We start from the raw sequence: 116577 nt of genomic DNA on the forward strand, positions 1-116577 counted from the left end.
AGGGGTATGAAAATAGTAAGACCCAGAGAAAGAGGAAAAAAAAAAACAATAGCGGGGAGGACGTGGAGGCAAAAGAGAACTGGACATAGAGGGAAAAACACAATGGGATAGAATATTTTGACTGAAAAGGTGAAGATTATATGTGTTTTGGACAATATAATGAGTATTATGTTATGTGTGGGCATAAATCTTTGGTTTTGTATCATTTGGTTTAGTCAGATTATGCAATCACTGAAGGGAACATATGTTGTCCTGTGTGCTTTCAGGAGGGCTGCTGGAGATCATAAGTATTGATCTTTGTTGTTCATGGTGAAAGAACAATGGATTGCACCTCATTTCACAGCTTAATTCAGTCCAAGTACGCGGTCAATAAGAATAGCTTCTGCCGGGCCAAGCTGTGAGGCATCTACATTCAAATCATATAAAACAAATTTCCAGTGCTTTATTGTGATGTGTAGTACAAAAAAATTCCCTATCTGCATCATCTCAAGAATTCTTCCTCATGTACATAAAATAATTGACCAAAAAAATTCACTAGCACCAATAATAGCTCATATACTTAATCTGTTTTCGTTTGTTCCACTAATAACAGTACAAAATAAAATGTAAACAAAAAGCAAACAATTAAACATAACATGTAAAAAAAAAAAAAAAAGTACTTTATCTTAATATGCCACTCAACCTCACGCTTAAATACGAGGGTTCTTTATGGGCATCTCCATTCCAAGAAAGGTACTTTATAGTGGAAGAAGGTTATTTAGATTTCTAAAATGTTCTTCACACTAAGAAATAAATCGTTCTTTTGAGAACTGTTGACTGAAAGGTTCTTTGGGGAACACAAAATGGTTCTTTTGAGGCATTGCTTTGAAAATCCCAATCAAATCTGAGAACTGTAACTAACTGTTGTATAACAGTTTTTTTTTTTTTTTTTTTGGAAGGTTTGCATGCTAATTTTTAGTGATCTCAATAACTTGTCATGGAGGACAAATTAAATTAAATGGATGGTTTAATTCAGAAAATCATTCAAAGACTTATTTCATTAAGATAAGTACATAACTTATATACTTTTAGGAGGCTGAATGAGTTTGAACATGGATTGCTATACTGAGGGTAGACTAAACTCAGCTGCGTGACTGACCCAGGCACTGTATAGCACCCATTACAGCCCCAATGAGAGCCAGCTGCAACTCATCAGCACAGGACACCTGAGCTCAGCCCTGCTTGGACATACTGCTCTTTACACACAATAACACTGCTGGACGCAGACACAATGTTACATACATTCACATGCGAGCATAGGATTCTCAAGGACACCATCTAACATGGTTTAAAGGCTTATTATTGGCATTAATCTGACAGGAGCACAAAGAGTTACTATCCTTGTACGAGACAGAGAGATAAGAAAGATGAGCGATGGCATATATTTTCTTCTTTCTCACCTCTCCAGGGTGAGCTCAGATCAGAACGCCTCCTCCTCCTCCCCCATGAATTGGGATCAGGTGGGGATCATCTGGACCTTCAAGAAGGGGGGCAGAGGGTTTATGTGTGTGTGTTTTGGTAGTGGTGCTGATGAGCAGGAGGGTTGGGTGCCAGGCCGGCCGGGGGCCAATGTTGCACCTGTGAGAGATCCTGGAGGCAAATCTGGGTGTAGATGCATGGATATGATCGGAAAGGTCCATCGCTGCACCTGCACAGAGGCGACTGAAGTGTTTGACAAAAAAAAAAAAAAAAAAAAAAACATACATACATATATATATATATATATATATATATATATATATATATATATATATATATATATATATATATATATATATATATATATATATATATATATATATTTATATACTGTATGTATTGTGTATATATAAGGGGTGTAATGGTACACAAACATAACAGTTTTGTACAAACCTCAGTTTTGATGTCATGGTTCAGTACAGTTTTGGTAGAGCAGCAATTCTTTATTATTTTTTTATTAAACAGTAAAAATGTTCTCTCTTTAAATGAATTTATTATTAATAAATTATTGTTAAATACAACTAGCAACACTCAACCTGAAAAAATATAGGCAAACGTGTAAATTGCACATTACCATATGTCGATTTTAAATTCACTTCTAAATTATAATAATTATATTTATTGTTGAAATATATTGATTTACACATTGCCTCTCATAATTCGTTTCACAACAGATTTATTTTAAACATTGAAGAGTAATTAAGAGATCACTAACAGGTAATGGGCAGCAATACGTATATCTATGTATGTGCCAGAGCACATTGCTGCGTCATGTGCCAGATGTTGTGAATGAGCTCAGGACAGTTGGACATTGTGGTGTATCAGAGGTAAAATATATATAAAACTTTGGCTTTCATGAAACATTCAAGAAGTGTGCTATGTGTGTGGCTGCACCCCAGGGCGGAAAGATTTAATTGGTCAGTCCTTTCCCCCAAGAACAATCTTTGAGGTGTAAATAACTGAGTCACAGAGGGAGTTAAGAGAGAACCCAATATCTTTCTCCATTTTCCTTTTCTCTGTCTCTCTCTTTTTCCCTCCCACTTTGTCTCCGTGGACTGTACTAGCCTGGCTTGAACTGGACACCATCTGCTATGATGTGACAAGAGTGGGACCCTTAAATACTTTCATTTAATTCTGCTTTGTGTGTGTGTGTGTGCATGAGAAGAAAGCTACTATCTATGTTTAATGTTATATATATACCATTGCTTCTTTAAATATATGGACTTGTATACATACTCACATCACCACATGTACACTAAAGGTGTATGGGTAATGTCTGCACCCACAGTTTGTTCCCTTGGGTCCCTTGTTGAATTTAAAGACCATCTGTTTTTCTCTAACAAGCTTTCTCTTTCTCTTTTTCTCTTATGCGTCTTTTGAGCATTTTGTTTGTGTAAAGTGTGTATGACCAAATTAAAGTGTTTCGTCATTGCTACTATAGGCCTCTAATGAGAAACGTGAAAAAAATCAGCACCATGGACAGTGCTGGAAAACCATCTGTGCAGGCATTGCCACAATGAAAGGATTAGTTTTTATAAATGAATGTATGTATGCATTTATTTATGTCTTTTTTTTTTTTTTACACAGATCTGTGAATGCATATGCTGAATTTTTAAGGAGTATAACAGGCAGTATCAGATTTCACTGAACTTTCAGTAGGCATGAATCCTGCTTAAAATAAAGGATTAAAGCCATGAAGCACTTCTGCAACTCAGCCAATTTATAACCCTTATGTTGGTTTTGTAAATGCAAATTATTTTCTATTAAATGCAAATTATTAAATTGAATAATTTATTAGTTTCAAAGCTTCTAAAGGGAAACTGAAGAAAACGTTTAAAAAATGTCTCTGAATAAATGTGTCATAACCTTATTTTAAAGTCAGATTATGTCTTTGTTATACACAGTTGAGAGTGTATGAAAATAAAAAAAATTTAAACTAGCATTTTTAGTTGTAGCTTTGTCAGTGGCCTGCTTAGAGAGAAAGACAGTACTACAACTACTATTACAAGCTCTACTCTTCTGCACAGTGGTAACGATTGCACTGTGCAATGGAAACTTCGATGTTACAGAAACTCTTACAAATGTCAAATGTAACTGAACATTAAACATTAATAGATGCCTCCCTTCACTCAAAAACATAAAGTAGCATTTAATTTCAAAATTTACTCTCCATATCCAGCCATATGCAAAGCATGCTGGGAACTAACAATCCCTCTAAAATAAAACTGCAAAATTGAGCTAATTCACTTAAATTAAATAGGCAGCCTTCTTTCCTTAATTATTTTAGTTTAATCAGTTCCCCAATTCAAGCACCAAAACTGCTTAAGTCTCCTAAAACAAAATGAGGAAAACGCATATCTTGGTTTTATTAGTAAAAAAGTCCTCATTATTTTCTATACAACACTGAATCACAATTTCTTTAATGAAATCCACACCTTATCACCTTAATTTTTTTGATGAAAATTACAAGACCCATGATTCATTTTTTACAGTGTACTGCATAAGGAAGTGTTTTGTTTTAGTTGTTAGTTGCAGCCTTGGGCGGTACATAATATATAAAAACCCTTACAGATCACCAAACTTTTGTCCAGTAATGTATATATTTGTACATTATGTTGCATATTATACTCAAATTCAATCTAGAGACAAGCGCACCGACTGTAATATTCTTCCTTGAGTTTGAAATATGACTGCATCCCATTGATCGTGTGTGATGTCACAGTGACTAGGCAAATGAGAGAGAATACAAGCTTGCAAAAAGTGAAGGAAAAACAACTGCAGTGGTCATAGTGAGAAACTGGCAAACAGAGTGAAAGACGATGCAAGGGCAGATCAGTGTTATTTTAAGGCAAATTTACAGATTTTTACAGGCACATACATAAACTTGTACTGATGTACCTGTGTAATTGTTGAGTGTTTGATGTGGACTTAACCTCATCTTCGTTGTCCATGAGACTCTGTTAGTTTTCCCTCTGCATTCACATCATGTCTCATCTCTGTCATGTCTGTGAGGCTGTGTGTGTTTGTGGATGATGGGAGTAGAGTGGACACATGGATATGAGGAACTGGTGCCTTGCCTGAGGAGAGCTGTAATAGCAGCTGGCAGTGTGACTTTCTTTCTTTCTTTATCTATCTATCTATCTATCTATCTATCTATCTATCTATCTATCTATCTATCTATCTATCTATCTATCTATCTATCTATCTATCTATCTATCTATCTATCTATCTATCTATCTATCTATCTATCTATCTATCTGTCCATCATTGTTTCTTTCTCATTCAAAAAATAAATAAATAAATAATAAAAAATCACACTATTTCCCCTGGGCCTTTCCTCTACGACCATAATCATCCCTCTAATGAAGAGTGGCAATCCCTATGATGAAGGCCCTTCCCCCCCTTTTCTCTCCTCTTTCTCTATACAACCCCAATTTTACTGTCTGTCCACTTTTTTATACAGGCGACTGAGTGATTTGATTGGGTGCTGCTTTTGTTTTGTGATATAATATGGATCAGCTGTCATGTGACTGGTTTTGCACTGGCCTGGAGTATCTTTTCTACTTTTACGTGGCTATTTCTCTGCAGTTTAGACACCCTTGAGGGATGTCCCGTAACCGAAACACTGTGTGAGTGTGTGTTGTGTGTATTTATGATGGCAATATATGAGTCTTGATTTTTTTTTGTCTCAGAGGGGACAGGTTGCCGTGGTAATGATGCCTAAGGGAGAGGGTGTAAGATGTAAATTGGGTGATCATCACAGAATGTAAAGTGAAATCTGCAGTGCACCACGGGAGTCTGAGTAAGAGAGACAGACAGATTGAAAAAAGAGAGAGGTCATGTCCTGAAGGTGCTTAGGCTCTAAGATGCTGAATTTTCCAGATGAAAGAGAAAACAGGGCCTATGTTTTTTTTGTGAGTGTGCATGTGTGCATATTATACAGTCAGACTATACAGCATGTCTGGACATGACTGCTCAAAGTCCATAATCCTAATGGGCTCCCTCTTGAGATTATGAGAGCTGGTTAATTGGAAAAACATCCTCACTTGCATTTAAAACTATTTATTCACTCAGAAGAAAATAAAAAAATAAAACATAAAATAAGGAAATGAAGAAAAAATAAATTAGGTAAGTGAATTCAATTATGCAATTGTATATGTCAGTTTAATATTATTTTTTCTTTATTATGCCCATGTAAAACATTTCTATTCACAACATGTTCTCATAAAAGTCTAAATAAAATTATAAACTATATAATTATATATATATATTATATATATAAAAGTCCATTAAAATTACGGAGAAACTGATCACACTATACCTACACTATACCTTTACTTAAACCACGAACCCCATCTGCTCTCCAGGCGCCGCAGCATAAATGGCTGCCCACTGCTCTGTGTGTGTGTTCACTGCTGTGTGTGTGCACTTTGGATGGGTTAAATGCAGAGCACGAATTCTGAGTATGGGTCACCATACTTGGCTGTATGTCACATCACTACTTACCACTGGTCTTACACACACAAAATGATTAGCAGGATGCACACAGAAGAGAAACAGCCAGTTAACAGGAAAGCCCCATTTACCCCTTCACACCCAATCATCTTTCAGTGTGATCATTTTAACAGTTCATTATTAGCAAGTGGAGACACACTGTTTACACACTGTTTACACTCACAGCTAGATGTCTTCCTTGGCTTCTTAGAATTAACTCTAGCCAATATGCTGTCAATCTGTTATCTCTCTGCCAACTCTTTGTTGGGAAAACCCCTCTGCCTTGGTTTATTTGTAGGCACAGCACAATGAATCACCTGGGTATCCAGAGGTCACAATGTGGGGTAACTAAATTAGACCTCTTTACCTCCATGACTGCAGACATTTCCATCACAGACCAACAACCAGATGACCTATTCACTGGCGTTTGAGAAATCACTGCCAGCACGCCATTAGTTGGCTCAAAACTGGTTCAATAGTGCGTTTACTACTTTATCAGGCCCTCTGTCAGGCCCGCATGTTCTGTAGGTTTTGTCACACCACTTCCAACACACGTTCCAGACACTTGACCAGGCGCTCTTGGGATTCAACAGAACTATAAGAAGAAGACTGCTGAACTTGAGAAACATTACATTTGGCTATTGATTACTGACAACTGTCAAACGCATCATGACCAGAATCTAAAACTGGCATTACAGTTTCATGTTTCTGGGCTAAGCATGATAACTGATTTTGGGTATAATTGGTTTATCTTTTAAATTCATCCGGCCTTTCCTGTACTTCGGCAGCTGTCCAGTGGAGTTTACATCTGAATATCCACTGCAATTGAGGACATGCACTGTTTGGGCAATGTCTAACAAACATGACCATCACCTCAAGAGATGGATTATTAAGTTTTTTCAGTTGTTTTTTTAAACTGTCTCCTGCTACATTAATTTCCTTATTTAACCTTATACAACTGTCAAATGGACTTTCCCCTTTTAGAGGCGGAGAGGCATAAAAATCAGCTAAGGCCACAGCAGAGTAAACTGCATCACTGAAATGTTTCTTCAAGATGTCAAAAATGTATCCAGGGCCATCAGTCAGTTTTTGCACAGTTGTGCAGGGCTATTTTAACAATATCACGCGCCAATACCTAACACCACACTTTTCCTTGATACTGTATATATGTTGTTGCTCATGATAAACCTCACGTTACAATGACCAAAGGGTTATAACCAAAAAGGGAACATAAAATTAAGGAGAAAACAATCACGCTACTTACCGCTGGCCTTACACACATGAACTGATTAGCATAAAAGGGGATGCACAGAGACACATTATTTAAGCAAGTGGAGACACACATTATATACAAGTCCACTGCACAGGCAACATATCTAATAAAGAAGTTGCGATTTCTGGCATAACTAAACATGCACAAGTGGATATGGATAGCAATACTGTATCACCTTTTTAAGAGAAGAGGAATATAAAAATGACACATTTACACATGCACACATAGAGAAATGACATGATCTAAATAAGATTGTATGATTTGCAGTGGACATACAGTACTATTATGTGAAAAACTGCACATATAACAACAGAGAGATTTAAATCTGTCTCATTTGATGTAAAGAAATATCAGCAAGAGAAGATTGTCATGAAACAGAAAGGTCATTTCTGTGTACTTACTTTTCTCTTTCCTACTGTTCCTTGTTTTTTTTTCTTTAACCAGCCAATGTTATCTCAATGTTTTATTTTTTTTCCTTCTTCCTCTTCTTGAGTTTGCCCAGTTGCCAGGTAACCCTGGGTCACATCTGGGGTCTAAATCGAGCACTTTCTCTTCCTAGTTATCAGCGAGATGGGCTGTAATTTATTAGTTTGATAAAAAAAAGAGAAAGGTATTATACAGCACCGCCAATATCCGCAGAGCTTGTTTGGAATTCATGCCCTATCCCATTTCCAGTGCATTCCTTGTGGCATCTCTGAGCCATTCATCTTTAAATTGACCACCTGAGCTTTCTTTCTGAGGTTTCTGCATATTCAGTTGGAAGAAAGCACACTAAGCTTAAACAGCCAGACTTGTAGATTTAACAAGTGGTGTAGCTTAATGGAATTAGGATTTCTAAAGCAATTATTTATTTATTTAATCAATTATATTATGTCTGCAATATACATTGTAGCCCATTTACAAAAAAAAAAAAAAAAAGGGGGGGGGGTGTCATGTTTTGGTAAATCACAATTTTGACATAAAGGAGGTTGCAATTATGACATAAAATAGCATGCATTATTTCTGCCATATGAATGTCATAATTATGAATGCTTTATAATTATGACGTTATATAATAATTATAGTTTTTTATTTTAAATCACATAATTTCAACTTTGTCATGACTGACTGTTATGTCAATTTTCACTTTTATGCCAAATTTATAACTTATCTCAATTTCAATTGGTAATATTTGACTTCAGCTCAGTTTCTACTTATGTGATAATTATAACTTTATTTCAGTTATCTTAATAATTACTTTTTATATAATAATTCACTTTTTAATCACATAATTTTGAGTCTTAACTGACTTTTCATAATTGTGTCATATTTATGATTTTAGCTTTTATCTCCATTTTGTCATAATTATAGCTTTTTATCTCAGTTTCTATTTGTCTTAATTGACTTTTTTGTAATTTATCATCTTAATTTTGTCATAATTATGACTTGTATCCCATAATTTACTTATTATGCTATAACTGGCATGAAATTTTCATCATTTTTTCACCAAAGCATTTTTTTCTTATGTGGTGGAAATAGACTTCCATAGAGGAGCCATACTTGCTTAAAAAAAAAAAAAAGAAACCTGGAAGAGGGTATTACCAAAATGGCTGCCAAGTGAACTGACTTGCCTTAATAGATGGGAACTTTGAAATTCAGATTATATCACCAACAGTTGCTGTTGATCATGTCATCATAAATTGCCAACTTTCACTGAAAATAAATGACTTCCGGACGGTCGGTCACTGCAAATGGCTGTATGTGTGAATGCTCCTTGAAAGAGTGCCAGGGATCTGGAAGCAGTATGCTTGTGAAATGCCAGAAAGACACATACTCTGGCATTTGTGAAGATGCACAGATGCAGTCCGTGAGTGTTGAAGGTGACAGACAGCCAAGTAGAGAAGCACAGGGGTTTGTTTAAAAGCTTCTGCCATCCTCCCCTGAGTGTCAGCTGCGTGTCCCTGCTTAGATAATTAATTACAGTGAAATGCCGTGGAACCGGTTATACATAACAAAATGCACAATCCACTACAAAAGCTAAACAAGCAAACAAATGTCCCATATGAGAATGTTCATGCACCATCATGGTAAAACTTAAATTTAGTAAGACCAAGTCCAGAAAAGTTATTATCTATCTTAGCAGCAGATGCACATCCGCAAATTCGCCAATCAGTTCAGAACTGCACATATACAAATGAAATTATAGAATATATTGCACCTCCAAAGCTGTGTGTATGCTTGGTAAAAATTCATTTTGAAGCATTTGCACACCTGCTCCATTGTGGCTCTGGCTGCTGTTATGATCACAACTTGCAATTGGCTATTTATAGAGATCTCCTGCTCCAATCTGAGGAGCAGATGATGCATCGATCACAGAGAGGTGTTTATGAAGAGGGTTAACCGTCCCAGGTTTGCCCACAAGTCCCCAGTATAAGCGGTGTGAATTATGACTCTAAACTGACAGATTTCCAATGATTGTGGCAATACTTTGATTAGAGAGAAAGATAAACAAAAACAAACGCACCTGTATTTTCACAGGAGAACTGCAACCGAGTCCCGCGAGACCTGTGAAATGGACGCCCCGTTTCCACCTCAAGGCAATTACATACCATCTGGTCTATGTGTTGAGCGAGGCCGCTTTGTTTTTCGGGATGTTGATGTAAAATTAAGCGCTTTAAATTGACATAATCCATGACAGATTGTGACTGACGGGCGCAAAATTAATCATATGGCTTTAAAGCGAGGGGTCAGCTACTTTTAGAGAGTAAAATTAACACCTGGAGTGCATACCATCAGCCAAAACTGGGGACACTACTTGATAAAATATGATGCTATATCTTTTATTTCTATTCTATGGACAGGTTGGGAAATTTTTCTTGCATGACATTCTTTTCCATGGTTTTGCATCTCCTGTTGTAATTGTAGTTTTATTGGATATCAAGCCTCCTTCGACAGTGAACATCTGGGCAGCTAAAGCAATAACGGCAACATTTACACTTGTATCTCAAACACCTGCGATATCTTACTGAGATGTAAATGAATGTATCTCATATGAATATGTATTTTTCCCTCTTTTGTGCAGAAAGAAGTACAAATTGATTCTCAGTATGTATAAATGTTTGTAGTTCAAAAGTCATTCATTATATTAAGAACAGTAAGTATGCATTCTAACATATGCAACTTATTTTGCAATGCAAAAGTCAGATTTTATTTTATTTTATTAACCACTATAGGTCAATAACTAGAAGAATACATTAAAGGAAACAACCAGTGTTTATGATTATAATAATACATTAAAATTAATCAGTTTGCAATGTAAAGCAGCTTAACAGGTAAAATACTGTAACCGAAACCAAATGAAACCAAGCCTTTCACATTGAAGTTAAAAATTGTTGCGTCCCTTATGTCTTTAAAAATAAAGTGGATAAATTAGTGATGTTATACATTTCCTGTCAATTTAATGGCATCTTATTTAAATGATTTCTTTTTTTTTTCAGTTGTATGAGAAATAAAGCCTCACTTTGCTATTTTTGCAGTCATAATCTTTAATAGACCAACCTGAGGAAAACAGCGATCACCACTACTGGGTAACACCCAGTGGTAGGCCCAGTAATTTGCAGCACAGGACCCAGCACAGGAGTGTAGTTGAGACAGCCCTGATACACCACCAGCACACAGAGACAAACAGAGAAGAAGCTGTTCCTGTATTTGATTTCACTTGATTTGCTATTAAGCTAGATAAGACATTCTCTATGATGTTTTCAAAACCATCACATTTACTCTCTGAGGATTTCCTCAGAGTGTCACCCCAAAGCTGGGAGAGTGGGCTCTCACTTTGGCAATTTACAGCACTCATGAACTAAGTCATGCTAATACTAACAATTTAAAACGATAATATATTATATTTAGGCATGCATAATAATTTGCTTAAGCCAATGAGAATTAGTATTCTTAATTTGTTGCTTAATTGAAGAAGAACATTACCAGACATAATTAAGGATGGCGAGACATTTATAAACTGCACTGCAGTATATTGATTGCTGAATGAGTTTGCAGTCACAAAACCACACTGGGCAAAGATAAACAGCAATGAACCCAGTTGTACACTGAATCCACAGAATCCAGACTTTACCAAAACACAAGAATGTGGTAAGGAGACTAAAAAACAATGAACTCTACATGATAGGAAATTTCATTCCATAAAAACCAGGCCTGGCAACAGCTCTGACATGTAAGTTGGGCTGCAGGACTATTCTGGTGGACTATAGTTCTTGGAGTTCTCACTATTGTCCCTCAGTGGAGTTGTTTTTCAAATGGATCTCAAGCTGCCCAATTGCTTTAAAAACTATGTTTACCTCCAAAACTGATGTCCTCTGGTAATTGTGAAAGTGGAGTATGTGCTGCCATCTAGCGTCTTGATAGAGTTTCACATCTGGAACTAGTCAACGCTATGGTGGCATTATTTAATGTAGACTGATATCATATTATATTTCTATATTTAATATATAATTTTATTATTCCCTCCTACATTCTTTTATTTTTTTTTCCCCCAGCCTTTCCATCCCCATCCCCAATCTCCCTCTCTTTTACTTTTTCCCACTCTTCGGTTTCTCCCTGTGCACCCTCTATGATGGAAAGGTTTTCAGTGAAAAACAAATGTTACATTTATGGTATGGATTCAGAAGACTGTATATAGGAGTCATTTGGATTCTTTTATATATATATATATATATATATATATATATATATATATATATATATATATATATATATATTGTCACAGTGTCTGGGTTGTTGTTCCCCGGGGTTCCACTAGATGTCCTCCTTCTCACGGTGCCTGTCCCAGATCACTTCCTGTTCCCTTATATGGTCACCTTCCTCCTTGTTACCTGATTGATTGTTCACCCCACCTGTCTCCTGTTTCCCAATTATCCTTCTGTGTATAAATACCCAGTCTGTCTTAGTCTATGTCACGGAGTCCTTGTCTGATGTCATTGTGTTTCAGGTCCATCAGTCTTGCTTTGTCTTACCCTATGTGTCTCATTCTCTCGTTCCACCAGACTTCCTCTACCTTTCCGTTCTTCCGAGTTCCCCGTTTCATCCGGTTCCCTTTTTGTTTGATTTGTCTTTAAGCGTCTGGTAGCCGCTCCGTAGAGGGGGGGTACTGTCACAGTGTCTGGGTTGTTGTTCCCCGGGGTTCCACTAGATGTCCTCCTTCTCACGGTGCCTGTCCCAGATCACTTCCTGTTCCCTTATATGGTCACCTTCCTCCTTGTTACCTGATCCGCTCCGCCCTGGGGGACTCTGGCGGTGACCACGAGGACGTGGTGGTCGTCCGCTCCACCCTGGGGGACTCTGGTGATGACCATGAGGACGTGGTGGTCTTCTGCTCCGACCTGGTGGACTCCGGCCTCGACCACAGAGACGTGGTGGTCTTCCTCTCCGCCCTGGAGGGCTTTGACCTCGACCACAGAGACGTGGTGGTCTTCCGCTCCGCCCTGGAGGGCTCTGGCCTTGACCACACGGCTGTGGTGGTCATCTGCTCCGTCCTAGTGGACGCCTCAACATGTCCTTCATGGACTTATGTTTTGTGTTTTTTGAGTTCTGTTTCTGTCTGTTCTCTTTAGTTTAGTCTGGCCCTCCGTCCCTCCCCCTGTACCTCCTCCGGTCCTCCTCCCTCCTGATCTCCCGGTTTTATGTATCATTTCTGGTGTTTGTCCCCCATGTGTTCCTTTTCTGGCCCTCCGTCCCTCCCCCTGAGCCTCCACCTGTCCGCCTCCCTCCTGGTCTCTGTGTCATGTTTTGTCTTTAAGCGTCTGGTAGCCGCTCCGTAGAGGGGGGGTACTGTCACAGTGTCTGGGTTGTTGTTCCCCGGGGTTCCACTAGATGTCCTCCTTCTCACGGTGCCTGTCCCAGATCACTTCCTGTTCCCTTATATGGTCACCTTCCTCCTTGTTACCTGATTGATTGTTCACCCCACCTGTCTCCTGTTTCCCAATTATCCTTCTGTGTATAAATACCCAGTCTGTCTTAGTCTATGTCACGGAGTCCTTGTCTGATGTCATTGTGTTTCAGGTCCATCAGTCTTGCTTTGTCTTACCCTATGTGTCTCATTCTCTCGTTCCACCAGACTTCCTCTACCTTTCCGTTCTTCCGAGTTCCCCGTTTCATCCGGTTCCCTTTTTGTTTGATTTGTCTCTCATGACTGTTTATTTTGTATTTACCCCTCTGTTTAAATAAAACCCTTACCTGCATTTGGATCTACCCTCTCTTTGTGTTTTTCCCAATACCTATCGTGACATATATATATATATATATATATATATATATTTTTTTTTTTTTTTTTTTTTTTTCTGTATAAATTACTATCCTTGTATGGAAAACAGAAGCTTGGACATTTTGCTCTCCTTTTGTGTTTCATAGAAGAAAGAAAATAACAAGGTTGCAACTGCAAGTTGGTAAGTAAAAATATATTTAAAAAAAAAGGTAATTATTTTATTTATTCATTGTGGAGAAAATGTAATCTCTTGTAATTTTTTTATCATGCATAGAAGAATGTATTTTTTATTTCTAAGCCCTCATAGGAAAGTATTGAGAACAATTTTTATATTTCCAAAACACTAAAAAGCATTTTAGTTGTTGTTGTAAAAGTAAATTATAAAAACTCTACCCATCACCATGTTGATGGATATACTGTATGTTGTTATTAAATATATTGAATATAAGGAATATCATTATACTAATTGTATTGAATACTGTACTGATCTTTACCATTTCTTACCTTTGATATTGAGGATACTGATTCCCCAGAAGAAGTTTCCTTCTTCCAGATCAGCAAACTGAGTGACTACATCATCTGCAACCACTGAAAACAGTTGAAACAGTTCTACTCCGCCATCACTGAATCCATCCTCTGCACTTCAGTAACAGTCTGGTTCAAAAATATGACTACAGAAGGTAGTACAGACTGCTGAGCGAATCATTGGTACAACCCTCCCTTCTGTTCAAGAACTATACTTATCCAGAGTGAGCGAAAGGGCTGGCAAAATCACTCTGGACCCCTCACATCCAGTACACTTCCTCTTTGAACTGTTGCCATCTGGCCGACGCTACAGAGCACTGAGCACCAGAATGACCAGACACAAGAACAGTTTCTCCCCTCATGCAATCCATCTAATGAACACTTGATGATAACTGTGGAACACACAACACTATTTATACACACATATGCTTATTTATCTAACACACATACTTAGTATAGACTTCAGATTTGCATATAATATACCTGTATATACAAAACTGCCTATTGTAATATACCTGCACATACAATTGTCAATTTGTATATTGTTATTCCCTACATTTTATTATGTGTTTTTTGTTCTGTTGCTGTCATTCTGTTGCACTGCGGAGCTTTTGTCACGAAAAACAAATTCCTCTTATGTGTAAATATACCTGGCAATAAAGCTCATTCTGATTCTGATTCACTGCCAGCTTAATATTGTTGAGGTAAAGTACAACATGCAAGTCTCAGTTCAATTGGCTCTAAAGTTAGACCGTGTCCAGGTTTGTCACCTGTTTTCTAACCTGTGGGGGGGGGGGGGGTTAAAGGGTTAGTTCACACAAAAATTATGTCATTAATAACTCACCCTCATGTCGTTTCAAACCCGTAAGACCTCCGTTCATCTTCGGAACACAGTTTAAGATATTTTAGATTTAGTCCGAGAGCTTTCTGAACCTCCATTGAAAATCTATGTACGGTATACTGTCCATGTCCAGAAAGGTAAGAAAAACATAATCAAAGTAGTCCATGTGACATTAGAGGGTCAGTTTGTTGAAGCTTCGAAAACACATTTTGGTCCAAAAATACCAAAAACTATGACTTTATTCAGCATTGTCTTCTCTTGGGACTGTTGTGAGCGAGTTCACAACACTGCAGTGAAGTGATGTCCGGTTTGCGAACTAATCGTTTGGTTTAAACCAAAACAGTACATCCAGTCAGTATAAAGGTTAGTTTCTGAGGGAGATCAAAACAGCAAGGCGTACACACACACACACACACACACACACACGCACACAAACACATGTTAATATGATTAAAGGTGACATAACACATGCAGTTTCTGTCAATCTCATGTTAATCTTGAGTAGCCTACCTATACAGTAGTATTGCATCCTTCATATCTTAGTTTTTAGTTTTTTTTTTTTTTTTATAAAAGAAAAATACAGCTGTACCGCTTTTCTCCTAAAAAAAAACGGTCGTGCTTCTGAAGAAATGTATCAGGGAGGGAAAAATACATCACGAATTACCACTTGGTGGCAGCATGTATACAATATGTTTAATTTTTCAATTAATATTCATACGCCACTTCGTAAATTCTCCGATTTCACTGATGGTGATGCTCCGTGGCTGCCATGGCGAGAAGTCGGTTGTTGTTTTTTTGTTCTCCACAGGACTCATTTTATTTACCCACCTTGCAGCAGTTACCCCTACTTGACCTTAATGTGGCCAACTCATGAATATTAATTAGGCATAGTGTCTTGTTACAAACCAGCGCAACGTCATCGTGATCTAATTAATATTCATACGCCACTTCGTCAATTCTCCGATTTCACTGGTGGTGGCGCTCCGAGCAAAACAACCGACTTCTCGCCATGGCAGCCACCCTCCCGTGTTACGTCATGGCGTCCCGTGCGCGTGGGTGTGTCCGTGGAATCTGAGGAGAAAGATGGCTGCGGGACGAAGGGAGAGGTTGACAATTTTGAGATTCGCTGTGTCAGGATAGACAAGTTACGGCGGAGGACGAAGTGGAAAACAGCACGTGCTTGCGTAAGTATTTTTTGCTCAGGTTTTAACGGTTGAATCGCGCTGTGTGGTCTCGTCACCGTTCGTTTCCCGCTCGGTTCGCGAGATCAACGGACAGCGTCAAATCAGATCTGACCCGCCGAGAGCTCACTGTGCGGCTAACATCGAAACTCCACAAATAGATGAGACGAGGGTTCTAACTGGAAGTCTAAGGAAATATGCGTACAGTCTATAAACCACGATCATGGTGCAAGCATCTAGATTGTTGGCTTCCACTTAACATGACCACATAGAATAACGGTTTTGAACTGTTCAGTTCCCAGTTTGTGTGTTTAAAAACGACATATCACTGCGTGGGAATGTGTAGCGTGACACATACTTATACTGGGAGTAAGAAAGAGAGCTGCATTGGCATAAACTTGAAGATGCGATTGACAGCTGGTTAGGTATTTGTGACGTTAGGTCAGCTTCTTGGTATGAACCAGCGATTTTGTTGTCGCCTTTTTTTAATAAGTGGCATTTGTCCTCCACAGTTATAATTATGGTAAGTGGTGTGGTCCCAGGTTTGCTATGTAAAATGTGTATGTTGTCATAAGTGATGAACCCTTGGCTTTAAAATGACTGTTAAGTTGTTGTATAACGTGAGTACTCAACCCTTAGCTATGGTGCATCATATCAGTCCAAATCATTTATAATCATGTGGTCTGTCCTTTTAACTAACATGTTTTTGAATGAGTCAAAAACCTTATGATAGTTTATTCATACATAATTGATGTGTGTTTAAAAGCAATCTCTCATGTAACGTTATATGATTATGGCTACAACATTAGCATTCGTGGAAGCAGCTTTTTTGAGTCCTTCTGTTGGAATGTGTCATTCATATGAAGACTATCCATGAAGTCACTCTATTTATCCCAAAATGTGAGAGTAGACCGTTTTCCTGATTCCTGGATTGAACATATGCTCTATATCTAAGAGAGGAAATAATGGCATGGTTTATGAGTGGAAGTGGAGATTTTAAGTGGTCTGCAGAAAGTCTAGAAGGTTCAATCTCAGCCTTCTTTCTGCTGTCTTATTCAATGTTTAACAGGTTTTAGCTTCGCATTTCATTATTTCAGGTGTGGGTGCTGGGATTCCTCAGCTAGTCATTATTCATTACTTTTATCTAAGCCATTATTAATGATTCTCACCCTTTATCTTATTGTAACAAATTTATGTGTAAAGCCCATTTTTACAAACATTTTACTAGGAAATGCTGATGTCTATAATGATTAAGTCCAGTGTTATTGTAGTATAAATTATATCATATTAGTTTTTAATTAACTTTTTTTTTTTTTTTGGTAATTTTTTAACTCAGTTAAACTAAATAAACTACCTGAAGTAAAATAGGTTTTTAAGTGTTTAAAATATTTTATTTCATGTCACAAAAACCCCGATTCAATCATACCTTTGCTCCATAATGTCTGTATAATACTAGCTACTAGAGCAAGATTTCTGTGCCATAAAACCATATAAATTGTGTGCTCTAGTAAAGATGTACTTCAGACTCTCTTCATCTATCTTTCTGTCTACACCTCCTCTGCACAGACTCATACACACACTTGCTTGAGTGATTTTGACCAGTTTTTTTTTTGGTTTTATATCCCTTCAGGAAATGCTACAAGCTGTCCTAAACTAATTTCAGTGTCAGAATTACTGAACTTTGAACTCTTGTTGATTACAACCCAAGGAATGAATATGACCTGTAGTGCAAACAAACTCTCTCCCACAACTCTGTTCGCTTGTTCTTATTATTTCCAACCGTCAGTGGTCAACACTCTCTGGTTGGATTCCACTGAATTTAGTCATTTGGTTACTTGTGATTCACCTTTTCTATTTTTACCTTTATTGGCATACATTTGAAACATACCAAAATAGAAGTAAATGCATAGTCTAAAAAAATCAGTATTAGCATTTGATGGTAAAGATGCATTTCAGATGTCCTTTCATTTAACCATGGCTTAGATTTACAGAGTAATGTGAATCTTGGCGAAAACAGCCTTAAGCAGACTACTGTAAATTTAGGGGTAGTGTGTTTTGTGCAAGGCTAAGTTACATGTCTCGATCGATGATACAGTGATTAAAGAGAAGAACTGTAATCTTGTTAACCCCTTTTCTTTTTACTTGGTGTTAACAGCACAGATCCATAACCATTATGTTACCAGCACCTCATCAGCCAAAAGAGTGCTCTGATGTGATGCCAGTAATTACACTTGCAAGTTTACCTGCTCCTGATCTGCTAACCTACCATTAAGATCTACCTGTGAGCTGCCAGGACAGACACCTGGCTAATGATTAATTGACCTCAGGGCAGTAAGAAAGAGAGAGAGAGCCTTCTCCATTTGCTTCTCTATCTCTCTCTTTTTTTCTCCACCCCTTTTTCCCTTCTGTCACATTCTCAGACAGCCTTGCACTATAATATAGGTCAACATGCAAAGCCATTTGGCAGCAGTGTGTGTTTTATATGAAAAATTACTACACAATTTGTATCTCTAGCTTTATGCTTTGTTACATAAACAAATACTGTATTTTCATTTTGTATTTCATTTTGAATTACATTTTTTTTTTAATCTAAAATGTGTTGGAACTTCTATTTCAAAGCAATGTTTATAATGTAATAATGGGAATCATGTAAAATAGCTACATGCGTAGAGCACACATACTTGCATTTGTGCCGAATGAAAGAGTAATACAGACCCAAATTAATTTTTCTGTCACATCTCGCACATACAATATGGTTTCAGTTTCAGTTTCAATAATTTGTTTAGGCTTGGCATTAATAAGTATTGTTAATAATGAATGCCACTTTATTTATTTTGTTTTATACTGATATCTTTCATTCCTGTTCTGTACTGAATATCTTTAAATTAAAATGGTTTGTTGTGGAGTGAGGGGTAGAAATATGCGTTTATAGTTTTTATAATGTAAATGCTTTTTGTTTACCAGTATTTTAGAATATTTCTGAACGTAATGATAAAATGTGACTTATACACCAATGCAACTTTTTTTTTTTTTTTTGGTCAACGATACAGTTTTGAACTGGTGCAACTTATAACCAGGTGCGACTTCTTTTCCTGAAAATACAGTAGTCAGTATAATACTGTTTTTTTAAAGAAAATTTTGGTAAATACTTAATTTCCTGTCATCTCATGTTGAATTGGTTTGTTTATTATTTTAATTGGTATATTTGAGTTTATTTAAAATGTTCAAACTATTTTTTCACAGCCTCAACACTTAACATTGCATTTTAAGGCAACTTTACAAGCAAGCATTGTGTTATATTCTATTCATGATGTTCTGTGCATTTAGCTGTTTTTGAATGCAAGAACATGTATGAAATGATGACATGACTGACCCGATCAGCCAAGGGAAGGTCTAGAACCTCCCTTCTTACTGTTAGTCCTGGTGTTTATGAGCCCGAGTAAGCAGTACGTATTTGCATTAATGACTTATGAATGCATGATTAATCACATGATGCAGGTGTCTCCTCTATGTGTCCTTACTGCTTGGGAGATGATCTTTTGGTTCAGCATGATTGTCCTCACCAATAATATATCGATTCTTAGTTATTTTTAGAAATTCTTTGCATGTGCCTGTTGTGAGTCACAACTGTTTGTATTTGTTAATGTTTTAAAAGACATAGATGTGAATCTTGATACGTCAGTAGTGTGCATCTCTGGTGTTTGTGGTTTCAGGGTCGATAAAGGAATCTGGGTGAAACACAAGGAGCTGACTGTTCTCCCTGGGGCATTAAGCAGTCAGTAAGCGGGGCAGAGCTGACTGACTCTGGACTGCTCAGATAATCTCCGCTGTTTAGTCCCATTATGACACCACTAGTTGTGTTAATCTGGAATGTTGTAGCCAGCAAAGAATTTGTAAAACCTTTACAAAATTACTGATCTCAGAGTAGAAACGTGTCTCTGTGAGTTACCAGAAATGTATTTTGGGATTTGTGAAGCAGGTGAGTTACAATGTCAATAAAATAAGACTAGGACAAAGCACACAATTATTCTTTGTGTTGGTGCGGCACCTAATATTAATTATAGGTGATAACCATGCTATTTGCAGGTCTTAAAAAGCCTTAATTCGCCCTTCTATAAAAAAAAAAAAAAAAAAAAAAAAAAAAAGGGTTTTAAGATTAAAAGAAAGTGTTAAACTCATAGAAAAAAAAGAATATCTTCCTCAGTTTTTTTTTCTACTGATTTCCAATACAAATATCTGAAGATACTTAAAAAAAAAACACATTTACTTGAGATGAAAACTGAACATATGAAGTCTTGTTCTCTTAGAAGTCTTGTTTTTTGAGTTTATGCTTAAACGAGAACAAACATCTGTTAAGGGAGTATGAAAACTTGAATTAAGTAGATTTATTTTTATTTATTTATTTATTTTTGTCCATTACAAATTAAAATGTAATGGACATCTGTTGGAAGTTGTATTTTTTTACTTTGAGGCATGCTAATACAATATTGTAACATAAAATATTGACATATTAATGTATTGTTCAAATTAATTTATTCCTTACATTTTCTTTACTTGGTCCTAAAAAGATATTTAAAAGTCTTAAATCTACCTTCGTGACTAGGGCTGTGAATCTCTGGGTAGGCAGCGATTTGGATCGATTCACGATTCATAGGTTTTCGATTCAATTCAGGAACAATTTTTGCAAACTTAGAACTATTCATTTCGATTTTATTATAGAGCATTCACAGGATTATTTAAATGCTTCCCCTAAATTATTTAAACGCTTAGTCAGGGGGCAAATTACAGAGCCTTTATGGCCATAGGTTAAAAAACTTTTGTCCATTGTTAAATGCTTGTTTTTATGATGCGTCATGGCATACGTAAAAATGTATGTAAGAGAGCCATTGATATTTAAATATATTCGAACACATTGCATGATATACTATATCCGTTCAAATGAGATTTTTCTCAAAAGTGACAGCCCTATTCCTGATTCAAATATCATGTTTCAAGATCGATGCATATGAATCGTCAGGGTTTGTAATTGATGCATTGAGAAAACGAGTGAATCGTTACACCCCTATTCGTAACCCATGCAGAAACCCTTTATCTTAAACCTGATTGTGGAAAATTCTTGAGCGTAAAGGCTGAGCATTTTTTTTTGTTGATACTAAAGAACTTTCTTCTGCAAAGGAAATTTTTAACCCAAATGTAATATTATTATGGACTATAAATGTCATGGTAATGTTGTTTTTGAATATGCCTACAGATTCAGCAATTGCCTAATGCAATTCAGTTGTATTGCACTTAATACAATATGTGCATGTGTTGATGATAATAGCATAGTCATTGTAGCTGCCATACAGTATGATTGGCAGTGACATAACTAGTGAGTGATTGACTTAAGCAGTCTAAACTACAAGTCTTAAACTACAAGGAAGAGAGACAGAGTATCAGAGGAATACTGGTTAGCTGGGCGGTGTACACTGAAAGACACTAAACTAATTAAAGGAAATTCTATGCCAAGCTATCAAACTGCCTCTGTGGCAAGAAACTGTAAGTAGATTTTATTTGACTTGGTCTGGAAAATTGAACCCTGCTGTAGTTGAATTTGCCTGTGACTCATAGTATCCAATCTACAGTACCATGAAGCCTTTGTGTCCCCTTGAGTATGTGACACATGGTTACTTCCTTGAACAGGGGCCCTTCCTCAAGAGACAGTCTCTATAGCATTATGTCATTGGAATTGTGAACTGTCTTTATTGGGATGAGGGAGTTCTCATTGGGAAGGAAGCCTTACTTTTTGTCACAGTCAAGGAAGGTTTCAGTAAATGGCAGGGTGGAGTTGTCTGTATGTGTTCATTGCTTCCTCCAAAATGTTTTTGATTTTTTTTTTTTTTTTTTGTGTCCCATTTCTCTTGAGCTGTCTTTTTTTGTTATTTGTCCTGCCTTTATTTTTTGTACTGAAATGAAAGTTTGAAAAGATTATTAAGATAATATGAAGTGTCACTGGTTTTGATAATAACATAAGAAGTGTTGTTGTTGAGTATGGCACTGTGTGACGTCAGAAATGGGAGAATTTCTTTAATGGCCATTATTCCAGGAAGAATATGTACACACATCAACTAGAGCGAGAGCAAGAGCACGTCCATCAATGAGCTTTATTCGGGTTATGGAATTCGCACTACACATCTTGCTTGAGAAGGATTTTGTTTTTGACCACAAAATCAACAGTGTCACCAAAAAAGTGTGTTTTTCCTTGTGAGGAAAAGATGACCTTGTTCAGCTTCCGAAAGAACCTAGTGTTATGGGAATTTTTCATGTCGATGTCACAGCTTGCAGACGATCGCTACTCAAAAGCTTTACATGCTTGTGACTCTTTAGCTCTGCCCACAGCATGCCTTCAAGGAGCATGACTGCTTTTTTTTAGGAGAAAAGCGGTACAGCTCAGGGCTCCAGACTAACTTTTTACACTAGGAGCACAGTGGCCCCCAACTGAAAATTTTAGGGGCACAACCAGAAAATTTAGGGGCGCACACCGTAAATCAACATGCTAACCAAATCTACTAATTTCCACTGTATTACTAATAAATACTTTAATAATAGATGCAGAAATTACAATGTGCCGTTTCAAATTCAGTGTCACATTTTATTCTGCACTTTTGAAGATGCAACAAGGTAAACTGACAGCACCATCGCTGTCATGACAGTACAAATAGTAAACAAAATTCCATACACTCAGAATAAAAAATGTGCATAGTAAAAAAGTTTGTGTGCATGCTTTATCGTTGTTGTATGTTTCGTTAAGTTTTAAGCCATTCTTCCTTTGAAGGTCGAGCTGGCTTTTGTATTTGGTGAAAAGTAGTTCTAATAATTATAGTACCTCAGCCATCTGAATTCTTACAGCCAGTCTTCTCGAAAATGGTGAGTGTGGACCAGGGCCGGCCCTGACCAATTTGCAAGATTTTACCTGCAGCAGAACTGTTTCCAACACTCATAATAAATCATCATATTAGAATGATTTCTAAAGGATCATGTGATAGACTGGATGTCACATGTGACACTGAAGAATGGAGTAATGATGCTGAAAATTCAGCTTTGCATCACAGAAATTAATGATAATTTAAAGTATAATAAATTGAAAACAAATTATTTTAAGTTGTAATAATATAACACAATATTACATTTTTTCTGTATTTTTGATCAAATAAATGCAGGCTTGATGAGCAGAAGAAACTTCTTTCAAAAACATTAAAAATAGTAATGTTTCCAAACTTTTGGCCTGTACTGTATCCCCCCAAAACTGCACAACTGTAGAGTAAAAAAAAAAAAAAAAAAAAAGTGATAATAAAAAATGCGTCTTAAAACTGATTGTACAAAATCACAGTCTGGGGACTCAGATCTCAGAACAACTGCTAACATTAAGTTTAAGGTAAAAATAACTGCCATGAAATTATAGTATCTTCTTACTCCTATGCAATAAATTGCTATTTCACTACATCTCTTTACCTCTGTCTTTATCCTCTTCTCTTCTTTTTGGCACTGTATCTATCGCAGACTATGCTCATTTATAATGTGTCATGTAAATTCGGCCTTCCGTCACAATCAGGAAACTTTCACCGTGTCTAGAACTGGCGCGAGCTGCCAGGCCCGTTTCTACGAGCTGTGTGTTAACAAAAGCAGTGCTGTATACATTGGATGCGGCGTCGGGCACGCTACACAACGAATTACCAACAACTGATCGTGCGCGCACTCTGTTTCTGACACACTTCAAGCACTCGATGGGCGGGGGAAGATTGAAGAGCCGGATTTTTTTTTTTTTTTTTTTTTGCTTTATTTGGAAGTGTTTTGAATTAATGGTTTTTAAATAGTAGCCTATTATAAAAAAAAATATGTAAAAAAAAAAAAAAAAAAAAAAATCACTCGTTCACTCATTCTGGCGCCCCTATGGATGAGTGGCGCCCTTAGCATTTGCCTATACCACGGGCCGGCCCTGGTGCGGACTTTTTTAGCCACACCAACCTCTGACTCTGAATCATCATCTGACGGTGACACTAGGCTCTGGCACTGGTACACTAGCCGCAGGTCGGAAGAACGAATCGATAGTTCGCTTGCTCATAGCTCAGACGCACGCACATATCAGGTTGTGATGATATTTGTCTCGGTTTCCTTCCCACAGATGTTTACGCCCGCTCAATTATCTCTAGGCCCCTCCCCCTCCACACATTTTAGCCACTTACAGTGGCCATTCATCTCGGTTACGTATGTAACCTTGGTTCCCTGAATAGGGAACGAGATGCTGCGGTGACGTCACCACGTATGGGAACACCTCCGGTGTGACGAATGTCTGAAGCCCTATACCATCCCGCCAATCCTATTGGCCAAATGGCGCATAGCACCACCCTACGCATGCGCACGCATGATATACCTGGGTGCAGCGCGCCATTTCGCTCAGATTTCATGACTGAAGATGAAGAAGTTATCAAGGTACGGAACGGCCAGAACCGCAGCATCTCGTTCCCTATTCAGGGAACCAAGGTTACATACGTAACCGAGATGTTCCCTATCATAGGTCACTTCGATGCTGCGGTGACGTCACCACGTATGGGAACGATATACCAAAACGCCTGACGTACCTGATAACTGAGATCCGAGGAAGCATCTGCTCAAGCGGAGAGAACCCGGGAGCCAGGGGCCATCCTCACATCCAGACTGTAGGACTTGATAAAAGTGCTCGGTGAGGACCATCCTGCCGCAGCACAGATATCATCCATAGAAGATCCACTGAGAAAAGCTTTAGGAAGAAGCCACAGCTCAAGTGGAATGAGCCTTAATTCCTAAGGGCGAAGCGAGTCCGCGCGCCTCATAGGCCAAAGAAATTGCCTCCACCAGCCAATGGGACATGTGCTGTTTTGGAACCAGGTGAAAAAGCTTCCAGGAACACTTGCTGAAAGCGAAAGAGGTTAGATGCGACCTTAGGAACATAGTTAGGCCTGGGCCGCAGCAGCACCTTCACAGAGCCCGGTGCAAATTCCATGCATGAGGGTGAAACAGAAAGAGCCTGTAAATCCCCAACTCTCTTGAGGGAGGATAAAGCCATGAGAAGAAGTGTCTTCAGTGTCAAGAATTTATCCAATACGGTCTCCAAGGGCTCAAACGGATGCCCTGATAAACCTAGCAACACAATGGATAAACCCCATGAAGGAACTCGCACAGGGCGGAAAGGCCTCAGCCGTCGCGCACGCTGTACGAAACGAGAAACTAGTGGATGACGCCTCATAGAGGCACCGCCTATGTATTCGTGGTAAGCTGAAATGGCTGCCACGTAAACCTAAAAGTGGCTGGTGTTACGCCATCCGAAAAACAATCCTGGAGGAACTCCAGCACTGAAGCCACTGGGCAGTAAACTGGATCCACATTACGATTGCCAGACCAGGCTGTAATCAGTCTCCACTTGAAAGCATATAAGCGTCTCGTAGAAGCTGCTCTAGAATTCAATATAGTCTCAGTGGTTTCAACAGAAAGACTGGGACATCCTAATGCACTCCGCTCAGTGGCCACGCCCACAGTTTCCACAGATCCGGCCTCGGGTGCCAAATCAGCCCCTGTGCTTGTGATAATAAATCCTGTCTGAGGGGAATCTCCAAGGAGAGCCCGCTAGCAGACTGATCAGATCCGCAAACCACGGCTGCGTGTGCCATCGCGGAGCCACCAGCAGCAGCTGATCCACTCTGTCCCACCGTATTCTGCATAATACCGCTGGGATCAAACGAATCGGAGGAAAAGCATACAGACTGGTCGTGGGCCAGCTGTGAGCTAATGCATCCACGCCCAGGGGCGATGGGGGGCATAGGGAGAACCATAGCGGGCAATGCGTAGTCATGTTTGACGCGAATAAATCCACTTTCGCTTGCCGAATATCCGCCATAAAAGATTCACCGTCTGGAGGTGTAATCTCCATTCTCCCTGTTCCAGAGCCCGTCTGGATAGCATATCTGCTCCGAAGTTCAAACGTCCGGGGACATGAACAACTCGGATCGACAGAAATTTTCTCTGAGACCAGAGAAGAACATGTCTCGCCAGCCTGCACAGGGGGCGGGAGCGTAATCCTTCCTAATGATTCAGGTATGAGACAAACGCTGTGTTGTCTGATCTGAGCAGCACAAGACGACCGATCAGCAGATTCGCGAATTACTGGAGAGCCAGAAAACTGCCAGTAATTCCAACCGGTTTATATACCAACTGCGTTGTGCAGCGGACCACACTCCATGGGCTGGTAGCCCTTGACAAACAGCTCCACAACCGGTCAAAGACGCATCCGTCGTGACGGTCTCTGGGAAAGCTCAAATCCCCAGCCGAACACCGGTAGGAGAAACTCGGTTGGCATCCATAGCTTTAATGACATCACACAACTCCGTGTCACCGAAATCGTCGGATGCGGAAGACAACGGGGTGAAATATTTCGTCTTTCCGCCCACTTTTCCACTGAAAAGGGCGCATGTGAAGTAACCCCAGACAAATTACGGGGAATGCCGCTGCCAATCGTCCAAGTGGTTAACAGACGGACGCCCTGGAGCCGCAACGGGGCCAGAGCTACATCCATGCATTGAGAAGTACGGGGTCTACGACTTCTATAGCCCATTTGCTCAGCAGAGTTGACATCTCCTGTCACAACACTGCTATTACCATAAGTCTACCACCGTGAAAAGAATTCAGCGGAAAGAGGCGGGCCTCTAAAAAACGAATTGGTGTATCCGTGACAATTGTGCGTAACACCCATTGAGAAATGCCGGGCAAGCGTTCCACGCGACCCAAAACGATACTAGCAGTCTCAAATTTCCGCTTTCTGCAACGCTGTCATACACATAATGTCCGTGCACGGAAAAGCCTGCGGCATTCGTGCACAGGGGAAGTGTATGCATAAGAGCTATTGCGTCCCGTTGTGTATATTCCTGAACGTGTCCACGGCAGGAATTAGACCAACGAATTGAACATCAGGCTCTGCCGCTAACTAAAACGGCGGCTGTGCGAGCCGTCATAAACGGGTCGTCTGTGTAAGACCCTTGAATCGCCCCTCAAGATCTGAAAGCTGGATTGCGCAGTGTCTGAGGGATTATTATTTATTATTTACGCCTGGCGTTACAGCCCGATCCAATGCTGCTCGAAGCGCTGTTTGCTGCGAGACAGTCAATGTTAGAGCGTAGGGACTGCAGTGAGAGTGTTGGATGCGCATTAGCGGTCCAACAGCACTCTCTAGTGGAGGGCACAGTCCCTGGCGAACATGAAGTAAACCGCATGCGTAAACTTGCTGCGTTTCGTTGTGTATAATCCTGAAGCGTATCCACGGCAGGATTAAATTCACCAAGATAAAAATCGGGCCACGTCGCCATTGCGAGAACGTGGCGGCTGTATGAGCAGTCATAAACTGGCCATCTCTGCCAGCCTTTTGTGCCGTCCCTCAAACTCTGAAGGCTGGATTGTGCAGAGTGTCTGAGGGGGCGCTCAAATGATAGCTCAATCCAATGATGCTCGAGGTGGCTTTGCTGCGAGACAGTCAATGTTAGAGCGTGTGGACTGCAGTGAGAGGGTTGGATGTGCATTAGCAGTCCAACAGCACTCTCTAGTGGAGGGCACAGACCCTGGCAAACATAGAAGGAAAGCGCAAGCGTCAAACTCGCCGCGTTTCGTTGTGTATAATCCTGAAACGTGTTCACGGCAGGATTTAATCCAACAAGATAACATTAGGCCACGCCGCTAGCGAGAACGCGGCAGCTGTGTGAGCCGTCATAACTGGCCATATTCGCCAGTCTCTCGTGGCGTCCCTCAGACTCTGAAGGCTGGATTGTGCAGAGTGTCTGAGGGGCGCTCAAATGATAGCTCAATCCAATGATGCTCGAGGTGCCTTTGCTGCGAGACAGTCAATGTTAGAGCGTGGGGACTGCAGTGAAAGGGTTGGATGTGCATTAGCAGTCCAACAGCACTCTCTAGTGGAGGGCACAGACCCTGGCAAACATGAAGTAAAGCGCATGCGTCAAACTCGCTGCGTTTCGTTGTATATAATCCTGAAGCGTGTTCACGGCAGGATTTAATCCAACAAGAAAACATAGGCCACGCCGCTAGCGAGAACGCGGCAGCTGTGTGAGCCGTCATAACTGGCCATATTTGCCAGCCTCTTGTGGCGTCCCTCAGACTCTGAAGGCTGAATAGTGCAGAGTGTCTGAGGGGGCGCTCAAATAACAGCTCAGTTCAGTGACGCTCGAAGTGCTTGTGCTGCGAGACAGTCAATGTTAGAGCGTGGGGACTGCAGTGAGAGGGTTGGATGTGCATTAGCAGTCCAACAGCACTCTTCAGTGGAGGGCACAGACCCCGGCAAACATAGAAGGAAATGCATGCGTCAAACTCGCTGTGTTTCGTTGTGTATAATCCTGAAGCGTGTCCACGGCAGGATTTAATCCAACGAGATAAACATAGGGCCACGCCGCTAGCGAGAACGCGGCAGCTGTGTGAGCCGTCATAAACTGGCCAAATTCGCCAGTCTCTTGTGCCGTCCCTCAAACTCTGAAGACTGAATTGTGCAGTGTCTGAGGGGCGCTCAAATAACAGCTCAGTTCAGTGACGCTCGAAGTGCTTGTGCTGCGAGACGGTCAATGTTAGAGTGTGGGGAAAGAACGAGAGGCTTCTCGTAAAGAACCGTAATAAGAGAATAAAATTTGCCGAAATAGACACGACTCGATACGTCTAGACGAGACTAGGTCGCGGCGGAGTTTGGCGCGATCCGTTCGGCTAGAGAGGTAGTCAAACGGCATCGCTATATAATAGCAGTCCGCCATGTAGCACACTGAGGAAGGGGAAGCGCGTTTCTCCTGTCCGCTCGGAGGGAGAGAACCGCTTATGCAGGTCAGAGCCTACTCTGAGTAGAAGCTGCGGTTAGACAACATAGTATAAAGCAAAACTGCTCTGATCAACGCGCTCGAGTAGGGGAGAACGAGCAAGTGGAAAACTCCAGTGCATCACTGTACTCATAGTCAAGCCGCACATATCGCCCCTAACCAACACCTCGTGCGGGGCCTCGGCGACCGCAGAAGCGAACGGTGGGGGTTAGACGCGAGGCGACTGAAGAAATAGACTCCAGAGCGCGGATACTTTTCTTATTTTACCATAGCCGTAGGCTATCACAGAGAGAACATGAGAGAGGCTGCAAACGAATCTCTCATGAGTGCCTCCCTGTGATAAACCCATATACGGCTCTTACCTTTCGTTGACTCATCGCGTCCGCGAAAGAGGAGTTAACACTGCTCGAAGAAAATCGCTGGAGAACGCGAGATGATAGGGCACAGAAGATTCGCTATTCCTGAAGGAATGAAATCTGAGCGAAATGGCGCGCTGCACCCAGGTATATCATGCGTGCGCATGCGTAGGGTGGTGCTATGCGCCATTTGGCCAATAGGATTGGCGGGATGGTATAGGGCTTCAGACATTCGTCACACCGGAGGTGTTCCCATACGTGGTGACGTCACCGCAGCATCGAAGTGACCTATGATAGGGAACCCTATTCTTCTCACACGCATTTGCCGCCTCACAGACAGGCATCACTCAATGAGACGCGAGTGTGTGCAAGTGTGTGTGTGTGTTTGCGTGCGTGCGTGTGCAAATCTACTGGTCGCACATGTGCGACTGGATGTAAAATTCAGTCGCACACTCTCAAAATTTGGTCGCAAAATGCGACCATTTGGTCGCAGTCTGGAGCCCTGCAGCTGTATTTTTCTTTTATGAATAGATAAAACTATTGACTCTTTGGAGATATGAAGGATGCAACACTACTGTATAGGTACTCAAGATTAACATGAGATTGACAGAAACTGCATGTGTTATGTCTCCTTTAGTCATATTAACATGTATGTTTATGGATTTTATTTTTGTATGTGTGCCTTGCTGTTTTGATCTCCCTCAGAAACTAACCTTTATACTGACTGGATGTACTGTTTTGGTTTTTACCTGCAGGTGTGAATGTGTCATCAATGACCTCTCGATCTCTTTCTGCCCCTGCAGGTGTGTGTGGAGGAGTCTATGTATCGGTATGGCGTATAGTGCCGACAGCAAACTGGATGACAGGCAGTGCAGACAAGCCTCACATGCTCACACACTGATCACTGGTGTACAGTGACTGTTGCTGCAGACATCAGCAGGATTCCATCCTTTCTATGATTTTACCTTTTATTTCTTCAACCTGGACTCTTCATTTCTTGATTTTTGGACACCTTTTGTGAGCCGCCTTTCCCCCTTCCCCTTTTCCCTTTTCTTACCCTCTTCACACTTTTCTTCCCTCTCTCCCCTTAATATTTTCCCCTGTTGACCTTTTGATCAAATTTGGATCAGCTTGTGCACTAAGATGAGTTGGCTGAGTCGTTTAAATCCAAGGGGTCCAGGCACTCGGACCGGTCGACATGCAGCCCCGTCCAGCCCATGTACTGCTGACCCTGAGACTTGTCTTATGGTGTTTGAAAACCACTGGAGACAGGTGAGACACAACATAGGCTTAGTTTCCATACTAATTGTGAAAATAAACTCCTTAGTACAACTGCTATCCTGTAAATTGAATTTGTGCACTGGCTATTATATATTAGTCCAGGCAGTCCACAAGAAAATTTTCCGACCCTAACCAGCCCGTGGTTGAAGACCCCTGCTTTAGGGCATGTCATTTTTTAGGGCATGCTTTTTATGCTTCGTGTACATCAGTGCTCTCTTATTTGGATTGCTTTCCACTACATGATGTTTTATTAACAAGGTCTGGGAGGAGCCGCCTCAGATACGCGCTCAAGTTAATCAACACTATGGTATAAATACAGCTAACTTACCTCTATCCATTGTCGGTTTATCAGCATCCACCCTCCACCCCATCTCCTCACTTGGAGTTCATATAACACTTATATATGGTACTCTAGGTTCAGGCCATTCCCGAGCTCGGAACCCTTCCCAGACAGCATACCAAATATGCATTACAGTAATTCAGCTAATTATATAGGTGCTTCTCAATAATTCAAGTTTTTTCAAGTTTTTCAAGTTTCAATAAATTAGAATGTCTTGGAAAAGTTAATTTATTTCAGTAATTCAACTCAAATTGTGAAATCATGTATTAAATTAAATGCACATAGACTAAAGTCTTTGGTTCTTTTAATTGTGATGATTTTGGCTCACATTTAACAAAAACCCACAAATTCACTTTCTCAACAAATTAGAATACATCATAAGACCAATTAAAAAATACATTTTTAGTGATCTGTTGGTCTTCTGGAAAGTATGTTAATTTACTGTACACCAACACCATGGTAATTCAACCAACTTTTGGTGCTTTTGGCAGTGTGGGCAGGTGCCAAATCCTGCTGGAAAATGAAATCAGCATCTTGTCGACTGAAGGAAGCATGAAGTGCTCCAGAATTTCTTGGTAAACAGGTGCAGTGACTTTGGTTTAAAACAAAACAAAATACCAACACCAGCAGATGACATTACACCCCAAATCATCACAGACTGTGGAAACTGGACTTATGGACTGGAAGCTAATTGGGCTATGAGCTTCTCCACCCTTCCTCCAGACACTAGGACCTTGGTTTCCAAATGAAATACAAAACTTGCTCTCATCTGAAAAAAGGACTTTGGACCACTGTGAAACAGTCCAGTTCTTCTTCTCATTAGCCCAGGAAAGACGCCTCAGGAGTGGCTTAACAAGAGGAATACGACAACTGTAGCCAAATTCCTTGACATGTCTGTGTGTGGTGGCTCTGGATGCCTTGACCCCAGCTTCAGCCCATTCCTTGTGAAGTTCACTCAAATTCTTGAATCAATTTTGCTTGAGAATCATCATAAGGCTTCGGTTCTCTCGGTTGGTTGTGCATCTTTTTCTTCTACACTTCTTCCTTCCACTCAACTTTCTGTTAACATGCTTGGATACAGCACTCTGTGAACAGCCAGCTTCTTTGGCAATGAATGTTTGTGGCTTTCCCTCCTTGTGAAGGGTGTCAATGATTGTCTTCTGGAAAACGGTATTCACCATGATTGTGTAGCCTAGTGAACCAAACTGAGAGACCATTTTGAAGGCTCAGGAAACCTTTGCAGGTGTTTTGAGTTGATTAGCTGATTGGCATGTCACCATATTCTAATTTGTTGAGAGAATGAATTGGTGGGTTTTTCTTAAATGTGAGCCAAAATCAACACAATTAAAAGAACCAAAGTCTTAAACTACTTCAGTCTGTGTGCATTGAATTAATTTAATACATGAGTTAAACAATTTCTGTTGTATTACTGAACACAACATTCTAATTTATTGAGAAGCACCTGTATGTAATGCTACGTCCTCTAACGTGTCTAATCCTTCCCTCTTTGTCAGGTGTCAGGGGTGCTGAAACAGAGAGAGGCTTCAGTGGGTGGTTATGCTGATGATCTCACTGCAGTTCGAAATCACACAGATCAGATGCTGTGCCTGCTAGCTGAAGAAAGGCCAGCAGGGGGAGACATTGAATCACCAGGTTAATACACTCTTGTGAGCTTGGAGCATACATTTGTACTGTTTCAGAGTTTAGCGTAATAGATGAGAGGCTGTTTTATGTGACAGTGGATTATGAAATGTCTGCAGCAATGGGTCCTATTCTGGAGATGGTGGTGACGGAGAACATCCTGGATGAGTTGGTACAGTGGCATGTGCGCCGTGGTCTGGATCCAGACAGCCAGCTAGAGCTGTTGAAATTGTTTGAGATGCTGATCGGACAGTCACATCAGCCCCTGCTCCTGCACAGTGCAGTGCTACAGCCGCTGCTAAACCTGCTGGGAGCATGTGTGGATCCCCAGCTGGGCTCCCCTCCTGCCCTAGAGTCCAGCCTCGTACTGCTGCTAAATCAGGTGATTGACAGGAAGACGCTGACACCTGTTTGAACCATTTATTGTTAATTCTAACTAAGCCCTGCACATAACCTGCCTTGCAGATTTCTTCAGAATTCAGACTTGTCACATTTTCCTATATTTAAATTAGTTCAGTAGAATTTTGCAGATTACAATCATTAAACCGGACTTTGTTCCTGAGTTCCATTAGTTCATGACAACCAATCAAATTTTAGAGTCGAGCTTAGAACTGGGTTAGGGGTTTGTACACCATTAAAACCCACCATATCCCTGTAATTTAAGGGTTGGGTTATTGTTAAGTTTTGGGTTGGGGAAGGGGCCAGCAACCCGTGGCTCTCTCACCCTTCTGTTGTGGCTCCCTGTAGCATATAGAATACGCTTTCAACCTAATGCCTTATTCTGTGATAAAAATGTAAAATGCGTTGGTAGTATAAAAACCAGTGATAATCATACAATTATTATAAGGGAAATGTATATAAAAAATATTATAGAATACAAATTATTGGATATTGTCTAGCAGTGTATTTGATTTCTTAAACAATTAAAAGTAAGAGATGAGATAAGTTAGTTTTTTTTTCTTCAGAGATGTTGTTATTATTATTATTATTACATTTCATTTTTCTCTCACCCTGACTTCTGAAATGATTGCTACACCCCTACCCTGTAACATAAGTGAATATAAAACTTAAGCTACATGCTGTTATCATCTTAATTTTAGGGATCAAGCAAAACATTCTGCAAAATTAGGATGTGATTACAATCAGCAGAGAGACAAAACTGTAGAGATACAATGTGATATTTATATTTGATTTGACCCTTGATGTAACTAAATAATGCACATTTGATATAAAGTGTAAAAACTATAGAGATATTGCTCATGAATTCCCCCTTTGAGGTCAATTATTTATTAGGTTTATAATATTATATAATATAAAAACAAACTAAAGCATTCAATCAGATCTGTAAGCTAAATATTTTCAAACAAAAAAACAGGTGAAGGTGAATTCTTATACAGTTATCTAAGTAGCGTAAATATCTTAATGTTTTGTTGCCATTCTGTGCCCATCATCCACTGTTTCCTCCACTCAGTCAAGCCACTCTTCTTTAAAACATGATGATGTTTTCTTTCACATATCATTATATTTTTTGGTACTGGCTCTTGTGTTGAGCTATTTCATCCGCAACCATTAAAGTATTTGATTTCTACAGTGACTCATTTGGCACACATCATTCTCTTTCTGTGAAACCTGTAAACCACATTCACCAGTTCTAAATCTATATCGACACCAACTCTATTGCGGTTTGCCTGAGCATTGCAATTATTTTGCATTTACCAGAATTCAATCAAATGGTTTTACCAACTCAGAAATTAGCGTGGCACATTATTCTTCTGCACGGTAGCGACATAGGAAGTGTGCGGTAGTCCATGTGCCCAGCTTAGAGGACACGTTGAAATGTAATATACAATGCTTTTGTGCAGAAATGAATATTAATGTGTGTTTTTCTAATTTGTAACTAAATAATGTTTGTATGCGTCAGGTATGTGTGTGTATGGCGAAGGAAACTGCAGTTTTGGAGTTGATATTTAGGTGTGGACTGGTACAGCAGGGTCCCACTAACCTGCTGATCTTCTCCCTGTTGGTGCCATTTATTCATCGAGATGGCTCTCTGGGACAACAGGCCCGTGACGCGCTGCTGCTCGTCATGGCAACCTCTGCCAGCAACCACGCTGTTGCACGTCACATCGCAGAGAACTCCTACTTCTGCCCAGTAAGCATGAGTGTGGTGTTGTATGCGCTTACCTGATCATGTTTTTGTTCTTGCTTTTGAAAATGTACTCGTATCTTAGATGTTGAGTAGATAGATGGAGAAGAGAAAAGAGGCAGATTTTAAGAGTTTGGTTCTAAATTGCAATAAATCAATTTAGATTAATTTGAGTAAAAATGTGTTTTCTTTACCAAGAATTTCAAGATGAAAACCACTATTTTCTGTTTCAGACTTTCACATAGCATCTTAAGGTTATAATAACATAAAAAAAATATTTAAAAAGATTTATTATAAAATGTAATATTAATTTCCTCAAAATGCGATAAATAAATTGAATCAATGTGAAAGTTATTTTTCATATTGAAACTGATGAAAATTCATAACATAGTAAGTTGGTCCACATACGACAGCCTCTGAACTTGGTCAATATTAATCTTAAATACAGGCACTGGACTAAAAATACAATACATCAGTAATAGCTTCCAAACTTAATTCAATGGGTCATCTTTTTAACGCTATAAATTAATTACAGCGATAAAATAAGATTTCATCATGAACAAGAACATGAACGATAATATCACATTAGACCACAGAAATTCAGAAATGACATTTCCCGTACATTCAACTTCCAAAAGTGCATTCATCTTTGTTGCATTCATTTAGTTGAATAGTGCTATGTGATGTATTAACAAAAACATAAATGGCATTAATAAAAACACTAACACTGACAAGCTAAGCAATATAGCGTTCATAATTGAATGCGATTCATCTAATGAATGCGATGTAGCGTAGCTTGTCTGTGACTCTGTGTATTAGTGATCTATGTCTCTGTGTATTAAATGCATCTGAATAATTTCCATCTGAAAGCACATGATGGAGATTTACCAGTATTATTAATCACAGAACCGGCTTTACTGATGAGATGCACATGACAATCACATACGATTTATCGTGTAACTCTTGTTTGTTGATCAAAAAGTACAAAGTAGATGAGGAAAGCTAGTATGACGGGTGTATTCTAGAGTGTGTGGAATGGAGCGCTGTGATCGGTTGAGTGGATATATCACATTCTGCACAAAAAAAAAGGGAGACTGGCATTTGTCGCGGTTTGGAAAAAAAAGGGAGAAAACATGACCTAATAACTCTGCCAATATCGCATTTTGCGTAAAATAAAAAAAAAAACAACTTTTTAATACCGACCAGATACAATACTTGTTTTGGTGGAAACACTGTTTGTTTTTATTTTTATGGCGTTTATCGCATTTTGGAACCAAACTCTTCATATGTTCCTCATGTTCTTTCCTCACTGTTAGCATGTCTTTATGAATCTCCTTTGTTCATGTTATGTGCCTTTTTTTTTCTGTGCCATGCAATTTAAATGTCACTTGTTTATTTTTTGAGTGCCTCTTGAAGCTGTTTCAGTGGAGACATAAAGTCCTGTAGTGTTTTCTCTGGGTTGCATTCTATGGGCTACTGTGGAATGAAAAGGCCATTTGTCATCTGCAGTTGTGCTACTTTTTTCTTGAGAATAATATATGAGCTTCCGTCTGACCCACTTAACACATATGACTGGAGGTCTCATCTAGGACTTCATGCTGCTGCAGTGCCTCAATCTCTCAACGTTTGCCTTTTGTGACTTTGTGTCACAATCTATTTTTATGCTAGAGATGCATAGGTCTAGCTGACAGTTTCTTTGGTGGCCTGTTTTGTGGCTTTAGAAAACATGGTAAAGTTCCACATGTAAAACAAGCCCTGACATGAAAGTTTTTTTTCAACATACATAAGCATTAAGGTGAGATCACGTTACCATTATTCAGGAATATTCATGTTTGATAATCCAGTCATTCTAATACGAATCAATATGATTGCGAAATTTGCATTGGGTTCAGTTTGGTCATGTGAATTCAGCATGTTGGCCAACAGAAAGCTGCTTGTTTTGAAAGCAACTTCTGTGTGAGCTGTACTTAATACTAGGGATGCACCGAATCCAGATTTTTGGGGTTCGGCCGAATACAGAATCCGCTGTTTAAGATTCGGCCGAATCCGAAACTGAATACCGAATCCTACTCACATCCTTATTCCATTAACACAGTAAAACACATTAATGAAGTAAACAACGTCCACAGCTATGTATTTTTCATTTTATTTTATTTTAACTGTAAAAAAAAAAGAAAAAAAGAAAAGGCAACATTATGCCAGGATGACAAGTGAGAAAAACTTTTTTGACAATTACCAAGCTTATGCTTACCCAAGTAAACAACCAAAACCTTTCAATAAAAGTGCAACAATGCAAAGAAAAGTGTTTTTCTTTTCTTTTAAAAAAGCAGAATATGTTTGGTGACTTAACTGAAATTAATGTAATTGAACATTAACTTAATAAACATGGATAGTAGGCTATTTAGTTTTCGTTTATAACAGTAGGATAGCCTACGATTAGAACAGTAGCCAAATCCAAATCCGAATCCTGGATTCGGTGCATCGCTACTTAATACATTTGCTGTGCTATTGATAATGGACCTTTTTTGGAAATAAAATTTAGCAGAATTTTTTCTGAAGTAACCATATCAGTTTTCCTCGCTAAGATCTGTGTTTTGAATAAGAGCTGAACATTTTGATGTAGTGTAGCAATAAAAAAAAGAAAGAAAGCTCCTGTGTGTTACAGTGATTTTACCATAGTGTGTTATCACACAGGGTGGAACAGCAGTAAAGTTAGTAATACAGTTCATTAGTCGGTAACACTTTAGAATAAGGTTCCATTAGTTAATGTTAGTTAACTACTTTCGTTAACATGAACTAAGCAAGAACAATCCTTCTACAGCATTTATAAGTCTTAGTTCATGTTAATTTCAACATTTACTAATGCATTATTTAAATCAAAAGTTGTGCTTGTTAACATTAGTAAATGCACTGTGAATTACCATGAACTAACAATGAATAACTGTATTTTCATTAACTAACATTAACGAAGATGAATAAATACAGTAATAAATGTATTATTCATTGTTTGTTCATGTTAATTAATACATTAACTAACATTAACTAATGGAACCTTATTCTAAAGTGTTACCCATTAGTCAAATAGATTTGTTGCAACTTGTCAGATTTATAGGCTTCATTTTCTTTGTTTTTTCAGATGTGCATACAGCAAATGTTTTTACATGTAGTCAGGTTTTAGAACGATACCTGTTAAAAATGCAGAGATTGCTTGGTGAACTTTATGAAATAATGTTGGCATCTATTTTTCTGTTTCCCAGGTGCTAGCGACGGGGCTGAGTGCACTGTACTCATCCCTGCCACGGAAGATTGAGGTGCGGGGCGATGACTGGCACGCCCTGCGGAGGGAGGACTGGATGGCCGTTTCCTCTATAGTGCTGTTCATGAACAGTCTTGAATTCTGCAACGCTGTAGTACAGGTGGCACACCCCCTTGTGCGCTGCCAGCTCCTTGACTACCTCCACAACGGCTTCCTGGTTCCAGTCATGGGCCCCGCTCTGCACAAGGTGAACCACTCTGAACTGGGTTGAAGATGTGAGCCATATTTGGCATAGATGGCAGTTTCCATATTCATTTATTATAAAACAATGTTTTGAATGGTATTTATTTTCTCTTATTTTGATTTCTTCTCTCTCTCTCTCTCTCTGTTTCTCTTTCATGGTTCCTCTGTCAGTCGTCAGTGGATGAGATGATAGCAAGCACGGCATATCTGGACTTGTTTTTACGCAGTATCACGGAAACTTCCCTCCTTAAGACCTTCCTGCGCTTCATTCTGTTGCACCGCCATGACAACGACACCATCCTTGATACACTACTCACACGCATCAGCAGCAACTCACGGGTTGGTCTAGCACACACTGTAGCTGGGGTGCATGTATAGATAAAAAACACTTTTGTCAGTGCTGTAGGCTGGAATATGGAATGATGGGACTAAAGTGTTTTTTTTTCTTCTCTTTGAAGCTGTGCATGGTCTCTCTGAGTCTGTTTAAGACATTGCTCAGTCTCAACTGCGAAGACCTCATGCTCCAGCTTGTTCTCAGGTATTTTGTGTGCTTGGGTGTGTGACTCAATTATAAAATAATTATTATTTGTGTGTAAAAAAATAACTGTTTATTGAATGTTTGTCTCCAGGTATCTGTTGCCATGCACACATGTAATGCTGAGTCAGCGAAGGGCAGTCAGAGAAACAGACCTCTATGGAAAATCAGCTGACAAGTTCCTTTCCCTCATACCAGAATGCTGCCGAATCACTCCAGCACCCTCTAGTGAGCGGGATGATGAGCCTGCCTTTTGGGGAAAGGGTAAGTCTGTGTCAGACACATTTTTGGAGAACAGGTGTGCTTTAAAAAACTTTGCTGCTGTTCATGCCTACAAAATTTATTTTCTCTCTTTTTTGCCCCAATAGTGATAGGTAGTCCCACTTCAGAGTCACCGGTTCACCCCAGACCCAGCACTCCTTCCCGCCTCGCTCTCTTTATTCGACAGCAAAGCTCAGGAGGCCAAGCAAACCCCACCTCGTCTGGCTCGGAGAACGCTCCCTCTTCTCCTCGTGGTAGTGTTTCCTCCCCTCTGTCTCCTGACAGCCCAATGCACCAACTCCCAGACACTTCAGAAGGAGAGACTGGCTACCTGGAGTATCTGCGTGATGCTCGCAAGGGTATTGAGCTCTGCTCCTGGGCCTGTCGAGACTGGTCAGCCCCTTACGATGGAGAAAATCCCTCTCCAAACTCTGCTCCTCCTCCACCTCCACCTCCTACATCCAACCCCTCCCTCAATATGGTACAAGAGCATTTCTCCATAATGGACCGCCCTCAGCAGAGGGCAGCAGTGGTTGCTGCAGCACGTGCGGAGTGGAGCAGTTCCGATCGAGATAGTGGAGAGTGGGATGTTACCATCAGCAAGAACTGTATCAGTCTCACACCCCGCAGTAAGAAACGCAGCCTTCTTCCCAGCTCTGTACCTCTACAGTCTTCATCATTTGCATCAGTCTCTACAGAAATAACCGGTGCTGTGGAAACTGTATCCCAACACTCTCATTCGGCATCTCATCCAGCGCTCCATAATGGGATGGGGCAGGTGGAGCTCACAGACAGTGTGGATGAGAAAATGGAGGCTAAGAAAGTGAAAAGGGAAACTGATGTAAATAACAGCGTGGTGAAGGCAGGGATGAACGGGTCGATGGGTATGGGCCCTGTCGACTACAATGATTTCAATGTAAGATCGGCAATTAATTCATCTCAGGTGCAGGTGAAGCCACATCTGCAACATCAAACCTCCATGCCCTCTTCTACCCAAGAGTGTCTACAAAGTGAGAGCCAGAGAGTATCTCCTGTTCCTGCCTTGACTGAGACTTCCACAGTTCCCCATGACATCAGGGGTCCAGAGTCCGTTGAGCGTCTGATTGAGGAGTTGCTGGAGCGGGCGCCGTCGGAGCCATTGTCTGGAGACTCGAAATGCCAGGGAATCAGCATAGAGGCTTTTCACCAGGAGCTGAAGGAGCTGGAGGAACGTGTAAGAGAGAGGAGGGTTCTCTCGCGCAGCTCGGAGGAATCTCGCACTGCTCCTGCTCCCAGCCTGACAGATGAGGACTGTCTTCCAGTGGAGACTGAGCAGTGCACCAGTGAAACGAAGCCTGACAGCACTGCCACGGGGGTATTTAGCCCCGCACGATCCCTTGGACCACCTCTTACTCAACCATACACAGGTTCTCATTGTAGAGATGACCAAATTAAAGATTTGCTTATGTTACTTGTGCAAGTTCAGCAAGTGCTAACCATAAGTCACTGGTTCCGCTTCTCCCTCTGTGTAGGTCCATTTATAACAGCCCTGTTCAGTAAACTGGAGAGTATGATGCAGAACTCCTTATATGTGAACATTTTGCTGACGGGTGTTGTGTTCCAGCTGGCCTGTTACCCTCAGCCTCTTCTCCGCTCTTTCCTCCTCAACGCCAACATGGTGTTTCAGCCCAGCATTAAATCACTCATACAGGTAATACAAGAAATATGACAAATCCATCAGCATGACTGCTTAATACGAAATATGCAAAGACTGAATCAATCTGAGTTGCTCTTTTTTTTTTATTGGTTTGTACATTTTCTGTTCAAAAATATGAATTCTAAATTTATTTTGACAACAAAAAAACTGCTTGTTTTTTTAACTTAAGTGTCTCTGGCACTTTTTTGAGCTTGCATGGTTTAAAGAAAATGTTCTGGGGTGAATTTTGAGGAAGCAAATAATTTCAAATTTGATTTGACAACTTAAATCAGTAAACGTAAATGCATTGCTTCAAAAAGATTTTTTGAAAGATGTTGATTTTTCTACTCTTCAGGTGCTGGGATCAGTAAAAAATCGCATTGAAGCATTTGCAGCAACACACGAGGATTTCCCTGCCATGTTAAGAAAGGCTCGCCGCTTTCTGGTTGCAAGAGGAAAATTAGACTGGTCTGACTCACCCATGGGAGTCCCCAACCTTCGTCGCTCAGACTCATTAAGTAGGTGGATGAAAGTGGATGATTAAGTAGGTGGATGAAAATGAATTAACTTTCTTAGGAAAAAAAAAAAAAAAGAAGAGATCATGGTTAAATGTGCCTGCTTGTAAAAGCCATTTTAATGAAAGATGTTTTGGTGTGACCATGTTTTTGTGACATTTGCCTTTGTAACGAATAATATACACTCACACAGCTGGTCATATCACAAAATAAACTTTGAAGGATGCTTTGAAATTAAGGCCATAAAAAGTCCTAAATATCTAAAATGGTACAACAGAAATCTTAATGAACATTTAAAGGGGTCTTAAATTTGGGAATAGAAAACAGGAATTCTTAAACGTCATGGTTGAATTGAATGGGATCACCGCTCGTTCAAAGTCAAAATATGGCTTTATTACACACTCTACAGTCTCGTGGTTTCAGAGCAGTTCAGACTGTGAATACCACCTATTTATGCCAATGTAATTGCTTATGATCTACTTTTGGTGAATTAAGACAGTGTTTACTTTATGGTAGGGGTGTGCTATAATGAAAAAAAATGATATCTCAATATTTTCTGGAATTTTGTCGATGACTATAATTAGATGATATTTTGCTGAGCATGTTATTGTGCCTGTATTTTGGCAGGTGGACTGCTGACTCCCAAAGTTTTTGATATTCTTTATATTCTGTGTGGTAATTAGATTGCAGGAGTAATTTTTTCAAAAAGTAAAAAAAAAATAATTAATTAAATTTACCTTTAATTGATTTTTACCTTTTATTGGGATTTTTACCTTTTAAAATGCACATTTTTTTCTACCTAATTAAATGTATGTATCATCTTTTGTGTCAAATTTCTTACAGTTCTTTCAGACCGTTTAAAGCAGTAAATGAATGCATTTAACCTGCAGTTACAAATGCATAAATAATATTTTGACCTAAAAAAGAAAAAAAACCTTGAATACTAATATTTGAAAGGATATTGGGGGGGAAAAAGGGAAATCTACTTTAAATTTAAACCTAAAATCGCCAGTAGGTGGCGGCAAATCCCTGCATGAGTGAGTCATTGAGTCATTCATTCAACTGATTCATTCAAATGGCCTGCATTATGCTTAAAGTCCTGCATTATGCTTAAAATATTTTTTTCTGGATATATTTGGTATTTTAGCTGCACAAATTGTATCTGGTATTCAATTCAACATAAGCTCTTATGGCTTCTCTCTGGGCTGCCCTGTCACAGGAAGACACATTAAAGACATTATTATTGTATCAGAAAAATCCAACATTGATAAACCTTTAATTTGTATGTATTAATATATTAAAACTTAAACTAGTTTGTCTTCTGTATTTCTGTTTAAACATGATATTAATTTTATTTGTGCAGGAACTTAGAAGAGTTCTTAAGTCTTACATTTAATAACTCTGCATATACCCTGTGAAATGCTTTGAGGAAGTGATAATGCACAAGGCATCTTAACTTGTTATGTTTCCCTTTTTTCTCTGTTTGTTTTTCTTTCCCACAGTTAAAAGCCGAAAACCATCTCTGGGTGATCTTATCCTGAGGCATACGAACAGTCCTACGAGAGCTCGATATGCAGCTCAGTTGGCATTGTCCCACGTAAGGGATGGAGGGCAGTCCCTCCACAGTGCTTTGTTTCGGGGTGGTGCGGCCGGTGGGGCCTCTGGTCTGGAAAAGCAGGCAGAGGCCCTAAGGGTAAAAAATGCAGTCTACTGTGCTGTTATTTTCTCAGAGTTTCTCAAAGAGCTAGCTGCTCTTGCACAGGAGCATGCCGTAGCCCTACCCTTCCCACCTAGTCAAGGCACTGAGGAATAACACCAGGCCAAAATATTCCTCTGTACTTGCTTTATCCACTGTTCCTGGCACTGAGCTGTAGACCATTATATCCCTGAGATATTTCAAACAGTCTTTTTTTTTTCAAGGGACATAATGCACTCAAAGAGACAAGAAAAATCAGTTGATCATAAAGGTAAAGAGAGAGGTTAATTATCTCATGTGCATAATGTAATTTTTTTTTTATTGTACAGGACCATTTATTCATTAAGCTTAAGGAAATTGTGCATATCAATTGTATATAGTCTATATAAAATATCTATGTGTATAATGATTTTTGTACACTCAGAGAGACTCTGAGCTGGAGGAATTGGGCGTAAACTTGCACTCCTTACGTTTCTAAGTCACTTCAGAGACTAGCTAAAGTAGACTCACTACACACAGTTCTTTTAAACTTTTATGGGTGCGGAAGTGCCATTTACATTTTTAACAATGTTGGACGGTTATTTTGTCTTTTATAGAAAATAGGTCTGTGACATCACACCAAGATATATCAGAAATAATCATCCTGCCGTTTTTTTAAAGGACGAGATGTCAGATGCAGTTTACCAATTACAAGCCGGGCAATAAGTCCTCTTTATTGAGACATCTCTGAAAAATCAACAGGTGACACAATACTCAAGTCCTGCCGATCTTTAGTTCAACATCGTGAGGGATGTTAGAGCCAGTTCAGTTAGAGAGAAGGTTTATTTTCCTAACCTCCGTCCCAATAAAAGGCTGATTTATTTAGCATAGATGTCAAGTTTTAGTTTGAATTCTTGTGTCTTGTTGCAGCTGCACGTTTTCCAGGATGAGTTTCTGGACGTCTAAGGGAAATGCAAATGGTACATTCACCTAGCTTGACATTACATATCTTCAGGGTTTTTTTCTTGAGGTTGGTGGGGGGGGGTGGGGGGGGTACTGGGGTACTGATTTTTCTGCCCACAGAGATCTCCTATACTGGATTTTAGCATCCCTTTTGGGGTCCGACTAGGTGCTAATGTCTGAAATATTTGGCTGGTATGAGCAAAGAGAAGCTTGCTTAATAATTACCTGTCCCTTTAAGGAGTGAGCCAAGTTATGTGACTCATAAGCCATCTTAGTGTTGAATCAAAGTGTTTTTTTTTTTTTTTTTCTGTTTATTAGTTGATTTTGCTAGTGTTATGGAGTATGAGTGAAATCAGCCGTAATGTGTGCTAAGTGGAAACATCACTCCACTTTTTAATTTGTTTATTGCCAAAATACTTTAGACACTTTAATTTTCAGAATGGAAGTTAGGACATGCATGTGCTTTTATGAGATTTTTTTTTTAATAGCAAGATCATTTTTTTTTTTTTTTTTTTTTTTTTTTTTTTGGGGAACAGTATTGTTTCTGCCCCTTGTGTATCGTTAATATGCTGATCTGAAATCATCCATCCAAGAGCTCTTTTATCATCCACAAGCCATATGTGCATTACCCCAGTTACTTAATTTTCATTGCAAGCATTCATTGTTCTTGCTGTTTCACTTGTGTCAGTTCAGTAATTCTGTTCGATCAAATATCATTTGGGCATAATCTTTGATCAGTTTCTAGATGTAAGAGCAGACAATTTGAAAGTCAGTTATATATTATTTTCTGGTTACATCTAGCTGCTGAATTATCAGTCCATCCATTTTCTCCTTATCTATCCTCCCATCCACAGAAAATTTGAGCAGCATATTAGTGTGATGGTTCTCTGCTTTTGTTAGTTAAAATCTGAAATGGTTAGCATGTAAATTCCATATTTAGGGAGAATGTTAGACGATGTTACTTTCAAGAAAAATCATTTGTGCTTTCCCTGAAACATGCTCTAATGTCTGTATGGGTGAAAAAGATGAAATGGAAAGGATAAAGAGAAAGAGGTTGAATGAATAAACGGTACATATGTCAGAGTTCAATTATCTCTGTGGAGTGGTTATTATATTTCTGTTCAGTTTCTAAGTTAGAAATCAAATAGGCCTGTACAACTGATGTGTGTCATAAGATACCAATGCACAAGAAACACCCATCGTTTTTATGATGTAATTGTATGCCTGACGTGGTGGAGATAAGCTTGTTTTTCTTTTTTTACATATGTTTTTGATATGATTTAGACATTTAGAAAAATCAGGAGCTCAATGATTGTGTATCCTTGTTAAGGAAAAGTGTTTGTTTGAATCAATGTACATTGCACAGTTAAGTTAAGTTGATTTTTCTGTATTTGGTTTTCTGCCCATTTGTTTGAGTGAAACGATGTTGACAAGGACTTCTGCAGCTTGTTATCTATGCAAACTGGTTACTGGGTAAGCAAAGATGGTTCAACTTTTGGGGACAAACACAAACTAAATTGGCAATCTGGAACCCCACTCTTCAATAATTTACTTATCCCTTATCGATTCAATAATCTACTGGACTGTATGGAAACTGATGCAAAATGATGAATGTTATCAAAATATTTTTCTATGTATAAAATGGAGGACAGTGGAACTGAATGGAGATTTAAATCAATGAAGAAAACCTTCAAAGACAAACACTAAAAGGGAATGTTTTTATTAATTTATAAATGTTTTACCTGGCAATATGTTTTGCTTCTTTGTCTTTATTTCTCATAAGTTTATAAAGGTGAGATCTGTCATTTGATTAAGATGTGGTTGATTGCAAATACATTTGACATAACGAAAAAAAAAAGTCTCCTGAATACACACTTTGTACTTTCTCTGATTGTTGCTTGGGCGCAGATGAATCGGGTCTTAAGAAATATGACACTGACTATGTTTGGATTTTTTTTTTTAATTCTGATGGTTACATCTTACAGCTTGAGAAAATACAAAATTCAGTATCTCAAAAAATTTGAATATTCCATTTTGAGCTTGATTAGTTTGATTAATTTTGAGTATAAATAATGGGTACCTCTTGGGCTAGTTTAGAACATGCAACCACTATTATGTGAAAGACTACTGACTAGACAGTTGTCCAGAAGACAATCATGAACACACTCCGCAAGAAAGTCATTGCTGAAAGGGCTGGCTGTTCACAGAGTGCTGTATCAAAATATATTCATAGAAGGTAGACTGGAAAAAGTGTTTTAGAAAAAGTTGCAAAAGCAACAGGGATGACCACAGCCTTGGGAAGATTGTCAGAAAAATCATATTAAAGAACTTGGGAGAGCTTCACAAGTAGTGGACTGAAGCCAGAGTCAGGCAATCAAGAGTCACTACGCTCAGACGTCTTCAGGAAAAGAGCTACCAAGCAACTTCTAAAACAGAAACGATGTCAGAAGCATCTTACCTGGGCTAATGAGAAAAGGACTGGACTGTTGCTCAGTGGTCCAAAGTCCTGTTTTCAGATGAATGTAAATTTAGCATTTCATTTGGAAATCAAGGTCTGGAGAAAGACTGGAGAAGCACAGAATCCAAAGTCCAGTGTGAAGTTTCTGAAGTCGGTGATGATTTGGGGTGCCATGATGTCTGCTGGTGTTGCTCCATTGTGTTATATCAGATGTCTTGATTAGTTAAATGCACTTCTAAGATGTACAATGTGCATGTTTAAGGTTTCCAAGTTTTGCTTGTTTTTTTTTTTCTTATGCAAGTAAATGAATAATTAAATAGTTTTTAAAGTTAAGATAGAAAAGATAAAAAACAAATAAAAAAAGTTATATAATAAAATAAAAAAAAGTATGAAATGATTACTTCACAAAGTCTATATGTTTGAATTGATCACAGAAAATTATAATGTAGAAAAATACAAAGAGGAAGCTCATAATCTCAGTCACCAAGGTTATTGGTTGTAGAATTGGTTCTGTACCACAGTGGGACAACTAGCAAGAGAGAGAGAGAGAGAGAAACGCTTGTGAGAGAGGAGGGCAGTGACAGAGGTGCAGGTGTCAGCCACACAGGTAAGACCTTCAAGTTTAGTGCAGTTTTTATAATTCAAGACCGAATATTTTTCAATTAGTATTATACAGTCAATACAATATTATACTTTTTTTTTTCTGGTTAGTTTTGTATTATACATTGCTTTTAAAATATGCTGATGTTTTTTTCCCTCTAATTACCAATCATTTTAAAGTCATTTAAAGAAATACTATGTTTTAAATGATTAACAATAGTTTTAGAGTAAAGACCAGCATTGTGAATTACTTGTTACTTTATTTGGTAATCGTTTGAAATGTTATCACAATGTTATCTGGTATTAGTTTGTACTGTGTTTAGTTGAGTGATATTTATAGTTAATTGCTTTTGAATGAAGATTTAGTTTGGTGACTTTATTGTACACTAAAAGTAGTTAGTTGCTTTTGTTCACTGTCCTTCTTGTACAAAGCCAATATGCAGAGTTCATCTACAGCAGCCCCTTATAGATAATTTAAGAAGTAATGTGAGAGGATCCCTACAGAAAAGACCCAGGATGACACACAGACACATGCACCATATCAGATGACTTTGGATGCAATGTTACAATTATGCAAATGACTATTTACCTTTCTACAGCACCACAATGGTTTAATCTCCATTTTAAAAAAATGAGCATACAAAAGACTTAATTTCACCCGGACTGCGGAAATCTGAGGCATTATTTTTTTAAAGATTTATAAATCATCTTACAGTCTCTTATAGACTGAATCATCTTTGTGCCATTACAATTGGACACATTACTATTATTATTTTATTTTTTAACTACACACAGAGAACACTTTGATGATTTGCCAAATGAGTGACATGTCATTATTTCATATAGTCTGCTGCTTGGCATGTCTTGCTGGCATCTATATTTCGCCTTTGTCCCTCCTCTTTTTTTTTACCATTGTCTCTCAGACAGAACCGATCAGGACTAGTGCTAAAATAGCATTAAATAAAGTAAGTGGTGTCTCAGATTGTACCTGAATAGGAAGAATGTTTTATCTTTTAATGGATTATGTTTATCATGCATCTTAGGTATGCACTGCAAATAAAACGTTATATTCACAGCATGAATATTAATGTACTCTGAAAATAACCTTTTTTTTTTTTTTTACTTACAGTATCTCTTCCTCCCACTACACATGCACACTTTGGACTCTTTAAATCTTGTCATGAATTAAGTATTTGAGCGGTGTGCTAATGTGTAGCCTGATGTCACGTTGGGCCTGAAGGGGCCTGAAGAGGTTAGATAGAAGTCTGCAAAGTGAAAATACAAGTGAGCAAAGGAGAACAAGTGCATTTTCTGTTTTGTGATGAATTTTTTTTTTGTGGTGCATCCCACTGCCTGCCTCCTTGAATTTGAAATGCTAATCATCTCCTTGGTGCTTGAAATAACCAGAACTCCCTTTCTTCTATCTGTCTCTCCCTCTTCTTTGCTCACAATTGTCTGTCTGCCACAATTTCTCTATGTTTTCAATTAGTCTTTTTCTAGCCAATCCTTGGTTCCCTCAATTCACCAGTTCTGTCAGAGTTTCTCGGCTTTCCATCTGTCAGTCAACGTCAAGTTTTGTTTGTCACATGCACATCAGTACAGTGGGAAAGAAACACTTTCTTTGCAATGCTTAAATAGGAGAAAATAATAAAAGAGAACTGATAATACTAATACTAATAAAAGGCAAATAAATAATCAGTAGCACAATAATAATGAACAATGTTCCATATATACCGTAGTTGAGACATCAGTCAGAATAGACAAACAAAATGTGCATTGTGGTCTTGTTTCACTGATTGCCCTCTCAAATGTGCTCAGCAACTGTTCCACAAGACAGCGAACCATATCAAATTCCAGAAGCAAGCCGCTTAAGGTTTCCTACTTTCAGTCAGTACGACGGGTTGAGTGTTATGTTGTTATCTCTTCAAGAAACATCTTAGCTCTAACAATAAAAAAGGACAAGGTAAGATGAAAACAACTTCTTTTTATTTCACATACAAGGCATTTTATTTATTTGCTTATTTGATTTACTCCTTAAATATTTTAATATTTCTGAAGATACAATCCAGAACATGATATTTTGATGTAATAGCTGGTGTTATATAATTGCATAACATTGTTACAAAAATTGCTCCTTCACTACTTTTACTGTTATTACTCATTTTTTAAAATACATTGCACATTATTGCTAAATTTTATGTTATACTAATTATAAAACATGAATTTATTCTGTATTACAGTTACTTCATTTTGTATTTATTGTTTATTTTTACTGTGGTATCTTTATGTTGTCATGGCTGCTGTTTTCATGACTGTAGTTGCCATAGGGTACAGCAAAGCAACTACATCTCCTTTTTTCTAAACTATTGCTATTGTGGATTTCTTATCTACTTTTCCCCCTTGAAATCTTTTCGGGTATTAATTTGTCTTAATGCCATAATATTAAATACAAATTAGTTCAATGAAGATCATTTTTCTAATGTCCTCAGTTTTATTCCCTCTTTCTCTGTACCTCTCCTACCAGGTCCAAAATAGATACAATCCTCTGCAAAGAAGCCTTTACAAATTCTCTGCAAACATGTCTGCTGGATCTCCAGTGGGCAACAAAACTTCCCCTAGCACATCTCCACAGCCTCCTCTAAGCCCAATGGCACAGTCAGACATAGAAGGTCACGAGGGCCCGAAACCTACTCCTGTAGCCTCTTTGCTTTCCTTATCATGTTGGGCTACCCAGGCATTATGTGATTTAACAAGATGTGAAACAGAGCTCAGACGTCTGAGGGAGCAACAAGTGACTGAAGCACGGACGGTAGGTCAAGGTGTGGAGCGTGCACTGCTTGGAGCACAAAGGGAGGAACGTCGTCTACTGGAAAGGGTAGAACAGGACCACCGGGACCTACAGCTCAGACTGGAACAGGTGCAGAGGGACAATGGAGCAGCCATAAGGGTTGGACAAAGATTGATAGACCAGAGATTATATAAAGTTATTAAACTTCGAGAGCTAATAAAGAAATGTAGTGGTGGTGATGGTAATAAAGAACGAGAGTGGGATCTGAAGAGGGACCAGCTTCTTAAGGGTGTTGTAGAACTAGTCCAACCTTGGGAAGTCTCGCTTACACTCAGTCGTGTATCTTTTAAACCAAGTGCCCAACCAGATGCTGTAACTTTTGGTGAAATCAAAATACAAGACCACCATGTCCATTTCCCTGTTGGAGGCTGTGGGCAGCAGGGCCAAATGTGTTCGCTCCATGCCAATGAAGCACGCGGTGTGGCTCATGTCATTAGAGAGGGGCAGAGCACACCTGATGGAACAAGTCTTGGACAAAACCAAATCTTATCTCCAGGGCCTAATCCAAGGCACTCATCCATTAGTAGTGGAAACTTGAAGGCTATACGGAAGCTCAGTTTGTCAGCTCGAAGTGATGAAGAATCAGGAGAAGAGGTCAAACGTCAGTCCCCAAAACTGCATCACAGATCCCCTAAACCTGTCCCATGTGAACGTGATTCCTCACAGGAAGATGAGTGTGAATCTCCTTCATCTGAATGCAAAGGAGATGAGCTCTTTTTGGCTGTACCATCACTTAGTCATGGTGAGTCAGAGGGTGAGGATTTTGCCCGAATACAAAACGGACCAATTACACAGTTTGCTTCACATAGAGCAAGAAGGCAACGAGAACTCTCTCCATCTCCAGAACAAGGTCAACAAGAACAAGGTGGCTGTTTCTTGCATCAGTTTGACCATAAAAATCATGTAAGAAGGACTGGATCTCCATCACTACAGAGCCCCAGAGAGATCATCTCAGGCAGCAACAACCACTTCCTTCATGGCAGGTCTAGTTCTCAGTTAAGTCCATCCTCAGATGACTTCCCACAAAACCGTGCAACATCCCCTGTAGACAGTGTAGATTCTGGGTACACCTTCATTGTCAGCTCCCCCAGAGATTTTACCAACCCCCTGCATCCTACTGCTCGCCTCTCCAGATCGGCTGCTGACCTTTCCTACTGCAACAGACCCCTCAATGAAACCAGAACACACCAATCAAGCATATGGAGTGTAACTAAGAGTCATATGTCCTCACTCTCAAGCCCCACCTTCCAAAAACAAAATGAGGTATCACGGACTAAATCCTGTCCCAGTCATGGTAACTTCTCTCAAAAGAACTCTCAACAATATGCGTCTTGTTCCAGTAGAGTGTCTCGTTCACTCTCTATGTCTGTTATCAATAACTCATCTCAGAAAAGACTGAACCACTTTACATCAGGACGGCAGATCCCTCTAAATGGGAACAGATTGCATGGAGAGAGAAGTGAGCCAGCCCTTCTAGAGTTAGAGGAGGATGCCGAATCACTAGCACCAGAGCAGGTGCGTCTTGTCCGGCAGTTTGGTAAACAAGGCTCAGGACGTGCTGATCTCACTCTGCCCAGTGGTGTCCACGCAACACCACAAGGTCAGCTGTTCCTTGTGGATTGCGGGAATGCTCGTGTCCAGGTAACTGATGCCCATGGCAATATCCTACAACAAGTGACTTCTCCAAGTAATAACTTGGGAGGCTCCTCACGACGTTGCCGCAATTACTTTGATGTGGCTGTTAATGCCAAGGGTTTGATTGCTCTGAGCTGTGCAGCTGAAAGGGCTCTCCTGATCCTAAGTCGGCATGGGCGTCTCCTACAAACATTTGGAGGTGGACCCTACATTGCTGGAGTACCTCGAGATGAGTTCGAAGCACCGAGGGGATTGACAGTCACCCAAAGGGATGAATTCCTAGTTGCAGATATACGAAAGGGTACTCTTACAGCACTAAAACTTGAACCTAAAAGCGGCTCCAGATTGGAACGAACTGTGGTGACTGGTTTCCACAGGCCTTACCTGGTCGCAGCATGCCTGTACTCTGGTCTGATTGCCGTGTCAGAGCGAGGCATTGAAATAGGGCAGGATCCTTGTGTGAAGATTTTAGGACCTGGATGGGACACCCTAAGAATCCTGGGTGTTTGTTCTAGCTTAGGGCCCATACTATCCTGTCCTTGGGGCCTCTGCATTGATAAGGATGGGTCTGTTTTGGTGGCAGACTGGGGAGAAAAACATCGGGTGCTTCTATATACTTCTGAAGGGCTAGGACGAGTTATTGTGTCTGATGGACTTAGCAGCCCTCGTGGACTGGCACTTTTACCTAATGATCTCCTAGTTGTGTCAGACAGCATGCACCACTGCATTAAGATCTATCAGTACAAATGAAGAGTTTCCACATAGCTCAAAATTTTAAGGGAAATGTCACAAGTATTATATGTATGTATTTATTTATTTATTAAACATTTGAAATCCCTCAAACATGCCATATAACCGCTTAATGTAATCCACAGTCTTAGTTAGTTAGCCATAAGTATGCATACTTTCACTTGTTCAGTCCACTGATAGCAAGGTACAGACCAGTTTGGGATTTAATTCAAGTAATATTTTGGGGGATATTTTATTTGGGTGGAAGTGCTATATGTAAGTGTGTGTGTGTGTGTTTGTGTGTACACATATAACTTCACAGAACACTTCACTTAGTCACAAAAGGATACTTTTAACTTTTTCATAGACAAGTCAGACTGCAGTAGATTGACTAAATTAAGAGATTGTGTGTTGTTGTGCTTTGAATTTTGTTTTGAATTCCTGGTGATTTTTTTCTTCTACTGCACTCTTTTGACTTTGCCAGCAGGAGGAAGTAAGGATACATGCAATAAAATGGAATGAAATTGTTACATAACATAAACAGTACATATAAAACCAATGCATAGAAAGGACAAGGCTCCTGCTCAATGAAAAAAAAAAAAATCTTCAAGGATGAGTTGAATGTGTATATATATATATATATATATATATATATATATATATATATATATATATATATATATATATATATATATTTATGCTTGTAAAAGTAATAAAATGTAAATGTCTTTGCATTTTCTTAAAATGTAACATTAAAGAAGCATTTCTGTTCATCATTAGTATACTTGGCCCTTCAATAGCAACAGAAATGTAACTACTGAATGTGAAATATTCTTGGTATGATGGTGAAATCTTAAAAAGTGAACCAGAACCACTGGAATCTCTTGAATAATTCTGGAATTTTTCACTAGAATCCTTAGAATCCAGTTCTGTAATGACTCATTGCAAGAGTGAGAGTCTTGAATCTCAGCAGGGAATGTTGACTAACAAACACACCCAGTCTGCTGCTATTTTTCAGTTGGAAGTTAGGCTAAACACATTCTCTTGGCTTGTTAAAAAAAAAGAAAACACAGGATGTCTTAACCTCACGCAGAACAAAACTTGATGGAAATAGGTTTCAAGTTTTGTGAAATTGTTCCTCTGCCCTAAAATGGTTTGTTATTCAACAGAAAGGTTTTCATCTCCCTTGTTTACACTGTCAGAGGATGTGGTGTCTCCTTGTTGGTCAGGAAGTGCAGCCTTGACTTTGTGTATGATTGAAGCCGGAATTAATTTAAATAATTTTTCATTAGAAGTCGACAAATCCTTTTTTTTGCCTCATGTGCAATAAATGACCTTTAACAGTGGTTTGAAACTATTTTAAGCAGATAATCTGTTTATTTGTCAGGTCACAATAGTGTGTGATATGGAATTGTGAGAAACCACAGGCGGATGAACAAAGAAAGAGAAACCTGTTCCACCTGTTCCATTCTAAAATCGTTTTAGGAAGCCTCTTACACTGAATATGTAACCATAAGCATTTTAATAGGTAACTATATTGGGGCTGCTGTGGCCTATTGGTAAGAGACTTGGACTAGTTACCCGAAGGTTGCTGGTTCGAGTCTAGGTGCTGGCAGGAGTTGTAGATGGGAGGGATGAATGAACAGAGCTCTCTTCCACCCTCAATACCCATGACTGAAGTGCCCTTGAGCAAGGCACTGAACCCCCAGTTGCTCCCCGGGCCCTGGATATAAAGCTGCCCACTGCTCCGGTGTGTGTTCACGTTGTGTTCACTACTCACTGCTGTGTGTGTGCAATTGGATGGGTAAAAAGCTGAGTATGGGTTACCATCCTTGGCAAATGTCATGATTTTCACTTAAAAATCATAATTAAAAAGCCAAAATAATGGATTTAATTAACAAGGAATTAATGATTTAATCAGATGTATATTTTGAATACATCCTGATTCACTTTGGATTTTTTTTGTAAAGCTAGACAATCTTAATAAATTCTGGTCTGCATTATTATAACAGGAATAATAGATGTTTAAAACCTAATGTTGATAGGTTTTAAACCACCATTTGGTCTGCAAAGTCCCATATTGCAATGAAAAAGTATTTTGGTAAAGAATGATATTCAGAAATGAATGTTAGATGGCTCTTAAAATTCTCAAATAAAAATATATCCTGCAGCATCTTCAAGAGAGAAAAAAATCCCACCTATAAATGGACTGGGTTCAAGTTGTCCTTCATTATCGTGGAATGCCTGAGTTTACAGTTTGTCTACAAAACCCAAAACCACATCATCCTAGATAGGGTAAAGACTAGTTTTGTCTTGAAAACAATAAAATTAAATGAAAGAATACAGACACATTTAAAAATGAAAATTATATGCTTTAAAATGTTTGAGAATTTAAAATGGATGATAATTACACAGTAAACTTTTTGATATTCCGTTTATGAGGTCTAGCTTTTTGTAACAGTAAGTTTTGCCACAGGTCTACAGGTCTCAGTATGTAGCTTCATATTTGAGATCCTCATACAATCTATAATAATGTGATTATAAATAAGTAATAATTATTCATGTGGAGCAATTGTCTCTATTGTTTGTGTCATGCATATATTAAGAAAAAAGCCTAAACATTTCCTTGAAGACAGTGTTTGTTTGTATGCAAGTTTCTTGAATATGAGTGGCTAGTGTGGGTGTTTTGTGCTGTATCCTGGCTACTGTGTGCTGTATATTACAGTATGAACAGCGTCTGTATCTGTGCCTATATGTGCAGCTATGGGAAGTCGTGGCCTAATGGTTAGAGGGTTGGACTCCCAATCGAAGGGTTGTGGGTTCTAGTCTTGGGCCGGACGGAATTGTGGGTGGGGGTAGTGCATGTACAGTTCTCTCTCCACCTTCAATACCACGACTTAGGTGCCCTTGAGCAAGGCATCGAACCCCCAACTGCTCCCCGGGCGCCGCAGCATAAATGGCTGCCCACTGCTCCGGGTGTGTGCTCACAGTGTGTGTGTGTGTGTTCACTGCTCTGTGTGTGTGCATTTCGGATGGGTTAAATGCAGAGCACAAATTCTGAGTATGGGTCACCATACTTGGCTGAATGTCACTTCACTTCATTAACAGGCAAAATGCCAAAAGAGTGGAATTTTGCTTGTTGTTGCACATGGCGTCTCAGTTTGCTTTGAGGGGATTTATGGAAGTAGCAAGTAAACTTTAGAGGGGCATTAAAAAATACCTCTCACAGGGAGAGAAGAGTGGATGAGTGAGAGAGAGAAAGGGAGAGGGGGTAATGTTAACCATTAATGAGGACATACAAAAAAGAAACCTTTGTACATTTAGAGCATGGAATATACGTTACACTAACTCAAAAGGATAGAAGACATTGGAATCCTTTGGCCCAAAGATTTAACTTAAATGGGTTAGCCCAGAAATGTCTAAAAAGCAAGAACCATGGAAAACCATCATGTGTTTTTTTTTTTTTTTTTTTTTTTTAAATACATGATGGTGATAATATATTTTGGAGTGAACTATATCTTGTTAATCTTAATTTCTGTGATATTGTAATATAGCATGATAGCCTAAAAAATACTGGAAATGTTTTAATGCACAAATAGCTATTCCATAGAGGGTCAAGTAAATTCATATACAGTCTAGCTCTTCCTGACTGTATCTATACGAGTACTATATACAGTTAATATGAGAGACAGGTGCTAAATCATATGTCGCATGCAAACCAAAAGGGAATGCAAAGTTTGCTTTGTTGCAACACAAATTTTCACACAGACACACAAGATAATATACAGTTTTAATTAGTGCACTTTAATAAATTTTAACATACAAAACAATATAACCATTATAAATTAACTATTGTAAAGTATAAAAATCACATCACTGTAAACTTTTGCAACTCTTTTAAGGTTTTATTGACCAATGAGCATGTATAGGAGATCATGTCTTCAAATCCCTCTATCTGCTTGTAGAACAGTAACTTCTCACTTTATTTTCCCCATGTCTTTCTGTAATTCAATTGGAAAGAAGCTTTAAAATATTAATTTGCCCTGTTGATAGGTCAACAGATTCACTGCTGACAATCACAGAATGTATAATTTAAAGGGGTCATGAAATGAGAAACCAAATTTGCCTTGATCTTTTGGAATATAAGAGGTCTTTGTACCATTAAAACGTCCTGCAAGTTTCATAGCTTAAGACGTCCTCCCCATTATAAACGAGCCATTTATTTAATCAAGCTCTAAATACAGCTCGTTCTGGATCCATGGTAAGAAGTGACGTCACGGTGCGAAGTGACGTTCCAACCATTTGCATATGACCGCCTCCAGCACAAGACAACTACGCTCATTTCGGATCGTTGTCGCGCTGCGCGCCTCACAAGTGTTCAGTCGACGGACAGCGAGTGGGTCTGTGTACAGGAAAATTACAATGCCACGCAGATGTGCTGTTCCTGGCTGTGGACAAACAACATCTTTGAATACGCTGCCGAAAGATCCTGACGTCAGGGAAAAATGGATGCAGTTTATTTGTATAAGAGAATCTTGAAAATATGCCGCCTTTCTAGTAGGCCTACATGTAATAGAAGATTAAAAATGTTGCCTTATCAATGCTGCATCTTCAAATATGGCCTGTGCATGCATTTTTGTCCGCAGTACACCCTATCATTTCATTGAAATTAGGTAAATAATGTTGAACTGTTAGCATATTAAACTATAGAATAATTATGCAACAATAAACCGTTTTCAAGTGTCTCGGGTTACAATTTTTTTATTAATTCAAAATAGTTTCACTTTCCATGTGGACACGGGCTGATCCAGTCTTCGTTGTTGTGGTGATGGTTCATTTTCCTCTGATTCCTTCATCTGATTCCGGCTCAAACATATAAGGTTTTATCATTGCAAGAGCCATCGCTTCGAATGCATCACTCGCTACTAAACAGTTACGCTCAATCCGCAAATGTTCCGTCAAATGTCTTTAGCCAATCATAACAGTGGGCGTTAACACTGAACTCTTAAAGGGGAAACAACCCAAAACAGACTGTTTGAATCAAAGGATGAGAAACAGGGTGGGAAAATGTCATAATTCACTACATTTTAAAAGTTTTTTTTTTTTTTAACTATAGTAATACTATAATTGCACCTAGGGGACCATAATAATAAAATAAAAAAACCCATGTCATGACCCCTTTAAAAAAACTCAAGGTATAAGGAGTAGCAACTTTGGACAAATCTATATCCTGAAACAAAAAGTATGTCAAATTTAGCACATCTTTAAAAGACAAACATTGCTGACGACTCCTACAAGTCATTAACACATATCTGGCAAATAAAGCCACTAAGTGACAGTGGCGCTTTGAAAAAGCCCTTCTTCTTTTTTTTCTCCCAGCAAGCCCAAGTCTATGTGTAAATCAAAGAGTCTGAACAATGTACAGCAGATCACCCAAAAATAATTAATGCAGATGCACTCCAATTTCAAACAGAAATATTATTAGCTCTTATATGTCTATAAAAAAATTGTGCAGAGTTATGTGCACAAAAACCCCTGGGGTATGTATATGTTGACTTAGGCAAATGCACAACACAAGCAGAGCAAATATCCATAAGTGTCCCTCTCAGTGTAAAAATATTTCCTGTGATTGTATGACAGAGAATGAGAGAGTGCCAGCTGCTCTCCATTGTGACGGGATGAGGAGGAAAAGCTCTGGAATGTACACAGCTAGAGCCTTTGAACTCAGGTTCCTTTAGACTCCCTATGTCTTTCCGTCTTCTTTTGTGCTTTGGGGTCAGTGGGTTAGAGAGGTGGAGGTCACTGTCTTATGACGCTCTCATTTGCCATCCTTCTCTACTCTCAACATCTCCCACACACAGTGCAGTGATTACCCACACAGCCCTTACCTCCTTGAACTCCTAAATGTCCAGGTTTGCCTACAACAGACAAAGCTGTCATTAGAATTCCAGACATTCCAAGTCACAATCATAAAGACTGTTCCTGAAAGCACAGTGTGGTTCACTTCCATCTGGCATATCTGACAACTGCCTGACAAGACACGTATTACGGACATTCACATAAATAAACCTGTCTTAATTCAACTAATTAACTTTACTTTTACAAGACAACTGACAAATTACAAGACACATGAAATGTTCTATTTTGTTGAGAAACTTAATGCCTCACCTCAGAGAGGGGTTTCCCTCTTGTAAAGTGCTGCACTGGTAGGCCCTTCAAACTGCAGCTTAATTGCCTGTTTAAGATTCAACTGGGGGTTAGTAGTTGTCATGTTAAACAAAGTCTCATCATGTAAGGCACTTGGAGAAATAGATGAAAGATCAATGGTTGGAGACATGGATGTCATTTGAATTCCACCCCAATCATCTTTTTGTGCATAGGATTGGAAGTGAAAATGAGGGTACCCCGAAGGGGGGCATTCCCTAATTTTTGTTTGTTGAATTGGGCCCTCTTGGTTTGGCATCACCCCTAAGGAAGTCATAAAGGAGTTCCACTTTGTATCTACTCCTGCAACTTGTTTGAGGTTCTTCTCCATCACATCTTGTGTGATGTAGATAGTTTTAGGTTTTAAGAGTATGTTGCTATCCCCTGATGATCCAAGCCCTTTTAAGGGTTTGTCTGAATCCAGCAGTTCTGTAAATGTACACTGTTCGTTTGTGGGACTGCTCTTGGGAACAGACTTTTGATTGTGCCTAGAATCTCTGCCCTGAAGACTGGCAGGATTGGAGCCAGGTAAAGGCAAAATGGATGGCCGAATGCGGCAACGAGGAAGTGAATGCTGTTGTATCTGCTGGATAAAATTTACGCTGTCAGCAGGCACAGTCTGATCTGTGGCCAGTGAGTGGCAGGTGGAGGAGGAAGTCTGTGAGGCAGGCATGGAATGGAAACGCTCTGCAGTGGAAGCTGGGGAACAGGAGGCAGAAACTGAGGCTGAAGATGTAGAAGATGTGGCTGGGATTCCATCAACACCCACTTCTCCAGAACTAATGGACACTTTGGTCTTGACAATGGCTGAAAAGTAAGAATTGTTGGGAGCATCACTAGGTGTTAATGGTTTAAGACCTGAGAAGGGCTTTGCACCATAGCTCTCCAAAAGTCGCACAATTGTGAAATGACCTTGTTTTCCTGCTACCTTAACTGGGCTACGACCATAATGGTCCACATGGTTTGGTTCTGCACCTTTCTCTAAGAGCATGGCCACAATTTCAACATGTCCCTCCTGAGCAGCAATACTAAGTGCTGTGGCAACCTGCTGTTTGCAAGCCAGGTCTACATTAAGACCTTTAGCTCTAAGTAGCAGCCTGCCAGCAGCTGCATGACCTCTCCATGCCACAGAGTGCAAAGGAGGCCGACCATCAAAATCTCTGGCATTTGGGTCAGCTCCATATTTCAGCAATAGTTCAATACCTTCCAGGTCTCCTTGCCAAGCTGCTACATGGAGTGCAGTTCGCCCTTCTGCATCTTTTGACTCCAATGGGACACTGCCTTTTTCTATGAGTAGGGTGGCCATGTCTAAACGTCCCTCTAGGACCAACAAATAAAGAAGAGGTCTTCCTTCAGCATCACGGACATCCGTGTCAGCCCCTCTACGCATCAATAACTCCACAATTTCCCGATGTCCCTGCAGAGCAGCCGCACTGAGTGCAGAGTGGCCATCATATGCACGATGATCGATGGGTGACTTACGGTCTAGAAGTAGCCTTACTATACTGCAGTGCCCTTCTTGTGCTGCTAGAATTAGAGGGCTCCGACCCTCTACATCAAGTTCACCCACATGTGCCATGCTGCCTCGCTCTGTCAATATTGCACACACACTTTTGTGACCTTCACAAGCTGCAGCATGCAATGGAGTCCAGCCCAGGTCATCTTTGTGATTCTCATCCAAACCCCTGTCCAGCAGTGCTCTTACAACTTCAACACTACCCTTTGCTGCAGCCAAGCAAAGAGCAGTGCGGCCTTCTCCATCAATGCCATCCACTGCTGCCCCCCAAAACAGCAAATGGTTAACTGTGCCAGCATGCCCCATAGCTGCAGCCGCAAGAAGAGGAGTGACAGCAGATGGATGACATCCAGAACTTTCATCTACGTCAGCTCCAGCTTCCAGGAGGAGTTCAACTACTTCTTCATGCCCTTCATAAGAGGCTAGTAGTAAAGGTGTCATTCCATCTCGGTCCTTATGTTCTGGATCAGCACCTCGCTCCAACAGAAGGCTTACAACCTCTCCATGCATTCGTCCTCCAGCTGCTGATGGCACACACAATGCAGCAACAGACAAAGCGGTACGTCCATCCCCATCTGCAAGATTCAAATCAGCCCCAGCATTCAAAAGGATCTCTACTGCCTCTTTGTGACCCATGTAGGCTGCAGCTATTAGTGGAGTACGTCCATCACTGTCTGAGCGGTCTACTTCAGCCTTATGATCAAGGAGGGTCAACAGAATTTCCTCATGTCCACCCCATGCTGCTGCTCGTAAAGCTGTCCGGCCATTTGAATCACATCCATGAATCTCTGCTCCTGCTTCCAGAAGTAGATGCACAGCTTCCTTGTGGCCACCCCATGCAGCAGAGCAAAGAGCAGTCCATCCCTCACTGTCCACCTGCTCCAGCAGGGCTTGTGCTGTGGGACTCTTGCTCCTTTGCTCTTGCACCCACTCCAACAACAACTGTAGTACACCAACATGGCCTTGTCTGGCAGCAAGAGTCAATGCAGTCTGTCCCTGGTTGTCGTTTAGTAAAGGGTCTGCTCCATGGCATAACAGCAATGCTGCTACATCTATAAGTCCAGCATGGGCTGCAGCGGCTAATAAAGTCCGTCCATCTGATGGGTCTGTACGGTTCACACTGATTCCACTGTCCAGAAGTGCTCTCACAGAGTCTTCCCTCTGTAATGCTCGCCGAACTATCCTGCCTTTTCCTCCAACACAGTGAACCCTGACACTGGAGCTTTCGTCTGGGCAACAGCTCGCAGGGTAAACTCCACTTCTTATCAAGAGTTGTAGCACATCTTGCTGAACTAATACAGGTGTATCACTAGAAGAACAGTCTTTTTTGGCACCATTAAGAGCTGGAACGCCAGTCCATAGCAACCACAGTGCCAGGAGGACTGGTTCACCTTCATGGACTCCGCTGTTGAGGAGGTGGTAGGCCAGCTGGCAAGTCTCCACTGTACTCAAACTACTAGCTCGAAGAGAGAGGGACATGGCCAAAGAAAGGTGACCATCCTTCACACAACACAGAAACTTCTGTGTGCAGTATTTAACATCAGTTAACCATTCTGCAAAGCTGTTATGAAAGAGGAGTTTACTGCCCTCAGGCCCATCTACAAACAGAGATGCCAGAGCCCTCATCTGTGCTTGGAAGTCTCCAATCCCAAAGTAGAAGTCACGGCTTCTGGCAATACTGTAGAGCTGCTCAGCTGTTAGTGGTTGTGGGGATGCCAAAAGAATATTCAGCAAAGGCCTAATATGGACAAACAGCCTTCGAGGAAAGAGTCGCTGACAAATCCAAAGGTAAAGGCCATTCAGTGTTCCAGGAATGTCCCGAATTTCTCTAAGTCCTACTAGACCATGTGCAACACCATCTAGTACTCGCTCTAGAAACAAGAAACAGCCACCACTTTTGATGTGCAAAAGATTAAGCATTTCAGCCGTGTCTGGTTTAATTTGTCTTCTCAAAGCCCCGTCCTGGTCAAGCCTCCTCAGGATATATTGCTGTACATCTCGTACAGTTGCAGGCTTTCTTAAGTCATCCAGACACAACCTCCTAAATCCTGCAGGGTAAAAAGGAAGAAGATAAAATCAGAGCTGTCTACACCACAAAATTAGATAAAATAAGACACAACAACTGTTAAAACATCACAATGGGTTTTTTAAGGCTACAAAATTAATAATGAAATTGCCTAATGCAATAAAAAACTGTGTGTGATGAGTGGGGTGGGGCCCAGAGCCGTGGGAACGGAGCGAGGCCGGTGGAGTGATTTGGAAATGAGCGACGACTAGTCTAGTTAATTGTACCTTTTACATTTGTGTAATTCCAAACATGTTTTGCTACTACTACATAAGTTACTATACCAATTAACAACAAAAACATTTGTCAGAATAATTTAAAAATGTTTTTAGCACTCTGCGCAGTTGTTTCTTTCCAGTCTTTAAATCTCATGGGCAAAGGTAAAACATGATGGTCCTTGAGGCTTTCCAAGCCAAAGTTAAGGACCTTGCATTCAAATGTGTTTTTAAAGGCAGAAATATACACACAACTAGTGCACAATAAATTGTAGTACCATAACGCTATACTTCAGAAGCCATCCACAAGAGCTAATGAGTGTGTGGGACCCTCATCTCACAAGACCAATTCATTTCATCTAGTAATAAAACAAAAACTACAAAGCCATAAAATGTTGATATAATGACAAAAAGAAAAGAAAAAGTGTTAAGCTGTATGTTTGTAAGTACTGAATGTTTGGGTGGCCTTACAAGTGTGGATACCATTATTAATTTGTTACTAAATGGGTTTCTAAACACAAAATAAAGTCCCTGTACATAGTCTTAACTAAGATGAACAATGCACAACACTTCAAGAAACCAATAAAGCTAACCATCTCACATTTCTTTGTGCTTTTGAAGTGATTTGTGAATAGGCTGAGAGTGTACCTGAGAACATCTTGCAAATGGCTTTGTTTTGGCGGCGTGCAGAGCAGACCAGGAAGATCCAGGGGGGCAGGAGCTGTAGGTATTTCAGCAGGAGCTCTGCAATAGTCGAACTCTGAGTGGCCGCAGATTCTGATATTGAGCTTTCTCCAACTCCATTATCTCCACAATACCCAAAGTCCAGTGAATCAACCACAATAAACACACTGTGAGCTGGTGGTGTAATAGACAAGAGGGGTTCTAATACTGCCCTAAAGAAAAATGAGAAGGAGAAAGAGGTTAAAATAATAATAAATAACTAAAGGCATACCCTAATGACCACTGCTGGCATAATTTTATTTTTAACCACAAAGACATATGTCTTCTAAGTTGAGTCAGTCTTACCTGCATGATGCTGTTAAAAAATCGTAAGTTAATCAGACTTATGACAGGGCAAGAGGTGGGGTGTTTGGGAGTTTGACAGAAGAATAGAGGAAGGAGAAGGAGGGACATATTTCTCTCAACAACAGCAAGCTAATTAGGAATTCAATCATTTTAAGAATTGGAAATAGGAAAGACATGTCATCACATATGAATGAAAGTCAGTTCAGAACTAAAACAGAGCTTATCTGTGAAGGAAATCAGTGCATACTGTAAATGCAGCGTTGTTTTGCACAGAATGCAGTTATGTGAGGGATTAATTTGGAATAAAATACAACATCTTTTAAAAACCATACAATGAACTCCCAGCTTTTTAAATCTGTCTTATACTTCGATCTTTCTTACTTTTGGCCATTTCTTCTGACTTGAGGTGTGGCTGCAGAGGCACTGTGACTCAGTGTTATGGAAGCTCAGTGACGGTTTCTGTTGCTTCCAGGGCATATCAATAGACAGTGAGAAGGTGCTGCTTCCTTATCAGACTCACATTCACATATCTGTTTTGCTCTTATCACTGACACACTTCACTCATTGTATTATTGCCTTTTTAATCAAACACTAAAATGTAATTTAATTTATGGTAATACACTTTCATTTACCCCAGTTTAATATGCAGGCAACTATAAACAACTCATAGGTTTAATTCCCAAATAACGGAGGTGCTCTCTTAGTTTGAGCATCATGATACAGTCTAAAAGGTCCTGATACCTAAATCAATTGCAAGAGGTTGGAACAGGGCTATCTGTTTGAATGTAGTAATGGTTAGAGATTCAGACTCATAACCCAAAGTTAGCAGGTTCTGAGTCTCGGTAACGGCAGGGATTGTAGGTGGTGGCAGTGAATGACCCGTGCTCTCTTTCACCTTCAATACCACGACTGAGGTGAGCAAGGCACCGAAACCCCCAAATGCTCCCTGGATGCCACACCAAAAATGGCTGCCCAACGATCCTATTTAAACTTACAACACATTTAGACTATTATTTCCCAATAAATTTAAATATATTTATTATTTTCATCATCAGTGACTCAAAGTCTTGTTTTAAATTACACAATTGTAATATATATTCCATTTTGCATAATCAAATGTCTCACCCGTCGTACCCATTATTTTTTTCAAATTTTCACATATTTTTTTTTAACTGCTTTATTTGGCCCATGAACTTTTTTTTTAAAACTCTTTACTGATTTTATTTAATCGCACAGAGAAAATAAATTGAAAAAGAAAAACACTTTACCCTAATGGAAACGTTGCATTCTATTTAGAGTCATAACTTAAATTCTGACAATATTGAATATTAACACTTGTATTCTTTAATAACATAGCATTTTAAACAGCAGTAACCTTATTTTGTCAATTGAACTTCCTGTTTCATACTCCCGCCATAAAAAATATAATCATGTCATGTTTATTGGTTTCTTATCTCCAATACGTGGGCTCACATAATTTGTTGAGCTAATGCCCTTTTAACATGCTCACAGATCACAGCTTGAGCCGAACAACCTAATAAATAGATAATTAATTCCTAACTCTACAAAGACAAGCTATGGGCTTGTCTTTAACCCCAAGAATGGCCATGTAATGGTCAAACACAGAATGGAATTAGGAGCTCAAACCTGAGAGAAGAGTTATTTGAGACTATTTATACTTCAGTAGTGGACAAGATGAAAGGTTTAGGGGTTTGGTCATGGTCAAGCAGCTGAAGGTTACAGGATTTACAACCAACCATTGATTCAGCTGGAATCATTTGCAAGTCTTCACTGACAAAATCAGATGAAGTGCAAACTTAAACCGAGAATAGGTTTCAGTAGCTATACTTTGCTTGGCAAAACATATAGTGATTTAATCTACTTAAAATACAATCATCTTAATGGAATTTTCTGTTTAATAAAAATATACCTCGACTACAAAGCTTTAATCTGACAAACAAGTCATAATTATTTCTTTATGACAGAAGTTCATGTCCTGATAAAATAAACTGTCCTCATCATTGCTTGTCTTTTAAATAAACAGTGTTAATGATAACCTATGTACATCAGAGAGCATGCTGAATACAGTACGGACTGACACTTGCATTTCACCCCTAAACTAACCCTTAATACATTCTCTCACCAGGACTAGAGAAAAACATCACAACAGTTTGTCAGCATGTGTAAAGCAAATGTGGAATGTGTGCCTGTACGTCAGATCTGTAAGGGAAAACTGAAAGGACTAACGTAAGAGCAAACTCTGAAAGATAAAGTGAATAGTGAAAGTTGTCAGTATGGCAACCTCACCGAGGGACACAAACTAGTGGCACAATTCTCTGTTTTTAACACCTTTTTCCCCCGAAGGTTGTAAATAGCTTCATCCATCTCCACTGAACACTGGACTATTGTGATAACTGTGAATAGGCCTCATTATTGTGATGAGAGGAATAAATGAATAAATATATGTGGCAGAAAAGCAGAACAATAGCCACTTTTCCTGCTTTTGACAAAGTCTTTCCGAGGGGTATCAAAAGAAAATATGATGGAGGACAAGAATATAGGGAGTGGGAGGGTTTAGTAGGAAACAATAAAAGAAACCTTGTTTAAGCAAGATGCCACTAAGTGCATTTACATTGACAACAAACATTTAAAGCATCAGCTTACTATAAATAACCAGAAAATGCAAGAAAGTGTGTTTACTTGATTACATGATGTTTTTTTCCCCTCTGGCTTCCTTGTCCAAATATTACACAGAAACACATTAATTTTTAAAAAAGGCTAAGAAAAAGCAGTGTGGACTATATTCAAAACAAGAGTCTTCTGCAATGACAATGTATTTGTTACACAAAACATCATGAATTGAAAGTATAATTGATTATATGATCTTTAAAATTCCATGTTAAATGCTAAAGTTTTCTGGAGCCTGACACTGTTAAAACAAGTCATTTAAAGGCCCCACTGAAGTGTCATTTTCCTTGCACAAACAAAGTGAAATACAGAGGGAGTGTGTAAGGTAGACCAAAGGCTTAGCTGTGTAACATTTGGGATTTCTCATAGGAGTAATGCTTGGAGAGCAAACCTGAAATACTATAGAAACGAGTTCAAAGGGATCTTGAACAGTGTGCGATTTGTTGCAGAGCAAAAGCAAGAGAAAAATCTGAGAAATTCAGAAAAAAAGTGGTTTTTAAAAAGTACTGAAATTGTGCATTTTTAAGATATGAAAATCTATATTAAAATGTAGTATTTTGTACAGGATATTAAATGTTTTTTTTTATTTTTTATAAATGACTAAATAGTTACTAAAAATTAAAAAGTAATATAATGGCAGTGTTGAATATTTTTTCTCAGGATATTCCATTGATACTTAAGGTTATTGAAACTAACCTGAAATTAATATAATGTTTCTAACGTTCAGAGGGAATATGCCATCTAAAAAAAAAAAGAAAACTCTAAAACTAAAACTGTGATGTACAGTATGAACGGTGACATATACACACCAACCTTTTAAAAGTGTTATCAGGTTCTCTTTGGCAGTGGAGGGGCTCCAGGACAGCAGCAATTGCAGCACTGCTTATCGCTTTCACATAGTTTTGTCCTAGAAGTGCACTTTCCTTCAGCTGTTCAACCAGTCCCAATACGAATCTCCATACTTCAATACTGCCTGCATCCTCTCGCTGGCAATAATGCCAGGCCAAACACCGTGATGCCAACCCTGCCCCTATGCATGCTTCCGACTGGGGCCAAACCAGTTCTGTGAGGAGGGCCGTCTTACCCGTGCCTGGGCCCCCAGTCACTAGGACCCCTGGAGAGACACGGGCCGTTCCCTCCACGCTCTTTGTGGCGTCTCGTGCCTCTAGGCATCTTTGTAGTTTCTCGAGGGCCCATTCACGGCAGTTGAACCGCCGGCCCTGTAACAAGCTAGGTAACATGCTCCTCATCTGGCCCTCAGGAGATGAACAAGGACGGACCATGAGGATGTATCCTCTTCCATAGTCCCTAATAGAATACGCAAAGCAGGTGGCTCTTGGGATCTCTCTAAACAGCTTGCACTGCAGTTAACACAGAAAGGGTAGTGGGGTTCGTTTGGGTTGTATGCAAATTTTTGCTAGCGAAAGGTTCCTGGAATGGAGAATCAGAGAGAGTGTCCTCAGATGACTGTTGGCTGCAGGTGTGGTTGTATTTTGCAATCCTGTATGTCCAAGTCATGCTGCTAGTCAGAAGCCCTGTAAGACAAAACAAACATAATGCATGAGGAGAAAGGTGTAATTCGGCCCAAGTTTAAAAACTTTCTCTAAACCAGTTTAATATGCAAGATACAAGTCATAATCATAACAATAACTTTCATAAATAAAATGAAGCTACAAGTGCTTCAGAGTTCAGTATATAAAAAATCCGGAATAATTCAAATAAAATAGAAGTGAAGAATTTAAAAGGAAAGTACAAGCTTATACAAAAATAAATTGGTTGGCTAAACAGATTGCGTTTACGTATTGGTTGTGCCAGTGATGCTATGCATTACTGGTCAGGATGCAGATAATTTTTTGTTGTACCACTGTGTTTGCACTAATCACAGAGATTAATTACTGAATGACTTACTTTATGAATGATTTCTTGGCTTAGGCTACTGTAATGTAAAGCTGATGCGATCTGATGATGCTGCATTTAGCCAATATGCTCCAAACACGTGGAACCTTTCTGGCTTTGCCATGAGATGTGAGATGGAAAGGTTGAGAGAGAAATAGAAACAGAAAGAGGAGTAGAAAGTATCTGTCCCCTGATGAATGCGAGAGCTCGGATATGCAAGTGAGTCAAGATGCTGACCCAGCCCTCAACTTAAACTGTCCTAAGCAATAAAGAAATAGTTCAAGAGAGTGAAAGAGAAAGACAACACAATATCCTACCTTTGAAATATGCTGTTTCGTGTCTTTCCTTTATGTTTTCTCCATGGCAGTGTTCAGTCTCACCTCAAACACATTAATCTCTCTTCACGTCTTTCTGTTGCATCATTCATGCAATTTTTTCCTACTCACAGGTCTTATGGTTTTGCTGGCCAGACTGAAATCTACTCCTCCTTTCATATATTCTCCATGTCTCCCAGCTGCTCACCGGTTTTTCTGGTCCTTTATCTCCTCCCCTCCTGCTCCTTAACATGTCAGAGCATGAAGTGAAATAGCTGACTAGAAGACAGAGAGAGAGAGAGAGAGAGAGAGAGAGAGAGAGCATGAGTAAGGGAGGAGTTAGGGTTTGGGGTCAAAGTTTAAACACAGATGCATGATGTCATATAGTGTTTCTCTTTCTTGCTTCCTTTCCTTGTCTGTAGTACACATTCTCTAAAGAGAGCGAGAACTCATGGACAGAATCCAGATTGTTGTTCTAAACATACCTCACATGTCTGCAATTTATTAGAAGCCAAAAAACTAAACAGAAGTGCCTTCAGTGAACAGTAACCTCATTACAAAAGATACAGTGCTGACAGTGTATTTTTTACACCATGTCTAAATCAACAACTAATCAACTAATCAACAACATATGGTGGGTGGGAGGGTAGTGGTTATAGATACAGGCTGTCTGCCCAGAGGTCACAGGATCAAATTGTTACGGATGATCCATGAATCCTCTAACCCAGTGGTTTTCAACCTGTGGTCCGCGGCCCCCTAGTGGTATTGCAGGTGGGCCGCCAATTATTTTCTGTTCATTTCCAGTCCATTCTAGGGCTGTGCGATTAAAAGAAAACGTCCTAAAATCACGATTTGAGCGTGTGCATATGCCTAACTCCAGGTTCACACACTGTCTGTGATGCGCCTTTTTTCTGAGCCAATGTTGACGGATCAGAGCGTTCTCACTGCAGTAAAAGGCTAGAAATAAAAACGTGGAAAATAATTCATGTCTAACACATGAGCATAGAGTGAATTTGTTAGTGAACAGGATGCAGTTTAAGTGAGAGGAGACACGTTTTAAGTGTGCACACTCTCTCCTCGCAAAGCAGCGTGTATCGTGTATCTGAGCAAGCACGACCGGTTTTGGGACAGAGCAAAGGAAATCTGCTGCCAACAGAGAGATTCGCACTCGTGCAATATTTTAATGTGCTTTTGCGTTATATTTATGCGCTCTCACTGCTGACCGCATACACATACTGTATACACACTGCAAACACCTGAGGCACCGCTACAATTAATGAGCTCTATGAACAATGCATGGCAAAAAACAAAAAAAAAAGTCCCTGTATACAGGATTTTTTTTTTTTTTTTTCACAAGTCTATACATTTTTTTACATCTTCACTATAGTGATAATTTTGACTTATGTCTGTTCTAGAGATGTTACAACTTTTTGATAAAGCTCTGATTGGTTTTCTTTTGGAAATATGTTTCAAATTAATCCTGAATGCATTTATGACTGTAAAAGCACAATTGCAAAATTGATCAAAAAAATCGCGATAGTTTTTTTTTCTTTTTTTTTTTTGTCCATATCGCACAGCCCTAGTTTATTCAATAAATATAGTTTAAAATCTAGCTTCTGAGTACTAAGTTATTAACCCAACAATAGCGGGGTCAGTTAATTTTTTTGAAGTGGGCCGCGCAAACATATGTGTTTGGTTGTGTGGGCCGCGAGTTGAAAAAGGTTGGGAACCACTGCTCTAACCATTGCGCCCTTGAGGGAAGTGCCCAACCCAAGATTGCTCCAGAGGGACTCTCCTTGTAATTACTATACTGTGGGTTACCTTGGATAAATGAGTCAGATGAATAAAAAGTAGTTAAGTAATATATGTGTGTTTAAACTATGTCAGCATGTGCGTGTGACACAGGGATGAAAGTTTTTTTTCTTAATTGCCCTGAATATATTTGCTGGCTTTATAGTCTTCTAAATATATAAAAATGTTTCTTTTGATTTTCAGTCATTTTATTTCCAAAAAAGACTGATTTTGCTGCTGATGACAGATTAACATGAAAGATATTTATTTATTTTACACACACACACACACATTTATATATATATATATATATATATATATATATATATATATATATATATATATAGCTGTTACTGTATTTATTATCCCTCACCTGCCTACAGTTGTGACAAAGGACACTCTTATGTTTTATTCTGTATTAGAATAAATGGGCAGTTTACATGATGCAAATATAATAAATGCAAAACAGTATCAACAGCAATATATAATTCTTGTATACAAACTATAACATAGTTTATATAACCTCATATAAATCAAGAGACTACATAACATATTTGTGCATTTCATTTTTATTTTTTTTATTTTTATTTTTTTTTACATGTAAAAGGTGATTAAAATGTGAAGACAGAAGTTGAACTGTGCTCAGAGGACAAGGCAAGTTCAGGTCGAGGCAAGTTTTATAGGGGCAAGTTGTCACATGTTTTAATGTTTTAATGTTTTATTATCCTCTTTACATTTTTGCTGTGTCAGGAATTGCTTTGTGTTTCATATATACATATACATTTGGCTTGCATTAAAAATTATTTTTTAAAGAAGAAGAAGAAAAATGAAAGAAAACAATATTATGGAATAAAGTGCATTGCATTTATTATGCTACAGACTATTAATCATTTAGCTGAAGCTTTGATCAAAGTGACAGGTTCAGTCCCCTCTGGAGTAATTTGAGGTTATGCATCTTGAGCAAAAACACACCTAGTTGACCTATACAGGTGAACCTATCACCTTTCAGTCATCCTTTCATTCTTTCGGCCATTTTTATCCATTAGGTTACATCAAGTTTTGTGAAATAAATGATACAGAAATCCAACATAAGGAAACAGTTGAGCGCAAGGAAAAGATTTAGAAATCTGACCACTATACTAGGTGTCTAGCCTGCTAAATACCGTTTAAATGACCGGAACTGGAGACTCAGAGCAGGTTACAGGTGCCCCATCTTCATCGACAGCGGGAACCCGAAGGCTTTGAATCCTTCGCGACACAACGGTACAATTCAAATAACCTGTTCGTCTCTTGTCAGCATGGCAACAGATCCACGCGTGTCCACAGTATCGCTCCACGGCACATCTGTGGTCGAATCCACGCACTCAGACGCGTTGGGTTTGTACAGTGTGTGGTAGATGATGTTTGGTTACATGAAGCGTGATGTTATTCTGCAAACGCAAATCACTAAATGTTTGAAAAAAAAAAAATTGCAACTCTAAGTTTTAAAGCATATTGATTGGTTTATTCAGATCGTGATTGTAGTAGTCCACGAGGGGGTGCGTTTGTAAAGAGTATGAGATTTTGGTGCAGTTATAATTCAAAATGGTAAAACCTACTGGTAATATTTTGTATAGAAATAAGAAAATATAAATAGGCACAAATATTTTAGCTTTTATTACCAAAATGAGTTATATAAGAATATAATTTCATCCTGATGAAATCCTGATTGCCTTTCTGATGCTTGATGTGAACTGTTTGATGTTTTGAGCTTTTTCCTGTTTCTGGGATGCACTGGAAATCCTCTGGTGTGTTTTTGGCATTTGCAAGACATGACCAGGAATTCAGAGAATAATGCTTGGAATAAACTAACAGCTAGTTTCCTGACTACAGTTACACAACTGCACCAAAGCTTAAAGTTTTCTTCCTCTTTCATTAAGTTGGCAAACCTGAAATTGTTTGATTTTTTTGTCACTGTAATGATCCTTCACTTTGATTCTAATTATTATATTTTCAACATATAGGCTACAGCAGATTTCCCTTTAATGCTGTTATTAACGAGAGCAAGGAAGCTATATATACGCAGCACACAGAGAGAAACATGGATTGAAATTGATCTGCGATATTAAAAATATTTTATCTGGGACTGAACAATGCATTCAGCTTTTTTCCTCTCACATGAATTAGTTTTCCCTCCCACACAAGCCTATAACTTTTCATTTGCATTTGTTGCCTGGAACTCTGCTCAATATTACAACTAGAACAGATATTTTCTTAAGAGAATGGAGCAGAGGTGGTTCATCTCACAAGAATCAAATGTGTCAATGTTCTGTGTAACACAAGGCTATGCAAACATTGAGCAGACAAATCCAGACATGAGATTGTGCATTAACAGTTTCTGGATGCTGTGATTGAGCGATGAGGCAAGTACAAGGCTGCGGGTGGTGATATTGTTACATAATTTCATCAAAAAGGTTTTTGTTTTTATGCCCAGACACCACTGTAATACAGTCTGACCATGTCAGGAAAACACAGTTGTGGTACTTGGCCTCATGTGATCAGCTTTAGTCTCTGTGCTCCAGGTGCTTACAATGTTCTGGAGAAGAGTCTGTGTAGATAATGAGACAGATGGCACAGTGTCTGCATCTATGTTTTGTATTCTGCTAGATTATAACTTACTGTAGCCTCATTTTGCTCTTGCATTTTCAATATTTGGCAGCAATATTTTGGTGGATACTACCTTATATGTTAAATCTTTTTGGGGCATCAATTTGCATTCATTCATTTTAACATGAGATGTGCAATGGACAAGCAGTGGCAAAGCAGACAGTTGGTTAGGATGCTAAAGCGTTGTTTGTCCAGCAGGGGGAAGCATTGCCCAACTGCACTTTGCTGCTCGGTTGCTGAAACATCGATTCCCTTGGCTCGACTTTACCCGTTTACACACAGGTACCGGTCCTGTGAGGGGCAACTACCAAAACGAGTTCCAGAACTGCTCTACATGCTACTTTATGCGAAGTGACCAACACGGAGAATGAGAAAGAGAATGGAAAAATAGTGCTAACACCAACGAGGGTCGGTTCTGTGTGATGGTAACGTTTTAAAACATTCTAGATGGAAATATTTGAACAATTTTCATGTTTTTGTTTATCTTCCTTTATCTTGCAACATCACTGTCAATATCAGTACTAATAAATGTAAATAAACATTACACACGTGTCCTTTCCATTACATGCGCATTTTGGCCCTTGCTAGAGACTAGTTTATCACATGATAACATTAAGAAAGATTTTTCCATGGCATTTATATATATATATATATATATATATATATATATATATATATATATATATATATATATATATATATATATATATATATATATATATATATATATTAATTTCTCAATACAGGTTTAATTTAATGCATTTAAAGGTAAAGATATTGAAGTATTGTATAAAGTTCTTGAGATGTTCATCTCACATTTTTAATACATAATATTATTATTTAGATCGGATTAATTTTCACTCCTCATTGAACGAATACTGATTTGCAGAACAGAGAATTTTCTGGAATGTTTCTGTCATAATAATAGTAATAGGAATATGAATATTAATTTTATGTGTTTTGTTATTTCTTGCAACAATTTATTTCTGCTCACATGACAGTAAAATGATCTTGTAATCTTCCAAAATAATTAAAATGAATAAATATAAATAATGACTAGATATTAAAATGAGTATGTAAATAAATACATAAATAAATAAATACATAAAAAACATAGTGGCCTGTATCTACCCCAAGAATTTTATATGTGCAACAAAAAGTGTTCATTTGCACTTAACACATATTGTACTTGCATTGAAATGTACACATATTTATAATTTTTTTTTTCATTGTACAAATACATGAAAACATACCTTTATATTATAGGAAGGGATCAGCAAATTTGGAGGGTCTGTTGCATTTAAACATATGAAATCTCATAAACGAAATAATATAAAATAATATTATGTAACCATTTAATAAGTAATTTGCGGCATTTCGTCTACGCATTAATTTGAATTCAGCAAGAAACTCTTGTTTATATGTGCATACTGTATTAGTGTGATTAGTCTAACTGCTTCCATGAGTATTTCGACAGAGCAAAACAGTCTCTGTCAATGATCACCTTATCAAAAAATCACCTTATCTGACAGAGGTCAGCACTTCATATTGATCGTCTGTTATTTGGCAAAAAGGTAACAGGCCATTTTACTGAGTTTTCTAGAAAATTCAGCCCTGTGCATGCACAAAGCAATAGAGCATACATGCATTTGTGCACACATTTAATAAATTCTGTTTCTACAAGGAAATGTTCACATCAGTAAAAGAACTACAAGAGACATTTTATGCATGCTTTTCAGTGATAGGTTCTTTCACATTCTACTGTAAATTGTTTAAGAAATGTTATTACAAATTGAAACAACAGGCCAAAAAAACTATGGAGTCCTTTTGAATGATTTTTTTTTTTTTAACAATCAACCTATCTGATGGCTTTATCGTTTTTACACTATAAGCTTCATACATGATTGTGACTTTGTTTACAATGTTTAGAATTGGAAAATTTGGAGTTATGTATGGAAGGATATTTCGGACTATTTTCAAGAGGAATTGCAAATTGCATTTTCAGTTGCATTTTCCACATGTGGAAATCTTGCATTACCGATTGCGTTTTCGTGAAAGCACAGTGACTGAAAAATGTCAAATGGAAAAAGCAAAGTCCATTTGCAACTGTATTTCTTATGTCTTACATGTTATGAGACTGTGATATTTACATAGCAATATTAATTACCATGTCTGCTTTTTTACTCCCTCTGACTGTCGGGCATGCAACCTGCCAAAATTCAAAAGGAATTTAGCATTTGAATTTCCAATGCCTTACACGGAAACCTGTCAATCAGTGTCAGGGGTGGGATTATACTATGAGACGTGTTTGTATTAGGAAGTGACATCACTCACAGATGATTGTGTAACTTCATCCACTGGTTGTGCTGGTAGCAATGCAGTGGGGAAAGGAGCAGGAATCCGTTTCGAAAGCCTTGAACATGAATTGCTGGAGGATGCTGATCTGGAGCACCAAAGAGTCCTAAAATCTGGAACACGCATTTGTGGCCCTGGAGTAGGTGCAGAAGGTCCTTAGCCTGGAAAACGCAAGCAAAGGTACCTTGGAATGAAGGTTCATTAGCCGGAGCTTAACCTTGTTGCAGATGACTGTGTGTCTTCTGCCTCTCTGGGATAAAGACTCAGAACTTGGTCGATCCACTTTGTCTCTCTAGGCTGGGACTCAGGACATGCTACATCAGTTGTTGTCTCACTGAACGAAGACTTTGAATGAAGTCTGAACATAGATTATCTCTTTCCTTGCAGGCTGGAGGCTCAGAGTGTGGTTGTATTTGTCGCTGCTTCGAAGCTGGAGACTTAGGACTTGGTATCTGTTATTGCCTCTTCCCTCACAGACCTGAAGCTCAGAATGTTGGTGATCTGTTGCAGTCCTTTCCTTGACAGGACTCAAGCCTCAGAACGGAGGTTAATCTGTTGCAGTCTCACCTTCACAGGCCAGAGACATCTGTTAGTGACTCCTGGATGTGTCAGAGACTCAGAACTTGCTCTGTTAGTGTCTCTCCCTGACAGGACTCAGAACCGGTGTAGCTGTTATCGCCTGTTCTCTCACAGGACTCAGACTCAGTACGTTGGTGTAGCTGTTATTGCCTCTTCCCTCACAGAACTCAGACTCAGCACAAGGAGCGTCTTTTGGGAAGGTACATTCATCTCTTTTTGATGAGGAGGAGATTGCAATCTGACACTTCTCCATTTCTAGGCTGTGATTGGCTGTTTCCATCAGAGTCGGGGGACACTGTGTGACCCACCCTTCTTTCTTCCTGTGAAACTTATTTGCATCATCCAAACACACATTCAGAAAAGTGTCACTAAAAGTTTACCAGTGTATTTCTCACTTACCAAACCAAAACCATAAAACCTTTGGCAATATTACAAATGCATTAAGTCCAAACATGATAGGAAAAGATTGAACTGTTATGCAAGCATTCCTTTGTCCATTAGAAGCTGAGTTTGTGTAAGATGTTGCACTACACGTTGCTGTCACTGAGAATACTTATTTCTCTGAAGAAGTATAAGACATGTATGTTGTAGCTTTCATAGGTTCTTTTTGAGCTAATTCGTGATGTTCACCTCTTCATGTTTAATAAATCAAGTGTTATGATCTGCCAAGCTCCCTGTCGGTGTTCTCCTTCCAACAAAGCCAAGAACCCACGAGCTAGCGCACGGTAAGAACTGTAAAGCCCGCATATACTGTAGAAAAGACTCGCATTACATTATTATTAGGCAAATTATAGGCAAAGAATATTGTTTTTAAAAATAACATTATTAACCGGTATTTCTTCCACCCGAACTAGTTTTGGAATGGTAATAATATCAGAGATTGAGATTTTTTTTTTCGTTTTCAAGCCCTGATTTTGACCAATAGGAAGTCCTGTCCTTCCCGGGCTTTGTACCAAAGGTCTTCTTCTTGCCCTCTAAGAGGTGTCTGGCTATTGTCCTGGCATCTTTATCTGATGGCATTGGACAGTTTACTTATGTAGTCCACTAAGATCCAGTCAAAATGTAGAAAACCTTTGTTGTGGTCAGAGAAGGGCCCCACCATAAACTGGGCTCTGGAAGGTGCTGTCCACTACACATGGACAGCACCATGTGTAGTGGACAGTCCACTACACACGCCCTCCCTGCACGTTAAGGGCGGCCCAATTGGAACTCCCTTCTCCAAATTGGTTTGAAAATGCACGCTAGTGCATTTATAAACAATCATGCCAATGACTGCTGACCTGATGCATGCCAAGTCTCATAACCTCATGATACATGGATTTTTGCATTGCTCAACTCGTGTTACCTATACAAACTGCAATACCCCACCAGAAATTCCTTGGAAAAAAAAACATGTACCATGACCAGCTTGTGGATGGGGCATTCAGGGGAAGCGTGCAAACGTGCATTTGTTTAGTGTGGGCATGTAACTGAATGCCCCTGCCTATGCTCTAAGCAAACGGGGGCGCACGTGTCATCTACCGCGTGCTTGCAAGATAGTCTCTGGAGAAGGGTATAAATTGGGGACAACAGGCTGTGCTGTACCTTCTCCAGCCGAGCTCTGTCTCACTAGTGGACCCTGCTGACCATGAGGCTTGTTCAAATGTGCCTGTGCCTGGCTCTCTCACTAAGCCTCGCTGCTCCCTCGTGAGTATACACACAGACACCTGTCAACACAGTGTACCATGTTAAAATTAATCAAAATAAATGATGTGTACAAAATAGCCATGTTAGTGTCTTAACAGTGTACTATAACATGCCATTAATAATAATTACTATTTAGATTAGTAGATTAGTACAGTAATATAACAGTTTAAGAAAAAATGTATCTCAGACATAGAAATTCTTTAAAATTAGCTTTGAATATCTTACATATTGCCCGAATTGCTTGAATTGCTTTTTTTCCAAACAAATAACAAAACACAGTAAATCGAATAATTTAATTGTCTAATAGCTGAAAATGTGACATACCACTATTTTGTTCTAAATAGAGATATTGCAGAGAAACCTGATAATGATGGACATAAGCATGAATTGCACTATGGTGCAAAGGTTGAACGTTGTGCAGGAATGGAGTTTGATGCAGTTGCGGTGAACGAGGAGGGAATTCCTTATTTTTTCAAGGGTGAGAAATGGTTGATCAGAGAAGTCAGTAATAATAATAATAATAATAATAATAATATTATATATATATACACTCACACACACATACGCACACGTGCACACACACACACACATAATGGCCTTTAATTAACCTCTCGCTTTGATTTTTGACTGAAGGTGACCACTTGTTTAAGGGTTTCCATGGCGAGGCAGAGCTATCTAATGAAACTTTCCCTGAGCTGGATGAGCATCATCACCTGGGACATGTGGACGCTGCGTTCCGCATGCATTCTGAAGACAGCCCAGACCATCATGACCACCAGTTCTTCTTCCTGGTAAATGTATCATTCTCTTAAATGCAATTTCTAAATCATTGTGATGTTTATTTCATGTATCAGACATGTGAACTAACGTCTTCTTTAACATTCTTAAAGGACAGCAAGGTTTTCAGCTACTACAAGCACAAGCTGGAGAAGGACTATCCCAAAAATATCTTTGAAGTTTTCCCTGGAATTCCTGACCATTTGGATGCTGCAGTGGAGTGTCCCAAGCCAGACTGTACTAATGACACTGTAATCTTTTTCAAAGGTATTATAGGATATTGTGGTATTTGTTTTTATCGGCACAGGTTAAAACATGATGGAAATGTAATAAGTATGTTGAGAGGTCTTGTTGTGTCTCAAGTCCTTCACAATCCACCAAAGGTGATGAGATCTACCACTTCGATATGAAGACCAGGAAGGTTGATGAAAAATAATTCAAGAGCATGCCCAACTGCACCGGAGCCTTCCGTTACATGGATCACTATTACTGCTTCCATGGACATCAGTTCTCCAAGTTTGACCCAGTTACAGGAGAAGTACAAGGCAAATATCCGAAGGAGACCCGCGATTACTTCATGAGATGCCCACATTTTGGTAAGTGTAATAATGAACATGCAGGTGTGGAAAAGTAATAAGCCCGGAGAAAACAATTTAGCATGACAAAAAAAGAAGAACTTGGAGTCTGGTGCCTCTCCAGGAAAAAAGAGTACTGATGAACACATTGAGAGAGAACAGTGCAGCCGTGTGCACTTGGATGCTATTACATCTGATGACGATGGCAGCGTATATGCTTTCAGAGGTGAGTTTCCTATTGATATTTCATCCATTTCATAAGCACATGCATCGTTTGCACCATGTTGCTGTAATGTTTGTTATGACTAATTTAACAAATGTCATTTTAAAAGATTCATTGACACAGTCATCTGTAGAACAAATTCTTGTTTCTATTCCATAGGGCACCACTTCCTAAGCATAACTGGTGATAAGTTTCATTCAGACACAGTTGAGAGTGCTTTCAAAGAATTGCACAGTGAAGTGGATGCAGTCTTCTCCTATGAAGGCCATCTCTACATGATCATGGTCCATTTGTGCAGCAAATGACTTTCACCAGGCTTTATAACATTGGATGTCTCTTAAACTATTGTTCTCAGTGAAGTGAAAATGTCTGCATTTATCTTCTCATATATTCTGTTCCATGTGCAGGATAATGAGATGTTTGTGTACAAAGTTGGAGAGCCACACACACACCTGGAGGGTTACCCCAAACCTCTGAAGGAGGTCCTGGGAATTGAGGGTCCTGTGGATGCTGCCTTTGTGTGCGCAGACCATCACATTGCTCATGTTATCAAAGGTATAAGCATTGGCATGCTTGTTCTGTAAAATACTGTAGATTGTCTATCCTCATTACAAGCATTTGCTATCTAGTGACAGAAAGCTTACTGTTTTTTCTACTATAGGTCAAACAGTTTATGATGTTGAAATGAAAGCCACCCCACGCGCGCCTGCAAAGGAAGGAAGCATAACACAATTCAAAAAGATTGATGCTGCAATGTGCGGACCCAAGGGTGTGACGGTTGTGATCGGTAACCATTACTATCTATATGAGAGTCCCATGGCTATGATGATGGCCAGAATCATGCCTGAACAGCACAGGGTGTCTCAGGAGCTGTTTGGCTGTGACCACTAGAGGGTCATATACAGAGAAAGACAAGAGGAATTGCTGTGCAAGTGACCTAGTCTTTACAGACTGTGTGCATTGGAATCTCTAAACATAGCCACATTAACTACACTGACTAGGATTTTCAAGCTGTAACATATCCACTTTTCTTTAACCTTTGTCACTGATCTCAAATGAAAATTCCTAATTCTAACATACAATCCTGGCTTTTACTGCATTGCAGTGTGCTGACTTATGTATGTGTCTTTTCCCTCCAGTTATGTTTTATCTCAAGCTCCATCGAAGTCTAAAATGATTTTTTCACCTTGCTCTGTGGTTATTAAATAATCTTTTATATTTTACATTTGTGTGTTTATTATGATCCTACAATGTGCACCTATGAGATGATATCTCGTGTGACGTGTTTTATTGGAGAATATTTTGTTCAATATCTGTTGTTGTGTAATACTACCTGATAACTTGTGCGATTAGCCTACAGCAGTGGTTCCCAACCTTTTTCAACTCGCGGCCCACACAACCAAACACATATGTTTGCGCGGCCCACTTCAAAAAAAATAACTGACCCCGCTATTGTTGGGTTAATAACTTAGTACTCAGAAGCTAGATTTTAAACTATATTTATTGAATAAACTAGGGCTGTGCGATATGGACAAAAAAAAAAGAAAAAAGAAAAAAAAACTATCGCGATTTTTTTGATCAATTTTGCAATTGTGCTTTTACAGTCATAAATGCATTCAGGATTAATTTGAAACATATTTCCAAAAGAAAACCAATCAGAGCTTTATCAAAAAGTTGTAACATCTCTAGAACAGACATAAGTCAAAATTATCACTATAGTGAAGATGTAAAAAAATGTATAGACTTGTGAAAAAAAAAAAAAAAAATCCTGTATACAGGGACTTTTTTTTTGTTTTTTGCCATGCATTGTTCATAGAGCTCATTAATTGTAGCGGTGCCTCAGGTGTTTGCAGTGTGTATACAGTATGTGTATGCGGTCAGCAGTGAGAGCGCATAAATATAACGCAAAAGCACATTAAAATATTGCACGAGTGCGAATCTCTCTGTTGGCAGCAGATTTCCTTTGCTCTGTCACAAAACCGGTCGTGCTTGCTCAGATACACGATACACGCTGCTTTGCGAGGAGAGAGTGTGCACACTTAAAACGTGTCTCCTCTCACTTAAACTGCATCCTGTTCACTAACAAATTCACTCTATGCTCATGTGTTAGACATGAATTATTTTCCACGTTTTTATTTCTAGCCTTTTACTGCAGTGAGAACGCTCTGATCCGTCAACATTGGCTCAGAAAAAAGGCGCATCACAGACAGTGTGTGAACCTGGAGTTAGGCATATGCACACGCTCAAATCGTGATTTTAGGACGTTTTCTTTTAATCGCACAGCCCTAGAATGGACTGGAAATGAACAGAAAACCGGACCACAGGTTGAAAACCACTGGCCTACAGTATTTCCGACCTGACCTGATGTGCGCATGGATCGAGTAAATTGAAACTTAGGGTGTGTGTAGCCTACTGTGAAATAACCTCAGCAGTCTGCAGTAAAAATGACAAGGGATCAGCAACATTGCCATATGAACAAATTGATGCTTAAAAAAAACAGCTCCTCAAAACCATATAAAAGAAACCAATATTTTACAAACAAGTTTTTATTGTGCGCACCACTACTTTCGTTTACATTAAGCAGTTTCAGAGTAAACGAAACCCAAAAGTGGAGGGTTTATAAACCGGTCAAGCATCTCAGCCAAGTTGACGTTGTACCTTCAATATTCGCAATTCTAGTCTCTAAAGTTACATTAGAATTGCTATTGTTATAAATATTTGAGAATGTTCTGTCCTATAAAGCACTTATACTGAAAAATTCAAGACATTAAACGTGCAGTTTTATGTTAATTATTGTTATATTCATGTAGCTCAACCTTGTAGAGTCATTAGCCGCATTTCCACTGTCGGGCCAGTGCGAGCCAGGGCTTAAAGCGGGCCAGGCGGGGCTCATAGTCTCGGGCCAGTAGCACCGAGGACAGAATAGGGCAGGGTTTCGACAGTGGAGACTGAAGCTCAGATGCGCGTCACTAAAACACGCCCTTTACACACCTCTCAGAACAACGTCATGCAACCTCATCATTTCACCAACAGAGAAGTTATCAGAAAACTAAGAAAAAAGTCACTGGAACATGTGCGATCACAAAACGAAATTGCTTAATTAAATATTCAAATTCAAAAGCATAGATGTTTTAACTATAGAATAAGTGATACATTGATCATATTGATTTAATTTATCAGGACTCATAATTAATCACACATAAATAGCCTACACATAAATAGCCTACTTATTTCTATTTTTTATTTATTTTTTAACGCTTATGAAAATAGCCTGCTTATTCCTTCGAGTCTGTTTCTGTTTAGTGTAGCCACAGTAGCCGTCACATTTAGAATAATTGATAATATCTCTATTTTTATAAAAGCGCCTGAACAAAAACATTATTATATTGTTTTATAACGTGAGCTAAACTCTCGAGACGAGGCTTATGACAGATAATATAAGTTACTAAATAAATACACGATTGTGATAGAGAATAAGAAGCTGACGTCTGATTTCTTCAAGCGGACATATTTACTATGTTTACTATAGTAACGTTAATGCCCAGCGTGCATAGTCTTTTGCATCATTTATAAATATTTCTGCCTTGTATGGTGATTATAATCCACATTGGATCAAGTTATTTCAAACACTCGCTGCTGACTGAAAGTGAGTTTGAGCTTGACTTATTTAAAAAAGTGTTTAATGCTGGTGTTAAAGCTGTATCTTTCTGAAATGATCCGCAGTGCTGAGCTCTCTAGACGCGGAGAAACTCCGCCTATGTTCATAACCCCTCCTCTAGCCCCAGCTGGCCCACTTTGGCCCAAGGTTTTCGTCGGGCCAAAAAACCCTGGCCGTTAGCCCAGAGGAAGCCCCGGCGAGGCACAATCAAGCCCTGGAAGGTACAGTGGAAACGCGACTGGCCCTTGCATGCACTAGCACACCCGGTTTAAGCTTGATAGTGATAAAGCAGCTATTGCCAGAAGTGGCCCTGAATCTACAGCCAGACTCGGCCCAGTTACGGTGAACAGGAATCGGCCCAGTGCTTTACAGCCGCATCAAACACTTGAGCGAGAGTGAGCTGCAGGCCACACTCCCCCGTGCCGATGTTTAAGCCCTCAAAAACAAAAACAAAAAACATATTTTTAATAAGTCATGCTTTCTACAGTGTGAAATGATTCTCTTGCTTATGAACTTTACAAGAGAATTTGCGAATATGAGAGTGCAGATTGCACAGAACTAAACCCACCCTGCCCCAAGAAGATAGCGTGCACGAAAAAGGAAATAACTAAAAGAGAAAGTGGCAGTGGGACACATGAGGGGTGCAGGAAAAGTTCTGTCAAAATTTGTGCATTCTGCATAATTGTTAAGCTTCTGATGTTTACTGCAGTATTTCTATAGGGCTACTAATCCGAGAAGATTAGCTCATAATTGCAATAGGGTGTCAAAGTTAATTTCTCACGTTTGGCCAGGAACAGAAATGTTAAAATATCGATTCTGCTCGGAGTGAACCGATTGATTTTTTTTTTTCAAGCTCTGATTTAGACCAATAGGAAGTCCTGTCCTTCCCTGGCTTTGTACCAAAGGTCTTCTTCTTGCCCTCTAAGAGATGTCTGGCTATTGTCCTGGCATCTTTATCTGATGGCATTGGACAGCTTACTTATGTAGTCCATCAAGATCCAATCAAAATGTAGGAAACCTTTGTCCACTATTGTGGTCATTGTGCACAACAGCCAATTGTCCAGGTATGGAAGTATCAGCATACCTTCTTGTTGAAGTGGCTCCAGCGCCACCTGATTGATGAGTGTGAATACCCTGGGAGAAAGAGACACGCTAAACAGAAGGACTCTGAACTACTAAATTCTGCCTTGAAAGGTGAACTGAAGGAACCTTCTGTGATGTGAGGCGATGGTGGTGTGAAAATTTGCATCCTTCAGGTCCACTGACGCGAACCATATTCCGGGTTCGACTGCATGTCAAACATATACAATCCGCAACTTGTTGAAAGGAAGGCACCTGAGGTTCATGTTTAAGTGCCTGAGATCCAGGATGGGCCTGAAATTTCCAACCTTCTTCCGAACTGGAATTTTTTTTTTTGAGTATAACCCCCTGGGTTGGACACAGGGTCTACTGGTTCTATTATACCTTTCTCCAACAAGTTTTGGATCTCTTTTGAAAAGTCCAGGACCTCATTAACCTGGGTGCTCACTGGGGGTCTGTGATGGAACTTCTTAACATGAATACAGCTGGAGACGGTGCATTCATGAACCGTGGCAGAGAAGCCAAGAAAAAACATGGAAGGAAGAAACACACAATAAAAGAAAATCTAAATCAATAAAGACTTCATCTCTGGACGTAACAGGGTGCAATGTCATCTGCCGGTGTTGGTCTGTTGTGTTTTTTGAAAACCAAAGTCACTGCATCCGTTTCTGCACTCCATGCTTCCTTCTGCTGAGCACCTTTTTGAAGATGCTGATTTCATTTTCCAGCAGGATTTGGCACCTGCTCACACTGCCAAAAGCACCAAAAGTTGGTAAAATGAGCATGGTGTTGGTGTGCTTGACTGGCCAGCAAACTTACCAGACCTGAACGCCATAGATAATCTGTTCACACACAAACTGTTCATCTCCGTGCCACGCCAAATTGAGGATCTATGCATGTTTGGTGAAGTTAAGAGCTAAAGCCACACGGGACTGAAACCTCAGATTTTTTTTTTTGCTAAGATACATTACCTAATTTTTTCTATGTGTTATAGCTTTATGAAAAATTCTTTAGATCTAAATTATGTTTTATGGTGAGTTTCGACAGTTTTTAATCTGCAAATAGTGACGTGTCTTTTTTATGATATAGCATGTTTCATGAAGTTATGATTGAAAAGCCTACATGACAGCTACCATACATTTTTGGCTAAACTACATGCTCTCTGTGCAGTTTTATGTGTGTTATACATTTATGAGGAAAATCTTTAGATATAAATGACAGATTTGACAGATAGTTTTGGTCTCTTTTTAATCAGGAGAATCTAATGTAAATGATGGTGCATAATTTTACACTGAGATCTTGTTTTATGAAGTTACAAGTAAAATGGTGACATCAATAGGCTATAGGCCTATTATTATTATTATTATTATTATATGGGTCTGGGGTTGACTTGTACAAAACTCGCTCCAGTTTTTTCAAAGCCTCAAACATTTTCCGGGCTCTACAGTTTGACCTAATTTCTCAATGGTGCTACTAAAAAAACTCTGAGGTCGCACCGGTGCGACGAGCCATTCAAGGGGAAAAAAGTCTCTGGGACTCTGAAGGTCTCCCTGTGGTTCAACAACAGACACTAGAATCCTGCATTTTAGCCTAAGCCCGACAGGCCCCAACCTTTTTTACCCCCTTTAGCTGGGCTTCGATTACTTTTATAGCTCCTTACTTTTATATTTTAGACATTCATCAATTAGCAATGAAAAAAAAAAACTTTCTGCGCTTGTGGAAACAACACGAGAGCATGATGCCACGACTGTAAAGAGTTCAGACACAGTGGAAGATCTGATAAGAATCAGTGTAGAGGGCCAAGCAGTAGAATACTTCTGTTGTCCTGACCCTAGTACAAGCTCTCATTCTAATCCTGAAAGTCTTAAATGCTAATGTATTTTAGCATCACCTGTGTACCTACCTACTGATTGTCAAAAAGTGAAGTATTGCAAAAAGACGGATATGAAAAATGTCTCTTGAGCACTCAAATTTTTCTTACATTTTTATCAGTTATTTCTCAGCAGGAGAATGTCAATTTTTTTTAGTTGAGCAGTAAATAGTAATTTAGTTATTGTAATAATATTTATTTAGCAGTAACTAACTAATTACTAATAATATTTCAGTAATAATTTTACAGCTACCATCCATAAAACAGATTTGTTGCTTAATTACTAACCCTTTAACTTCAACCACTGTTAAAGCTAGAATGTCCGCTAATATGTTTATTTACAAAATATATAATAATAATATAATAAATATATGTTTTTCTATAGGCTATACACAAAAAGACAAAATAACATGGCTGAATAAGCTGATATATAGCATGTTAAATGGTGGTTGCCTGAATGGTACACCCCCCTAAGCTCACAAAATTGGTTTAACCCAATTTTTTACGCGTGAAATACACGTATTTAACGTTTTGTTGATGCGTTAAAATTCACGTGTATTTGACCCTTTTGGCCTTCCATAGTGAATAGTGTGTGAACTGCAGTATTTCCGACCTGACCTGATGTGCGCATGGATCGAGGAAATTGAAACTTAGGTGTGTAGCCTACTGTGAAATAACATAAGCAGTCTGCAGTAAGAATGACAAGGGATCAACATTGCCATATGAACAAATTGATGCTAAGCACATCAAAACCATACAAAAGAAACCAATATTTTACAAACTAATTTAGTTTTTATTGTGCGCACCACTACTTTCGTTTACATTAAGCAGTTTCAGAATAAACGAAACCAAAAGTGGAGGGTTTATAAACCGGTCAAGCATCTCAGCGAGCGCATCTCACAGCAGTGACGCTGGTGAACTGAGTGAGTAACCTGCTTCCTGTCTTCAGCTTTCTCTCTCTATTCTTTTTTTCTCTCTACAAGTCTTTTATAGGAAAACTGTTGTGTAGGCTATATCTGGTGACTGGAAAAATAGCTATAGCTAACTGTCTCATTAAACAATTTCAAAATTAATGCATAATGGCTCAGACGCTCCGTCGACATAATGCATTATAAAGCAATGTTTCATGAGCAGGACCGACTAGGCTACCTCTGCATATCATCATATATGATTTAAATGTATGGTAGGCACATGCTGATATATAATTCACCAGGAATATTACCGGTGTGAAATTGCTTTTATGAAACGTTTTTAATAAATGTCAAGGTAAAATAAAGTTTTTAGCCTATATTTCATCAGGCTTTTTGGTTAACCAATCAAAATACTTAACGCAACTAAAGACTGTATGAACGCGACAGATAGGCTATGCCTATTTCCTCATTCCGCTCGTTTAAACAGCTTAGACTCAACCATTCATATTTTTTCTTCAAATATGTCATAACGTTTTGAAGAGAGATATAAAAATGTAATTTGCATATGAAAGAAAGATTACCCTATGGCTAATTGATATTTTATCAATTTATTTAATATTTGAGATGTCTGGTACATTAAATGAAAAATTTCCCACGTTCAAAATCAGATGGATATAAGGTGTAGCACGACATATAGTAGCCTACTTTATTGCTTAACTACAATAGTTATCACCTAATTAAAGGCTGGCTCTTGGTCATATTTTGCAGATATAGTGCAGACATGTCTCAATGCGGTTCTTCAAATGGAAAAAGCAGTGGTCTGAACCAGCACTATGAAGAGAAGGTGCGTCCATGCATTGACCTAGTGGACTCTCTCAGGTCACTGGGTGTTGAAAAGGACTTGAACCTGCCAGCTATTGCTGTCATTGGTGACCAGAGCTCAGGAAAGAGTTCTGTGTTGGAAGCCCTTTCTGGCGTGGCCCTGCCTAGAGGAACAGGTAATACGAAACCTATAAATACCATAATCTGCAGACTGGAAATACATGTTTTTTCTTTCCTCATGCGTCAGTCTAAATATATAATGTGTTGTTTGGCTATATACTATATGACTATATTCAATACAGGTATTGTGACACGATGTCCTTTGGTTTTGAAACTGAAGAAAGTTACAAAGGCCAATAAATGGCATGGAGTGATATCATATAAGAAACAAGAAAAGAAACTAAAAGACCCAGCGGAAATAGAAGATGCTGTCTTAAATGGTCTGTAATTCATACTGATGTGTTTTATTAAACAAATTATCAAGAAATGTAATGAAGTCTTTAGAGTTAAATTAACTGTTTGTCGTTGATGGGATGATTGCAACATTGTATTGTTTTGTAGCTCAGACAGTATTGGCTGGAAAGGGTGAAGGGATCAGTCATGATATGATCACTCTGGAGATCCAGTCCAGTGATGTTCCTGACCTCACTCTCATCGACCTGCCAGGCATCGCTAGAGTTGCCACTGGAAACCAGCCAATAGACATTGAAGAACAAGTAAGACAATTTGCATATGAAAATGTGTAGAAATGCCTTAGATCACTCAAACAATTTGGACAGCAGCCCCTTTAGACAGTTCCTCAGATAAATATAAATACTACAAATAGTGTTCCTAAGAAAAGTTATAGCTCTTTTTTTTTAGATAATTATGAAGAATTACAGCGCAAGAGTAACAACAAAGAAACAACACAAATTAGGCCTATATATAATCATATAAATACATATAAATATAAAGTGATAAAATAATACTAAAGGAAAAAATAAAATAAAAGGAACAAACAGACAAACCATTCCATAAATTTCACCAGGCAAAATAAATTATTCCATAAATTAACAATTCTTCCTCTTAAAATATTTCTTTCAAAGCTCAGGCTACATCATTTTAATAGATAACAGTATATTTCTAACCCAACTGATCACTGCAGTAATTTGTTTACTAATTTAGTTTTTCTGTACCAGATAAAAGGTCTAATTGAAAAGTTCATTAAAAGACAAGAGACCATCAGTTTGGTTGTGGTGCCTGCTAACATTGACATTGCCACCACTGAGGCACTGCGGATGGCATCCAAAGTCGATCCAACCGGACAAAGAACTCTGGGTATGTATCATTTCAGTGAATTTAGTATTGTTCCTGTTTTCTTAAATGGTGAAATAATAGCAAAAAAATTAAAGAACGAAACCCCGAAGATATTATTTGTATCTGCAGGTATTCTGACTAAGCCAGACTTAGTGGACAAAGGGATGGAGGAGACGGTGGTCAAAACAGTCAATAATCAAGTAATACAACTGAAGAAGGGATACATGATCGTTAGGTGCAGAGGTCAACAAGACATCAATGACAAACTTGATCTGGTCCAAGCCCTGGAAAAAGAAAGAAAGTTTTTTAATGGAAATTCTCATTTCAGGTAAGAAATTTATTAAGTTCTAATTAATTGTAATATTAAAATTTGACATTTTCTTAGTAATATTTCTAATAATTATTAATAACAAGTGTGGAAAACACTCAATTGTCTTTAACTTCCTTTTTTTCTGTTCAAATGATTTTTTTCGCTTCAGGGCTCTTCTTGAAGATGGAAAAGCTACAATACCCCGTCTTGCAGAAAGACTCACGAAAGAACTGGTTGAACACATTGCTGTACGTATGTGAAGTAACATGACTTACAACAGAAACACTGACACAGTATATTCTGTAGTATGTGACTTAAAAATAAAAAGACTAGAGCAAACTTAAATCAGAATAGGACATAAGATTCTAGATTGTCTTATGCATTCTAATAACTACATTTCTATATCATTTTTTTACCTTTAGAAAACACTGCCACAGCTGCAGAAACAACTTGAGATGAAATTACAGAAGACTTCTGAGGAACTTAAAATGCTAGGAGATGGAGTTCCTCTTGATGAAAATGAGAAGAGCAATTTTCTGATTATGGTAAAAAATTATAATAATAATAAAGAATTGGGGTCATATGTCGAACACAAAGGTGGATGCCTCACAGCTCACACAGTTCCAAAACTTCTAAAACATAATTTCCCATGAATCACTGGTGCCACCCAGTTGGACATTTGAAATTACTTTTATTTTTTACTGAGAAATATTTGTTATAACATTAATGTTTTGACTTCATCCTGGCTGGAAGATATTCTGTGGATTTACATTTTTCAGTAACAAATTTATCTTTTTTGTAGTTTCCACTTGAATAAAGTCTATGCTACATAAACAGTAAAGAAATAATATACATGCATTATATGCATTTCCCTTTATTATGTATAGCAGATTTTTTTAGCTCTTTTTTTTTTAATTCGTAACTTTCTGAGACTTTGTGCTCTGCAGAAAATTCGCCATTTCAATGATGCCACTGAAGGAGTAAAGAGAGCAGAAGAAGATCTGAAAAACTCAGACACAAGGGTCTTTTCCAAAATCAGATGGGAATTTGGAAGATGGAAAATTGCCCTGGATTCCAAAGCGATTAAGAGTGAGTTCATAAAGGCAATATAGCTCTAATCTAAAATGAAACCGTATACTGTACTGTGATGTACAATTTTATTTCTGATGGTTGTTTTGTGAAAATCAGACTTTTTTTGTATTCTTTTCTCTGAATTTAGCCCTTTCTCTCTCTTTTATATATGCTGTTAGGATTTAACGCACTTGTTGCAGGGGAGTCCAATAAACTTGTGGTTGTATTCTTCTTGATTTTGTCTTTTCTTTTCACTCAAGCGGAGGAAATCCTCAGAGATGAGGTACAGGAGTATGTTAGGACTCATAGAGGAAAGGAGCTTCCTGGATTTGTGAGCTATAGAACCTTTGAGACCATTGTCAAGAAACACATTGAGTTGCTAGAGGAGCCTGCTTTGAAGCTGCTCAGAGATGTCAAAGGTAAATGCATAAATCTGTGGCAGCTATGCATACATGATGATATGTTTTACCTCCTCTGATTGACTCCTCTGTTTTATTCACAGAAATTGTTCACACCTGTGTGAACCGTGTAGTTTACTCTCATTTTAATGCCTTTTCTCACCTGCTGAGGGCTGCTAAAGATCCAATTGAAGATTTTCTCGAAGAGCAGTTTCAGAAAGCTGAGGAGAAAATACATTCTCAGTTTAAGATGGAGAAAATTGTTTACTCCCAAGACAACCTTTACAGTACCCAGCTAGAAACAGTAAAAGGGAAACCTACAATAGGTTTTGGGATAAAGACACCATTATTTAGTGCAGATGTTCAAGAGATGGCATACCATCTCACTTCCTATTTAAAGGTTTGTATATCTAAATGTAAGTAATCTGTTTTCTTTAAAGGCGAAGTGTATAGTCTGTGTAGTGGCACCAAACAGAATTGCAAAAATAATTATGAGAAAAAAGATAACACGCACATCATCTTTAAGAAACGTAGTTCAAGTCAAAGAATTTATGCATTTCAGTGTAATTTGTATGTACTGTATTTATAGATTACCTGTGACCGTCTGGCCAATCAAATTCCGCTGATAGTCCAGTACCACATGTTGGACCAATACATCTCTCAGCTTCAGAATGCAATGCTTGCCATGATTGGAGGGAACAATCCAGGAATGCTGCTCCGAGAGGATTCTAGTGTTGCGGATAAAAGGAAGGAACTGAAAGAGAGCCTGGAGCGCCTGAAGAGTGCAGGCAAAATCCTGTCCAAGTTTGTGCATTCTGCATAATTGTAGGTACTTTAGCACTGTCAACTCACAGCAAAAAGATCTCTTGGGTTGAGTCATATCTGTGCTATAGGATTTCTCTGTGAGGCATGTTTTTCTCATGTTGCTGGTGGGTTTCCTCCAGGTGCTCTGGTTTACCCCAGAGGTCAAAGCCATGACTGTTTATTTAGTTTCAATTCGACATTAAATCTAAATTGCCTCTATTAATTTTCTTATTTCATGTTACTGGTTTTATAATGACAAGCACTTATACATTATGATCTTGTGTTATGGACAGGCCTTGAACAAATGGCATTTTTTGTTCTCTTTTCCTGTTTCCTGTGTCCTGTGATTGGATGGATGTTCTCTTTTCTGTCTTAAACCATTCCATTAATAATAATAATAATAATAAGAAGAAGAAGAAGAAGAAGAAGGAGAAGAAGAATATTGGTTTGTTTTAGTTTTTTTCAGTCAAAGCATAGCAAATGAATAGCAAAGGGAGTCTGGTGAGCTGTTTGACAACACAGCATCCCAGTTCATCACTTTTGTTGCTACTTAATTGCTTCTTTACTCATGATGTAGAGACACACCTGAGTAACTGATTATTACTCTTTAACATGTTACAAATTAATTTTAATATTCATATGTTTTGTAGTAACAAATTGCTTGCTTTCTGTATAATTTATTGGCTGAATAAAAAGACAAGAAAATCATGTAGCTATATTAATAAGCCAGTTGTAGGGCATATGGTGAAAAGTGAAAGATTCAATTAATGTTGTTCTCTGCATTACAGTATTTACTGCTTGTGCAGTTAATAAATATTTAAACATACATTAATTCTTGAATTCTTTTGGTGTTTTTATATTTTCAATTGATATTATACACCCCTGCACCACTTTTATTCTATGCAATAAGAAGCTACTCGATTTATATTTTAATGAGTTCCATGTTTTCATGCTATACACATCTTATCAGAGCTAAATATTTGATAATGAAAAGTGTTATACATTTAATGTAGTTTGTGTGTGAACAGTGGCCATTTACATACAATGGGTTGAAATCTAGCTCAAATATATTTTAGATCATGCCATAGTCAAGTCAACTTTAATTATCTAAAACCAGCTTGTGCATGTAGTGTAGATATTTTAAGATGCAGAAAGATTTCCACAGTCTTTATACACTAGACTAGGCCATTGGCAGTAGTTCCTTCTCTTTCTCTGTAGTGGTCACATTGTAGTCACATGTTTTGGCATAAATGAGTATCTGTAAAAGCAGATATTGCAGATGATCTCAGACATACTGATGCATATGTTCCTGTAGTAAATTCTCATCATAAAAATAACTAAAACTAGCATATTAGCTTATGTATTCAGTAGAGGTTATTTGAAAACAACGACTTCATAAACACTAAAACAAATCTTCACTATCACATACATAAAAAATATGGCAAAAACAACGTTTGCAATCAAATTTAAAAATACATATTTTACAGGAGAGAATTTGCAAATACGAGAGTGCAGATTGCACAGAACTAAACCCACCCTGCCACAAGAAGATAGCGTGCACGAAAAAGTAAAGAACTAAAAGAGAAATTGGAAGTGGGACACATGAGGGGTGCAGGAAAAGTCCTGTCAAAATGTATGCATTCTGCATAATTGTTAAACTTCTGATGTTTACTGAATTATTGCTATATTAATCCCAGAAGATTAGCTAATAATTGCAATGGGGTGTCAGAGTTAATATTTCACGTTTGTTCAGTTTACCGAAATAATGGTCCGTGGTTTAATTTAAACATAGTCACATAAAATATAGTCTGGTCATTTTTAAATCAAATGACATTTTCATACTAATAATTACTGTCCGACAGTCATTGGCTGAAAATAAACCCCGACATGGTGATCAGGAAAACGGTTGTAAGTCCCTAAATGAGACGCAGGATGGCGCCAGTTGCGTTTGTATGAAAGAAAAGCGACAAGTCGAGTACACGTCGGTGACATTAAATGAGAAAATTGATCAACCAGTTTTAAGTATACCACAGACCTGTTTAACGAATATATAAATAATACGACAATATAACTAATGTTTTCTATATCTTTTGTTTCTTGCTCTCCAAAACTCCTGACGACAACAAAGTTGTAACTTTCATTAACGTAGTTTTATTAGGTGTTGTCAGGATGTGGTGGCACTGAAATCCATGAGGAATCGGTGTGAGTACCTTGCTATTTTTTGTCTCTATTTTTTCTATTCTATTTTTTTTATCATTCAGACGTGTTCAATTAATGCAACTTGTAGCTTGATGAGGGACAGACAGCCAACAATGCAGATGCATTAAATGTACCTGTCACATGGGTTTCATGCTAAGTTTGACTTTAGTGTTTCTCCACTAGCTACTGTAAAAAGTAAATGCAATTTATTGGTTTCTAAATTGTTTCATTAATATTAAGAGTTTTAAAAGCACAGTAAACATCATATTTCAGAATTTTTTTCCCAATGAAACCTATATATTTGTGCTATTTCTTAAAACTTTTTTTATTTTGTGTGAATACTTTGCTTTGTATGCTTGTGTATAGTCAGGGAGATGCAGAGGTTCAGATGTTTGCTCCAGATGTGTCTCAGGTGCATGTGATCAACCATGAGAAAGGTCAAAGTGAAGTGTTCTCTAAGAAATTTTGATTGCGGAAAGAAGAAAGCAAAACTGTATACTTGTATGTATTATTACTTGTTGAGTTTAGGTGTTATAAAAAATGGTGAACGTATTTATAATCCTTCTTGCTCAACTTTGCTTTATAAATAGGAAAGTCTTATCAGAATCAGCTTGTATCACTAGGAGCAACATCACTGACCTGGCAAAACTAAATGTCAGTAATCATGATGCGGTTATCTTTCCTGGTGGAGTGCTGTGATTTATTTTGATTTGATTTATTTTGATTTATTTTAGTTTAGATAGTTCAATTTGTCACTGACATTTCTGTTGTATTCCTTATGTCTATTACCTGTATTTTATCTTCTGCATCTCTACCATCATCGTGTCAACATTTGCCACTGATGGGAAGGACTGTAAGGTGAATAAGGAAGTGGAGCGAGTTTTGAAGGACTTCAATAAAGCAAGAAAGCCAATTGGGTTAGTTATTATATATTTCTATTATATATTATAATATATATGAACCCATGATTTTGGGTCTTTTATTTTATTTATTAATCAAATCAGACTTTATGGGCATGTTTTGGTATATAGCACTAACCACATGCCTCCTGGTTCGCAGGTTGTGCTGTACATCTCTGGTGCTGGCAGCGAAAGTTCTTCCTGGTGTGGATGTGACGGTGGATCATGAGGAGCCATATGCTGGAACTACACAAGCACTGGCAGCCAAACATACTGTCAAAGAAAAAAAAAATCTATGTGATCTATGAGGTAGTAATTCATAATTATGACATGAAAAGTTTATTTTATCTTTAAATAATATTATTAATGTTTACATTTGTATGAATGACCCTTAACCTTAAACTATCAAAAAGCCCATGTGGACCAGAAGAATAAGGTGGTGACCAGTCACATCTGCATTCATGTGTGAACTGAAGTTGCACTTGATTTTTGATGGGATATCAGTATTCACTACATAGAGCTCATCAGTCATATAGGATTTCTATCAGACTGCTTAAATAAAAAAGTAGGCTATTTTTGCTGTGATTTGTAGTGATTTGAAAAACAAGACTGTGAAAGACTTGAAAGACATTACTAATCAAACATGTATCCGTCTGACAATGTTAAATGGTATTTTGGTGAATATCCAGTAGGGGGCATTCTCTGTATTTAAAAGAAAACATAATGGGAATTAATTAGTATATGCTGCACCATGATTTTCTCAATTTTGAAATCTTCAGATTAAAATTGACTGAACTCATCAGTTTAAAAACGAGAGCGAGATTTCAGAGTACCAGCTACATTGAACCAGTTAAAAGTTAACAGTTGCCAAGATAACTCCTAACTGTGAGATGGTTGTGTGTTCAGAATTAAATTACGAATGCTTTTTAGATGCCACTTGAATTAATTGAAAACCCATTAATAAAGTTTTCTCTTAATGTAAGGCAAGCTGTCACTAGACACTTTCTTTCTGAGAAATCATATTTATTAAAACAGATTATATTTCATAAGACAAATTGTAGTCATTATATTTTATATCTATGTATATTTTCCAGATTTCTATTTCTAGTTACTGGCACTTTAGTCTATTTACAGTAACAGACAGCCTGCAATTATATTATTTATCCTTGCCTAAAGAATGATGTTTGAAAAAACGTTCATAGCTTTGCCCACTCCTCCCTACCCTAAAGAGTGAAAAGAATAATAATAAAAATAATGCTATAATAGCATATAATACATCTGGCATACATAACATTTCCAAATGATCATAGTTTATTTCTAAAGTGATTTTCTATAGTTAGTAAATCAGGTTGTGGAGGTAGGAGAAGTGTGTGCTTGAAACTGAATACAGAAAGACAGTGAGAAAACTGGAAAGGGTGTGTGTTTAGACTAACAGGATTAGTCACATGACTAGATCCAGGCACAGATCATCATATGGCATCATGCAAGGCTAAACGAATCTCAATCTAAACAATCAAAATCAAAATAAACTCAAAATAAAATAAAATATAATAAAAAATATAAAATCAAATCAAAATCAATCTCAATCAAAATAAACAAATCTTATTACTGTAAAACACTAATATTGTGAAATATTCTTACAGTTTTAAATAAGAGTTTTCTATTTAATGTATTTTTGAAAGTAATTTATTTTTTAAAAACGTGTTTTTCAGCAGCCATTACAGGAGTCTTCAGTATCACATGATCCTTCAGAAAACATTCTAATATGTTTTTTTTTCTTGATAATTTTCCATTTCTTGCTCACCCCCTCTGCTGTTTTGTGTATACACTAATTTTCCTCTTTTGCACTTTCGTTTGGGTCAGGTCAGGTCAGGCCAGGCAGATGTGTTTCCCTGCTGGTTACTTTAGATCTCGTTCCTTCTGACAGAGGCTGGTTCTCAGACCAAGGCATCTAGTTGTTCTGTTCCCAGGCACAGCACTCTTTGATGGGGATTTCTCCCACCCACCTCTCAACAGCCTACCCACTTTCCACACCAGTCCAGAGAGGCTGGGCAAACAAGACCCCGCGTTCGGACAATTTGTCCGTACAAAACACAGGGATTTGGGGACCTACAGACACTCTTACAGACAAATGGTAAGTATTTGCCTGGCAGTCTGAGAATCCTCACCCCCACCCCATCTACACACAAACACACACTCACTTGGTGCTTTCTCTACACTCTCAGGCAACTGGTTTTTTTACACTGAGGACATTTAAAATATTTTCCTTTTTTTATTACTTTTTCTTTGTCTTTTCTTAAATTTAGCTGTGGTATGGGAATAATCATCTCTAATAATGTCTAATAATGTTAATAATGTTTCTAATAATAATCATCTCTAATAATGTTTTTGTACTACACAGAACACCTCGTATTGGTGTTGCTGTTTCACACAAGATTATACTTAAGCATGTATCACACATGGTGTGACTTAAAGCATTACATGTAAAGCATTTGTAAAGTCTAAAGAGGGGTAGGTTTGGATAGCCTGCATTTTCTCTCTTTTTTGTTTTTTGACATTTCGATTGGGCATCACCTGGGTACTTTTTATATGATACACCTAGTTGCATTGTTGAGTTCAAACTCATAAACTTAAACTACAAAATTGTATAGAATTGTGCAGAAACAAGTAGGTGTCTGGGTTCCACCTGCCTTGAGATAAAATGTGTAAACTGTGTAAGCGTGAGATAGGCTTGCGGTTCTGGATGTAAATGGTCTGAAGTCTCTGTGTATTATTGTGAGTGGAGCAGTCTATCAGGGGCCGACCTGAGGCCCCGTGTTCCTCCTGGCATCCTGATCAGAGGATTAGCAGCACACAGCCGCAGGTCAAGCATGCCAGTCACACACACACATACTCTCTTTAACACACACACACACCCACACTTGTCATTTCACTTTCACTCACAAACACCTTTGCTTTCACACACGTACGCCTGGAGAGAACATTTCTCAACCTCTCACACTTGTGCAGAAGAGGCCTGTTTGATAGCAGGCTGAGGATTAGGTTCTGTGTTCTCTTTTATTCTTATTCTGATTGGCTTATGTTCTTGAGAGTCTTTTTTTCTACAGTGAGGTCGTACTACTCCATACAATGAAAGGGAGTTTTTTTCTCATGACATCATATTCCCCCATCCTCCCCCATTTGAAAGTTTTTTTTTTTTAAGTCACAAGTAAGATCATTGTTCAGTTTTATGCTGCCATCGTTTGCATAAAAGATCACACATTTGTTGGAAGCAATCTTGTTTGATCCATAAAGCTTGGAAAAAAATGTGGTCTGGTTTTAAGTTCTAGTAGTCAAGTCAAGTCAAGTCACCTTTATTTATATAGCACTCTAAACAAAATACATTACGTTAAAGCAACTGAACAACATTCATTAGGAAAACAGTGTGTAAATAATAATGCAATAATGCAAAATGATAGTTAAAGGCAGTTCATCATTGAATTCAGTGATGTCATCTCTGTTCAGTTAAATAGTGTCTGTGCATTTATTTGCAATCAAGTCAACAATATCGTTGTAAATGAAGTGACCCCAACTAAGCAAGCCAGAGGCGACAGCAGCAAGGAACCGAAACTCCATCGGTGACAGAATGGAGAAAAAAAACCTTGGGAGAAACCAGGCTCGATTGCAGGGCCAGTTCTCCTCTGACCAGACAAACCAGTTGTTCAATTCCAGGCTGCAGCAAAGTCAGATTGTGCAGAAGAATCATCTGTTTCCTGTGGTCGTGTCCTGGTGGTCCTCTGAGGTGGTCCCCTTTCTAGGTACTGATCCACCATCTGGTCTGGATATGTACTGGATCCGGGTGACTGCAGTGACCCTGTGATCTGGATACAGACTGGATCTGGTGGCTACGGTGACCTCGGAATAAGAAAGAAACTGACAAAAATTAGCATAGATGCCATTCTTCTAATGATGTAGCAAGTACATAGGGTGTTATGGGAAGTGTTCCCGGTTCCGGTTTACCTAATTAATGCAGCCTAAAATTCCTTTAACGGATTTGGATATTAAAAAGCTACACTTATTTAATTTAATTTATCTGTTCTCAAATAATAAATATTATTGTGCTTATTTCAGATATTAACCCACAGTTCTGTCGGGCCGATCCGATCTAGCTCCAGAACATAGTGTTGTGCTGGTGTTTGACCAAAGAAGTGTGTCCTGTCTGTCAGTGTACCCCTGCACTGACCCCTGTCCATCCCTCAATAGTGCAACGCCTTGTTGCCCCCAGCATGAGGTCCCAGCATCCCCTAGTCATGATAGTGGGAGGCACACAGCAAGGGGCCTTAGAGGGGATGCAGACTTAGCAGCAAAAATGGAGACTCACATTTCCATATGCATGCCACTAACAAGTGTTATACTGAAAAACCCAGTACCAATCCGTGTACAAGATGGCCCAATCCAACAAGATGGGATGAAGAAGGGGTGTGCTGGGGGCTTGGGCTTTAAAGGGGGTAGCAATATTGTACTCATTCATGCAAGAAACTCTCTATCAAAGTGAAAGACATATGGTAATTAACGAGTGGTGATGAGGGAAAGAGGGTAAAAAAGAGGAAAGAAAGAGCAGGAAGAATGAGTTTGAGTAAGAGGGACAGAGATTTTGACATGTACATGCTGTGTTGAATAGCACATTGTGGTTTGTCCAGTCCCGGTTTTTACCAGCAGAATTGAATGTGTGCTGCATGGATGTGACTTTGTCCCCCCTAAATTTTCACAGCCACATTTTCAGATACAATCTCCCCCCACTCCCAAACACTCCCCCCACCCCACACCTTTCAATTTCTTTTCTTACCTCTTTTCTATAGCCATTGCCTCTTTCTCAGTAGTGTGAATGTAGAATATAAAGGTTGTTATCAACGGCCAGGCAGATTTTTATTTTTATTTTTTGAAGACCAATCCTGTCCAGCAGCAGACAATGTGATCAGCTGACACTTATTTTTATTCTTGAGAAAAGTACTGGTACTGAAAATGCAACTTTTTAAATATTTTAACACCAAAAATATAAAAAACTGCATGTAATTTTTTTTTTTCAAAATTCATTGATTCAAATATTAAATTCAGGTATCTTTGGTTGCAGCTAAAAAACAGTATTAAATAATTGTTTATGTTTCAATAATTGTTATTCTTATTGTAATTGTATTTTACGTGCAGTAATGTAAAGTATTTCACACTTTTCTCTGGGACTGTAAAAGAGCAGAGCAGGTTGCACAGTGTGGTGCCTCTCATCTTTTGTGTGCTGGTTTCTCTGTGCCAGCTTTCTGCTGTCACATTAGTGCATGTCAAATGAACAAGCTCGCATGTAAATGTACTCTTGGACTTTTAACTTTTTAGCTTGATCAGAGGCTTCCTTTGCATACAGGAAGTACTTTTTAGTCTTTCAAACTGATTTGCTAAGTGTCATTGTGTTTGTCTTTCCTTTCTAAGTGTCTCTCAGGGGAGTTTTGGAGCAATTATTCACACCTGCTGCAATGGGTAAGTGAGAGCAAGAATCTTTCATCATATAATGAACTCCTGGCAGAAACTAATCACTGAACATTTCCCTCTGGTCAAAGGAATAGGAAGCCAGATATAAAGTAATATTAACAGTAGCTGTGTCCGGAAATCTGTCTTACTGCTTATTACACAGTGCTTAGTTTCTACTATTTTATTTAAGAATAGTGTGTCAAACAGTATACAGTAAATAATGTTTCAGAGCAGTATGCTACAGTGTTGGCACATGACAAACACTGAACATTAATTCAGCACAGCTGTTGAGGCTGTTACCTTACAAATAAACGTGCTAACTTTTCTTTTTACAAAGGCTTGTTAATAAGGGTTCATACTAGAAAACAATGCCATATTTCCCAGTTGAACTAATTACATAATTAAAGGGTTAGTTCACCCAAAACCAAAAATTAGGCTGTGTGTTACTCACCCAAAAGGCATCCTAGGGGTATATGACTTTCTTCTTTCAGACAGATCCAGTCGGATTTATATTATAATATAAATTGTCTTTGATCTTTCAAGCTCTATCATCACAGTCAGCAGGCGTTGCATTTATTCAGTCCAAAAGATGTGAAATAAAAAGTGCCCTTCCATAAAAATAGAAAAAGTAGCTCACGGCTCCAGGGGGTGAACGAAGGCCTCCTGTAGCGAATCGATGCGTTTTTGTAAGAAAAATAGCCATATTCAAAACATAATAATAAATAAACTGTAAATATTTTGAATTTTTCCTTTATTTTTATTGAAAATAAACCTTACCGATCTGATATGTAAGCTAATGGGGGAAAGGAGAAGAATGAGTTTGGCAAGAGGCGGATTCGAACTCACATCTTACTCGTCACACAACTTGCAGTTTTGATAAACATGTTTTTTGCAGTGTTGTTTGCCGCTGCCAGGCAGTGGTGGGTAGTGTAAAATAGCCAATTTTTTGCTATTTGCTCTTAGAGTAGTAAACTGAAATTTGAACCCTTTCTTTTTTAGAGCTAGTTTGCAGTGGAATTGAATACCGTTTGCATAATTGAAATATTTTTATTTATTTATATTATTGCAATATTATCATTATAATTTAATATTTTTGAAACAATCTTTAGAAGGTCATCGGGGTATTCCATGCATACAGAAAGTTTGCAAACTATGCACTAAAATTGTGCCGATAGACGATAGTATCGTGTATCGACGATAGTCAGAGATATCGATATCTCTGTCGATAGTCAAGATGATATTAGGCTCATTCTCCTATTAATGTATTAAATAACAATAGTAATAACTATTATTATTTTTTTATTATTAGTCGCCCTATTATAATTCGGCTTTCAAACTGCCCAGTTATTTCACTTCAGCACCGCATTTCACACACACACACACACACACACACAAACACCGCATACGTGCAGGAAGATTAGAGCCTGTAGTCGCTGAAGTTGTCCGCTTTGATAACTCGTTAAATCCATGAAATGAAAGAGATAGAAAACGAGGTGTTGGTGTCCTACACATTTTAATGGCTGAAGGTAATAAAAACATTATCAAAGTATGTGACATACTTTGTGACATCAGAGGGTTAGTTAGAATATTTTGAAGCATCGAAAATACATTTTGGTCCAAAAATAGCAAAAACTACGACTTTATTTAGCATTGTCTTCTCTTCCGTGTCTGTTGTGAGAGAGTTCAAAACAAAGCAGTTTGTGTTATCCGGTTCACCAACGAATCATTCGATGTAACCGGATCTTTTTGAACCAGTTCACCAAATCGAACTCAATCATTATAATCGGATCGCATCTCCTATACGCAGTAATCCACAAATGACTTAAGCTGTTAATTTTTTTAATGTGGCTGAAACTCCCTCTGAGTTCAAACAAACCAATATCCCGGAGTAATTAATGTACTCAAACAGTACACTGACTGAACTGCTGTGAAGAGAGAATTGTGTAGTTTGTTTGGGTTTCTTTCAGACAATCAGTGTGAGTGGTCAAACTGTTACAGGTCAAATTTCATGGTCATTAATGGTTGAGGTGGACAGATCTCCATCTGGTGGGGACTTGGCTTCTGAGGGTCGGGGCTGAATGTCTAAGTGTAGAGCTTGTCTTCAAAAGTGTATTTTGTGTGTGACAGAACAAGCATGTAAATCACATGTTCGTGTGTGTCCTGTGCCGGTCTAAAGGCCTCTTCAGTTTACAGCGTGTTTAGGGGCAAATTTAGTCCAAGGCTGTACTGAATGCTCAAATCAAACACAACAATACCTGTCAAGCCATTTGACCATTCACAAAAACACTGCACTTCTCTCTCTCTCCCTGGCAGGTAGATCTTTGGTGCTGCAGCTGCATGAATTCAATTAAAGCATGCACTTAAGCAATGTGCGCTCCCAGTTAAAAGGTGAAAAAGACTATTAATCCTTTCCACAATTATTCCACAAGTATTGCCCAATTACATCCAGCTCAGTGATAAGATGAATCACTGATAAGATCAATTTGGCTGTTAAAAGCTGTATCATTTGCTTGACACATTGGTTGCTCAGTGTTAACCGTACTTAGAAATCATATTTTTCTGATAACATCTTCAGGCTTTGTAAAGATGTGTTTTTTTTTTCATTCCATTTGTATTCTTTAAGTTTTAATACTTAGCAAGAACTTGATAAGGGTAAATATAATAAAACCTTATATGGGAAAATCATTATGGTTTTAGTTCTAGATTGACTTTTGTCAAATATATTCAAAAATAATTATTAAATATAATTCTTCTTCTTTTTTGTTGTTGTTGTTTTTGTTGTAGTAATTGTGGAAAAATTGGTTTATCAAAACATCTCTATTTCTTTCCACCCACTTTATCCTTCAGTTCTCTTACTCACCCTCTCTCTCTCTCTCTGGCTGTCACTGCAGCACAATGTAGGAGCATTAGTATGCTAATGAGGTGCGGGGAGACAGGTGGCCTGCTAGACAGCTCAATTAAGCAGCTTGTTAAAGGCCAAGCTAACGAAGCGGCCTGCACTGCAAGCCTTAACAAACAGTGTGACTGTGCAGGCTACAAATTGGTGAGTGCTAGTTCTGTGTGTCTGTGTGTGTGTGTGTGTGTGTGCGCGCGCGCGCGCGTGTGTGTGTGCGTGTGTGCGTGCGTGCGTGCGCACTAGCGAGCGAGAGACAGAGAGTTGGACTTAGAGAATGTTTCAGTGTGTGTGTAAGCAAATCTGGACATAGAGAATGATTCAGTTTATGCGTCTGTCAGTGTGTGTTTGTGTGTGTGTGCGCATGCGCGCATAAGGTAAATGTATAGCAGTTAACAAGGCTTTGTGATGGACACAACTAGTAATGGCTAATAAGAGGGGTTGTTGTTGTTGTCCTCAGGAAATTGAAAAAATAACATAAAATCACTTAAATACAGACCTTCCTAATTTGTATAATTTCCCTCCAAAACACTTAGCAGTAAATATACCCTTACTTACAAATTTTTGCATTTCATTATGTTTTCTGCAGATATACACTGTAATTTTTACATTCTGAGATTGAGTCATTTAAAATGAAGGCTTTGATCTGCAATTCAAATGAGATTAGGCACACAAAAAAACTGTTGGGTCTTTACTGAAGAAAACTTTTAATGGAAGAATGTTTCAATTAGAGGAAAATAAATAAATAAATAAATAAATAAATAAGCCCTGACCTTGCTATCTTCCAAAAAACTTTAAACTGAAAGAAATATTTTTTATTGGGTGATAAAGATATGGTCCCCAATATTTTGTGTATCCTTAATATTTATATACCTATTACCTGCTAATACTTTTCTTAACAAGTTGCATAAATGTGTATACATTTGTTTGAGATTGTTGATGTGACATATATAAATCAAATGAAGGACTCACTGATTATAAATTCTGGCTGATTGAGAAGCCGCTAATTATATTTATTTTATCGCTAATAAATTATGAATGTACAGTAATAAAATGTATACAATTTTGTCTTAGTGCTGTACATTCAAAATCAATGAACACAAAAATGTAACATTTCAATGCTAAATGTATGAATTTAGGCAATACGTCATTACAATGTACAATTTGAAAAATGGATATTCATTTTAAGATTTGTTAAAGATTATATTTAGCAACCTTAAAAAGATGACAGCAAGTGTAATGTAAATGTGAAAATTGGGGAAGCAAGCATGTACAATTAAAGATCCAATATAAACTAATACTGAGAAATCAATAATAATAGTAATAATAATAATAATAACTGAAAACTGATATAGTATTGATATATTGTGTATCCATTATTCAAATGTACTCATATAGTCACTTTATATACTATGATCAAAATGCAAAATAAGCACCAAGGGTTTTAGGTTATGTTTGCAGTCAAAAACTTAGTCATGTTTGTAAAAATCATTTCAAAATCAACATGAATGATTTCTGGGATTAAATACTTCTTAATGACTATGTTGAATATATGACATGAACAATTAAAAAACTCTTTGTCTAAGCATCCACCAAAATAACCAGGACTGGGAACATTCGAGCAGCTCTGAGACAATATCAGAAGCCGCCATAGTTACTGGTGGAGGAGCATTGTTTATTGTCACTAGATAAAGTTGTAACTCAGACATTATAATCAGTTTGTAACACTCAGCATTTGAGAATTATTATCTGGGGTGTGTTCACTGGTGCGTGGAACAACAGCATTTGGGTTCATAACCTGACCCTCCTGTCTGAGTCTCGCTGGCATAAAGGGATCATGAGCTCTAATGGTTCAGGGATCTGCCCAGCAAACGAGGTTAGGTATGGAGGAAGACAAAAACACAGGGGCTAAACAGAGCCGCCCCATTCTTCAGCAAGCCGCTGCAAAGCTGGCCGACTCATGAATATGTTAATCCGCATTTGCCTGAATAAGTATGTGTAGAGGGAAAGAAGGAAAAAACAACAGCACTCATTAATTGACAGTGTTGACACTGTTTGCGAGCAAGTGATTTGTGCCTGAGAACGAGAGGTCATCAGAATGAGAGGAAGTGACACAGTGATGGGCGTTACTGTCAGAAGTAGAGGTTTTCTGTCCTAGGAAGGCAGAAAAGGTGATCAAGGATGGACATGCCGAGTATAATGGAGACAAAACTAAGCCATGAGAGAGAGACAAACAAGCCAGTTAGACAAGTAGACAGCGTAGAGGTCAGGAAAGGAAACTTTATATAGACACTGATTTGGCAGAGAAAAGAGGCCACTTCAAGGATATAATAATAAAAAAGAATGTAGTCAGAGACTTTGCATGTCATTATTTTCTGTCACTGTTGTAATGTATCTGCCTCCAGTAGCAGCAAATAGAAATGTTAAAATGATGGGTAACGCTTTTAACTAGTTGCTTATTAGCATGCACATTACTAGAATATTATGCATTTATCAATACCAATTAAGCACATTTTATTGCCTTATTCTACATGACCTTATTCTAAGTCTCTAATACTAACTGTTAATAAGAAGCAAATAAAAAATTTATTGGGGGAAAAGTCGTAGTGAATAAGTGTTCACTATTCTAAAGTTTTACCGAATTATGATTTTTTTTCCAAATATGTTTCATGAACACTCTAAGAAATAACATCTAAGAAATAGATGAGTTTGTTTCTTTGCTTAAAACATCTTAATGATAAATTTTATTATTTAAAACAAAACTTTTTGCTTCACAAAGACATGTTCACAGACAAACAATGACAAACAAAGACGGAAGTTGTTTGGATAACTTGCGGATTATTGTGATGTTTATCAGATGTGTAAACTCTTATTGTGACCGCACCCATTCACTACAGAGCAATTTTTGTTTACTTGTCCAATCCAACAAACTTAAAAAAACAACAACAACAACAAAAAAAAATTTCATGCACATTTTTTGTTTTGTACAAATCAAAAACAGCATTTATTTGACATAAATATTTGACCAAAGTAGCACCGTGAATGTATGTAATATTGTGGGCAATATTTATGTGGTTGTTGCTACATTTTGTTCAAAATACATTAATCATTGACTAAATATCTTCTGTACATTTTGAGACCCTAAAATAAAGTGTTACAGATTTTTCCCCAAGAAACAGGCAAATATGAACCTGTTGTCCACCATGATTCCGTTTCGTTCCAACAACAAAGTATCTGAACGTGACAAACTTGCGAATAAAGTCTGGATTATAATTGTAGGTTTCATTAATTAATTCAGATGGTAATTTTTTTTACCAGTGTTTGTTCCTCAAATTTTTTATTTTATTTTTTTATTGTATGTTTTAGCTGTGATTCCCATTTACCTCCATTATAAGACTAACAGACTGCAGTGTTTTTTTTTATTTTTTTATCTCCGTTTGTGTTCTGCTGAAGAAACAAAGTCACTTACATCTTGGATGCCCTGGGGGTAAGCAGATAAAGATCAAATTTTTATTTATGGGTGAATTATCCCTTTAAGCACTGACTCTCGATAAGGAATGCATAAGTATTGCATATCTGAGACATAAGAGAAAAGATATTAATCAAGATGCTAATGCCTGTCACTAGCAAACACTTCAGCATTTTTGTGCAAATCCACCAGGCCTTATGGTGTTTGATTCACAACAGCAAAACCAAGACTTGCATTCAGACACACCATGTCTTTTTGAAGCAACAAATTTAAGCGATGCAACAAGGCCTGAAAGAATGACAATGGCTCAGTCCTTTCAAATGCCAGAGCAGCGCCACACACATAGAGATCAGTGTACGTTTATGAAGTAATCTCTCTTTCTCTCTCACTATCATTCGAACCCCTCCCTCTCTCCCTCCCTCTGTGTTATGACATAGTAATCTGTGTCTCTAGCAGCTTGACTGAATAGGCGTATGAATGGTTGTTTTCTGCCTACATGAACCTATTGGAGGTGGATCAACCATATGCCCATGGACATGCACACTCAATGACAAAGGCGGATACCAACAGGTCCTCTCTGACACAAAGCGCCTTGGGGCTGAGGGAGGCGGGCGAGACGAGGGGTGCATTTTAACCTGAGACGTCCCTCACACAAGTAAATATTCTCACACACACCCCACCGCATGCCACCCACACAGTAATATGAAGATGCGACATTGATACAAACTAAGCCTGGGGAGATTGTGAAAATGATGTTTTGTTGTGTTGTTTTTGAAAGGTCTTGGTTTGTGCGGGTGATGTTATTGTGTGTTTAAAATGTATAGAGCAAGAGGGAGGGACAGTAAGAAAGAAAAGCACTTTTTTTGGAGGGGGCCAATCTGTTGCAGATCTGGATGAAGTCTTGTGATGGAGAGACAGCATGTAAAGCGACATATGTGACACAGAGGGACAATAGGATTATGGTCCTCTTCTAGTTATCCGTGCCTTTGGACAGTGGGATTATCATCTGGGGAGTGAAGATCTCGGGCCACTAAGCTTCAGTGCGGCCCGGTTCCTCATCTCTTGTGTGGGGTGGGAAAGCAGGGGTAAAGGGGGTCCCCTGGAGAGTGGGCAGCTATCAGGACTTACATATTCATCAGAGATCAGAGCTATGTTCTCTTTCTTTCACTTTTCTCTCTTCTTTTTCCTCTCTTTTTTTTTGCATACACATGCTCGGACATGCTGAGATGTCTTTTTACTGCTTCTAAATATTCAGCACCCACAAATACAAAGATGTTCAAAGTTTACTCATGAAAACGCTTCAAATTTTCCAGAATTATTGTTAATATGGTTAATATTTTTATATTATGGTATATATGTTATATGTAAAGAGGTTTAAAGTTCACTTGAAAATGCTTCTGTTTTTGTTTTTTTTCATGCTTATTCATTATATTATATTATGTTACATTATATTACTGTCACAGTGTCTGGTCTGTGTATCCCTGGGTGTCCACTAGTGGTCTCACTTCTCCATATAGTCACCCCACTGCAGATACTACATTTCCCACAAGCCTTTGTCCAATTCATCACTGTTAATTGCACTCAGCTGTTCCCACTTTCATCGTTTTTACCTGTCCATATATAACCTGTTTCAGTTTCATGGAGTCCTTGGTTTATGTCACCTTGCTTTTCGTGTTCCCTCATGTTTGGCATGTTTCTTGTTTTGGACTGCTTTTGTGGATATTGACCTCTTGCCTGTCTGGATTATGATTATTTGGATTCTCCTAACAAAACACTGCAAATCGGATCTCCTTGTTTGTGTGTACGTGCATGACAGAAGGACTCCATCAATGTCCAGATCCAGCGGTGTGGGATTTCGAATCCGTTCCCCAGGCACCATGGAGGAGCGGAGGGGGAGACTTCTGAACCTAACCACCCTCCGTCAAAGGGGGAGTGAGGTGGGTGGTGTGGCTCAGAAATTTTGGACTATGGCAGTAGGGCTGGGGTATAATAATGAGGCACTTAAGGACCTGTTTAACGCCTGACTGGATGACCCTATGCCTCAGTGGGAGATGAAGGGGCTGGAGATCCTGAACTTTTGGGGGTTCACCTGTTACCTACACCATCGTGCTCAATGGGATACACCGACCACACCCGTCTCTCCAGACAAGATGGCCGACTCTATGCCAGTGTCTCCAGAAAGGATGGCCGCCGGCTCAGCGCCACTGCACAAGATGGCCTGTCAGCGCAGAGCCCCAGTACAAGATGGCCGTCAGTCCAGCGGCACTGCACAAGTTGGCCGCCAACTCAGCGCCAGTGCACAAGATGGCTGCCAGGCCAGCGCTACTACACCAGATGGCCGCCAGCACAGCGCCACAACACCAGATGTCAGCCACTGTTGACCCTCCAGAGTCGCTTCAAGTCCCCGTTGACCCTCCAGAGTCGCGTCAGGTCCCTGTTGACCCTCCAGAGTTGTGTAAGGACCCCATTGACCCTCCAGAGTCGAGTCAGGTCCCGCGGATGCTCCAATGTCAAGTCAGGTCCCCACTGATCAGGTCCCTGTTGATTTCCCAGTCTGGTCAGATCAGCATTGACCGTCTTGAGTCAGGTCAATTCACCATTAACACCCATGAGTCAAGTAAAACCACAGTTAGTCCTCATGAGTCATGTCAAGTCACCGTTGGTTTTTATGAGCCCAGTCAAATCACTACTGTTCTTCCAGAGCCTGGTCATGTCTCAGCTGAACTTCCAGAGTCTCGTCACATCCTGTCTGTTGTATCCAGCAATGCTCTCTCAGCCGGTTTTATTGCTGTCAATGAGACCGTTATGGCTGTGGAACCTCCAGATGTGGCGGCAACTGCTGCAGAACCTTCGGAGGCTATCTACCCTCTCGTCATGGCCACGGAGGCCACCCTTAACCTGTACATGTTCTCTGTTCCAGTCTTACCTGACCAGACTTGCTCTCCTGTGCCATCAACCCCACTGTGGTGGTCCTCTGCTCCGCCCAGGTGGGCTTCTATTTTTCTGTCATATTTCTTGTTTTAGACTGCTTTTGTGGATAATGACCTCTTGCCTGTCTGGATTACGATTATTTGCATTCTCCTAACAAAACACTGCAAATTGGATCTCTCTGTTTGTGTGTACATTCGTTTCTAGATTATTATGCAGAGTGCTGCGTAAAGATGGATTCTTTATAATTGCTAAAAGCAGAGTGCTGCATAAAGATGGATTCTTTATAATTGCTAAAAGCTTAATTGTCCAAAAAATGTACAAGTTTACCGTTTTTTTTTTATTCTGACACAAAATGACCAACTAACATGAATTGATAAATCATATCAGCAGCACATGTGAAAGTGTGAATGAGTACTTGGTTAATCACGATCATAATTACATTGTAAGAGCAGACTGATTACTATAGAAGGAATGAAGAAGTGTTTCCAAACATTGTGTTCTTGTTAGCAATGGTTACCTCCATCATTACTTTGCATCAAAATGGCCTCACATGCAAGGAAATTGCTACAAAGAATATTGTATATAACTTCAAGAAGAGAGGTTTGACTGCAGTGAAGAAGTCTTCAGGACGTTTCCAGAGTGTCCAGTAAGCGCCAGAATGATCTCCTCCTGGGGTGTCAGCTAGGTCTCCAGCAGTGCAGAGCTTGTTCATTAATGGCAGCAGGTTGGTGTGAGAGCATCTGCACACACAGTGAGGCCACGACTTTTGGACAACGGCCTGGTGTCAAAAGGGTCAGCAAAGAAGTCACTTCTCTCCAAGAAAAACATCAAGGACAGACTGAAATTCTGCGGGTTGTACAAGGATTGGAAAGCAGAAGACTGGTGCAAAGTTATTTTCTCTGAAGCTCCCTTCTGATTGTTTGGGACATCTGGAATATCGATTGTTCAGAAAGGAATAGGTGAAAGCTTCCACGAGTCCTGTATTGTGCCAACACTGAAGCTTCCTGAGACCATCCATGTGTTGTGTTGCTTTCAAACCAAGGGAGTGGGCTAACATGGTCATATCACAAGTGTATTTATTTGCTTAGTGACCTAAAAATACTACATAATTTTATAAAAAAAAATAAAAAATAAATAAAAAATATTTTTAGAAAATATTTCTTATACATTTTGCACAATAATGTTTTATTTATAAAATTTTGAAACTAAAATATGTATTTTTTGAGCCTCATTGTGTCTTCACAAATAAATGCATCACTCTGACATGGATAAAAAACATAATTTTTTTTTTTATCTGAAAATATTACAGGAGGAGTACAATGGAGTAACTACTGTAGCAGAGGGCAAATGAAGTTCAGCTGAGGGGAAGGGGTGAGACAATGTCAAAGAAGGAACAACAGGGAGAGAGATCGAGAGATTCTCTAATGAAGGAATGCAGAGAGAGATGGAAACTAATGGAGACAAAGGATGTACAGAGTGAGCTGGAGAGGGAGAGAGATGGCGATGGGGTGGCTGACTGCTGTTGAACTCATGGACATCTTAATTGATGAGGTCATCCTGGGGATATCCCAAAACTAGAGTGTCTCCTGGAGGTCATCACCAGGACATCCAATAGTCTAAGTGCATCGGAGAGAGATGACATAGCATATAAGTTTGTGTATGTGTGTGTGTGTGTTTCTGTTGTGGTTGTTAAAGGGGGGGTGAAATGCTCGTTTTCACTCAATATCCTGTTAATCTTGAGTACCTATAGAGTAGTACTGCATCCTTCATAACCCCAAAAAGTCTTTAGTTTTATTATATTCATAAGAGAAAGATAGTCTGTACCGATTTTTCCCGGAAAAACACAACCGGCTGGAGGCGTGACGTGTGGGCGGAGCTAAAGAATCACGAGCGCGTGTAGGCTTTTCCGTTGAGAGCATGTGGAAACTGTGACATTACCATGAGGAAAAAAACATCCAAAACAAACCATGGCTAACAGTCAGATTCAGCGTATATTTATGATCCAGAATCAGATCCAGAGGCTGAAATTTAACAAGAGCAGCATCAGCAAACGACGTCTCTATGTGGTATGTACTGAAACCGTATTTGCTATATTTGCTTAGCGGTTTTGGAAAATGACTAAGTTTCACTTTATGTCGTCTTTTTTTTTTTTTTTTTTTTTTTTTAAGCTGTACATGTGGAAAGTGCAGTTTGATGACAACATCGCATGTTGTTTACTTGATGTGCTTATGTGCCGATAGCTAAGTTAACAACACAGAGATATTTGAAGCAGTTTTACTCACCGTATGCGGTTCCAACACACGATCGTGACCCTTTTTCATTGGGACTGCATCATCCTTAAGAAATAAACTATACGCAAATCCGGCGTCAAACTGGGCCTTGTTTGTAAAACAAGCATCTTCGAAATGCAGGGAACAAACACAAACACTTGAACAACTCCGTTGATGCTCTGTAAAAATAAACTCCATCCACTGGTCCCTTAATGCAGTTTTTTTTTGGTAATCTGTGCAGGGTTGTCTTTCCCTGGCAACCAAAAACACACTCCTTTTGTGACATTTCGCGACGCTCTCGCTCTGATCAGTGAAGTCTGTTGTGCTCTCATTGCTCTGCTATACAGGAGCGCGTGCTCTTCCGGCAGAAGTGACTTAGGACCCATATAAGGAAATTCCGCTTCATCTAACGTCACACAGAGCCATACTCGAAAAAAACTTTCTGAAACTTGTGACAAACCGGAAGGAGTATTTTTGGATCAAAAATACTCCTTCAAACATACAATTTAATTTTTGAAACTTTGTCCATGTTTAGCATGGGAATCCAACTCTTTAACAGTGTAAAAAACTCAGTATGCATGAAATAGCATTTCACCCCCCCTTTAATGTTTGTTTATGGGCTTTTTGCCTTTAATTGTTAAGATGGAGAGAGAGGGAATGGGATCAGGACAAGAAGCAAGAACCAGAGCAGAACCATAGTGCGTCTCAGAGCAGAGATTCATTTTTGAATTAATCCACATTTGAACCAGTGATTCAGAAGCTTATTCATCAAGAAAGCAATTTACTTTATTCCTGAACGAACCGGCCATTTAAACCAATTGAACGAATGACTCAAATGACTTACTCATTGAGACATTTACTGCCACCTGCTCACAGATTAAGTTTGTTATTTAGAGTATAATTTGCTTTAAATAAAAAATCTGAAAATAAAAATCAATTTGAATCCAAATTTAAGGGATAGTTAAAATAAATGGGGGAAGAAATCTTTCCAAAGCTATTTTTTGTAAAGTTTATTTGATGATTTTGTTCATTTGACACAATAATGCCTTCAAATTATATTTTGGGGGTAATTTTTGAGCCAGATTAGCTGTTTCTTTAATTTGCGATTAATTCATCAACATTGTGTAATTAATTACATCAAATATTTTAATAGAATGACAGCTAATATATAAATATATATATATATATATATATATATATATATATATATATATATATATATATATATATTGCAAATTAGTAATCATTAGGAAACTAATAAAAAATACTAAATATACAGGGAGTAAATTAAAGATAACAATAAAGACACATTTTTTTCTTCTCACACATACATAAAGGTTTGTTTTGAAATTGGGTCTGTGTCTTTGAAATGCTGTCAATCAAATGTTCTCTGCTGGAATTGGTAGAGTGTAGGTGTCAAAGTAACCTAACACACACACACACACACACACACATATATATATATATATATATATATATATATATATATATATATAAAATGAAACACAAATAGACTCGCTTAGTCGACAACACACTCAGTAATTGCTGCCTATTAAGGTCTTCGCTTCTCTCTCACACCTCATTACAGGCCTAAACACATACTGCCCCCTCATTACAGATTGCTTGCTAAACACACACACGTATACAATTCCCTCATTCCCACCTGTCAGTTAAACACTCATCCTGGCAAGCGTGACCACTGAGAGTTGGATGTTAACTCACTGATGATTGTGTGTGGGCCAGAGGTGTGGGCTCTGTAACCCCATTCCAATACTTAGTAAAAAACCTGCTATGCGTGCTGACATTATGTGTCCATGTGTATTGTGGGAAATCTCTAACAAGAGGCATTTGTCAGGATGGTGTAGATCTCTTGTTGGATTATGGTTGACTTTGAACACTCTATGAAGAAAATGGACTCTCATGTAGAAAAACCTATCATTGCTTGTACTGTATGTACCTCATGCTGTTAAAAACGACTCAGTGTGTTTGCATGTGAGAAAGCAACAGGTTCAGATGTGTGGGAAAGGCTGGTGACATGTTTGCTTAAAAAAAAAATATTGTAAAAAAAAACAATATTATATATAGAATAATGCAGTGATTTGGTTAAATCAGTTTCCCCAAACCCATAATAATATTTGCCATCATAACTATCATCTATCCATCTTGTGCTCCTGTTATTCTCTGCAATAGAGTAATGTGCAACCTTTAGCAATGGGGGGTTTGTTTGTTGTAAATTGGTGCAATTCGCTAGAGCTTGATCCATTTCTCACTCACTCCTTCCCAAGGTTGAAAGGTAATTGATTGTGCCAAGAAGAGCAGATGGGTTGGTGAGAGGAGAACAAAGGTTCAAAAAAGTTGCTGCAAAACAGGAGTATATTTATGTTTGTACCAGGGTATGAATCAGAACCAAAGCGTATTAAAAAGTTTGTCATATTATCATATACCTTTATACAGAGGAACTGTACTTTTACTATATTATACAGGCACAATACCAATGGTGTAACCTGGGATAAAGGGATGATGAAATGCTAGAAAGAGATTTTTTTTTGTTATAATATTTTGAAATAATTTGAAACAAACACTTTGCCATTGACTTTCTAAAACATTTTGATAAAAGCAATGTAGTTTGCAAGACTGTGTTGCCAGCTGACTGCATCAAGAGGCAAAAGCTAGTACTTTCTGACAAACAGCTTGTGTGTTGTTCATACTGTACCTTTGAATGTATGTCCTTATGTGTTGTTTGCCTGTGTCTCTGCATCTGATAGTTTGCAGATCCTCTTCAGAGTACTACAGATGACAAGGGACCCCTCTTAAAAATACAAGCCTGATCTCTTCAGTTTAAGAGCCCTGATGTTCGCCTCTCTCTATCTGTGTTTCTAACTCAGGAAACTGACAGTTGACCATAAATTATTAGCCTTTATTTTAAAAGCACAGCTAATTTGCATCAATTTGTAGGAGGCGGGGGAAAGTTGTGAGGGGTTGGTAACTTTAGGTATGTATATGTTAGTTTGTAAGGGGGGTCACCTTAGGTGGTCAGCGTTGCCATTCTTTCGCCCTGGTATCCTGTCGTATTCCTTGAACCCCAGCATACTCACCATTTCCACACACACACACACACACACCAGAGCTCAGATGCCTCCCCGCTAATTAGCAACAAGTCAGAGCCGCCCACTTCTGCAGGGCAGTAAATATTCCCACACTCTCACACTCACACAGACATCCCAAACTCAGATACAAGACCCTCGTTCCCTCTCCATTCTTTCCCCTCTTTTCTGATTTTTATCACCTCCCCTCGTTTTGTTCCCACTTCTGCAGCCATCAATCATCCCATTGACCTATCTTGTAGGGGAAACTCAGAGACACACCCCCTCGCCTCTTCCAGGCCTCAATCTCATCCCACGTTCTCTTTCTTTCTATATACAAATGCATTAGAGCCCCAGTTTCCATCTCTGATTTGTAACTTCATGCTCTATCCTGCTCTTCTGCGTGGTTTGTGGTCAGGACAGGGTTGTGGCCGTGGGCCGGACAGGGTCGTGGAGAGTTATTGTGGGGGTAGATTTAGGGAACACTCTGGGTGGTATGGTAGCCCCTACGACGAAAACACAATGTATCCTGTGTCCCCATGTGACACACACCCTTGTTTTACAACAGGGGAGGAGACACCTTCAATACCCCAATGATGTGTACCACCCTAAGCCTATTCAAGGTGACAAACAGCCACTGCTTGCCTCTGCGGCAAACACATTCACAGACAGGCCGCGACTATCACATGCATAAACGTGGTATTTGCTTCATGGCGTGTTAATTTGCTAAACCATTGTGGCAAAAAACACTACTGTTAAATGCACAATGGGACACACATTGAGATTACCTACATGACATTAATATGCACTCTCGAATCCAAGACAGATGGAATAAAAGGCTTTCCTCTACCTTTATTGCTTTCTCCCTCTCTTTTCTCTCTGAAAGAACCTTCTTGGCTGGCTCTCAGTGGAGTTGAATTGGTAAGGCTTTAATTGAATCAACTAGATCTTTTCTTGTGCCGCACTTACGAGGCCAGAGCAGCCAAATGGCTTGATGACAACGTAATAGCAGAAGAATTGAATGAGCGACGCTGCCAGAGGGGAGAGAAAACCCAATGGCAGTCTTTCACATTTGCAACGATACACATAGTCGCACACAGACACATTACAACACTATTATTATCAGTGAATTTAACCAAAAATACAATTGTCTGGGTGAATATTCAATATTCAAATCAGCATAGTATGTAAGCAGAAACATAATCTTTTTTTTTTTTTTTTTTTTGCTGTCTAGGAGCTATTTCATTTTTGTATTATATATATATATATATATATATATATATATATATATATATATATATATATATATATATATATATATATATATACATATATATATATATATATATGTATACATACACACACACACACACACACACACACAGTACAGACCAAAAGTTTGGACACACCTTCTCATTCAAAGAGTTTTCTTTATTTTCATGACTATGAAAATTGAAGAGTCACACTGAAGGCATCAAAACTAGGAATTAACACATGTGGAATTATATATGGAATTATATACATAACAAAAGTGTGAAACAACTGAAAATATGTCATATTCTAGGTTATTCAAAGTAGCCACCTTTTGCTTTGATTTCTGCTTTGCACACTCTTGGCATTCTCTTGATGAGCTTCAAGAGGTAGTCACCTGAAATGTTCTTCCAACAGTCTTGAAGGAGTTCAGTCATAAGAGTATAAACCATATTAATAACTTAGGTGATACTTTATGAAAATATTGTATTTCAAAGGGAGATAGAATATTTGGCATTACCATACACAAATTCTCTTTTGCCTGATCATCCATTTGTCATATTTGACTGGACATTTTGAACCAAGGAGACTTATCACGCTCTGTCTTAACAGCAGTTCTTTCTTTCTTTCCTCACCTTCCAGCAGAACATTTACAGGCAGTGCCACCCATTGAAGATATTCAGGTTTTTGGTGAACAATCAGTGTGAGGCTGATGTCTCGACATGGTTGCTGTGAAAGTTAAGGATGCAGGATAAGAGACAATAGAACAGCGCACAGGCACTTGGGGAACAGAAGGGTGACACAGAGGGCAGCTCTCACCCACAACAACTCTCCTCCTTTGAAAACAAAACCCCAACCTGTTACTGCTTCAGCCTGACTGTGGGAGGGGGTGCTTGTAATAAATGTCCCAGCCCCCTCGTTAGGCATCACTAGGGTAAGTGCATGTGTATGTGTTTGAGTGAAGGATCAGGAAGCAATAGTACAGGAATGCTCTCTTATAAGTGACTTTTGGGACTGGGAGCGAGAGGTCTATGTCACTGTTTTTCATATGCATGTCTTTTTCTGGTCCCTTCCCATTTGTATCTTTGTTTCCCCTAAGAACTCCACAGACTTGTCAGTTTAGGCAAATAGATAAACTGTTTAAAAATATAAAAATATCCTGTTAAGTCGTCAAAATAAGCAGCTGTTGT

The 116577-nt window shown here is 38.7% G+C and overlaps 3 protein-coding genes and 2 pseudogenes across 5 annotated transcripts; 4 read left to right on the forward strand and 1 right to left on the reverse strand.

The window, feature by feature from the left end:
- The first annotated feature begins 15940 nt into the window (after positions 1-15940).
- Positions 15941-45598, forward strand: fhip1b (FHF complex subunit HOOK interacting protein 1B). Its single transcript, XM_026217898.1, has 13 exons — positions 15941-16091; positions 30120-30588; positions 32452-32590; positions 32698-32960; positions 34500-34730; positions 37982-38227; positions 38395-38562; positions 38682-38761; positions 38853-39022; positions 39127-40425; positions 40531-40709; positions 41050-41212; positions 42712-45598. Exons 2-13 carry the CDS (start codon positions 30460-30462, stop codon positions 43020-43022), a joined length of 3378 nt encoding a protein of 1125 aa, XP_026073683.1. The 5' UTR covers positions 15941-16091; positions 30120-30459; the 3' UTR covers positions 43023-45598.
- An 11703-nt stretch (positions 45599-57301) lies between these two features.
- Positions 57302-68309, reverse strand: LOC113053134 (ankyrin repeat domain-containing protein 50-like). Of its 3 annotated transcripts, none has more exons than XM_026217899.1 (5): positions 68048-68309; positions 66648-67369; positions 62766-63013; positions 58286-61885; positions 57302-58035 (listed from the first exon to the last, which is right to left on the reverse strand). In XM_026217899.1, exons 2-4 carry the CDS (start codon positions 67115-67117, stop codon positions 58287-58289), a joined length of 4317 nt encoding a protein of 1438 aa, XP_026073684.1. In that variant the 5' UTR covers positions 67118-67369; positions 68048-68309; the 3' UTR covers positions 57302-58035; position 58286. The 3 variants fall into 3 exon arrangements, with proteins under 3 accessions (XP_026073684.1, XP_026073685.1, XP_026073686.1); XM_026217900.1 differs by having other exon boundaries at positions 68177-68294; XM_026217901.1 differs by lacking the exon at positions 68048-68309 and adding an exon at positions 67743-67838.
- A 9089-nt stretch (positions 68310-77398) lies between these two features.
- On the forward strand, positions 77399-79867 carry LOC113053813 (hemopexin-like; annotated as a pseudogene).
- A 6030-nt stretch (positions 79868-85897) lies between these two features.
- On the forward strand, positions 85898-91743 carry mxe (myxovirus (influenza virus) resistance E). The gene is made up of 12 exons (XM_026217902.1): positions 85898-86207; positions 86964-87193; positions 87320-87457; positions 87579-87733; positions 88196-88334; positions 88443-88641; positions 88793-88871; positions 89046-89168; positions 89571-89712; positions 89955-90113; positions 90197-90492; positions 90682-91743. Exons 2-12 carry the CDS (start codon positions 86977-86979, stop codon positions 90913-90915), a joined length of 1881 nt encoding a protein of 626 aa, XP_026073687.1. The 5' UTR covers positions 85898-86207; positions 86964-86976; the 3' UTR covers positions 90916-91743.
- A 1040-nt stretch (positions 91744-92783) lies between these two features.
- LOC113053814 (glutamine amidotransferase-like class 1 domain-containing protein 3A, mitochondrial) lies at positions 92784-94512 on the forward strand (annotated as a pseudogene).
- Positions 94513-116577: the final 22065 nt, after the last annotated feature.

The sequence above is a fragment of the Carassius auratus genome, chromosome 34 (assembly GCF_003368295.1).
Source record: "Carassius auratus strain Wakin chromosome 34, ASM336829v1, whole genome shotgun sequence".
Classification (NCBI taxonomy): Eukaryota; Metazoa; Chordata; class Actinopteri; order Cypriniformes; family Cyprinidae; genus Carassius; species Carassius auratus.

Excerpts from the sequence above, each read along its gene's own strand:
- mxe (XM_026217902.1), top strand. The coding sequence starts at position 86,977 with ATGTCTCAATGCGGTTCTTCAAATGGAAAAAGCAGTGGTCTGAACCAG. Across the intron at positions 87,194-87,319 it reads GGCCCTGCCTAGAGGAACAG|GTATTGTGACACGATGTCCT; the intron begins GTAATACGAAAC and ends TATTCAATACAG. Across the intron at positions 90,114-90,196 it reads GCTGCTCAGAGATGTCAAAG|AAATTGTTCACACCTGTGTG; the intron begins GTAAATGCATAA and ends TTTTATTCACAG.
- fhip1b (XM_026217898.1), top strand. The coding sequence starts at position 30,460 with ATGAGTTGGCTGAGTCGTTTAAATCCAAGGGGTCCAGGCACTCGGACC. Across the intron at positions 38,228-38,394 it reads TGGGCCCCGCTCTGCACAAG|TCGTCAGTGGATGAGATGAT; the intron begins GTGAACCACTCT and ends TTCCTCTGTCAG. Across the intron at positions 40,710-41,049 it reads GCATTAAATCACTCATACAG|GTGCTGGGATCAGTAAAAAA; the intron begins GTAATACAAGAA and ends TCTACTCTTCAG.
- LOC113053134 (XM_026217899.1), bottom strand. The coding sequence starts at position 67,117 with ATGGTCCGTCCTTGTTCATCTCCTGAGGGCCAGATGAGGAGCATGTTA. Across the intron at positions 63,014-66,647 it reads CCTGATAACACTTTTAAAAG|GGCAGTATTAGAACCCCTCT; the intron begins GTTGGTGTGTAT and ends ATTTTTCTTTAG. Across the intron at positions 61,886-62,765 it reads CATTTGCAAGATGTTCTCAG|GATTTAGGAGGTTGTGTCTG; the intron begins GTACACTCTCAG and ends TTTACCCTGCAG.